Below are 144,179 nucleotides of genomic sequence, written 5' to 3'. Positions count from 1 at the left end.
CACCATGCTCAGCCTTTGCAACCGCTTCATAGAGGTGGAAGCTTCACTCAACGCCAGAGGGCTGCTAGGAGAAATAATGCAAGGCTATAAAATTCCTTCCAAGTGTAAAAGCATTCTGTAGTGTATAATAATTTCAGTGGTCATTAGCATTTTTTCTAAGTCGCTTAGGAAACATTTCTGATCTCAGGATAATTAACGAATAATGAAAGAGCCTTGTTCTAGGCACCTGGGCATCAATGCTTGACGCACACCGCGAGCAAGGTTAAGCTGAAGTGCTCGTTTACTTTGGAAAATGACAGACTTGTTTTTCAAGGTGTAATAGTTTGTTGCAACAGTCTGCAGAACGAACTCTGCAATGATGAAATAGCAATTCACATCCTTCATCAGTCCAACAATTTTTCTTTCATGCTGGATAGTTATTAAAATGAAAGTCTGCCCTGGTCCAGGAATGTTTAATTCTTCTCATATGTGTATTGTTATTTTTATACTTTGGATTATTTTCTTAATCTACTTTCCAGGCTTACTTATTTTATCAGCTGAAAAGCTGGAAAAAATCCTTATGACTAAATACTTTGCTGTTTATTATTTTACTTATTTTTTCAGCCAAACCCTATGATAACATTTTAATTTGATAATGTTCCATTAAACACATTAATAGGAGATAGAAAAATATAACAATTAAAGAATGTTTTAGTAATTTTTAGTAAAATGCATCCACTACCATAAAAACATCTTATTTAGCTTTTTGGAGCTTCAGTAAATCTGTGACAATTGATTTATATTAATAAGCTGTAGGTACATCTACGTACACATTTTGAGAAGTAAACACTAGAAGCAATAGCATGTGGACAGTGTTCTGAAAGTATGAAGATAAAGACTTCTATGCCTGATTCTAACACTCTTTGTTGCAATCAGTATGTCAGTGAGCTTGCCTTCATTTCTCCATAAAACGCATAGCAGAAATAATGTTAACAGTTATAGTGATGTCATTACGAGAAACTAAGGTCACAAAAAAGCTCCCATAAATGCTGCAATAATAAGTGCTCAGTTAGAACTTGGGTTTTAAACACACTTTATGTACAAATAAAATTAATGTGCATGCCACTTTAGATCTAATTTTTACAATATAGCTAAAAATCAAACTGGATCTCATTAACTGTATAAAATATAATAAATGTTCTTTCAAGTAAGGGAATAAAAATGTTAGAACTTAGGCTATTATATATATTTTGATGACAAAAATTGCAATAAAGAAAAAGAGATTCAAAATAACTATGTACTAGTGATATTTAACTATTGAAAGAAATCTTTCTGTAAAGATAATTACACTAAGCCATTTTTAATAAGACTCTTCATACTTGGACAACACTATTTCTTTTGTAAATTAGTATTTCCTTCAACACACTTTTCTAGTAGATGAAACTACTGTGATACTCAAGTTTGAAATGTAATTTTTCAAAAGTATCTATGGAAGCAATCAGCATCTGTGTTGGTATCTGAAGATAAATATCCAGCAGAAATCCAGAAAACAATAAGGTTAAGTAATATTTACATAATGAGTCTAAATTAACCACATATACAAATGTCTTGAATTAAAGTAGCAAAAAGTTGAAACTAAATGTTCAGATGCTTTAGAAAAGCTTAACATTTCTTTACTGCAGACATTTTCTTTCTAAACAAGTTTGTTCAAAATAATTAGAAGGGGAAACAAATCCTTATTAGCCATATATATGGCTGTATGTCTGTTAAATTTAGTCACTAGCTATTTCTTGTGTGGTATTATGAAATTGTTATCCTGCACTTAAAAAATTTGTGAGTAGAAGTGACAGGAATATTTTTGTTTATATTAATAAAAATTTCACTTTGCTTTGGAGATTGGCATTGCTTTACTTGCTACTTTGTTTAATATTAAAATATACTGAAAAAGGCAAAAACTATGGAGACAGTAGAAAGATCACTGGTGGCGAGGGGCTAGGCTGGAGGGAGGGATAAATGGGTTGAACACAGAGGATTTTTAGGGCAGTGGAAGTATTCTGTATGATACCATAATATCGGATATACGGCATTACACATTTCTCCAAGGCCATAGAATGTGCAACGCCAGGAGTGAACAGTAATGGACACTATGGACTTCGGGTGATTGCGGTGTATCATTGCAGGTTCATCCATTGCAGCAAGTGTATCACTCTGGCTGGAGATGTTGATAATGCGAAGGCTATGACTGTGTGGGAGCAGGGAGTATATGGGGAAATCTCTGTACCTTCTGCAAAATTTTGCTGTGAACCTAAAACTGCTCTAAAAAATAAAGTCTAAGGGGGTCAAAAAGTACAAACTTACAGTTATAAAATAAATAAGTTATGGGGATGTAATGTATAGCATGGTGACTATAGTTAATACTATGGTGTGTATTTGAAAGTTGCTAAGAGAGTAGATCTTAAGAGTTCTCATCACAAGAAAAAAAAATTGTAACTATGTGTGTTGATGGATATTAACTAGACTTATTGTGGCAGTCACTTTGCAATATATACAAATATCAAATCATTATGTTGTACACATGAAACTAAATAATGTTATATGTCAATTACTGTAAATTTTAAAAAGAAAAAATCTAATAAAATTTTTAGCTATTATAAATTTATTATAAAAATGAAAACCATTACATGTCAAACTTTTTCATTTATATTTAAATTTTTCAAAATACAAATGCAAATAACCGCTGACTGAGAACAGCTGGCAATTTGTTTTTCCTCGTGTCTTTCTCTGCTGAATATTTCCAAAAGTTCTCTTTATGGAGCCAAATGTCTTAAAATACTGAGTTTTCCAAGTTCTGTTGTTGCTGCTGACCACACTGTCCTGCTGGGGGGCTTATGCTTCCCGTTTCCATCCGTAGAAGGATCCACCCTAGTCACATTTGATGTGCAAGTTCCTTCTGAACCTGTGTTCTTCTCTTACCTTTTCCCCACTATTTCCACCCACCGCCTCGCAGTCAAGCAAAGAGAAAGGATGCACAGCATGCCTGGCACGTGCCTGGCACTCACTGAGAGTAGATTTACTGAAGGAATGAGGGAAGGAAGGAAGGAAGGAAGGAAGGAAGGAAGGAAGGAAGGAAGGAAGGAAGGAAGGAAGGAAGGAAGGAAGGAAGGAAGGAAGGAAGGAAAACTAACCAATTTCTTATTTATTCACATCCAGGCTTTGATTTCCCAGTTCAGCCTTCAGGCTGTTCCAAACATAGGCAAAATTATGAAATTATCAAAAGTGAATATCATGTCCTCCCAACGCTCCAACCTTTCTACCCATCTTCTTCTTCCCCAAAGAGCTGGGTTGGGCTACAATCCACTGCTTTTCTGCCGCCACTCTAGATCCTAAGCACGATGCATCAGTTTCCGAGGGTTGCCGTAACAAAACACCACAAACTGGGCGACTTAAAACGACAGAACTTTATCGTTTCACAGTGCTGGAGGCCAGAAATCCAAGGTCCAGGTGTCGGCAGATCCCAGCTTCCAGTAGGCGGGTCGGAATCCTCCCTTGCCTCCTCCAGCTCTGGCACTGCCAGCAATCTTCCATGTTCCTCAGCTTACAGCTGCACCATGCCAGTCTCTGCCTCTATTGTCACATGGCCTTCTCCCTGCGTGTCCCTGTCTACACATGGCGTTCTTCTTCTTATAAGGACAGCAGACATGGGATTAGGGCCAGCCCTGATGAGCTCAGGTTGACATGTTTATATGAGGAAAGATCCTATTTCCAAATAAGGTCACATCCACAGGTACGGGAGAGAGGGATTAGGACTCAGGTATATCTTTTTGGAAGACACAGTTCAACCGATGGCACAGGCCATCCCTCCCTGGAAGTGCCCCCTGCTTCAGCACTATTCCCGAACAACTCTGACAACCACTATGATAAGTGGCTGCAGCAGCAACAAACACAATGAAAACGAAAAAAACTCCCTGATGATGACTTATAACATCTTAATGTTTATTCCAGAAGTGCTCATTTTGAACAAGTTTGGTACAAATAATAAGAAAAGGAAATAAATCTCTACATCTTGACTTTATTATAAAGTCCACAAGTATTTCTTGTGTAAGTTTCCAATTCTCTAACTTTAGCTACTTACTGCACAGGAAATCATCTTAGATTCATTTAGATGAAAATCCGGGGAAATTGGTGTTTTAGTCCAATGATGTGAAACTCTGAGGTGAAATGACAGGTTTTACATCAGGAAACTGGAAGGGTGTTTAGGGTGCACACCTGGCATTCTGCACGCTGTGCCACAGCGACTATCATCAAACCTGCCCTGGTAATCCAGGTCTGTTTGAACTTCTCACTGGCCACTAGCATCCAAGCAGAGCAAAGATTCAGTTCTTATCTCACTAGACCCACAGCTCAAGGTTCAAAAGCAAGTTTATGTAAGTAGGAAAGATGGCTTTATGTAGGCTTGGGGTAAATGTCTTACATAGTCTCTCATTCAAATACAAGTACTCATAGTTTGTAGCTTTAGATGACATCAGTTTTATATAAGTTGCAAACCCGGAGAGAAAAGAGCATGTGAAAGTCCATGTGTCATCTGCTCTCTGCTTCACGGAGACCTGTAGATCCTGATCGTCATAGCGCCTCGCCCTGGCTCGTCGGGAGTGAGTTGGCTTTTCAGCCCTAATTAACAGGAAATTTTAGGGAGAAAACATTCTCTGTTTCTTTAAAAAAAATTCTAAACAAAATTTAGCAAGTTTTTAAAGTGGTATGAGAATCTAAAAGATTGAGAGCATTATAATTATCTCTAATGAGGCAGTTTAGGCCTCCATCTGTGAGGGCCCCAGGGCTTAAGACGGCCCAATCAGATGAGGAGCCGGGCATCCTCTGGCTGCCAGTAGGCTGTAATTAAGCAGTGTGAGTGAGGAATGCTGGCCCGGGTTAGATCCTGATGTTCTGAAATGGTGTGCCTTGTGGAGCACTTAGGTAGTAAATGGAGCCCAAGACCTGTGTGATCCCCTATCTGTTGAATACATATTTAGGACCCATATATGTAAGGTATGAGGGGGAGGGTTTGAGGGGAGAGAGAAGATAGCATATCACCATTTCTAAATGGAAATAGCTATTGCCTCTGAAGGAACTAACCATAAACATCAACAAGTTTTTACATTTTTGTTTTATTTTGCTTTGTTTTTACCAGTTTTCTCCACCCAGGGAGAGCACAGGCCACTTAATATGTGAGAGAACACTGTTCTTCCACCAGTTCAGTTCATTTATTTGTTCACGTGATACACATTTAAGGACTGACTGATAGACTACAGGCTACCAGTGTTGTAGGCAGAAAGAAAGGAACATGAACAGTATGCATGTTGTCTGCTCCCCAGGGGAATCCTTCCAACTTTCTCTTGTGTCTCGTGACCATAGGCCCATCACAGGGCCATCCCCAGATGCAAGTGAGGCCAGGAAAGCAAGCAGATTGGCTCCCCAGTTCCTATAGTTGATGCAGGAAGTTGATATTGGAGAGGAGGTTGAGTCCAAGAACAGGGCCTTGGACAGTAGCCCTTCTAAGGAGGTGGTCCTGAAATAGACGAGAAGGGAACAGCCAGTTGAAGGTCTAGGCTCTAGAGGAAGCATGTTCTAGGCAGAGATCAAAGCAAGAACACAACCCTAAATTGTAAATGATGTTGGCCAGATCAAGAAACGTGGTGTGGCTGGAGCTTAGTGACTGAGGGAGAGTGGAAGAAGGTAAGGACCAAGAGGTGGTCAGACGAAGGTCAGGGAAGGCCAGGCAGGGTAAGAATGCTGGATTGCATTTTTTCCTAGTATAATGGGAGCCTGCTGGAAGATTTTTTAAAGTAAGGTGTAAAATTGCATACCTTGCATTTTCAGAGGTCTTTCTGGCAAGCTGCTGAGTGGAGAATGGATTACTAGGGAGCAAGGCTGAAGGAGGAGAGTGCAGAGGAGTCTGCTTCAGGAGCCTGGCAGGAGATGATAATTCCACGGACTAGGGTGGTGATGGAGGAGATGAAGACAGGTAGATGGATTTGGGATTTGATTTAGAGAAATGATCAAAGAACTTGCTGATGGAATAAAGTGTGTAATTTATTGTCTAAACAGTGACAATTTTGAGAGCTAAAGCATATGCTATAAATAAATACCCTAGATCAACAAACCTAACTGACTGTTCCAGGCAAAATAGACACAGACAGAGATGAGGGGAAGAGGGGATGAAGGAAGACTCCTGCTTGGGTGGGGCAGTTGGCACTAGTGACAAGGAGAAGGGAGTGTACCGGCTGTGAGTGTTTGAAGAAGGTTGAGTTTGAGGTGGCTTGGGATACCCATTTATCCATCAAGATTCTCCAAAAAACAGAAGTAGAAAGAGATAGTTGAATAGATGGGTGGATAGGTAGGTAGATAAATGATAGATCATTTTTTAAGGAATTAAATCTATAGGTCAGCAGGCTCGAGACTCCAGCAGGTATTGATGTTGCAGTCTTGAGTCTGAAATCCATAGGGCAGGTTGGCAGACTGGAAACTCAGGCAGGATTCTTTCCTCTCCTGCAAAGCTGTTTTTGCTCCGAAGGCCTTCAACTGATAGATAAGACCCACTTATATTATTGAGAGTAATTAGTTTCCCTTAAAGTGAAGTGATTGCCAATGTTAACCACATCCACAACACCCTTCACAGCAACACCTATGTTAATATTTAATTGAATAACTGGGTTCCATAATGTAGCCATGGTGACACATAAGACTACTGCACCCGTAGAAATGTCAAATAGAGAGGAGCTGGCTAGCCCATGGAGAGGTCTTGGATGACACTATATAACCTTCTGTAAAGCCAAGGAAGAGAATGAGACCTCCTAATGAGAGAGAATATAAATAGAGAAAAGGGACTATGATTAAATCATGGAGCACTTCTCCACATTCAGTGTTCGAGCAGAATCACCAGCCAGCAGATTAGATGGGGAATTAATGTGATGACAGAAAAAGGAAAACCTTTCATGAAAGCAAAGGTAAAAAGGTTTCAAAGGAGGGAGGGGGTCACCTTGTTAAACGGTGCTGAGAATTTACTTTAAAATGCAGACATGACTGGCACTAACCATTGGGTTTAGCAACACGAAAGAGAGAAAGTGTTTGAGAAGCTTCAGATTGAAGGGAAACAAAGAAAGGGAGTGTTATTATGGGAAGGAAAAAAAGAAATAAAATAGGACATCTGTGCCCAGCCGGGGGGCTGGGGCAACTTTCTAAAAGAGCTGAGGTCTAAGAACAGGGGAAATCTGGAGGGATTTTCATGACATGTTAACAACCACACACTTTTAGGCCCTGGACAAGTGGGTACCCAGGGAAGAATGTTCACTGTGGATAGATCTGAGTTGTAATTAAATTACTATGGTAACTGGAAAAGTATGGATTGTTGGGGCGTTGAGTTGGGTGAGGGGCAGGTAGAGCCTGTTTCGTGAGTGGTCAAGAGACGAGATGATGAGGCCTGAAGTGCACTGGAAAGGAAACTGGCTGCAGGGAGTAAAATGATTGTGTGCTTGCTTGAATGCAGGCGTAAGGGACAAAGAGATTGCCATAACGACTGATGTCACCACCAGAAGTACTGTCCAAACTGTAGAGTCAGCCTTGTTCACTTCACTTTGCCTTTTGTTGGATGGGGTGCGAAGTCGAGGAAGTGGGCTTGGGGCCCTCTTGAATTGGTGGTGTCTGTGGGCCAGTTAGGTGATGTGTTCAGCAGGTTCCGAAAGCTAAAGTCCTAGAGAGACAGCTCGGCTCAAGTCATGAGCCTGAACAGGACGCTTGGCGCCAGGGGGTCGATGGCATAATCCAGAAGGGTGAGGGCACAGCCCTGGCTACTTCTAGAGTTTCAAAGATTCGTGGGGAATTTTTGATTGTCCAAGATGTGGACTGTGTTGAGTGAAAGTTTGGCGAATGCAGACAGTTTGGCCGGTTGATAGAAAAGGCACAGATAGGGAAAATGATTCTGAAGGAGCCAACAGCTCACATTTCTAACCTCCCCCCCAGCCCCATAGCTAGCCAATATGTGAAGGAAGCATCTTTATTATATCTTTTCCCCCTCTGGCTTTCTTGCTGTGAGTCTTAAGTTACTACTGACCTGCAGGAGTTTCAATAGCAATGTCATAGCCAAAAGGTTTGGAAGCTGACTTTAAGGGTTGGCGTGCTGCTAAGAGTCATCTGTTAGGCTAAGGAAAGCCGATCGTCGGGTGACACGCTCACTTTGTTTTGCCAAAGTAGAGCAGCCAAGGAGGAGGGGGGAAAAAACCCAGAGATTTATCAGACAGACTATTGTTGACTAACCTCAACGTAGGAAAAAAAATGGAGATTTTTTATTAAGGTGCTGAGTAGCACATAAGCCTTGCTTCTTACCCTCTTAGTTCCTATAGGCTACCTATAAAAACACGCTGAGAAAGCCAAAATTGTCTGAAGCATGGGGGTGCTTTCTTGGCATGAATCCCAGAATCTCCCTGCACCGTGTGCTTTGGGGGGTGGTCAGGAGAGTGGCACAATTTACGTGTTTGGAATTGTGATGGGTATAAAAGGAATGCAATCATTTCTTCACTTGGGCCATGGATAAGTATATCTGACAACTCTTGATGTATTTCGCTCCGGTCTCTAAGAGGAGCTGTGTGTTTGGGGGTAAACACTATGCGATTTGAGAATGAAACACAGGTGACTCTGAGTGATGAGATGAGGTAACACTGAGTGTTTGCCAGCCCGGCCCGTGGGCTGAGGTGCTAAAGTTTCAGGCCGTGGAAAAAGAGGCAGGTGATACACTCTGGATAATGGGTCAGGGTGAGTTCGCTGATGATACCCAGATGAGAAGCTGACATCCGCGCAGGAAAACCCAGCTGTCTCCCTTGACAAAACTTCAGGCGGTGGAGCCAATGCACAGGAGAAATACTATTACAAAAACATGTGGCATGTCTGCAAATATCATAACTTGCTTTTAATGTTTTGAAAAAACTGCAGGAAGGTACAAGAAAATAACAAAAAACAAACACCTGCACAGTCAGCATTCGGAGTCAACAAATGCCAACATTTTTAATTTTTTTTCAAAGAAAGTTAAAAAAACACACATTTTGATAATTGTACTTTCCCTTTCGCATCCTGACTTTCATTCCCCACCTCCTCAGAGACAAACACGATAGGAATTTGATGTGTATATTTCCCATCCGTGCTGCGCGCACACACAACGTACATATACGCACAGATTAGTGATGTTTTTTAAGTGTCCATATATATACTATTATAGTGTACTATACAATTCTACACTTACTGTTTGGGGTTCGATAGTACATTTTTTACAACGATTCATGCTGATACGCATCCATCTTATACATTTCAATTACCGTGTACCCTCTCCAGCTTCGCTGTATGAAGGTACCATATCGAGTTGCCTCGTTTTAATTTGTTGTACATTTATCTTAACTCCACTATAGGAGTACATTATAAATATTTTATTTATTTTCAGGGCTGCAGGGTGAAAACCCTTATTCATGTCCCCCGCACATGAGCATGAATTTGTCTAGACTACATGTCTCAAAGTAGAACAGTCTATCTGAAACTTGAATGAGAGATTCTTCTCAAAGAGAGAGTTGGCCATTTGGTTGGCCATACCTTCTGGATACCTGACGATCTACACCAGCACATTTATGACTAATGGTTTAGAACAAGGGAAGCCTCACAGAGCACAAAGGGCATTGTGGTTGATTGTGTTACTCTTTGTCAAAATGCCTGGTGCCCTTCTCTGCAGCCCCCCCTCAGAGTGGACCTCACTGTGAGAGAATTGTGCCTCTCTGGCCCTGTGTGCTTTTGCCAAGGAAATATGAAGAGAAAGTTAGAAGAGCAGAAGTTTTAAGAGCCAGCCCATAGCTTACGGTGCTTCTCTCTTCCTTTCTCCCAGTAATTTCCACATAGGGGCCACTTCTTCAGGGCAGGTCCCAGAGTACAGCAGGTCCTCGAACAGCATCATTTTATTCAACATCGTTTCGTTATAGCATCGATGAGATGCCTAAGGAACTGAACTCTTGTTTAGATCAATTAAGCTATGGTAAAATTGCCCTGGCTGTATATCGCTGAAAGTTTGCAGAACCTATCGAGGAAGACAGCAAGTGAGGATTTACTGTAAAGGCAACAGGGAGCGGAGCTTCAGTCGACCCCAAAGGGACACAAAGCAGGAACGAAATACACACTTTTGTTTGGGATCCACTGAGCTGGCTGGTGATTGTTGTTGCAGCATAACCGTGCCGATTCCAACGCTATGGACATTCTCAGCGTGAAGAGGAGCAGCGGTGGTAGCAACTGGGCAGGAGTTAAATGAATGAATGAATAACTTTGAACACTAAGGGAAATGCTTTTAGGGCTGTGCAGATTGATTTTTAAATCAACACTGAAGTGCTATGTTGTGTCGTTATTTAGAACATCTTTTATCAGAACATTAGAACTTCTTTGATTCCTTTTATCACCATACATAACAGACGAAAGCAGGAGAAAGCCAACCTTCTAAATTAGGAGAAAAATAAGAAGCATCTGTATACCTGAAAAAACTTGCCAGGTATTCTTTACCTTAAGTCTTGGGATTGGGTCTTGAGAGATATATTCTATTACCCTTGAATATGACAACACAGAAGGTTGTATCCATTTATTTTTATTAAAATAAGACAGGGTTTTACAATTCAGTATTTTATTTGTTATCATTTAAAAAGTAGCAAAATGTACAGCGTGTAGTTATTTAAGAAAATAATCTAATTAGAACATGAGAAGTTAAAAATGAGGAGAAGCCCGGCCAGGTGTGACTCAGCGGTTGAGCATCAGCCTAGGATCTGGGACATCGAGGTTCGATTGCCGGTCGGGGCACATGCCTGGGTTGCCGGCTCGATCCCCAGATCCCCAGTCGGGGGCGTGCAGGAGACGGGCAATCGATGACTCTCTCTCATCCTTGATGTTTCTGTCTCTCTCTCTCTCCCTCACCCTTCCTCTCTCTGAAATCAATAAAGATATATATCTTTAAAAAAAAAAAAAAAGATGGCCCTCAAAACCAATCATTTTGTAATCCTTTAAAAAAAAAAAGAAAAAATTACAGGGGACTTTTGTTCAAAAGTCTGAGTTCTGGTGCTATAGAGTAGGAGAAGATAAGTTACAAAGGATATTAAAATGAATAGCTTTATACCTTTTGGCAATTTAAACAGATATCCATTAAGCAAAAAATATGTGTTAAGCTTTTATTATGTGTTAGTTATAGTGTTGTGTGAAAGGGAGACTCAAAGAAATGTAAACCATAGTACTTGACCTCCCAGACCTCAAAATACACTTGGGCAAATAGGACATAAACATAGGGAGAAGCACCTAATTGTGCTGATAAAACACTAAGAGACGGATACAAATGAGGATTCCAAGGTGGCCAGGGGCCCCCATGGTTCTTGCCCAAGGTCAATAGCCAGCAAGTGGCAGAGACCAGTCTGAAATTTGGCTTCTTCCAACCCTAAAACACAGCTCTGCAATTTAGAAATGCAAACTGGTGGCCCAGGGGCCATATTCAGTCCACACATGTGTTTTTATTGTTCAGAGTTTTTGTTTGTTTGTTTGTTTTTTTGGCCTGCACAAGGCAACATGTAATATTAATTTGGAGCATTCCTATGAAAATTATATTCCTGGCAACTCGGAGCATCCCACTTCCACGGCACCCCAGGCTGAAGCTAACTGGTGGCTCCAGTAGATGGAGTGTGCCCGGCCTGGTCCACGCAGTCAGTCTGCTCACAGGACGGGGGCATGTGCAGCCACTCTAGCCCCTTGTTTATCCCTCCAGTCAGCCCCATCCTCTGACCAGTCAGCATAAGGATATTATGCAGATGTTATCTGTCCTGGTTTATATAAAAGAAATACCCAACTGGATGCCTAACATTGGAAGATTTAGTTCCCAAACTGTCAAATGTCACTTAGCCTGCACCTGGCTTCTTGTTCCATTTTTCCAACCTCCTTTGCTACTGCTCTCTTGGTCTAATCTCTGTTTATGTCTTTCCTTGTCATTCCAATTTGATGCATGATCCACCTTCTCTTAGTCTGTGACCTCAGCTCTCCTCCTGCCTCTGGCTTTCATCTCTCTGACTCTGATAAAACAAACAACCTTCCCGTCAACACCCGTCCTGGCCCACTGGCCCCTGGGACCCATTCTCCCATTAGCAGAGCCTCAGGGGCAGGACCTAGCCTAACCCACTTTCTTGCCAAAGTTTAATTTGTATTGGTTTATCACTATTTAATTATTTTACTTATTGATTAGTTTAGTTCACCTATTTTCAATTATTTTCTGAAACAAATATTCAAAAGGAGTGCACACAGAGTAAAATGATTAAAATAAGAGAAACACAGTAAAGCTCAATTAAAGAAGAGGGTGAGATATAATTGCACTATTCCAATGCTTGATTATAACAGTTCTTAGCTTCATAAAACCATGGCCAAAAAAAGGAGAGATATTATGAATTAATATAAGTTATGTGACTTTATCAAATAAAACAAGCGTATTAATTCAGGTGGAGGAAAAAAATTTCTGCAATTGAACTCTAAGAAAAAAATGAAAGATTTAATGAGAGAATAATTGTTTGCAACAATAAACCATTTCTCTGAGTTTGAAAGATAAACATAAAGCTGACACTTCCTTCAAAGGAGACTTTTTCAGCCCATAAGCACAGAACATTTTGACGAAATAAGAAGATGCATTCCTCTTTTCAACCTAAACATCCAGTATTATAAACATCAGCTTGGTTGGAATGCTCCATCCATGGGAGTAAACGCTAATCCTGACCCCTCTGTGGTCTTTGACATGATCTAATTTCACTGAATGCTACTCTAGCTTCCTAACTTTAATTACCACTTAGCACCTGAAAATGGATACTTTGAGGGCCACTAAAGAGAGCTTTCCAAAGTTCCTCTGAAGCGACACTATTTTTCTTGACAGGTCCATTGTGTGAAATAGACTCATCATTTCATTACTCCTGGACATCAAATTGTTGGGAGCCGCGCTCATTCCCCTCTCAGCGTGTCCAGGCCTGACAGCCCCTTTACAATGTTTCTGAAATTCTATTATCTCCAGTGACCCCTCTGACCTGCCCTTTGCTTGGCTGGCATCTACCCTCCTCGGGCAGGGGGGCTACTTTAAACCTTTCCTTCTTAGTGCCTTTCAAAGCCTTTCTTTTAGAGGCCAAACAAGAGTCGGGAGCCCACTAGTAATGCACAGAGAACTTCTTTTAACTTTCCCCTAAATTATGTAAGCAGACAAACCCAGTCCCTTCAGTAAACGATTCAGCAGAAAGATACAGGTGACGATCAAAGTGTTTTCGTCGACCCAGGGAGCTATCAGAATCGGATCACAAGTGAAAATGCCAGGTTTCTTTGAGGCCTCGGGCACGTGCCAACCTCCTGGCTTTGCAATGAATGCCAGGCCCCCTTGCCAACATGAAGACGGTGGCTTGCATGTCCCCAGTTCTCCAATCTGGGCCTGCAGCCTTGGCTGATAACATTGTCAGGAGCTTCAGCCACCCAGAGGAGGCGACTGAGAGCCCTGGGTGATGACGGCGCCTTTCAATTAGCACTTTGCTCTGCTGAGCTGGCCAGCCTGTCAGTTGGCACAGAGGCCACCCATCAGCTACCTCAGACAGGGCGACACAGCCAGATCTATGAAAAAGAGACAGCAGTTAACTCCGGCAAGCAACAAAAGCGAATCAGAGAAAAGACCCGAAAGATGGGTGGAGCGGGGGCTGTGACAGGACCAGCCTGAAACTCCTGCCTCGGGGGACAGGTGGAATGTAGCGCGAATATAAGAGGGCAGGTCCAGACCTGACTTTTCTACAGCGGTTGGAAACTCCTCATTCTGTGTCCTGACCTTAAATACGGTTCCCTTACTTTCTCTGTATATCTGTTTCTGAAATATTCATGTCGACACCTTGATAGTTAGGAATCCAAGACAAAATATATTTTAGACTACAAAATGTTGACAAATTGTTTTTTGAAAAAGAGTTCCCCTAACAACTAGTGGCATGATTCTTCTCAATTTTCTCTTTACGTGTTGTCTTGGAGACACAACCCCGTACAGGTAAAGCTCCTCTTTCTCTAGGATCCGCAGTCCAGGCGGGAGGCACTTTTGCCACTTGTTATCAACACACGGTCACAGATGCAGGTAGGTGATCCTCGTGAGTCCATGTGGAAAACATTAATTCCTTGCAGGTGCGTGGGCCGAGCTCAGGTGCTCCTGGAAATCTAATCTGGGCACAGGGCTTTCCCCTTGCCAGCACATGGAAGGTGCGGGGCCCTTCATGGAGAGCCACCTGCAAGCACAAGTCCAGCCCCTGGCACAAGCCACGGCTGAGGCAGAGCCACACCCTGAAATGATTTTACGGGGGAGAAATAATCACATTGATAACAGTTGTTGACCATAACGGCGTGGGAGCCAGTCCTAGAAAAATCTGGGGAGAAATTCACGTTTCCAGCTTGACGCAAAGAGAGCCTTTGAAACCCTCCATCCACCTCGCAAGGTGACTCCTCCTGCAGGCTGCCTTCAGAGATACAGCAGCAGCCAGGCTGGAGAATTCCCATCAACAACTGGGAGCAAGTAAAAAGCTGCCACTAAGAGCCCGAAAGGGGGCTTGGCCTGTGGTGACTCTGACACTGATCCAAGCACAATTATTCAGCTCTTCATTTTGCGAACAAACTCGAGAATTCAAAGGTGAGAAACAGAAAGTTCAAAGAGACATATTGCTTTTTGAGGTTAAGGCCACAATATTTTGTTAGTGGTGGAAAAGTGGCACCAGGTGTTAACCTCAGGTCTTGAGCTCTGGCTAAGAGAAGAATTCAGAGCCAAGGCTCAAATGATAAGGAAAGTTTATTTAGAAAGTCTCAGAGATAGGAGAAGTGAGCCTTAGAAGAAACGGTCTCAGGAAACAATTTCCAGCAGAATAAGGGCCCTCGGACCTTAGGAAAGAGAGATACTCGCCTTAAGGGATGAAAGAGGGAGGGGAGTTTTGGGCATGCTGCGGGGGAGCCCTGGGGAAAGAAGGGGGTGGGGAAAGCTGCCAGCAAGCTCCCTAGAGAGAGCCCCCCCCCCCCCCCCCGAGTCCTTCGTCCTGGGGGCTTATATCTGAGGTCTCAAGGGAAGATCTCAATAGACTATTCACCAGCTTTCCCAGTGTGTCCTTTCAGGGTAGTGGTCTCCACTGGTGAGTCAGCACCAGGGAAGGGGATCATTAGTCATTGCAGCTGGTCCTGATGTCAGCCACGGTTTTGCTGCTTCTCTGGGCCTGGAGCTGAAACACAGCTGAGGCCTAGATGTCATGTGCAGGGGTTAATGCTTAAGGGAGCGGTCGTGCAAGGGCTTGTAGTTCTGCCCATTGCTGGGCACCTGGGGCTCTCTGTCCTGTGACTCCCTGCACCTGGCCCATCGCCTCTACCCTGCTCACGCCCATCTAATTGCCTACTACATATTTTGTTTAAATAAGGACCAGATCCTACATACAAATACAGGCGTCTTTTATCTTTCAGAAACCCAGAGCACATAGAAAATAAGTTTCTGTTTGTTTGCCTGAGTTTTAGATTTGAGTTTATTCTTTTGAAGAGGAAAGAGAGGAGATTGTGGCTGGTCCTTGCTGGGTTCTCAGGCAGAGGTACCTGGCAGGGGAGGGACACCAGTTGGTTCAGGGCCTCCAGTAGCCCAGACAAGTCAGGAGGGACAGTACTGGGGCACAGGAGTAAAAGAGGAAAGGTGAGGACAGTCTGCCAGGTTTTCAGGGCATCGAATTTGATAGAATACTGGAAATGGTTGAAAAGAGAAGAGAAATCAAAGTATTTAAAACATTTTTTATTATATAATTTTTATATATACTCAAAAAGAGAATAGTGTCACGAACTCCCATTTTCATTCCACAAATTTAATAATTATTGAGATTTTGTCATATTTGTTTTAGCTAAACTACATTTTTCTTTGCTCAAGTATTTTATAAGAAATCCCGAAAAGCATGTCACTATACTTCCAAATCTCCAACAAGCATGCTGATTCCCTTACATGACTGTAGAGCTGTTATTACACCCCACGGAATTAACAAGAGTCTCTTGAATCACCTAAAGCCCAGACCATAAGAAGTTTCCTCAACTGTCTTAAAAATGTCCTTTTACACTTGGGTTGTTCCAATCAGGGTACAAACAAAGTCATTACATTATGTTTACTTGCTATGATTGTAAGTCATGTGTCATCTGGAGCCATCTCCCCTGGGTTTTATGTTTGTTTGTCCATATCGTGGACTTGTGTAAAAATCCCATTGCTTGGCTGTTGGAGGTCCCACATTTTGGAGTTGTGTGTTTGCTTCCTTGTGCTATTTTTTTACTATAGTTTTGAGCGTGAATGATTATAAGAATATTAAAACCAAGGACAGAAATAGGGAAATCTCAAGGACAATGATCTAGAAGAAAAAGTAGGTTATGTTGCTTTTTAAAAAATAAAACTTATTTTTTGGAGTAGTTTTAGGACAGCAAATTTGAGGAAAACATACAGAGAGTTCCCATATAACCACTGTCCCCACACATACATAGCCAACCTCACTATCAACAGTCACCACCAGGGTGGTACATTTGTTACATCAATGAACCTACACTGATACATCATTATGACCCAGAGTCCATAGTTCACATTAGGGTTCCCCCTTAGTGTTGCAATTCTATGGGTTTGGACAAATGTATAATGACATGTACCCATCATGGCATCATAGAGTGTTTTTGCTGCTCTAAAAATCAGCTGTGCTCCACGAATTCATCCCTACCTTTCTACCGCTTGCAATCACTGATCGTTTTATTGTGTCCATAGTTTGGCCTTTTCCAGAATGTCATATAGTTGGAATCATACAGTATGTACCCTTTTCAGATTGGTTTCTTTCACTTAATAATATGCTTTTAAGTTTCCTCCATGTCCTTTCATGGTTTGATAGCTTATTTCTTTTTAGCACTAAATAATATTCCATCATCTGATGTACCTCAGTTTATTTCTCCAGTTACCTACTGAAGGACATTTTGGTAGCTTCCAAGTTTTGTCAACATAAAGCTTCTATAAAGATCTGTGTGCAGGTTTTTGTGTGGACATAAGTTTTCAAGTGTTTTGGGTAAATGCCAAAGAACATGGTTGCTGGACCATGTGGTAAGAATATGTTTAGTTTTGTAAAGAAACTACCAAACTGTCTTCCAAAGTGGCTGTATAATTTTTGCATTCCTACCAACAATGAATGAGAATTCCTGTTCTCCACATCCTCAATAGCATTTGATGTTGTCGGTGTTCTAGATTTTGACCATTCTGTGTAGTGGTATCTCCCTGTTTTAATCTACATTTTCCTCATAACATATGATATCTTTTCTTATCCTTATTTGCCATTTGTATATCTTTGGTGAGGTGTTCATTAAAGTTATTGGACCATTTTTCTTTCTTTTTCCAATTTTGGACCATTTTTAATTGGATTGTTTATTTTCTTATTGTTGAGTTTTAAGTGTTCTTTGCATATTTCGGATAATGGTCCTTGTTCAGATATGTCTTTTACAAATATTTGTGAGTGTCTGTGCCTTGTCTTTTCATCCTCTTGACAGTTTGTCTTACAAAGCAGATTTTTAACATTTTATTCAAGTCCAGCTTATCAATCATTTCTTTACAGAATTGTGCCTTGGTTGTGTGTCTAAAACACCATTGGCAAACTCAAAGTCATCAAGATTGCCTCCTATTATCTTCTAAAAGTTTTATAATTTTGCATTTTACATTTATATCTGTAACCCACTTGAGTTAATTATTGTGAAGGGTGTAATGTCTGCGTCGAGAATGATATTTTTGCGTGTGGATGTGGTAAGAATATGTTTAGTTGTTCCAACACCGTTTGTTGAAAAGACTGTCCTTCCTTCATTCTGTTGCAGTTTACTGTACTGATGTGGGCCTATTCCTGGGCTCTCTATTCTGTTCCACTGTCAACTGGTCCATTCTTTCACCAGCACCGCAAGTCTTGATTACTGGGGCTTTACAGTAAGCGTTGAAGTTGGGTAGTGTCAGTCTTCCAACTTTGTTCTTCTCTTTCAAGATCATGTTGGCTATTTTGGGCCCTTTGTCTCTTCATATAAGTTCAATTTGAAAAGAAGTCTTCAGACCAAATCCCCAGAATTAATAAATGGTTTATTTTAGGTCCAAATAGGATCCTATTGATTACACAAACAATAAAAATAAACAAACAAAAAACCCCACTCTGCCTCACCCTATGTTAATGCTGCTTATGTTTGTAGATGGCTTTGCCTTAGAAATACCAGGAATTGTAAGCTCTTCAAAGCAGAAAGTGCCTGTTCAGTTTATTCCCCACTCTTTATGCCCAACTTTTTCTAGTTGTATGAATTGTTTTGAGGAAAGTCAAATGAAAACACTTTCTGCTTTGAATATGTTGAAGGGAATATAAAGGGAAATGGTTAATGCATTATCTTTACAGGCATCCCTTTTCCTATTTCCAGGGAAAATATTTTCATTGAAAAATAAAATTCTCCTATTCCCAGTTATGCCAGTGACCGTCGCAGTCCCTCCTCTGTTTTGCTTTGTTGTGCTCTGCCCCCAAATATTTCCCCATTCTCCCAGGATTCAGGGTGAAACCATTCCCCTTGGGTCTCGGATATGTACTGAGGCTTCCTCTGTACCAGCCTATTTCCTTCCTTGAACTCTCTCCCTCTCTTTCTAAAGACCACTCATCCTTACCGATATTTTTGTTACCAACACTCTAACATAGCATTGGGTTAAGTCCATTTAAGTATAACACCACCATAGGAGTTTATAAGCAAATTATACCCCTTAAACTCTTGCTCATTTAAGCCTGTATGCTTAGTGTCTGAATAATAGAAAATAAAATAATAAGATGTATTAACTATGTAGCATGTGCTCAGCTATATGCCAGGTGCCTCGGAGTGTGGTCTCACATGTTCCTCATAACAATTCTATAAGGGGTGTTGTTATGACAGAAGGGGAAACTGAGGCTAATGGAGGTAAAGCAACTTACCTCTGGTGGCAGAGGGAGAAGATGACCGAGCTGGGATTGCAGCAGCTGGTCTGACTGCAAAGCCCTACTCTTAACCAAAACAATGTGCTCAAGCCATTTTTAATATTGCTCTACAGCTACTCTCCTCCAGTAGTTTTCAACTGAGAAATGGAATGTTTGCCTTTCCTAAGTGAATCAGCAGCATCCATGGATGCTGCTTTTTAAATGAAATCCCCCTATAAGCCCCATGCTATTCTATGAGAAGCAGGGAAACACACCATTCTTTCCCTAAAAGTGTCACTATATCACCAGCAGGAAGTGTCCCTAATTTCACCGCACATCGCACTTTTGGCAACTACCTTGAAATGTCATTGCCACTCATCGCTACTTCTGAGCTACATGCAGATCTTACTACTTAATGGGCTAATAAAGAGACATGGATACTACTACATTGCAATTATTCTAATATTCTGGTAGCTGTATTTCAAGGTATTTGGCTTCCTGTGATAACTACTTCACTATCATTGGTTTCTTTGGTGTCCTATGTATTTTATGTTATGGTTTTTAAAATCCTGTTCTTAGAAGCGATCCATGGGCTTCACTAGATTGCTCTTTGGGTCCTTGGCTGAAAAATTGGTTAAGAACTCCTGTTTTACTGCCTCTTTTTATTTATTTATTAATAATTTATCTTTATTGTTGAAAGTATTACAGGTGTCTCATTTTTCCCCCCTTGACCCCCTCCACCTCGCTCCCAGGCCTTCACCCCGTTATTGACTGTGTCCATGGGTTATGCATATATGCATATAACTTCTTCGCTTAATCTCTTCCCACCCTCCACCCCCCTTCCCTCTTTCCTCTGAAATATGATTGTCTTTTGCATGCTTCAATGTCTCTAGATTTATTTAGTTCATCAGATTCTTTTGTTCATTAGCTTCTTCTTAAAGAAGACCCTTCAACATTTCCTGTAGTGCTTTCTGGTGGTGATGAACCCCTTTAGCTTTTTCTTATCTGTGAAGCTCTTTATCTAACCTTGAGTTCTAAATGATAGCTTTGCCGGGTAGCATTCCTCCTCGGCTGTGAAGCAATCTTCTTAAAAATGGGCAACCAGATTCTCAGAGATGAGTGCATGTCAAGATGAGCTAAGCCTTTGCAGACGAGGGTGGGGCCGCCGGGTCTGGAATCAGTTAGGTCTCACCTGGGAGGGCAGCCTCACCAGGGCTGAGTCAGCTGGAGGCTAGTCAGCTGCGCCAGAGCCAGGCCGTGGGAACCGACCAGGTAAGGAGCAGCCCCGTCCCCTTTACCACCCCCAGGCTCCTCGGCATTTCTCTTTATCTGACTTCTGGTTTCCCAGGCTCTGTCGGGCTCTCCCCAGTTGGTCCCCAATCCTTATGTCTGGAGCTCCCATCTCTGCTTTGACTCATGACTCCTGGCTGCCAGAGCTCCTGTTACCTGCCTGCTCCCTGGCTAAGCAAATTTCTCTAGGAATGACCAGCCTGACCAAGCTGATCCCATGTCCTGATGTGACAGAGAGGGTGGTAGAAGGAAGTCCTACCTGACAATGAAAATGTTCCTCTTTTTTTTTTTTTTGGTCTCCTTTATTCATTTCTCCCACCCCGACCTCCAGCCCCCCACATTCTGGCAACCACCAATCTGTCCTGGGTGTCTAAGTTTGTTCACTTTTTGTGGATTTTTTTCAATTTTTTAATTTCACACTTAAGAGAGGTCATACGGTACTCTTCTTTCTCTGTCTGACATTTCATAAAATGCCAAGTCTCAATCAGAGGTTAGTGCAAATAAAGATGCAGGCAGGTTTGGTTTGGTTTGGTTTTCTGACTGGGTTCACAGATCCCTGAATAGCATCCACTGCACTGTCTGTGGGCCCGGGTCTCAAACACCGGCATTGGAAAGATAATTTGTGATTCTGGGATCACACTAACCTAGAGGTAAATGGGCCCCTGATTCCACTCACTGCTCAGTATTTCTCTCGCATGTCCACCTCCATTGCACGCTTCCTTCCATTCCCCTTAGCGAGTGCAGGCTCCGTGAATGTGTGATATGCGCGGACAGATGCCTCTAGACTGCAGGAGATACCGGTTTCCTCCCTCTGCTCCAGTTGTCCGTGGAACAGCTGCCCGTTGTTGCCGAGTCGCAGAGGCGCCCACTGAAGTGTCCCCGCTGACACTCTTGCCCAGGGCAGTGCCGCTGTGCTTGCTGCACCAGATGGCCCTGGTGGCGCCATCACCGTGGAAAGCGTGGCTGCTTGTTCCATCTGTGCCTCCAGGGGCGGGCCAGCAAAGTGCCTGGCTGGTGCTGGGCGTGCCTAGGTGTTCTCTGCGTTGAAGTGAGGCCTGTGTTCTCACCAGGCATCAGAGCTTTTGGTGAAATTGCTCTTCTAACTTGTATGTTGCTTTGATCTCAGCCCCTTGCCCAGGACTCTAATGTGAGCATATGAGGGCTAGGCCAGGGGCTATGGAGGGGGCAGAGTGTGACATTCTGAATCAGATTTCTCTTGGGCCTTGGCACATGGCCTTGAATCAAACCGATGAGTCCCGTCTCTTTCTGGTTTCCCAGTGATCCTTTCCCAGGAAACTCCTCAGCTCCTCGTAGATATAAATCTTGGGCAGGTAACAACCCTAGCCCTCTAGCCGCCCTAAGATGGGAATGTATCCAGAGGTGACAGAGTTCAAGCACAGGCCGAGATCTCAAACCACAGGTGAGTGACAAAGCCCAGCCCTGGAACGGAGCCTCTACCTGTCCTAAAGTTCAATTAAACAAGCGACAGGGTTAGCCGAGCCTTTGGAGGAAGTCTTCATAATAGAGATGGAACTTGTGGATTCTTTAAAATAAAGGCTTGCCAATATTCTTTTTGTTCGCCTATTGTGCTAATAATATATTAGTGGAAATAGTGTCAGTTGTAACTGGGTAAAGATTATTAAGACAAATCCTATGGGAGCTGATAATTTGAAAATGTATGTTAATTGCAATTTTTGATGGTCGCCCTAAAATGAGAAGTGAAAGGAAGCAAAAGTTTCCATCCTCAGTTATGGTTTTAAAAAAATTAATAATCATTTAAAGTTGTTTGTATCTTTACCCTTTCACTAAATCTGCTGTATCTAACTACAGCAATAACAATAGTAATAGTAATAAAAGCTAACAATTTCACTGTAAAGGTATTGTTTCAAGCACTCTACTTTTATTAACCCATCTAACCTTTGCAGCAATACTATGAAGTTGGTAGTGTTCATTTCCCCACTTTACAAATGAGGAAACTGAGGCACAGACTCTGTTAGAAACCTGTACTTGTTATGAAACAAGATTTTAAGAAGTAAAATATGTGGATGTAAGAATATTTCTCACTTTGTTAACTGCTTCAATGACCTTAGCTTAATGCCCATATTACCCTGAGTTCCTTTTGAGAAGCATGAAACTCCTACCAGTAATTTTCAAAGTGTGGAACTTGACCCATAGGAAGTTGGAAAAGAGTTGTGAAATAAATATAATGAGTTACACTGTTTTTGAAAAAAACTGAAATAGAATAAAAAATATACAAAATATCAGGTTACATCACTTATGGTAATGGTAAATGTTTCATGAAACGTTTTAGTTGTATATTGTATGTGTGAGTGTATGGGGTGTGTGTGTGTCTGCACTAGGTAACTGTGTCACATATAACTGGGTTACAATCAAAAGGACTTCACAATCAGCGTCTCCAGCCTGCACTGGGCCAGGGGCAGGACCGTGAGGGTTTGAGCTCATGCTGAGTTAACTGGACCTGCCTGAAGATGCTTAGCTGGTGCCTCATCCCCATCAGAGCTCAGGTATCATACCCCTTGCCTGTGGAACACAATGACCGCTATCTGTCTGTCTCTTTCATGGTGAGATCAAAAGTAGCATATTATCTTCATGGCATGAGCTAAACACAGAACCCCGAGAAATGGAGCCGCACACACAGCGTGATTCACTTATGATGCTAATCACAAGGGAGCTATGGCAACGAGGCTTCCTTGCCCTGCTCCCCCTAATCACCAGCCCGGAACACATCCGCAGAGTCCTTCCCTCTAGGCCTAGGGAAACGTTAGAGCCGCTGTATAGGAGCCTCTGGTGGATGTTACCCCAGAAGCCGCAGCCCTAATAGAAGCCCAACCTCACCTTCCTTAGGGCTACAATAAGGAGCGTCCTTACCCGCCTTCTCTGAGGCCTGAAAGCCTCTTGGTGACTGGCTAAGTCACCTTCATCCTGTATCCCTTGTGTGTAGCCGCAGTTCACTGCGTATTTGGTGAATGTGAGGGGGTTTGCTTTTGGTGTGTGCTTTCATTTTGAAACATAATTAGAACAGAACCCTTTAAAAAAATAAGAATGACTTCAAATACATACATAAAAAATAAGTAACCAATTCAAAACATGTTTTGAGACTTGATGTACTCAAAGTCAGCATAGATGTACGCCAGGAAATGAAAAGCAGCCCTGAAGACGACAGAACTTCTGGCCTCTTAGACCACACCGTTTTAGCCCAGCGTCGCGACCCAAACTTGGGGCCTTCCCTGGCTGTGCTGGGTCCAGCAGCAGCACAGCCTGTCCCTCCTCACAACCCTTTGTGGGAATAGCTTTGGGACTGGCTGTTTTTGTTACATACTTATCATAAAATATGCAAGTATGAATCACTGGCAGAAAATTCGCGAGGAAATTCCAGTTTGGGAAATATGAAAAAGTTATGCTCTTTGCCATGGTTCCACTTGCTGCTCGCAGTCCTCTCGAAAAATGTAATGCTGCCACCCAGATAAAATTAAGGCTAGGGCAAACATTTTTCCTTCTTGTGTCACAGGCCCCCTCAAACCCTCTCTGTGTCCTCATTGTTGCCTTTATGATAATAACTGCCTGCATTTAATTACCTGATGGTATTTATCATGCTCTTAGAACGTGCTACACTTTATGACAAATCTTTTATAGTCACTGTCTCGTTTGATTCCTACCATCCCTTGTGTGGTACATACAGCAATTATGCCCATTTTGTGGTGAGAAGCTTTGGACTATAGAGCTCATGGGAGACGCCCAAGGTCACGAACAGTGAATGCAGGACAAGATCTGTTGAATTCCAGGCCCCTGCGCCAAGCTCTGCATCTCTCTGTGTGGCTGCCCAGGTTCCTGGTTGGCACCCACCAACCCAATACAAGGGACAGCCTGCTACACTGAAACTTTATTAGTCACCGCCTCATACACGTGGGCTTCTTAGTGTTTTTATTTTTTTATTTTTTTATTTTTTGTTAACCCTCACCCAAGGATATTTTTTCCATTGGTTTTTAGAGAGAGTAGAAGGGAGGGAGGGTGGAAAGAGAAAGACATCGATATGAGAGACAGGCATCAATTGGTTGCCTCCTGCATGTGCTCCAGCTGGGGCCAGGGATCGAACTTGCAACCCAAGTACATGCCCTTGACTGGCAATCAAACCCACAAACCTTCGGTGCACCGGCCGACGCTCTAACCACTGAGCAGCCCCGGCCAGGGCTTCTGGGTGTTTTCGTAGGACATAACAGCCAACATTTTAATCTGCCTGGATAACATAACCCCTTCACCCAGGGTTAAAGCATAATTTCCAAAACCAGGTAGAAGAGAATAGGATCATGGTTCTCAGACTGACGTGAAAATGAACACACACCAAAGATTTCACTTCACACATTAATAAGGCAACAGGGAAGATGCAACCAGTATAAAAAAGAACACGAAGAACAACCATGTTAGAGCAGGAACATTAACAAGGAGGTGACCCAGCTTCTCCCACCGAGGGGCAAGCACGTCCGTAGAACGCCTGCGTCTGGATAGAGTGATCTCCGCGTCTTTGGACATCGCACGGCTGTCAGTTGTCTATAACTCGTGCAGCTCTGCATTAGCTCGAGGGCACAGGAAGGCGTGCGTCGGGTGGCCCGGCAGTGTGCTCTGCTCTGGGGAACCGCAAGTCCAGCCCGCTCCTCTCGTTCTGTGCAGGTTTGTTGGAACACGGCCTCCCCATGGCTCCCTTCGCACCACAGCAGCAGGATGGAATAGTCACAAGAGACATCTTATGGCCCACACAGCCTAAAATGCTGGCCACCTGGCCCCTCACAAAAAACACGTGTCATCTCCTGCTCCAGATAATGTCTAGTTTCCCACTGAAGCATCTTTTTCCCTCATATAGGCTAAAGCACATGGCTTTATAGGCTATGGGAGGCAGGTGACAAGGAGCCTAGGAATTTCTTTCAGACCAATAACTAACTGGGAGAGATATTTGATGTATTAATTGGCTACAGCTGATGTAACAAAGAACCAGAGACCAGGTGGCTTAAACAATAGATATGAGTTCTCACGCAATTCTGGAGTCTGGAATCTGAGGACAGGGCATTGGCACGATCGTTTCCTTCTAAGGCTGGGACGGAGAATCTTTTCCAGGACTCCCTTCTTGACTTGTAGATGGCTGTCTTCTCCCTGTGTCTTCACAACCTCTTCCTTCCGTGTCTGTGTCCTAATTTCCCCTTTTCATAAGGATACCAGTCATACTGGATTAGGGCCCAGCCTAATGGCCTCACTCTATAACTTGATGACTCTATAAAGACCCTGTCTTCAAACATGGTCACGTTCTGAGCTACTGCGGGTTAGGACTCCCAACATATGAATTTGAGAAGGGACACAATTCAGTCCATGACATTTGGTTAGAGGGGAATTTGTACATCCATTAGCTGGACTGTGAAGATGGTCCGATTCTCTACCAATTTGTGAGAACTACACTATTGCAGCCGGTCCAGATGCAGAGCCATCCCCATCTCATGAATTCTGGGACTCAGTGGCTGTTTGTGAACATCTCTACATTTGTCCTTACCTGTGTTAGGAAAAGTTTTGCTCTCTGGCTGCAGCTAGCAAATGTGGAGCACTGACGTATGAGCAGGAACCTTAGCAGCGATATATTCGATGTACTCCTTTATATTTTTAAAGCTACCATGTATCTTGGTTTATTACAATATAAACCAGAAAAACAAAACCTTATTTTGGGTCCGAATCAGTAGCACCTTATATAAAGCGTATTTTGGCATTGGCTTAAATAATAAAGGCGAAACAGTGAGGTGCAAAGAGGGTGTATTCTTTCCTTACTCTGGAAAAAATTGCTAATGGTTTTCCCCTTCGTTTAGAGTCATCTAACAATGCTGTATATGTAAACATTGTCACTATAATACTTTTCATGTCCGTTAGAAGAAGTACAGCTTAAAAAAAAAAAAAAATCGGCAACATGGGATTACTCGTGGTCAAGAGTAAAACCCATCACAAAGCCAAGTCTTGAGATCAGTATTTGAAATGTAGAAATTCTGTTCAAAGATCATTGAGTGCCTATTACCTTCTAGGCCCTTTTACATGTGATACCTTCACTAATCTTCACAACAGCTTGTAAGGTGGGGGTTAATAGGCCTCTTTCCATTGATGAAGGAACTGAGGTTCCAGGTGGTTAAGTCGCTTCCTCAAGAACTGATAGCAAATAAGCAGCAGGAACTGGAGTCCACCGCCATCCGTCACCAGTAGACATGCACTTTTAGCTGTCTTTCATGAAAGCTGTGATTATGACAGCCCTGTATTTTTGAAAGGGCCCCTTTGCATACCAAATACTGCATAATTTGGGTTGAACAGGAAGCCACCACCTGCAGATTTTGCACAGCGCAGGAAGTAGGGAAGATGTGATGATTCTCAGCATTGCACTGAGTTGCAAACCACAGGATTCCACACGCAGAGGGAGATATCCCTGGCCGGTCCAGCCTGCTCTTCCTGGCAATGTGGTCTTTGTCTAACGTGTTTTTATAATGCTCTGATTAAACCTCCCGTCGCTCAGGTCCCGAGAGTGCAAGCCCTGTGAGTTATTTCCCTGCATGTGGAAATTGGCAAAAAGAAAGGGAAAGCGCCTAGAAGAAAACAAGGGGATTCCATTTTCTCTCTTCTTCGTTATCTCCATTAGCTATTGATTGCATTCGCTGAAATAATTAAAAGCCTCTCCCAGCTTTTCAATGCCTCTAAGAAAAAACAGAGTGTTCATGGTCCTTACTGTTCGGGGGAACTACAGCCAAAGCCAATTCTACATCTGGACAGAAAAGGCGTAATTTGAATGTTACAGAGAGGCTTTTGTTGCCAAAAAAATATTTCTCTATCGACTTGCTATGGGCTGACGTTTTATTAGGAAAAACAAGAAAAACGGGCATTGTCTTCAGAAGGCCTGAGTTAAATAAACCATGTGTTTCCTGAGCAAGGCCTTCTAACCTTTAAAAACTGTTCATCAGATTAGACAGTTGAAATTTGGGGGTGGAGGAACTGAGATACTAAACAGGGAGATTTCGGTGGGTGTGGTTCATACCACAGCGCACTTTGCAGTTTGGTGATGGGATGAAGAGGGCCCGCCAGGAGGAGGCAAGCCCAGGAGGGCATCTGCAGGAGGCCCCACAACATGTGGCCTGGGTGGCTGGGAGGTAGGATAAAGCAGAGGTGCATTATTACACTCATTCCAAACCGACTTGATTCTTTTGCCAGCCCCTCTGTTTAAGTATGTTTTTGAGGTATAATTGATTTCAGAGAGAGGAAGGGAGAGCAAGAGAGAGAGAGAAACATCAATGATGAGAGAGAGTCATTAATCGGCTGCCTCTTGCCTGCTCCCTACTGGGGATCGAGCCTGCAAGCAACCCGGGCATGTGCCCCGACCGGGAATAGAACTGTGACCTTCTGGTTCATAGGTTGAAACTCAACCACTGAGCCACGCTGGCAGGCACCAGCCCCTCTGCTTAAATTCTCTGATCTGTTGGCTCAGTTTCCATTCTGCAACATCTATAATATATGCAGATATGCGAGGCCCAAGTGGGCATTAAAGAGGCCTAGAGAGTAGGTGCCTGTCCATAAACGGTGGTTCTTGAGGATTAGGACAAGACGCAGTGGACAACCACACATGCATTTCGATCTAGGGAGACAGAGAGCTGAGTTCTAGTTCTAGCCCTAAGCAGTTCTGAATTACTGTCCAGGGAAAACTATATACACACAGACCCCCTCAACCCCATTCTTCCTTCTTATCTGTAACTGGAATTATGTCAGAGAGTTTCCATCCTTTCACTGAAGAGATTGAGCACTGTTTAAAAAGGAAATACCCCCATGAAAGAGAAAACGCCAAGCCCTTATCAGCCATTTGTAAGTCAGTAATCTTTGATGCTCGTTGGGGGGAAAAAGAATTCTTGGGTCACACTCCAGTCCTTATTGAATCTGAACCTCTGGCTTCGGATACAGGAAGCTCTATTTTTTTAATTTTTTTTTTTAATTCCTGCTTCATTGAGGTATAATTGACCAAAAAAAACTTGTAATATGTTTAAAGTGTACGTTATGATGATTTTGATATATGTATAGATTATGAAAGGGTTCCCCTACTGAGTCAGTTAACACATCTACACATCTGTCACTTCACATGTTTATCGTTTTGGGGGGGAGGGGTAAGAACGTTTAAGTCCTACTCTCAGTAAATTTCAATTATGCAATACAGTGCTATCGACTATAGTCACCATATTATACATTAGATCCTCAGAACTTATCCATCTTAGAGCTGAAAGTTTGTATCCTTTTACCAACCTCTCCCTATTTTTCCACCCTCCAGCCTCTGGCAACCACGTTTCTACTCTCTGTTTCTATGAGTTTGACTTTTTAAAAAAGATTCCACATATAAGTGACACCATGCAGTATTGGTCTCTCTCTGTCTGGCAGGAGGCTCTGTTTTAAAACTGGGCAGCACAGTTTACAGAACTAGCTTAGTGGAGAGCCATCACTTTCTATTAGAACAATTCTTCATTTTCCTAAAATTTTATTTTTCTTAATAAACAAAATTTATTTACCTAAAAAGAATATGTTTCTCCTGAAAACTAAGATTAAGGTACCTGGCTGTGCTTGCTACTTTAACAACAGCTTTATCTTGGGTGCTTCCTAATTCTCCTACAAAGCTTCCAGCACAAGTTTTGGCAAATGAGCAGTCATTTGGGGAGATACTCAGTAAGTAGGAGGTGAACCGAAAAAAAGCCCATGTCTCCTGCTGTTTATACAGAACTATTAACACATCCTCTTACTGCTTCCCGATCTCAGTCCATGCCCACATAGTAAAAACAGAAACCGAAGTAAAGTGTATGAAATTCATGAGAGAATTACTGCCTGAATCTTACTAGATGAAATTTCTATTAGACCCTGGATACACACTGTGGTTTACATTAGCAAGGTAACTGACTGTGACTAAGTGGCTTATACTTGGGCATCTTCTCTACTAGAAGCAAAAATATGTTGTCTTTACATTAGGATCTCAGGTCCACAACTCAAGAGACCCAGTTCTGGGTACACTGGATCCTGTATTAGTAGCGGATACACTAATGAACATTGATACATGTTTATGCATGTGACTTATTCCTTTCCAAAACTTGGCATCAAAGTGATACATAATGTCTTAACAGTTGCTACTTACAGAGGTGGTATTTTTAAGTACAACACACACACAAAAAGCTCCTGTTGGTATTAATCTTTTTCATCCGTTTGCCTCTTGTAGGTTTTACAGCCTATCACAGAGTAAAAATGTAAACGAACTGGAGAAGGGAGGCAATGGAGTGGAGCAGAAGTTACATATTTAAACCAGGAAAATAAAAAGAAGGAAATTGGAAGGCAATCTGGCAGTATCTACAAAAATTTCAAATCTGCATTCCCTTTAGTACTATAATTCCACCACTGGGAATTTATTTACCTTAAGGGTATTACTTGGAAAAGTAGCTCCAGAGGTTAATCATGTATGAGATAAGAGAGGTGGTACACTTTGCAGTAACAAACAACCCCCAAATCTTCTGGCTTAACATGTAAATTTGATTTCTCACAGTAACAAGCTCCCCCGGCTGGAGGCTCTGCTCCACACAGTCACTCGAGGACTCAGGCTGGCCAAGCCTCCACCTCCTTTGAGCTACACCCTTGGGAACTTGTGACGTCCTCAGTCACAACAGCAGGAGAGGAGTGCAGCGTGGGGAGCCTCTATCTTCTCTTTTACGCTTCACGCATCATTCCCATTCTGGCCCATTGCCCTCAACTTAACGGCAAGCGAGGCTGGGAGAAACAGGGGAGTACATAAATTATCCGAGGAGCCCCACTGTCTCCGCCACTAACCATGAGATGCTCATGAGGTATTGTGTGTAGTAGATTAAAAATCAAATTTTGCCAGCAGGCGATGATTTAAATAAACTGTGGTATATTATGTGGTGGTTTTTTTTTTTTTTTTAAAGTAGATCTGAATGTACCAATAAGGAAAGACTTCCAAGATATATTATTTACCAAAAAAGCATGACATAGAACAGTGTATCTCAGGGTGACCTCTATAAAGATCATTTTTAAAGAAACGTGCAATTATATGCAAGTGTATGCATACAATATTTTTCTTAACCAATAGAGAATATTCTATTTATGATGGTTATTTTGAGGGATGGAGGAGGGGATGGGAAAGGAAACTTATAATTTCCTACCAACGCAGCTACAGTGCTATTTGAATCCAACATTTTAAAAGATAAAAAAAATAAGTTTAACAGACCAGTTGAATATATCATGACATTCTCATTAATTTTCTCAAGGTCGATAATGGTATTATGCTTATTTGAGGGAGATTCCTTCTTCTTAGATGCTAAAATGTGGGGAGAATGTTTCCTGAGGTCTGCAACTACTTTCAAATGCTTCAGCCAAAGCTGTGGTGTATGTGTGTGTGTGTGTGTGTGTGTGTGTACAAGCACAGAGCATGTGTGTATGTGTGAAATGTTCATTGTTGAATCCACATTGTAGATACGTGGGAGTTCATTGTCCTGGTCTTTCACCTTTCGTGTATACCTGAAAAGTTTCAAAGTAAAAAGCTAAGGAAAATAAAATGACTCTAAACCATGGAAAGCATCCCACCATGAAACAAAGAGCTTCACAGACCTCCCGTCTTCCCACGTCAGGGATGATGTGGGTGGACTTCAGAAGTAGCCACATTAGAATGTCAGGAACAGGCAAGAAAATCTGAAGTCAAGACACCTCAGGGAAAGCAGTGGTGATGATGGTCTGTAGCCCAACAAGCTCTCTAAAAGCATTTCTATTCGGGCCTATAAAAGGCTAGGGCAACCTTATTAAGCATAACCAGACTATTTAAACTTCTTAATCACTGTTGTAATCACAGTACCTGCTTGGCTGGTAATGCCGTTTAAAAAATTCTGGAGCATATTTCAAACACTTTTCTGGAATCTGTTCTTCAAGTTAGAAGAAATGAGACTCTTAAAAACAACGCACAGGGGGATGAAAAGCCAGATGACTTTAATTCATTCTCTCCAGGTCCTTAAGGTGGTGGTGACTCAGGAAGAAAGTATGTCCCTCCTGGTCATTCTTTAGGGGGCGAGTGGCGCTGCGTTCCAGGCCAGGGCTGCCTCTCCCAGTGTCTGTAACGATCACTGCACACAAAGGCTTGTGAGCCTTGCTCACTGCCTTGTACACAAGCCCTGATGCTTCCCACTTTCAGCAGCTTTCTGTGGCCAAAACCCTGTCCCCCCGGCGTGTGGCGAGGAAGCCTGAGAGAAGGAGACGTCAAGGTGTAATTTTCATTGTTTGACAGAGTAAACCATAGCTTCCTCTTCGGAAATGGGGAATAGTGCCTTTGCCACGTCCAGGAGACATTTTTTATAAATATGTGTGTGACTGCTACATACGGCCTGAACTTCTGACACTCGGCTCCTGGAAAATGGTGTGTCCCGGGCTTTTCCTGACAGCCAGCCAACAGTATGAAGAAATAAATCCATGCAAGTTACAGTGAGATTAACACAGTCATTACTTTTATCGGAAATATTTAAGGGAGTTGGTAGGAGCCCCTTATCTTCTCTCTCCCCTTTTACAAGGAGGGAAGTTAAAAGGCAGGGGACCTGAGTTTCTGCAGGAGGAGCCTGGTGTCTGCCCGTCTGAAATGCTTGTGCGGCCTGGAACTTGCAGGTCGCTCTGGCGAAGGTCCAGGTGCTCAGACTTCATTTTTTTCCCTGCTGTTTTTGAGCTCAGTGCTAACTACTGTTAGCAGACCTAGGGCTCTCTGCAATTCTTCCCTCAGAACTAGCTACAAGAAAACTACCAATTATAGCCAAGAAACAGTCTTTCAAATACACATACACATTGTAATGTGGGCTGGAAACCAATTGGAAACATTTTGATTTGCCCTTTAAGGCCAGAGGCAGGCACTTAAGGCAAAGTCCTAGGATGTTCTGAAGAACAGTCAGACTAAATTTAGCATCTAACCAGCAGTTGGCATATATGTAATGAAAGATTTAAAAGGGAAAAAATTCAACCCACAGTAACAGAAGATATAAGTGGATGAAAACTAGGCTCCTAATAAATGCTTTAAAAAGAAAATATACTATAGGAATAAAACAGAGTGGTTATAATCGTTACTACTTCTTATACATGCATCTCAGTTGCCTAACTGTTATTCATGAAAGTTTTTTTTTTATAAGCAATACATTTTTATGTAATTTTTATTTTGTTTTTTTAATTTTAATGTTGAAAGTATTACAGATGTCCCCTTTTTCCCCATTGACCCCTTCTACCTTGCGCCCATCCCCTGCCCCAGGCCTTCGCCACCACTATTACCTGTGTCCATGGGTCATGCATGAATGTTTTTAAGTTGCTGACCGAACTGTGAACTCCCCAATAGAAGGAATTCTGTCTTTCATGTCATCTCTGATGCTTAGTGCCCTACACTGCCTGGCATATCTTAAGCACTAAATAGATGCACGTCGGATAAGTGAACAAATTAATGTGTGTATGTGGTGTGTGTTCACCGTACAGCAGCTTCTAGACTTGTAGATAAGCATGCATCTGCTTGGGTGGGCTGCTTGTCAGGGTCGTGGAGCAGTCTAATGAAAGGGCTCTAGATGAGAATGGCTGAAACCAGTGTTTCTGCCTCTACATCATTGCTCTCTTCTAACCTGTGTTTGCTGCTAATAAGCTACACTTTCAGAGATAATATTTTTGGATTTGTCATGTCTTATAAGCTACACTTCAGAATGAGATGCATGTAATCAAGTTAAACCTTAAGGAATCTTCATGAATATCCCAAAGAAGCCACATTCAGATGGCTGGCCACGGTGGAGGACCAGCTGTGCAGTTTGCAGGGGGTCACAGAAGGAGCCAAAAGTTCCAGACTTGGGTGTCTCAGATGCCGTGGGTTGTGTGCTTTCTCTCTGAGTCAAATGACACGTCATCAAAGGGATGGACAGGAATCCAAACTACACTAAATTATACACGTAAAACAAAGAAATGTGGAGTTCTGTTTATAGAAACCTCTCACATCTTGAGTAATATGCAGATTACCCCAATGATAAAGAACTGAGACCAAATACTCACAGACAGGGAGGAAAGGTGAGCTTTGAGCAATTCCTGTAGCTGTTTTTTCTTTTGTTTTGTTTTGTTTTTTCCTTTCTCCACTTGATGGACCCTAGAGTTAGACATTAATTTCTACCACTTTTTTTTTTTGGTCTTTTAATGTTGTGTTAATGAAGCCACTTAACAAAAATGATATACTGAAGAAGAATCTTGTGTTTGGCTTCAATTGATTATAAGCATTTTCCTTTGATGACATTTATCTCCCCTACTGTTCTTGGACTTTTTAAGACAGTCACCATAGCTTTAAAAACAAAACACACACACAAACTCTAATCTCTTTATTAAGCACGAATGGCACTTAGGAAATAATAGCACAATTTTCAACTAAAAGATGTTTTCAGTCATACAGTTCCTTGCTACAGAATACAGAATCAGAGGTATAAGTAATAAGGATGTGTTCCGGGTACAGCAGGGAAAGTAAAGTAAGTAAATTAAGCTCAATTCTACAAGGACACCAAAGTGAATATGAGCTAAGTTAACTGGTGGCAGAGACCACCACCCACCTAACATGTTTCCAGACCCATGGTGAGCCCTTATGAAATATTTATATAGAAGATGGAGGCCTGATTGCACAGACCTGAAAATGCTTTTACATTAAAAAAAAAAAAAAAAAAGATCTGCTTAACAACTATGCATAAAAGGTTGAAAACACAAGAGCATTGCTCCCGGTTTAATCAATATATATAAATTATTAGTTATTGGAGTTTTTAAATTTTGATGCTAAGAAGGGTAGAGAACCAACAGCAGAGCTCCAAGCCCGTGTGGGCTCCTGATGGAGGAGGTAGGTGAATGGTCAGGTGCAGCCAAAGGTGGGGGGAGAGGTTAACTGTGACCCCTCTAGTGGTCTTCAGAGCTCTGCCTGTGGGATACCAGCATAAAAATAGAAGCTTTCATCAAAATACTTTGTACAGCTGAAAATGCTGATGGCTTTGCTTCAAATCCTGGAACAAGTTAAAAGCGACCTTAATGTGTTAGAGTCCCACCCATTACTTTACGGGTGAGGCGGAGGAGGCACAGAACTTGGAGGGATTTGCTGAAAGGCCATGGAGCAATCAGTAGCAGAAATAGAGCTGGAAGCCAGGTCTCACCTTCCATTCATTTAACACATTTTATCAACTAATGCTTTGTAGCAATGTATGCGGAAGTTTTTTTAGGGGGTTGGTTGTTTTTTAAAATATAGTTTATTTCATATGAAGAGTTGGTTTTAGGCCCGGCCGGCGTGGCTCAGTGGTTGAGCATCGACCTATGATCCAGGAGATCGCAGTTGGATTCCCGGTCAGGGCACATGCCCGGGTTGCAGGCTTGATTCCCAGCAGGGGGTGTGCAGGAGGCAGCGGATCGATGACTTTCTGTCATCACTGATGTTTCTATCTCTCTCTCTCCCTCTCCCTTCCTCTCTCTGAAATCAATAAAAACATATTGAAAAAAGAGAATTGTTTTTAGGAGATTCTATTAATCAATATATTACAGTATAAAAACCTTGAGAGGAATGAATGTATCTTTAGCATTTTTTTTCTTTTTTCTTTTAAAATTAACTTTCGAGGGAGAGAGGAAGGGAGAGAAAGAGAGAGAAACATCGATCGGTTGCCTTCTGGACACACCATGACAGGGGATTGAACCGAAACCTAGATATGCGCTCTTACCGGGAATCGAACTCACAAACTTTTGGTGTATGGGATGACATTCCAACCAACCGAGCCACCTGGCCAGGGCGTACATTTAGCTCTTGGTGCACAGTTTAATCGCTAAAAATGGTTTCATCTACCTGGTATGCTATACTTTATTACAGATAAATATAGTACTTTAATATTCCCCAATCAATGCCTCTGTATTTACACCAGGGGTAGAAAATACCCTTTCCCATTACAACACTTAAAACTTGCCTTCATACAAGTATGTCTATAGTGTAAATATTACAAACATAACCTCAAATCCACTGAAAAACAAAAACAAAAGCGGAGCGCCCAGGTTAGTGTCCCTTGCACTACAGGAGCAATTCTGTCCCCGTTCGAGCCACCCGAAGGCCTATTTGCTACCCAACCCAAAAGTAGGATAGTCACCATTTTCTGCATGTGTTAGGAAACTATCGCCGCTCTGGACTTTTTGCTGGTTCTTATCTTGGCTAGGTGCGGAGACTGGCAGTCAGCTGCACGTCCAGTGACTGATATTTTATTGATTCCTCCCCCTCGTTTCTATAGTGAACCTTTATCACAGCGTCTGAATGGGCAACTGTTTTACCCAAAAGGGAACTGACAATAGCTGGAGCTGTTCTGAGGAACGGCCAGCTGGCCGGGACAACACTCAGTGACGCAGCGCGGCACTGTCCCACGGCAGGCTCACCTCTCAGGAGCACCCCGAGCGTCTGGTGAAACCACCTCTGCGGGAGGTTTCTGTGTCTGAGACTCCTCGCCAGCTGAAAAGAAAAACAAAAAGGCCCGTTTCGTGCCCTCTTCGTTGGGCTTGGCTTACTCGATTTGGAAAATGTGGTTTTGAAAACAAAGTGGAAACGATGACATGGTGTATTTGCTGATTTAAATGGTAAGAGAGGCCCCAAAGTAAATGCTGAAAATGCCATACTTCTGTTCTTTTTTTCAACCCAGACTAATCATTAGTGATCTTGGTATACAGAGTAGAGCATTCAACTTAGGAACTGGGCTGTAAATTGCAATGGAGGGCAGTTAGGCACAGCAGAATAAAACGAAGATGAAACTACTGTTCCAGCGTCAACTAAAACTGTGGGCCTCTGGAGTTTTTGTTTGTTTTTTAGGAAGGAGAACATCTGACACGCATCTCTTTGGTACAAGTACTGTGCCAGGCAGACACTGCAAGATCCCTACTTCTAAAACCAGCCTTTCAGGAGAATCTCCCGGGGAGCTTTTGAAACGTCAATCTTCACGCACTAGCACGATGACCTTGGGCAGGTCACCTGGGCCTGGAGAATCTTCAGGATCGCTTCCTCGTGTCAGTGGACTTTCTCATCCCCTCTCCCTAAAATACCTCACTCCCTACGGTAAGAATTAACCTGAAATAATACAGATAGAGATCTGAGCACTTTTCCCTAACTGGTGGCTGCCTCTGCATGACTCCTGGGCTACTCACATCCTGCAGGTGACGCAGCTCTCCCCTGAGGGAGGGAAGCCTGGCTACCAGTCTCAACACCTCCAAGCCCATGAGAGCGAGGAAAACACTCGCAATTGTCAGAGTGCCAGTCACCTTGGTCACCTTCCCCAGGAAGGCAAGCATTGAAAACGCAGTGAAATTCACTGCCGGCCCCGGGCTCGCCTCAACCCAGCACCACAAAACGTGCTTTTATCAATGTTAAAATTTTACAAAGAACGTCTGACTTTTTCCTTCCTCTGGGATTAGCCCGTGAAGAAAACTGAAGCTGCTGATAGCAAACTGCCTTGCTTGAGTGGAAACAAGATCAGTGTGGATTATGCGCCGAGATAACAGAAGAGCGTTTCCCTCCTCTCCTCCCACAGCTCACTTTGTAGGTCACTGTCCCGACTGTGAGACCCAGGTGAAACTAGGGCCAGGTTCTTGTTCGGAGCGATTAGGACTTCCTAACAATACTTGTAAAGTGTGAGTTCGATAGTTTTATGGGGAAACCAAAGGGCTCATGGCTCTTTGGGAGATTAACACGCCCAATGATGTCTGCATGGCCCGATTTAAAAACGGGCACAGAAGTGCCCACGGGCAGAAGGCCCCGGATAACTGTCATCATAGGGAAAGAGTAGAAGGTAAATTAAAACAACAAACAAAAAAAAAAGGAAAGAAAAAAGAAAAGAAAAAAAGAAAAGGAAAATACTTTGAAGGCGCTTTTTCCATAGGAAAAAAATATTTTATTTTTTTAAGAACAAATTCAGTTTGAAACAGACGTGGAATGTGGCTCCCGGATCTCCTTGTCGGGGGCTAACTGCGATGTGGAACTAAAGCAGACTGAAAACCTATGACGGGCTATTAAAATAAAACAAAGAAAGAAAAAATATTTATAACTCAAGCATAATACTGTGTTACTTACAAATTGGACAACGAAATTTTAAATAAATATTCATGGTACATAATTACGGCACAAATATGCAGCAATTTGGCAACCTTTTATACCATTTTTTTTTCCTCATTACAGTGCAAAGGGGAATGACACTGCCGTTTAACAAGCTGTAGCTAAATACATTGCAAAATTCAGATTTTATACAAAACATCTTGCTTAGACTTTATAAAAAACCAACATTGCTCTATGTACACAATCTGGGTAAGAAAAGCCATTTCTGTCTTGTTTGCATGTGTATTTTTATTAAAAAGGTGAATAAGGCTACTGTAACACCCCAAATCCATATACAGTAAAATCTGAACCTATTTACAGCATCTTCACTTAAACATTATGGTGCAAATTCCAAAGTCAGGTGACTACGGGTGATAATACAAGCAAGGCATTTACAGTAACTTTCCAAAGCTGAACCAACTTCAAACAAAGGGACAGTTGGTAGATTGTCATATTCTGCACCAGACACAAAACAGACGCACAGAACACGTTTCCATTGGTCGCAGGTAACTCTTCATCAATTCATCTGATTTTTCACAGTTTAGCATATAACCAAAATGTAGCCAACCGGTGATACACACGTTTGATTTCATTACAATCAGACTATTTCCCATTTCCCCCCTTCTTGCCCCTCTCCCCCATACTAAAGGTAACTTCTGATGGCTTACAAGAAAATCTTGTACGAATGCACATGAAGGAGAAGGCTGGGGTGATGGAAAGAATTACATATGTACTGTGGCTGGTCGCCACGGCAACCTTCCACAGAAATATGATATAGATATATATAATATATATTGCAGATATATATTATACATATATGTACACACGTATACCGCACACCCACTCATACATACACACACGCACTCTGGACCAACATCATTTTCAGGTTCAGGAAACAGAGAAGAATAATTTCCGTTGCAACTCGTTTTTGCAGGTATTCACTGGAGGTTCGAGAACCTTAAAATGCTGTTGCTACATTTTTTTTTTTTCTCTCTCCCAATTCAGAAAGCAAAGTGTTACCATAGTAACAGGACTATGTTAAAGATGTCTATTTTGCATAGCACATAAAAAGTAGGTTTCCTGTTTACTCACTTTTTGTTCCCCAAAAGGGAGTTTTGGGGGGAGGGGGGAGGGAGGAGGGAGCTAAAGCCAAACTTTCAGCTGAACCCCCCTCGACATGACCCGGTGGATTCTAGCGAACACTTCAGCCATAAGGCAAGGGAAAACACGGCACGGAAAATAAACGCCGGAACATCTTGTCATTGTTAAATATGTGATGCAGCAACGTCGATTTCCTGGTATTTGGGGCTTGCATTTCCTAGTCTACAGTTACGTGAGATGCCTTCAGAGGACTTGGTTATTTTTGTATTTGCTCCCATTATTGTTATTTTTGGAGTAATGTTGTTTTTCCCAGAAGTAGCTGTCCAATTTTTTTTCTTTTTTCTTTTTTAAAGCACTGAGCGTTGGGACCACTTAATTGCCACAAACAAATTTCACATCTTCTGGTGTATGTTGTGTGCAATCTTAAAATATATATTAGTAAAAACTCTTTCACTTTATATCCCTTGTGTTCTATATACCTATCATAAATACCTCCTCCCCCTCGACGTCGCAGCTCCCAAGGACTCTAGGGCCTCACCTGGACGCAGAGCACCTGCGGCAGCCTCGCTCAGTACCTGGCCGCGCCCGCAGCCCGACGGCCGCCGCAAACCCAAGTGTTGTAAGGCTCGAGTGGGGGGCAGAGCGGGGAAGGGGCTGTGGGGGGGCAGGGGAATCTGACCTACCTTTTCACACATGGGAATTCTTTAATAACGCCAGTGATGATGGGGTTACAGCCTGCTTGACCTTTGGCCTTTGAACTTCTAGGTCAGATTTGGCTCTCTGCTATTCTCCTAAATGCTTTCCCTGTGTTTAATAAAATGCGGTAAGTATAGCAGCTGAGTCTGCCTGACACACCGTCCAGAGCAGACCGACTTCCCTACAGCTCCGGAGCCGCGCGCTTATTGCCAGTACCACAGCACCCTGCGGGCCGCCCCCTCCAGGCTGCCCCCGCCGGCACCCCCTCGGTCCACCCAGTGAAGAGGGGCTGTTTTGTTTTTCTCCTGCAAGTTGCGATTTGATAAGAGTGAATTCCTTCAAACGCACCCTAATCCACTGTGTGTGTGTTGTGTCTCCTACTTGCCTCTTAAAATCTTAGTGAAACCAAAGTGCTGTGCTACCTAATTGGGTGTTTCCCGCCCCACCCCCACCCCCGTTTCCCAATTTTCTGTTTCAGAGGCAGCGGCGTTGAACTGCGTTTGCAGACAGCCCTTTCCCCCAGCCCACCCCCCTCCACCGACTCCTAGTCTTCCTCGCGGACAGCCTGGCGTCCGTCTGTCTGTCTGTCAGGCCCCTTCTCAGCAAACACAATTTCTACAAATGTATCATATTATCACCCATCCGACTGCGGCTGCTGTTGCAGGTGGAAGGAGTAGGAGACCCGGGGACGTTCCTGTTCCGTTAGCGACGCGCAGTGTGGCGCGAGGGGGCTCTGCGGGGACGCGCGCAGGGCCGGGGCGCGGGGGCGCCCCCGCGAGGCTGGGAGCCGGGGCTCCTGCGGGCGCCCCCCGCCGGGGGTCTGCGCCACACGTCGAGGGGCACGCCCGAGGCGGGAGACGGCGCTTCCAGGCGTGGCATCCCCGGGGGCGCGGGCCTAGGATGCCCAAGGCGCGCCCCCGCCCGCCAGCCCGCCTCCCCCCGGCTCGTGCCGCGGGGCGCACGGCGGGGGCGGGGGCGGCCGGCGCGCAGTCCCCGCGGCCTCGCCCGCGCGAGTCCTCCAGCTGCGGGCGAGCATCCGCATTCACCACGGCCCAGGCCCAAACGCTACAGACTAGGTAAGCTGTCCAGCCCCGCGGGGCTCCGAGGAGGCGCTTCCCGCCGCCCCCCGCTGTGCTTCAGTCCGCTGGAGCCGCCAGGGGTCCGCCGCTCCGCGCGCGCCCGCGGGACAGTCCGTTTCCTCCGGGAAAGCGAAGGCACCGCCGCGGCTCAGACCTTGTAGTAAATGTTCGCGGGGCTCTGGGGCGGCATCTCCTGGACTATGTACACGGGGTGCCCGTAGTCCCCGCTGACCTTCTCGTAGTGGGGGCAGAAGACGCTGTCCGCAGTCCTCAGCGGGATGATGATGTCGCTGGGCTCGGAGCCGTTGTTGTTGCCGCCGCGCTTGGGGGTGGCCAGCGTGCTGAGCGACAGCGTGGCCGTGTGCTGCGGCGAGTGCTTCCGGTGCCGCCGCCGGTACTTCAGCAGGAGCACCACCAGCGTGATGATGATGACGATGAAGATGATGCATCCTGACGCAATCCCGGCGAATAAGGCCACTTCGGAACCGAGGATATTGTTCCCGGAATGTCCGGCGCTGTTGCCGTCTGTGCTAGAACCTGGGAGGGGAGAAAGGACCAGGCGGTTACCGCTGCCCCCCGGGGGGGGGGCACCAGCTGCTTTTAGGGCCCCTGCAAGCGTGCAGATGAAGCAGAGCCCACGAGGTCACTGGCGGCGGGGCTCGGACAGACCGACGGCCTCGCTTCACAGCTAGATGGAAACAGCGGGCGTCGGCAGCCATGGATGTGAAAGGAGATGGGACTCGGGCGGGACCGCGCACGCTGCGCTCAAAGCACATCGTTCCCTTCTCCCACATCACCGCCCGTCAGCCGCCTGGGGGCGCTGTGCCAGGCCGCCCTGGATCCCGCGTCGGGCAGCCTGCGCCGGGGCAGCGGGGAAAGGCCCTCTCCAGGCCTTGCCCAAGCCCACTGCCCCGCCTTCCCCAGAAATGGGGGCCTCCTGGGCGCCCACCGCGCCGCCCTCTGCAGACAAGCCCTGCCTCCCGGCACAGCGGCACCGGACGCGGGAGGGGCGGGGCCTGGGGAAGTGTTCCTCTCGTAGCTCGTTCGTATTATTTGATTTACACTTAAAATATATTTGGAAGGCAGCAGAAACTCTCACGCGGAACAGACTGCCAACCCAAATGTTAAGTGCTAAAAAACTGCCTGGCATCATTATATTATCCATTTATCAGTTTGTCACAAGAATTTGACACATCTTGTCACTGAAAGTTAGAAATAACAACTTCCCTCCTCGACGCTTGGAAAGAGAAGGGATAGTGCTACAGATGCTAAATTCACATGACTACCAACCCGGCGCACAGATCCCTAATACAGAACTGCTGACGTCTGCGCAACAGCTACCCTATAAAAAACTCATTAGGTGGTGACAAATATGTAGCTGTTTGTTCAAAGACTGCTAAGAAAATGAAGTTAAACGACAGCCAGTTTTACCTGATATGCTAAACTTCTGCCGGGAATCTGTTTAATATTTTATATTACACTGAAGATATAAAAAAAGTTTTTCGGTGGTAACCACCTGAAAAACACAGCATTATGTAATATTTTAAGATGTTACCCTCTAAAAGGTAGAAGAAGATCAATCAGGCTCTTTGTGGATTAGACATAATTAGATGAGGGATTAAAACATTAATTATATATACATTAACATCGGCTTTCAGCTAGTGTTGCAAACAGCATGACAAAGCGTCAGCCAATGAAAATAACTTCTGTTCTGAGAAAAGAGTGCTAATAGTTGGCACGTACATCCAATGAATTCCACTCTTCTGAATGTAGGACTTTTGCGGGAATGAATTATTTTGTTCCTACTGAGCAATTAATAACAGCTAACTGAGCGCAAAGATTACTGACTTCGGTAAGTACAAGTTAATCCTACTGGTTTAGACGTACTTCGACTCTGTTCTGCCTCCTGAGATACTAAGTGTATGGTGCACATAGACCTGCACACAGAGGTCATGCTGCTATACCTGGATTTGGTTTGACAAAGGGACTGGTTGTTGAACTTCTTCCATTTGTACCAGCTTCTAGTTCTGGACGTCTTGTTGGATCATTATGCCTGGTTGACCCAGCAGAACTGGCATCTATATGAAAAACAAATGATTACTTACAGCACAGACATCTGAGGAGATCTAGCTTTAAGATCTGGATATGTTATCTCAAGAGGCATGAATAGCAATGAACATAAGATTCTTTATGCAAAGGACTATGAGATACAAGAATATAATGTTCCTTTCAAAACAAAACGGTTGTACTAGTTATTTCAGAGGTTTAGATTGTGAGGCCATCTGTGGAAACTATAGGGATTCTTGCATTTGGCAGGCAGAGCATTGCAGATGACATTTCAATTTAACTGAGCAAGTTGATTGACTACTATACCAACTTCTAATTAGAAGAATAATTCCTTCTGCGCAATAGGTTATCTATAACTGAAAAGGCTCAACAAACAACAGTCTTCTGTAGTCAAGATGCAGAAGTGGGCAAAACTGCAGAAACTTAGCTTTCATTCTGGATATTTTAATTTTGAACCACAGAGGTGCTTTGCTTTAAAGAAGAAAAATATATATATACACACATATGGCAATAGGCATTCTACCTGGCTGACCTTAACTTTGGTCTCCAATACAAGAAGTCTGTTACAGTGACTTGAGGAAAGCTCAGTGGCTCAAGGTGCATAGAAAGGTTTGCTTTCAAAACTGAACTGAAGAGTGACTGAAGGCGAGTGTTAGCAATGCTGGCGCCACTCTAGCTGGGGGGCTCAACCAGATTACAGTGGCTTCATGAAGCAGCAGATGGTCTTTACCTTGTCCAACTTTCATGAGGATCTTCATGGCTCTTGTCTGGCACACCCCTCCCTCCTGGTTATCCAGGCCCTCCAAAGACCCATTTGATGTAGCTGATTGAAAATAAAATGGACAAAACAAAAAAATAAAGAAAAATCAGGAAATCAATAAGCCAACTTTACATGAACATGAAATGTCTGAAAACAATTTGAAAAATAAGAATTCACTCTTAGTCATAAATTTTCTGAAAGTATGGAATGCTGAAAGTCAAAAATAAAATAAAAAAGAAATAAAGAAAAATGGGTACTGTCAACACTGCTGCATGTATGCTCTCTGGTTTCAAATTTACTTAAGCACTTTCTCCTTCCTTGGTGATCAACTGATTTAGTAAGAGTATACGCATAAAAGGGGCAGCATCTTCCAAAAAGCTTATGGACTATTTCAGGGTCAAACTCAAAAGACCAAAGTAGTTAATACAGTAATTTCAAAACGTGGTAATCATCACACAACACCTGCTTCCTCTACTACAGATTTCCTGCTTCAAGAACAATTAGCTCGATGCGCCCTGTTTGTCAAGCATCCAAGTTCTGTAAACACTGAAAGAAAGATTCCCACACCCCCTTTTTCTTCCCACAGCCTTACTCGAGCTTAGGAAGTATACTAGAATTCAGTTTTTCAAATTCTGAAGTTTGTCCCCTCATTTTGCAGTCAGCCAGAAAGAACGAGTGTGTTATTATTACCAACATCAACCTGGGTCAAACGCTTCAACCAAGCTCCCTGTTTTGGGACAACTCTGGATGGAGGGAGGGGGGCCCACACATCCCATTGCTCCATTAGGTCCTCTGGCAAACCAGGTTATAAGATGAGGGTTCTAGCAGCCACTCACCTCTTTCCCTCCCAGTTTCAAGAAAAAGAGAAGGAGGAAGGACAAGAACATCTGACCACTTTCAGTATTTCTTTTTAAACAGTCTATGCTCTACTCCATTCAAACACAGGATTGTTCTGTCCGTTTAGGACGGTGACTTCTCTGAATTGCTTTGTATAACTAAAGCTGTAAAAAGATAGGCTGCCAGGTATTTTGCGGAGGAACAGGATTTAAATTACAGGTCAAGTTCCAGAAGAGAAAAGAAGGTGGGGAGTGCTAGACATTTTCATTCCCCTGAAGTTCAAGGGGCAAGGAACAGAAGTGTTTCATAAGACATTTCTGCAATGTAAATCATGTTCTACTTTGATTATCAAAGTCTTGCCTACTAATATTATACTTTTAAAGGCACTGAAGCCTGGCCGGCGTGGCTCAGCAGTTGAGCATCGACCTAGGATCCAGGAGATCGAAGTTCAATTCCCGGTCAGGGCACATGCCCGGGTTTCAGGCTCGATCCCCAGTGGGGGGCGTGCAGGAGGCAGCCGATCAATAACTCTCATCACTGATGTTTCTATCTCTCTCTCCCTTCCTCTCTCTGAAATCAATAAAGATGTATTTAAAATAAATAAAAAGGCACTGAAAAAAGGACAGACTTTCTGATAAAAATAAACTCAAAAGACATTTTTTAAGTGGGCTGTTTGTTTTCCAAGTGGTAGGTCAGCAAACAAATTCTGGATGCATGTATAAAAATATGCCTGTCGTGGATATGAGCTGGAAAATAAGACGCTTATTTACTTGTCTCCGAATTCTTGAGTTATAGACTTTTACTTTCATAGTTTTCCTTAAAAACAATGGCTACCTCTTGTGTGTATAAATATCTCTTTGCTTATCTGAGTGTTTCCTTTAAGTTCTTAGTCTCACAATCATATCTCATTTTTCTGCTATTGCTGACACTGAGTTTCTCCTGGGAAACCGGGCAAAAGTTGCCATAATATTTTTGAGGGTAGAAAGTAGATAGCCTCTTGCAGGCTGTTGAGAAAATGTTTGGCAGAAAAGCTAAAACAAATACTTAAAAACTAAAAAATATAAATCTAAATAAATCATCTTCCCCCTCCCCACTCTTCACTCTTTTCTCTCTCTTCTCCCTTCTCCAAATACGTGCCTAAATTTCAAAGTACCCTTTCCTCTTAAAGACCTAGAACAATATGGATATCTATGAGCAGGCACTGTGTCTGGATAATTATAGAGCAGTGCTATAGTCTTTTCTTAATTATTTAGAGTTTCCTCATTTGATCTTTCTCAAAAATTAAAATGTTTTTATACAGAAAAGACTAGAAAACTAATACTAATGTCTTTTTTTGGCTGCTGGTTTCAAAGGTTTAGTTTCCTTAGTTCAAGTGAAATCTCAGTGTTTTCTAATACATAACTGCACCCATAGGCAAAAGTACCCTAACTTAACACTAAGCTGGCAAATGATAAAAATAGGAGCTGAAGGGCGGGACTCAGAAAAAAAATTAGGGAAAATATAGATTTATTTTAATCTTGAGAAGGAAAGGTCAAAGATTTAGGTCCGTAAGAAAAAAAATGAACAGCAGAAAGGAGAAGACAAGGTAGGGTACAGAAGAGTGACTGGCAAGTATAATTATAAATGACATCTGCAGAGGTAGAAACTACTGACTACTTCTACTTTGTCAATCTGGAAGCACAAGAGACGCCCATAATTTGAGTGACTTTTTCTTTAGATGTTACTTGTAGGTCAGTGCCTTTCCTCAATACCGAAGCCTCTGTGCGGAGCTCCCTTTGGTTCAAATGATATCCAAATTACCCCCAAACATAAAGAACTCTAAAAGTATTCAAGTTAAATTGCAATCTATAATTCAGCATCCACAGACTGTAAGATAGTAGGAGGAAAATTGTGAGAATGAAACTGTACTGCATCTTTAACAGTTGAAACTTTATTTCTTGGGGAGAAAGAAACCTTTAAGCCCTGGAGTTGCCCAGAGAGGAATCCATGGATGCTATCTTTGCAAACAGAGGCCTTGGACAACTGAAGCTACCGCTGAGTTAGCAGGAGATGGGGGTGAAGGGGAAGAGCTGGCCAAGAGGCACAGCATTGTGAGGACAGTTTTTCTCCTACATTCCTGGACTCTGCTTCTTTCCCCTTTAAGTCAACTTGGAAGTTGCAAAGATTACTGGAAGATACTGAAAAATTCATTACTAATGTTAAAACAGCACCTAAATACCTGGCTATGTAAAAAGGGGCTAAATGTAAAAATTTAGCCATGAAAAGATTTTTGTCCTAAATTGGGAATGACCTAAATTGTCATGGAAAACCTTGTTTTAAGATGTTATTACCAACTGAAACTTCAGCAGGTAAACTTTATAGCAAGCATAAAATAATTGAGAGTAACTTCAACTTATTTTATATTGGATCCCACAGTAAACAGTGACCTCTCTCTTCTGTACTACTTCCTCCTGGGGGAATGTAGGGGGTGTAGCTCTAATTCTAGAGGTCTCCCTGCCCCCACCTGGTGAAACTGCAGAGCCAAGTGTCCTGTCCTGATCCTGCCGCTTTACTGGCAGAGATGCTGAAATAAAGCCACAAGACCCATTTCTGACTTCTCCTGCAATAGCCAATCACCAAGATGCTTTAAAAGGTTTAGTGGCTGACTTTGAAAAATAACAAGAAATTGCTAATGCTTGGGAATAAAATCTATTTCCACTTCAGAGGATAATTTTGCAATTATTTTTATTTTTGATTGAATGTACTGGGAATTTTTAACATAAAGAGTAAAAATAAACTGTTACTTCATTATCCGTTGTTTTTCTTTGTATTTCTCTATCAGCATTATCTAATCCCACCACAATCAGAATTACTAAATGGATGAGATTGCATTTAATCATTTAGAGACAGAAAAATAACATTGTTATACCTAAGCTTTTAGTGTCCAGACATTTTTTTTTTCTTGGCCCAGGGAAAAAAAGACTTTATAAAATTAAAAACTACTAGAAAAGTTTCTCCATCTAGTTAGAAAATAGGTTTAATAAAAACACATGGGCATTTTATAGCCTGCTTTTAAAAGCTTTTGCTTCAGGGATCTAATTGCATGTAGTGAGTAAACTGAAAGCACTACGCTGTTCCCCCAGGGCCTGGTTTTCAGTGGGTGGAGATCACTGCTCAGCAAAAAAGTACCCTGAGTTCACGCTGCCTAGAAGTTCTCTTCACATTTTAACAGGACAAAGCCAACATCTGTGGTTTCCCATTAACTTGCACATGAACTTATCTGCAGTTCCCACTCCCTGGGAATTCTACACTGGTTATCCGAGTAGAGAACAGAGCACCAGTGAGTAAAGCAGGCTAAAAGGGCAGGAATATTTCTGGCTGTGTTTTTTAGACTGTGACCAGGGAGAGGAAATAATATTGCATTTAAACATGTCTTCATTAGGCTGTTATTGCTCCGCACCCCAGGAGGCTAAGCTGCTGCACTGGATCTTGGCTGATTTTAGTCCATGATATCAGTAACACTGTGCTAATCGGAGGGAGAATTCAAGTGCTGGATTGGTGCCGATATATGGGTCACATTCACGGAAAGGTTAGAGACGGGGGAAGCGCGAAAAAATCCTACAGAATCATAGCCTCACTGTGAAGGAATAGTCTTAGGTTATAATGGAAAGAATGAATCATTAACATAAAGTGATACTTTGGAGGATATTTCAAACCACTTCAAAATGTAGCTTATTGCCATGGGGCCGGGAAGGGTTAGCGGGGTGGGTAGACACTCAAAAGCAAATATTTTTATCAACTTCACCCAAGAAGTCCACCAAACAGACACAGATAATAAGTGTACACAGAGTCAGGAAAACCAGAGTTCAGTTTTCTAGAAAGAACGAAAAACTTATCTTTATAAGCTGCACGTGACATAGTCACTCTTATTTGATTCTGAAACAAACAGCACTTTCTGAAAATTCTCAGTGTCGCCCTCTCTGTACTTGGTACCTCCTTCCACCACGTCATCACACGCTGGGCCTGCTCATTTTGATTCCTTAGGGCAGCCTTCCTACACATTGGTCTCCGTAAGCTCAACACAGTCTTCTGAAAACCAGAAACCTATTTCCTGGCAAACTTAGGAACTAAAAGGAGCAGAGTCAAATGAGAAACATGGAAAGTAAAGCCAGGATATAAAAATAAACATGACACACAAACTAGGCTACTGTTTTCCTCTACCAGGGCTAAGGACTCTTTGAGTGTCTAAAAGGAAAAAAATAAATAAGAAATGGAAGTGAGATATGTAAGTTGAAAAACAAGGCTGATAAAAATATAATTACTTAATGCGAACATACAACCCAGGAAGCGAAGCTCGGTCTACTTAACACCCTGACATCGGTTCAAATTCAAATGTGTGATGCAAATTCAAAATATGTACTGGAGAAACAGAGATTCAATTTCTGTAACTCAAATTAATGTAGTTTAATGCCTTGGGTATCATGGGTCTCCTTTCAGATACCAACTTAAAAGAAAAAAAAAATCTAACAAGGAAATGATAATGTTCACTGAATGCCAAAAAATAAATACCCTTTGCCCTGGGTGGTGTGGCTCACCAGATAGAGCGTCAGCCAGGGGACCCGCGGGTTCCCGGTCAGGTCAAGGGCATGAACCTCAGTTGCAGGTTCCACCCTCAGCACCGCTGGGGTCAGCGTGCCTGGGGGAGGCAACCAATAGATGTGTCTCTTTCACACTGATTTTTTTTTTCTCTCTCTCTCCCTCCATTCTCCCTTTCCACTCTCTCTGAAAATCGATGGAAAAAATATCCTCGGGTGAAGATTAACAAAAAAACAAACAAAAACCCTTTCTTTTAATTATGAAAAACTTCTGAAACAGAAACATCTGTATAATGTGCCAAAGAGTAGAAAATTTCACTTCTAACTTCTTCCTCTTTGTGTGTTATTTGTGGATTTACAGTGAAAGAAATGAGGAATACACCATTACGACTTTCCAAGGGCCCTGCTGTTTTTGCTTGGCATATTATAAAAAGAAGTTCAGCATTCTTTCAAATAACATGGCATTTTATCCCATAATGCCTGATCCTAGAGTAAAAGTTTTATAAATACTTCTTAAATGGCCTCACAGGAGAAAAATACAAAGGCAGATATTTTCAAAAAGAAACATATATCCACAAAAGCTTTTTTTACAATTTAAATTATCTACTTGATGAGACAGCTCTCACTGTCAGTTGATTAACTGATTTTAGTGAGTAGGGGAGAGTTCCCAGTTGAAACACTGGATAAGCTACTAGTGATGCAGGGCGTGTGTGTTTCTCACCCAACGAAACAATGCTGCAGTGTGAGAGGAACAATCATTTAAATTAAAACCACATTGTTAGGGTTGTGTTTTGAAATTTTAAAGCAGTAAATCAGGCATTAAGAAGTAATAACTGGCTTAGCTCCAGTGACTTCTATACAACACAATTAATTACGTTTCTCCGCTAGACAGAACGATTTGGAAAAAAAGAATTTAAAAATGAAGTCACAATTTAGACCTTCCCTCTTGTATTCTAGCCTTAAAATAAGAGTAAAACTACCAGGTATCCAGTATAAATGGATGCTCTTAGTAAAATGATTTAATTTTATTTCCACAGTTTCAAATGTTCAGAAAAAAGAGTTTTTAAAAAATGTAACATTAAAACAGTTTAGTAAACTGTGTGTTCACTAAAAGATTTAATGACCTATATTACTTTGCCATCTTACATTACTTTTAGGGGAAGATAGGAGACAAGAGGATACTATGAAGGACTGAGTTTGAAGGTGTTAATATATATTATTATAGCTCATATCTCATACATCATATGAGACTGGACATTGAGGGTCAACCTACTGAGGGAATAGTAATAATATAAAATAATAAATACCACATTTAGAACATAAGAAATTCTGTCATAGCTTACTCATAAAATATATATTTTTCAATCCTCACCGAGGATATGTTTATTGATTTTAGAGAGTGGAGGGGAGAAAGAGAGAGAAAAATATCAATGTGAGAGAGAAACATCAATTGGTTGCCTCTCATACGGGCCGCAATCGGGACCGAACCCGCAACCTAGGTATGTGTCCTGATTGGGAATCGAATCCAGAGCCCTTCAGTGCACAGGATGATGCTCCAACCAACTGAGCCACACCAGCCAGGGCTCTCGTAAAATCTCCTAACCATTAAAAACTATTCAAAGATCGAGTAAGTCATAAGCATTGAAGGTGCTAAGAGCCACAGTTATCTTTGATAATATGGTCCTGGAAGGTCACTGATTACATACAATTCAAGTGGAGAAGATGGGAAGAGTCGTGACTGTGTGTGTGTGAATGGAAGCGTGTGCACACCTAGGGGGTATATATCACTGAAAAAAATACCCACCAAGCATTCACACTTTTCTGAGAAAGATCAAACAGTCCTGGCAATAAATTCCCTGTCCTCTCCCCCTCCCCCTCTTCTTTTTACAAGAGGCATGATTAAACACATGAGACTATTTCTGAGTGGTTTACTTTCTTTCCCCTCAAAATACTGCTTGCACTATGTGTTGTCTTGATTTTTAATGAATTCTGCTGAGAGGAAAAAAAATCTTAAGATTTTATTGCTAAAAATGATAATGATCTTATGCAGGTGGAATCTCTCATTAGGTAAAAAAAAAACTTTAACATGAATTCATAAAAAAAGCTTTTTGTCTAACATGCTTTAAAGGGAGTGTATCTTATTGTCACAGTGCTTCAGACAAAACCAACATCATGAGAATGTGATAACCAACAGTGAAAGAATAATTACCTTTATACATGAGAGTCAACCTTAACATGGGCCAAAACCCACTAAAAAAGAGGAATTGTGTTTTAAAAATAGGTGCCCAGATGACCACTTCAATATCATAACCACACTCACATTAAAAAAAAAAAAAAGACATTGATGCAAGAATTCTAAAGATAAAACATAATTCCTATTGTCTGTATTAGCTTAAAGTATTCATATTTTAAAAAATGAGACTTCCCAGTCAAAAGATAGTGATAATATCTAATGAAAATATTCTGAAATATGAAGAAATGTGTATTTGAATGGATGATTATTTCTGACACACAATCATGGCTCACTCCTGAGTTTTCAGCAGTCTCCATCATTAAAATATCTTTGCGGAGCTTTGGAAATGTCTAGATAGCAAAGGGTCAGAGTAAAAAGTTCATGGTGGGGAGGGGTGTGCACCCCGCAAACCTCTCGCTCATTCTGCTGTCACTAATCGCATGCAATGATATTAATGACCCAGTAATTGCCAGACCGCAGCACTGGAGTGGAAAACATCCATCTGAGGCAGAGTTCAGCTCTGGGTGGTAGGACTTCACCAGTGACTGAATTAATGTTTGCTGACAGTTTAGAATACAACATTGCAGATGAGAAAAATGTGCCACTCTTGTGGCATAATAGTTTAGATGGACATGATGTTATTTGCTTTGACCATCTAGACACCAGTGGTAACCCCAATAAAGGGCCCTGTCTGACTCTGCCCTACACATGAACCTTATTTCGTTCAGGGGGCATGTTCTCTCCTCTAAGAATCCAGAGCAATTTTCCACATGTTTGCTTCAATAAAAGAATACCTTCATCTCCTGGTTTAATATCAGGAACAATGAAACTAGGCTACCTCACTAATGCAGAAAGCCATTTGCTAAGCACACCTGTCTTTTAGCAACACACAGCCGGGCTCCTCGGTGAAGTGATCAGTTATGCTCCTGCCAGAGGTTCTGCCAATCCAGCCATCCATTCATCCAAACTGCAGCACCTGTACTTGGCTAAGGAAATTTTTAGTCTCTTAATCCCTCTACTTGAGAGATTTTTATTTGTACGATTTTACTATTTAGCAACATTCTATTGAGAGCCTTAAAGTGCTTGGTTACATCAAAAAAACAAAACAAAAACAAAGTAGCATAGACTTATTGAAGAAACGGGGTTGATTAATAGATCTAAAAAAAACCCAAACACCCCAAATTTGGAAGATCTGATAAACTGCTATTCTAACCACCTTAGCCCAATGGCCCTTTCTCCTGTCCTACTGCTCTGTAGGATGTTCTTCATTCAACCTTGGGGCATATGATCGAAGTTAGTTATTATTGAGCCTAGTTACACAACAGAGGACAGGGGAATCAGGCCCAACATGGTTGATACAAGCAGCGAGTTCATTCAGTATTCCCATCATGTGAGGTTCTTTGGTATTGCTATGGCTGTATTATGAGTGTACATACAGGTACTCTCTCCTGTAACTCTGTATGCAATGTGATACATACCATCTTCCCTCTCGCTGTGTGTGCATTTATATGCTCAAGGACTCAGGAGGCACTGTCATAAACTAACGACATTGGTCTAAGGGTCTGACAGCCCTGGTTTGAGTTTTGACTCTGACATTTCATGGCTATGTGAACTGTACTAAACAACTAGCACTTTCGAAGTTTCGGTTTTCTCTCAGTGATACAAATTTCTCTATCACCTGTGTTCCAAGACTCCAAAGTGACACAGAGTATGTGAGGCCACAACACTCCCCCTGCCCCCAAGTGATCAAACACCCAGCCTAAGACTTCAGAATGTTAGGAACAAATGTGTGACTCTTAACAACATAAATAAGTTTTTGCAAAGTAATCTTTTGTGTCTGTCTATGCCTCTTGGCTATTTCCTAAAGTGCTTTATTTTGCTTTAAATTTTGATCTTCACAATGAATATTTAAAGGCTATTAAGAAACTTATTCTCTCATGCTGTACTAAGTCTCTGGTACTGTTCAATTATTTAGAAGGCTAAGTGACCTTTTAAAAAGCTATAAATACAGGTGCTACAGACATTAAGATGTATTTTATGAAATAGTAAGGGCAGTTTTATTCTGAGCAATTCCTAAATAATTTCTTTTTTCCTAAGTAATCTCCTTCATTCCCACCTGCTTTTGCTTTGCTCTTATTTTGCATGAGGTATTGGTTTCTCCCACCGCTTTGAGGATCAGAGTCACCTTACTCTTTCACTGGTTATATTGGGAATTAGAAGTAGTGCTCACAGGACTCTCTCTGTCTCCCTCTAAACGAGATAAGCTGTCACTACTGCCCAGGGAGGCCATGGAACACGACCGGTAGCACTGTACAATAGCCTTCTCCTCTTAAACCCTGAGTGAGCTGGGATAAACATCGCAATGGCCGTCACTCCATCAGACCTGCGGGCCGCAAATTTCCCAGCACAGTCTCCAGTTAAGCAGAAGCCAAGGCTTTACTCCCTACGTGCAAAGAACTGAAGCTCTATTCATATGAAATTCACCAAGGAGTCTTGCTGCGATGCTCTGGGAGAGCCTTCCACACAGTCAGAAAGAGGATCTTGTATTATGTTAAAAAATAATAGAAATGACACTTCTAATTATCAGACTCATGAAATGATGCCAGCTAGTCGTCATGACAAGGCAACTTTGCTACCTTTTTTATACTACATTTATACTACATTAGGATGCTGCTAAAATCATCAATAAAAACATAACATTTCCTTTGTGGAATAGGGAACTGAGAAAAAGCCTGGCAAAACTGGTTAAATGGTAAGTGGAGAAAATGATTAGGCATTTGGAAGACGACTCCTCACAGTCCATCTCCTTTGGGTCTTACAGAGGATATGCTAACAAGCTTGGGCAATTCCACCAACAAAAAGATACATGAATGCATGTTTCCTAGGAAGGGAAGCCCAAGGACAAAAGAACTTTCATAACACTCCAGGAAGACCAAGAGGGAAGATCTTATAATTAAGTTATGCAGCATTCCTGAAACTTGTAAACTTTCTGGAGTTTCATTTTGCAGATGGTTTTCAAATAAATGATACTTCCTGAGCCCATCTTCCCCGCCCCTGGCTTGCAGGAGAGCACAGGTTTGTCTTCTCTTCCGTCTCACACATTCTCCCCACTCCAAAGAGACCCTTAGTGGGACTCATTTGGTGCCAACCCCGGAGGCAAGCCTTTTACACATCGCACCTCATTTAAACACACATCATCCTCAGAAGGCAGGTGTTACCATCATTCCCAATCTATAGATGAACAGTTGAGGCAGATATTGGTTAAGTTACTTGTTCAGGGGCATTCAAGAACCCAGGTCTGTCTACTTCCAGACTCTCAACTACTATGTTAATCGTGTGTGTGTGTGTGTGTCCCAAACACCAAGATTCTGATGAACATTCTACTGAAAAGATGACAGTTGTAGGTTAAAAATAAAAAGGGGTTTAAATGCTTGAATTCAGCAATCATATGTAAGGCATCAAACACAAATCCTCACCCCAAAGTCGGAGGACATGAGGGACAGGCTGATGAAGCCGTATCACTAAACTTGATGGAAATGTAGCTTCTGCTACACTTATCATATAAAAAATTCACCAGCTAAAGCATATAACCACTTCACAGAGGCCGCACCTTCTTATATATTCTAAAAAAAAAACCTAGATGTGAAAGGGACAGGTGAAAATCTCTCATAACTATTTTGCTAGGGAAAGTACAGTACATTCGGTATATTTTAGTGCCATTTGCCCCACCTACTCCCCAGATACAAGTAAATCAAAAACAAAAAAGAAAAAAGAAACAAATATATAGACACATTCAACAAAAATATAGAAATGAAGTCTGTTCTTCTGTTTTGATTCTTTAAAAATAGTGTTTCATTATATTTGTGTGCAAGTGTTTTAATTTATTTTGCAATTTTGCTCAGCAGTGGAGTTTATGCCTAAAAATAGCAAAGCTGACTGTGGAGCCTTCCAATTTTATATGCTCTGATAAAAAAAAAAAAAAAATGCTCTAGAGAACTAAACCAATGAAGGGCCGAAGAATAGTGACGCATTCTAACTCATCCAGGGTTTCTCGAGAGTTTCCCAAGGCATGGAGTGTGAGGGATGGCTTCCCAAAGGATGACTGTGAACATGGCAAGGTGTACCTTATAGAATAACTTTTAATAAAAACAATCAGTAGAGATGCCGACCTTTAGTCTATTTTCCACAAATCCATGTCTTGGCTATGGATTTTGAAGCTAAATAATATAAAAGCCACATGAGCTAAACTGGGAGGTGCTCTGAGCATGTGGTGTTCTTTGTCCAACAACTCTGTCCTGGCCATGGTTCCCTGAAACAGTATTAATACAATGGCATTCATTCTCATCTGTCCCTGACTCACATAATTTTGTAGCGTGATGAAAACCTCTTCGTAGCTTTTTTTGTAAGATTTTATGCTAAGGCTGGTTAACTAACCCACAGAACCTTTATAAGACTGGATGTTGCAAGGAGCCAATACACCAAAATGGTGATCAGCTCTATCACCCCTGAAAAGAAATTGTAAACCAAGCACAGAGAGCGTCCACAAGAAAACTTTATGATGCAAATATGAATGAAAGCTGAGAACAGAGTTAGGAATGCTCTCCTAATGTTAACAGAGCATTTACCAAGACAGAACTTCCCTTGACAATGGGCAACTTCAGAAGTTATTTCACATAATCTTTTTCAACTTAAAAAACAGAATATAAATAACTATAGATTATGTAAAATGCTTACTATGTTTTTAAAATAATTAAGAATCTGAATGTAATATAAAATGGGGCTTTTTCCAGACCAAATGATCTTAACATCCCCACTTTTGGATCGTTTAAGATTAGGAGATTTTATTATGCAAATTAGGCCCAAGGCTAATTACTGAAATAGGTCACTTGAAAAAGTCAATTCTAAACATTACGAAAACCTACATATATCATTTTGTCACATGTCAAAGCAAATAACCATCTACGAGAAGAATTAATGAGGATTCATAGCATTTTGTCATGTAGGTTTAAAATACACTTCCAATTAAAAATTAATATTTACTTCTCAAACTCAAAAGTATGATGCCTGTATTTTAAATCTGGTAACACAACAAACTGAATTAAAGACCTTTAAAATTTTACAGCAGATCCTGTCTATTTCTTTTTTTTAAAAAAAATATGTCTTTATTGATTTCAGAGAGAGGAAAGGAGAGGAAGAGAGAGAGAGACAGAAACATCAATAGTGAAAGAGTCATTGATCGGCTGCCTCCTGCACGCCCCCGACTGGGGATGGAGCCCGCAACCCGGGCATGTGCCCTGACCGGGAATCGAACCCCGATCGCCTGGATCCTAGGTCGATGCTCAACTGCTGAGCCGCACCCCGCCGGGCAGATCCTGTCTATTTCAACTGGAGAAAAGTCATACTAACAAGAGATCCTATATTGGGTGTGTACGTCCAATCATAGTTGGGAACTAGAGACCTCCATCATTAGCCAGAACAACAACAAAAATTTCTAGAGAAGCAATTAAAATTCAAAGAAATAAAGTGACTTTCTTGGAAAGCTCAGGCAGCAGGACTAGAACCCACATCTCTGGGCCCAGTGCTCCTGGAATCAGGTCATCTAGGGAATCACCTGGCAATTTGGACTCTTCCCCTCCAGGACAATGAAGCACTACTCCAAACTATCAATTCTTTTCTTCCGCCCCATGGAAATAAACCAGCACACAATAGTGATGATTTTCATACTAATACTCTTAGGTATCAATGTGCTTACTAAGTAGATACCAAGATTTGGAATTAAACACATGTAGTATACATTGTAGCAACTCAAAAATACCAGTATTATTAACTGTCTTAAAATGAATTGATGATTTGAAGTATTAAAAATATATTTGTAAATTTTAGCACTTTCATCATGCTAACCAGTATGGTGCTATTTTAAGTAGAGTGTGACTGTGTGTGTGTGAGAGAGAGAGAGAGAGAGAGAAATTAAGATTGTTTCATGTGGATAGCAGTCACTTTTTTTTTTTAGCAGTCACTTTTTTAAATCTCTTAATTGTTTTGGTGCCTTGGGATTCTTGAAGAAGCAAAGAAAGTCACCATTAACTAAGTCACCATTAACTTTTAAACTATTTTAAAATTTGTTTTTCTCATCATTAATCTCTTTTTCAGGGAAAGCTGAGTATCAGTGAGCTTTGCTGTGGGCCAGGTGAGAAACTGGCTTCTGCACTTTCCCAACTTCTGAAATGCCTTCCTATGTCTGCGGCGGAAGTCTTTCAACTCTCTGTGCAGAGTCCACATGGACTTCCCGGCACACGTCTGAGCTCTGGGCCTCTACCCGGCCCTGTAACAATCTCCCAACCAGCCGCAGTCAAGCAGCCTCGCATTGTTTCAAACTTGAAACGCTCAACTCTATTTTAAGAACAATTCTCTTATCCCAGGCTTTTGCACTGTAAATCCTAACTGTAAGGAGAGTTCCAGACACCAGCAGAGCTCAGCTACTTGCTCATGAACCTACTCATGAGGTTTTAGAAAAAGAAAAATAAGAAATGTCATTATTGTGTAGATTAGCATTATAATTAATTACGAAGGAAACTGTGCTTCTAAATACAAACCTATCGTGTGTTGATAACAAGTCATTCATTATTAAATGTTCGCTACATTAAACAAAAAGATGTTGCTTATTTAGTATTTATTTTTGTTTCCTGCATATTACTTCAGACTAAAGGCTAAACCCATAACGTTTGCTGAAATCCCACTTGCACTCAGTGGGAACTTGGAAATTACAAAGTAGTCTTTATGAAATCATAAACTAAAGGATATAGAGAAGAGAATTGGGGTGTGTTGACTGATCTGCGGGGAAGAGCCAATGGAAAGACTTGGGCTGCAGGTACAGTTCCAGTGACACACATTTAACACCATAGGAACATCTGACACTCTAAGCGAGGGCATCCGCTTGGCAGGTACCCACCCCCCATTGTTCTTTCTTTCTTCCACCCTGCCCAGGGGAATTGACCTTCCTAATGAATTCATCTGAGGTCACTTTCAGTTCCCTATAAATGCATGCTAAACATTACTGTGCTTGGTAAACAGTCTTACTTAAAATGCCTTTAAAAAAAACCACTGCTAGGCATCCAAAAGCTTAAGGTTTCCATTTATTTTACCTAAACACTATTTTATATTTTCAAATATTTCTCTATTATTTTGTACACTTTGCCATCCCATCTACTTGTTTCATCCTTCAGAATGCTTTTATTTTCATTTTACGACAATTATTTCTTTAAATATATAATTTGCCACTTTCCTCCTTTTTTCTTCTGTTATTTATTCTTGCCCAGCCACTCGCTGTGTATCAAGTTCACTTAAAATGGGTTTTCAGTCTCGGTGGCATTTCGGGTTCGCAGCAAAGGACACTAAGATAATCAGACGGCTATGACCGCTTTTGTTTTTATTACTAATGTAGTAAAGAATAGTATGCTATTGAGCACTAGGTCACTGTTCGGTGAATTATTGATTCTGAGCTTTACAAAAAGAACAGAGAGTAGGTTGAAAAAGCAGAGTTTCAACCTGGTCACCAAGAGATGGGAGGGCGCAGCCAATGGACAGCAAAGTGTATGGCAACAGGTAAGTGGAGTCTCCAACCCAGCAATAGTAACATTTTAAACCAAAGAAATTAAGGGAAAAAACCTTCATTGCTCGAGTGATGTGAAGAGCTGTCTGAGTCCCCCAGGCTGCACTGACAATGCCCTGGCCCCGGAATGTCCCTGGCTTTGTGCTATGATGTGATGTGCACTGAGTGGGCAAGTGCTCCAGAGGGCACACCATTTGACTTCACAGCCTCATGAGTGGACAGCAGTTCAGATATGACTCAAAGGATACACAGTCTCTGTCCCTGAAGCAACGTATCTAATCAGTATATAGATTTTCAAGAAGTAATTGGTTGAGCAACCCCAAGTTTTGTCTTATTCTTCTAAATCTGCTTTTGACGTGCCCACGTCCAACCGTGGTTTGCCTGTAACGCCCATCCTTCGAAGCTATGAGCGCCACCTCATTGATGCCTTCGCGAGGAAAGGGTACCATTAGACCATCTTGTTACTGTTGAATCCCTAGTGTCAGGCACAGAGAAAATACTAAATGAATGAGCAAATGGACAGGTGGATGAATGGATGAATAGAAAAGTCAGAGCACAAGAGTTACCCATCAAAATCTCACCAAGGGTCCTTAACAATGCTTTTGTCAGTAGAGATGCTGAGTATATTCATATACATATATTCATTTATTTCAATACTATAAAAACTCTAGGAGGTTTTTTCTCTTTAGGTATTTATCCCACATTCAATTAAGATTTCTTCAAAAAAAGGGGACAATTTTCAGCAAAGATTTTCACGAAATATTTGCCACAGTAATAATTTTAAGGAAACAAAAATTGATACAAACCTATTTAGCTTATCCTAACTTGTATAAAATAAATAAATAGAATTATACTTACATATAATGTAATAATCTTTGTTCTTCTCAAATTCTAGACCCCAAAGGTTAGGGCTGAATTCTTGAAACTTGATAGTGAATTTTACATCTTGGTCTGGTCTGGCACAGTTGAGGAGAGGGGTATTTTCCTTTTTAATAGTGCATCTGTCTGCTTGGTCTTTATCAACCATATAAACTTTATAATATTCATACTGGCCAACAGTTTTAGAGTCCACTTTGGGGCAAATAATATCCAGTTTGTCTCCTATCTGTGGGTATAGTACCAGTCCTTGTCCAGGTAGAAATCTAAAAGCATAAAAAAAAAATCTGAGTTGATAAAAGTTAACAGTATTAATAATAATTACAATATAGTCAGAGGACATCAATAATTCCAAACTACAATTTTATAAATCCACACTTTTACTTACCAAAAGCATCTTAGTTCAGATCAGCACGAGATGAATGTATTTAGGAATTAAGCTTTAAAGAAAATTAAGAAGGAAGAACCACTGTCTTTACTCTACACTGGTGATTTTTCAACCTTTCCATCTCATGGTGCACTCAAACTAATTACTAAAGTTATTTGGCAAACCAAAAAATGTATTTTTTTGCCCATCTGACCAAAAAAAAAAAACCACAGTATAATTTTGATTCTTTTACACTGGACAGCTATTGTTATGTTGGCCGTTGTTATTTTTTTACTTGACAACCTGGGGAAAAGAGGTCAGTGCCTCTGACCACACAGCCAGCTACCGCATGTTTTAAAAATTCTTGCGGCACACCGCTCTGCGCGATAGGACCAGTGAACCTGCTGCCATTTCTTTACTACCCCCTCGCTTGTAACAGTTCAGTGCTCCTTTGTGTAACTTTACAATAACTTTTCCTCCTGGTGAGTCACACCTTCCCACCTGTTTGTTATTTTTTAACCATTGGCAGCTTTCGTTTATTTATTGGGCATGCCACAGAAAGATGGCATCGATGCCAGGGCACAGTGGGTGCACGAATACTTTGTTGTCTTGTTAGTTTCCATTGGCTGTTGGTGTTAATTAACAGACAAGTTTCATCAAGAATGTTTCAAATTACTTATCATAATTAGTCAGTCACGGATCAAACAATGGGTTTTTTATTACGCTGAACAAAAGAAATGTCTTACAAACCCATAAAAGATAACTAGAAATAATTAGTTGTAGTATTGATTCAGCTGCAAGATGAAGAGTCGCTGACTTGCGAGGACAGCAGTTACTGTCCTTGCTCCACCAACCTTTTTTTCCCCTCCCTTGAGATGTATCTGCTCCAATTAATTCTTAGAAGCAAATCTTTAGAACTAAGACAACTGATACAATATCCCCTGAACGCTTACAGCTAAAAGCTCTCCCCCTCCCCTTGCTCCTTCTTGCCGGCCATGCTGCTGAAAGATCTTCCTTAATGGGGAGTTTCTCTGAGAAACTGAAACAAGAGCTTCCTAATGAACATCCTTCTACAAGTGCTAACACTAACAACACACTTAGAAATCCCAGCTCTTTCCTCTGTAAGCAGCCAAGCCTTCGGGCTCATTAAAATATTAAAGCCCGAGAACAAAGCATCATGTCTGAATCCTTCCAATCCAACCCTTTATTTAACCAGGGAAGCCCACCAGCCATGACAATTAATGGGTCGTAATTCACCGAGAGAAAGCCAGGAGGACGGGGCACCCCCAATTTCAAATCCATACTGAGGAAGCAGGTTATGATTTATGCTAATGAATGGTATTAATTTTCTGAAAATTGCATGAGGGCGGTTTTGAAGCATCACAGAACATAACAGAAATTATGTTATAGATTTATATTTAAAAGCAATGCTCTTTATGGCAGGAAAAAGGCAGACTGCAGACGGTGGTTTGTCATTTTCCTTGGGAAGGCTACTTTACAATCCCAAAGAGAGGACAGTCTGTCCCCCCCCCCCAGCCCTGTTTTTACTGAGCTTTTTTAGCCAGGACATATGACATTTATTGATTAACAAAAAGAAAAAGAAAGAACAATGAAAGGAAGGGAGGGAAGGAAACAGGAGGGACAAAAATCACCTAACAAAATCTCAAAATGAGAATTTTTTTTATAACAATAACAAGTCTCATACAAACATGTATGAAGAATTCTCCAGCACTCTGCACAGGTGAGGATCACCACTTAGTAAGAGTCTCTCTTTGACCGTCTCCACCATTCCTCCAGTTTCCTAGGAGACACTGAAAACTCAGCTCCAGGAGACTGAGGACTCCCCGGGTGCTCCCTCCGCCTCCTGGGTGCCAGTGCAGCCTCTCCAGGCAGGTCCGGCTTTGAGAATGAAACAAAGACTCGGGGTTCTGGTGGAGGGACTGAGGGACCGAATCAGAACGTCTGTGGATGAGGCCCTTTAGTTTCCACCCCTGCCCCCCACAGTGATCCTGACGTGCCCCCGTGGTTAAGGAGTGGGGGCAGGATCCCGGCAGCCGGAGCAGATGAAATGGGTGGGCCTCGCCTCCCTCACCTGCCCGGCGCAGACTTTTTCTCAGTTTCATTCCTTCACCTTCTTAGGAAATCTTCACTGAACCCAAGAACCAGAGGCCAGTTCACACCTCCCTCCAAATATGTTACCCTAAACCTTCTCTTTTAGTGGCTGGCACCGAGTGATCACCACATGTAAGCTGTTGTTAGAAGTTTTCCTAAATCACAACCAAGGCCTGCAGCCTGGATGCGTGTACCCGCCTCCCCTCAGCTCTTCACACCCATCACCTCTGACCATGGACCAGCTCCCTAGGCGCTTGCCCAGGCTTCCGAGGTCAGGATACTTAGCAGCCAGATGGGCCCATTTTCTTGTCCATCCAGTCAATACTTTTTTTTTTCTTTTTTTTAATGCATCAGATCCCCCCTCCCCCAGAAGCTATATATCATCTCTGCATTTCTTACAACTCTCCCACCTCACGCCTTGTGTCTAAAGTTTGGCTCACTGAGTTCTTCCTTCATTCAAAATGATGCCAGGATCCTGCTTCCTTCATGAGATAATTTTTCTTCCTGGTTAACCAAGGGCTCCTCGGAGATTTCCTCCCAGCTGGGTAAGTAACTCCTCATGACTCTCTTCACCCGCCAGCTCTGAGCTACAGCTTTAGCCGGTGCCCACGGGCGAGGTCAAGAATGCGTGACACGTGGGTTGGGGAGCGGCAAGGACCTCCACGTTCTAGCCCATATTCTCAGAAGGCACAAATCACACGAAAAGCGACGACGGTCGGTGATGGGGAGGGTGACCCATGGGACGGCTTCTCAAAATGGAAGGGAGGAACCTCAAGTTTCAGCAAGCGTATTTAATATGCTCACGGAAAGTTAATCTCAGTAAGACTCACCGTTTCTAGTGATTTGAAAAGAGTCAGTTCACTTTTCAGAAAACATTGCGGCAAAAAGTAAAGCAAGGGTTTTAATCTTTTCCCTGAAAAAGTAATTGTTTCAAGAGTTCCTTAAAAATATGACTGCTTCTTTATTTAAAGCCATACCAAAAGAACCAATAGCTTGAGTGCTTTGAAGGTTTACTTTTTAAGCGTGTGTAGATATATATAAACCGGTCAGCCTAGCAGTGACTTTAATTGATGAGATTATGGGTTCTCAGCAGGGAAGGGCGAGGCTGAGTTTGAGCCTGAATCACAGATTTCTTGCACACATCACCACTAGGTGCAGCTGAGCCCCTGCAGCCTTTCTTCCCTCCCAGGAACCCTCACGGTTTCTAAGGCAACATGGGAACAAACAAGAGTAACGTGAGTATAACATATAACAACTAAAGAACCGTATTTCACGCCAGGCTCTGAGTGACACAAAAGTAGAAGATCCTGATCATCAGGAATTTACAATCTATCTCCCCCAACCCCCCCCCCCCACCGAGGGCCGGCAGGTCCCAGGTGTGTCTCATTCAATACCAAATGCCCAAGGGCTGACATATGGTAAATGCTCAATAAATGATGTATTAGTTGAAAAAAAATATGAAAGAACAAATGGAAGCCAAAATATACACAAATAAAGCTAAGTCAAATTAGGTGCCACAAACTATGTGCAATTACAAGCATGGAAGGAATTCTCACGTCAGGACCACCTAGAGTTGGGACAGGGTGTGCTGAGCGCAGAGATGAGATTTCCAGAAGGCTCCTCCCAGGCACGATGGTGCTTCTGGAGAGCAAGGAGCCGCGCAGATGGAGTTTCAGACCTGTTCTCTCTGGAAGGATTTATGAGCATCAGCAGTCTTCTACAATCGCTTTCTATTAAAAATGCAAGGCAATTAACCACCTCCAGAACCACTAATAACAAAAACACTGCTGCTTTTGAGCATTTACTCTTTGCTAAGCACTGATCAAAGCACCTTATAGCACATTATCTTCATTTAATCACTGCACACGTACCCAGCACTCAACACAGATGAGGGCACACCTGTGCCAGACGCGAGGCACAACAGGGAAAGCCCCCTTTCTCTGCACACTTTTCAGTTCTCACTGCATTACATTATAGCATAATCTGGTTTGTGAAATGCATTTTCTTCCCTAAATTGAGCTTTTCATAGACAAGCCATAGAGTTAAGGAAAATCAGGAGAAAATCAATACGTACACAAGCTTTCGAGCACCATCGAGTCTAGCTCCATGCCAGCCGCCTTAGTCATGCCCAAAGCTGAGGCTGCTTCTGAGGTAAGAGAACCTGAGACCATGACTCACAAAGGCTGCAATCTGGTATTCCTGCCTTCCCCCAGGAAGCCAAGAACCAAAAGGTGAACCCCAGGAGGCCAAGAACCAAAAGAAACTGCCCCACATATTTTATAATATTCAATAGTACACTTATGTTGACCTAGGAAGTATCAATAATAGCTGTGATGGTGACCACTGGCTAATTTTAAATTACTAAACTGGCTATCCATAGTGGATGTCAAATATAGATTTTTTTGTGTGTGTGAATAAATAATGTTCATCTTGTAACCAAAAGGAGCATAGAGGGAAAGCCCCACAGTTATAACACATATCACACAGGAGAGGTTGTTTTAACTAAACTATGTCCCAAACAAAAAGTGGCTAGAGGTGTCATTTAATAGTTTGCTGGTTTTTAATACAAAACAAACAGACAAAGAAGACCAACAGTGCTTCATGTCCTACACAAGAGAGACAACATTGCCAGGCCAGTTTCTTCTCTGAGCCAGGCTCCTGAAGGTCAGAGCAGTCACCTTGCTGCCTTCCTGAGAAGGGGAGGCCGAATCTTCCTCCCCATAAGGAGAGCCCGGGGCTGAGTGCTGCTTCCTGGACACTGGTGCTGTGGCTTCGTGCTTCTCACAGGAGGGCTTCCCTGGGATGCTGTGAGAGTGGGGCAGGCCGAGCAGAAAAGTGGAAAATCCTAGGATTTTTCCCAATGAATAATTCCCAAGCAAGATAACAGATGTGATGACCTGGATCAAATATAGAGATAGTATAATGCGGAAAAAAATGGAAACCCGGAGTAGGGCTCCAAATTGAACCTGCTCGAAATGGAATGATTTGAGGTGTGTTTTCATCTTCTGATTCCCTATTGAACTTACTCCAAGTTTTAAAAGTTACTCTGAATACCAGACTGTAACACTTCCACGGGGAATACTTTGAATCAGTCTATTAACCTAAATTAGGCATTAATATTTAATAATCTAAATTAGATCTCTAATAATCTAAATTACACATTTCAACTTCATATTCATCATTGTAGAAATTATTTCTACAATACAGTCATTATGTGACATGTTTTAATCCACACTAGGATCCCATGCTTGCCTAAAAAGGAAGCGGGGTAGAGGGGGGTCAGTGGGTGACAAAGGAGGGGACATCTGCAACACTTTAAACAATAAAGATAAATTTTTAAAAATTTAAATTAAAAAAAACGAACACAATGCATTTAAAGCATAAACCAGCCACTTAAGCATATAGGGATCATGACATACAATTTTCTTTGACACAGCAGAACATTCCATGTCATGATCTTAAGCCTGGGTTTTTCTATTGACCAGTATTGCATTATCAGGTCTCGAGAGAGAAATCAGATGTTAGCCATGGTTGCCCAATTGGCTTCTTTTCTCTCCTACCAGCCCCTACAATGCCTCTGACCATAACATATGCACCTCAGGATAACCATCTCACGACTTCTTTCACATTTCTTTGAGGTTGCCTAAAATATGTAGGTTAACCTAGGAGAACAGCCAAATCACTGAGGGGCCCCTTGATGTTAATAAGAGTCTTTGAAAATATACATGAAATACAAAAGACCTGGATCTTCTAAAAAAGTCTATACATAGAGGTAGCTGATTGAAGAATATGCCAAGCTACCATATAAACAAGGGCAAATCAATCTGTTGTGAGCGAATGCGAAAATATCAAGCTGACACAGAATAAAAGACATCAGAATAAACACATGTTGACAAGAATGACCAGTTTCTGTGCCCAAACAAATTACTGGGTCAGGCAAAGCCCCTCCAGCCAGACATGACAACAGTGTTTTTAATTTAAAAAGTGTCAACTCAGACCCAGAGCCATGTCTACTTACTCTTATGCACATAAAAATCTATTTAAGTGTCTAATATTTCTGCATACTTATGACAGGTGTTATCCACCTGGAAACAGAACCATGGTACTCATGTGACAGGACCAATGCAAATCCTGCCAATATGCAAATTGGAGGGACAGAAGATCTGCACATGACGACCTGTCTCTGCAGCAAATTGCCGAGCAGAACCAGATTCATAAGTAAATGGACATTACTTTTTTCAGGAAGAACTGCTTTTATGTTTCATTTCAAAGTTACATCATTAGAGTATATGCTTTATACTCTATTAGCTTTCTGTGTTTTTCAGAAGTTTCTGCAATAAACACTACATGATTTTGTGATCAGATTGGAACATTACTTGTACAGTTTCAAAGAACAAACTGTATCATATTCTTGAGCAATTTTTCATAACTGCTTTTTTAAATAAGCATTTAAAATATTTAAAGCCTGTAGACTTTTCAACCTTTTTGGTGCAATTCCTTAGAAAGCTTTTTAAAAAAAGTTATTATAGTCTGAATGGTGATCTACTTAACAAATCCATTTTTGAGTCCACAAAAGCTGTAGTAACAGCTAGTATGTAACATACAACTAGTTCCTTCAAACATATAAAAACAAATGGGATAGATACAATTTATGCGCAATCACTGAACTACACCAGCCTGGGAGTTGGCTAACAGGTTTACACACCAAAAATCATATCATATCATCAAATAGGTTCACTCACAAGTCAACGTTCTGTATTTTTACCACATTTTAGAAAACGTGGACCTTCCCCATAAAATGCTTTGATTTTCATTTCAATTAAATGTCAAAGGCTGCAGGGAAGATGAGCAGTCAGTTCGTACACTGGGTGAGTCTGAAATTCTGAGTGAGGAAAAGCACTCTGCTGCTTCGCTGTAACTGGCTGGTCTTTCCAGTTACCTCCTGACAAAAGATGTACGTTGCCCTGGATGAGCCCAAACCCTTGACCCGTGACTTCACCGTGCACTCGGCCTTGAGTGTCTATACGGAGCTAGAATAGGATTAAAACAGAAGCCCAGGATTCCTTTCAGAGATGCTCTGTGCACTTGGGAACATAAACGCTCCAGACAAATGACAGATTCACAAGTGTGTGAATTTGACGGCACATTTCATACACAGGCAGGACATTCAGTCTTGCATCCCCTTTCATTTAATGCTAGATTGCTGCTACAGCTTAATCAGACATTTTCTAAATGCCCCAAACAGGAGAGTCTGTTGTAAAATAAATAAATAAATAAATAAATACAAGCAGGGTCCCCCCAAAAGACTCAGGCAATATCGGCCATAAGAAATATTTAGGGAAAAATTTTCCTTTTTTGTGGATAGCACTTTACTGCCCCCTTTTGCACTTTAACATCAGAACAAGTTTCTGTACAGACATATTCTGAAACCAGAGAGATAGTGGGGTGTAGCTAGAGGGTGTCAGGTTTATACAGAATTAGGTTACCAGATCCCACTGCTTGGAGGAACAAGTAATTACCTTAAAACTTCCAGCGAGTACACCACTATCTTCTCCGTGGCTTTAAACCTCCGAGAAATAAGGGAGTAATTGGAGGCTGTAATCGACATTTTCTGCTTTAATTCGAACGTGAATGTGCGTTGGAACAATGGCCTGTTTTCACAGGTGCCCCTCTTTCACACTTTTCTGAGACAAATATTATCTGCAACATGAACCTGATTTATTCAAGGGAAAGAAAGGGGGCATAAAAGCAGACTATACAATTTGGGACCATTAAAGTGTTATAAATCCGAGAACTAAGAGGAGGGGGGTGCGTTTCGAACTTCACGCCAATGACAAGCAAAATCTTTTCAAGACAGGGAAAGGTGAGAAGCGTAGGAATTCAAAGGCACCGGGAGCCCACAGGCACACAAACCCGTTCTGCAGCTCTTCAAGGGGAGGCGCGACAGTGTTTGCGCCTCTTCATCTATGCGCACACTTGGAAAAAAGCATTAAACTAGTCTGCGGGAAAGTTGCATTTATAAAATTCTAATCTGCAATACATTCTTGGCCCAGTGACCTCAACTTGCATTTAACAGTCTGTGTGTGCTGATGTGTATACTTTTATTTAAACTTAATCCATTTCCCTCTGTCATTCTGCAATTACCATACAAGTCAAAATAATATTAAATTTCACAGCCTACAATGCTGCACAATTGAATGAAAACTGACTCCTTTTGATGTTAATCTTGTCTTTTATTTGTGATATAATGCTCAAAACACGGGTGGCTAGAGTGAATTTTATTTTTAAATCCTTAAAGGGAATAGTCTCATAGTTTAAATTTTCTTTCGGGAAAATAACACAAGTGATTATTTAATTTTTATCCCTACCATGATTTTCACTGTCATAAAAACCCGCGATTCACAGAAGGACACCCTATAGCAAGCTGAGGTTGAAAGAGATACCTTCATCTATAAGTCATACTGTGTGTGATACACAGGTGTCGTTGCTTTCTTTTCGCAGGTTCACAGAGACCAGTTGCTCTAAAACACTCCCTCCCTCAAAACTTTCTGAAAAAGGAAATCATGCCATGAATTTTGTAGCTGGGTAAAGCAGAACTGAGGGACTGGAACAGTGGGCCTGGCCGGTGATGCTGTACAGTGGGAAAAGAGCAGGGCAGTGAATCACTGGGGCCAACCTTTGTCACGCCGGCTCGACCACGCCGGCTCCATTATCGAAACGAGCGTTTCACAACCCTCAGAGGCAAGAGACAGTGCGAGCTTCTTTCCCAACTGTAATTTGTTTGCACCTGTACGGTCTTGTTCCAGACCATGCTTTCAGTAAGAGTCTATAAAGGAAGGTGGAACTCTCGTTATTTATAGGTGAGGCCCCAGAAAGAAAGATGGCTTTCATACAGAGAGAAATTTAAAGGCCATTTCCAGCCGGTTCTCTGTTGTTTTAGAGAGAAGCGTGGAGCTCTATCTGATCATCTACCCAAGTGGGAAAATCACAGAGATGAAAGGCACGCGTAAATCACACAGGGGATGGGTTGGCATTTTAACAACTCAAAGGCATGGAATTAAGGTCTTAGCACACAGCAATATCATAACCTAGAATTTGGGTGTATCTTTTCTATCAGCCCCTCCCATCCCTTTCATGCCCATCATCATATATAAATTTATATTTTTTTAGTTTCAAAGAATTTTGCCTATGTAGAAAAACAATTCACCCATGTTTTATGGGTGAATGAAACTCTGGCGGGGCAAACAGCTCTGAAAGAAAGGGGGTGCACAGCAAGGGGCCCAATGCTTGCTCTTCAAGCTGAAGAGTGCCTCTGGGGCGGAGCCTGCTGTGTTTACCCTCGGACCCCAGCCCCCTGTCCTCCCAGCCTTGCAGAGAATGGGTGGTCAATAGGTGTCTGTGTAAATAAAGAATGGATACTTTCATAAGTAAGGCTTAAGAAGAGACAAAATTCTTTTAGTTCTCTCATGATGTAAGGTGAGATTGTTCTTGCCAGCCAAGCATCATAAGTCTAGCAACACAATTTATAAGGCTGTGCGTAATCGCCTTACAGCCACCTAAAGAGCTGCCTCCTGGATACTTCCTCCTTCCCAGGCTCCAGAGCAGAGTCAAGGACAGATCTGAGGTGGGCATAGGACAGGAGACCTTTTCCTGCCCCTTTCATAGCCTGGCGACAGCCCAGAGAGTAGGGGGGAAAGAGAGGAAACAGAAACAAAGCAGGTTATGCAGTGGCCAGGTCTGCACCGCTCCTGTGTGAAGAGTGAGGCCAACTGGGTTACTGACATCCATAAAGATCACCCCAAAGCTGTATCTTAGAAAAAAGGGGAATGGCGTGCCACTGTAACTTTGTGGACAGTATATTTCCTGCTCAGTCACCACAAGCAGCCTGAATTACCTTGACCAACAACACAAAAACACCCCCAAAGCTAAGTACACTAAGTCATTCAAACAAGCTGCTCCTGAACTAAAATGAAGGAACTTGGACAGGAGGAGATAAGAGGATGCTCTGGGGCCCTCTAAAAGGAATAAAGATCTGGTGATTTGGCCCTCCTGCCGGCTGCTTGGTCTACAGGTACAAACGGATGACAAGTCCCGGGGAAACGCCATCCGGAGAGGCTCACTCCGTAGTCAAGAGGACCCCAGGCCCACCAATACTTGCTGCACGGCTTCCTGAAACAAACTGCTCCAAACTTGCAGAACATCAAAAGCCAGATGGGCTGTACTGAATGAATCCACAGGCAAGACGCCAGCATCCCAGTTTGCTGTAGAAATAGGCCTGGACTTGATTTGAGTCTTCTCAGCTCTGACAAGCTGGAAGCTGGCACCGCTCCCAAAATCCAAAATAAAATGGCATTTAATTGTGACTAGACTCTAAAAAAGATGTCATACTATCTCCTTAGCCTGACACACGCTCTGCATCCAACCAAATGCAACTCTCCTAGAAAACCTGACTTTTTCTCCCAGCAAACAATCATTTAAATTTTAAAAACAAAAGTATTCATAATCAAAGGAATAATACCCAGTAGATGCATTAATATTATACACTTTCATGACTGTCTAGTCTCCACTGGGTACAACCTTGTTATATTAAAGGATCGATTTAGAATTGGGTGCCCAACAGAGGAAAGACTATATGTCAAGATGGGCAAGGAAAGAATTACACCCAAAACATTCTTTTTATCCACCTTGTGTGTACTGCTTTGAGCAAACGCATATTTAATTTAGTACACAATTTCTACATATTCCATGCCACAGTGTAAGAGAGAGGCAGGGAACTAGGAGGGGTTCTGGAACCAGAGTAATCAGGTTCAAATGCAAACTGTACCACTTATTATCTATAGGACTTTGGGCAAGATAATTAAGCAACGTGGGCCTCAGTTTCCCCATTATGGGGATCATAAAAGTACCACTCTCAGATGGTTACTATGAAGGTTGAATGCATCAGTATTTGTCAAGTAGTTAGAACAGCAGCTGGCACATAGTAAGTGCCATATACAATGCTGTTAAATAAAACATACCATGTCCACCAGGCCAGTAGGTTTCTAAGTAAGAAGTATCATTTAATATCAATGCAAAAAAATGCTACATTACCCTCCCTACAGGTCAAATTTGTGTTTTCATTCAACAATCTAATCTCTTACTGTACCTGAAGTAAAACACACAAAGTGAATTCTGCCCAGGCCCTCCTCCATCCATGATGAAGTTGAACCAGCGGGACCAGGGCTATGCATGTCATAAGGAAGCATCAGGGGTAGAAAGTACAAAAGAGAGTATCTAATTGGTAGTAGGAGGGAAATAAAAAAAGTGCTTCATAGAGCAGAAAAGTCTTAAAGAATGTATAAAAGTCTGGCAGTTAAACAAGCTACAATGTAACATCAGAGCCTTTAAAAAGTGAAAGCACTATGTTATATTTTTATTAACATTTTACTTTTATTTATGCTGCATTTGTATGTGAAAGTCAAACTGAACCAGAGCTCGGCACACAGTAGACATTAAATTCATTTTAATTAACAATAGTTGGCATTTATTGGCCCATTGTGCTAAGCACAGAGCTAAATAAACTCTTTAAATCCTGACCACAATTTTATTACTTTTTTATTCAGTACTATTAAGCTTATTGTACCTATTTTAGAGACAGGACAACTGTCTCTAAAGAGGATGCTCTGCTCCCAAAGTTACACAGCTAAAAAAGAAACTGGGATTGGACTCACACGGCCAGATTCCAAAAGCATGTACTCTGAACTAAACTACAATAGGGCCTGCCTGGCTGTCTTTGCTAAATCGTACTGCCTGATCTTTCCATGATCAACACAAGTCTTTGGATATAGGGTACTGCTAATTCTCATATTAAGAAGGCAACTGAAAAATCACTGGGTCGGCTATCCCACAGGGTCTATTTGTTTCATTTGCGGGTTGTCTTTGAGTTATGCTCAGATAAAATAATGCAGATGTTTGCAGATGTACACTTTACAGACACACGGTGTCCTTAGCTGAAATGTTATTACTTTGAGTTGCTTATTTCAGACATCTGCGGTGATTTTGCTTACAGGTGCCTGCTGTCTCTCTAGGCTGTTTCCCCTCCCCTGGGCTGCTTTTCTGGACACCCCTCCAGAATGAAGGCCATTCCCTTTCTCTGTGTCCCTGGTGCACACAGTGCCCATGCACCGCAGCACCAAACGCCTCTGCTTCCACCCAAGTTCCCTCTACTCCCTTCAGGATTTAAATCTTTTGAGGATAGAGACCGTTCTTTGTATTCTCAGAGCCTAGTAACAGACCGCACGGTTCATCAACGCTTATTGAATAAATCAGTGAATTACCCACCATCCATGATCTCGATGATCCCCTACGGCCTCCAAAGAAGCACGAATGAGGGCACAGGCCACAGGCTTCTTCAGCCTTCAAGAGGATGACCTAAGGTTGAGGAGTTTTCCAAGAAGGCTGATCTATGGCAAAGGTTCTCAAGGTGTGGTCTCAGTCCAGCATCAGCATCAACTCGGAGAGAGCTAGTTAGAAATGTAAATTCCAAGTCCCACCCAGGCCTCAGGAATCCAGAACTCTGGGGGAGGGGCTGGCTGTCCCGTTTTAACAAGCCCTCCAGGTGACTGCGACGCCCTAACGTGCCACAGCCACTGGTCTAAAGATAGATCTCCAGTAGCAGGTGATATGTTAATACAAAGCAGGCACACAGACGTTTGGGTTGTGTCTCTTCATCCAATTAATGCTCACTGGATGTCAATGCTAACTAGGAGATAACGATGAAATGAAACAATTCTTGTCCCCGCTTTGTAGGGATGGAGAGGGTGGCGGTGAAGGGGATTAAGACTTGCCTATGAATCATGACAGCGCAGTGTATCACCATCTCCCTATGCCCTCCAAATTTAACTAAAGTGCTGTGGGATTACAGAGAAAACATTTAAAGGAATTACGTTTGATCTGCTACATCATAAAGAGAGGACACTCATCTAGGGAAAACTGTGAACTTTATGGACTGTCCATTATAATAAAGATCTATTTTCCCACAGACAAAGGGGAACTTGGAGTACTTGTTTCCATCCAAAATGTACCCCAAATATAGTTCTGGGAGTTAACTGGAAACTGACATTTTTTAATATCTTCTGAGGGCGATACATTCTGAGCTGGCCTTGAACATCATTGGCCCAGCCCCACGCACTTGCTAGGCAGTTCCTGTTCAGGGCAACTGTTTTCAAGCCAGATTCAGAAGCATTTCATCTGGTGGTGAAACCAAGCCGGGCCTCAGATTCCTAGGCTGGAAGACGAAAGGCTGAAGAGAAGCTGGAAGGGGACATTCCAGACACTCGGCTCTGTAGGTCAGGAGTTAGGCACCCTGCAGGGAGTACAGCCTGGGGAGCTGCAGTTCCACAGGCAGAAGGGAGGGAGGGCATGCCCCGCACCCCAACGCACAGCCCTACCCAACAAGCAGGAGCCTAGGGCTGTCTGCAATCACGTTTTCATCCAACACAAACACACTGATACACTGGTTTCAAAAAATGTAGGTAGCGCTCATAGTTATTCTGGGGAGACACAGGAGGAATCCGTAATAAAAACAAGAGTAACGCCTTGGATGCAAAAGGTACTTAACTGGCAAGTATTGGACGAATGATACAAGAAGGACTGTGGTCAAAACTGGATGCAACCGAACTTGAATGGAGAAAATGGACTGGACCGTTTAATAATTCTGTATAGAAAGCGTGAAGAATCTATAGTTCCTGCGAAGTTTTCAAAGCAAGGCAGAGCACCCGTGGTTCGTTCCCAGCATTCAGAATGTCTGCCCACTACTGGGTACAGTCAGAACCTGTATCTCTCCGTGCTTTAGAGAAAGGAAATGGCAAACTATTAATACTTCACTACTGCCAATTTCCTCTCTATTTTGTTTAGAGAGTTACTAGGGGCAGAAACAACTTGTTTTTCTTTAATGGAGCATTCTCCTGCTATGTTTTTTATTTGAAATCAGCAAGCATGCACTCACCTGTCACAAAATGCTTTGGACTAGAATTACATGTTTGAATTTATACATGAAAAGGAAAATAAAGAGCCACTGCAGATTGGCTGCAGGAGCAACAGCAATAGGTTCACCTGGCACTCAGGGGGCATGGAAAACATCTCATAACTGATCACCTATTCTTCTTACTGGTTAGCCAGAGTCAACCATCCTTACCTTGAACACTTCTGAAACATGTTCAGAGCAGGCAGAACACACCTAAACACTGGGTGATTCTCAGTAAACAAGTGCAGCAGCATTTTCCTGCATCAGTTCTTTAATCACTTTAACCCCGTTTCTAATAGAAAGCTGGAGGCCAGGGCAATTCAGCGTCTTCTTTTGTCATCTGCCTGCCATAAATATGCACCAGTCTGCAATTGAAAAGCTGAAGGAGGCCGCAAGCTTGCTGGACATTTATCATGCTCTGTTCCCTGTTAACAAGCAAATACTTTAGCTGAATGGGCCATTAGCAATCATTGTCAAATGCAGAATGCAAGGTGCCTGGATGTGATCAGCTTGTAAATGAGGGGGTGTCCCTTCTGTTTGATAAATCCAGGCAAGTGCAATGGATCTTTGGATATAGATTACTGACTTAAGTTAGAAAGGAAGGTAGAGCAGTCGGCACTGGGAATGGCAGGTCTGTGTGCAATCATTTAAAAAATGTTTTTCAACTATGACAGCCACATAATAAAGACCAGAAAAACAGGCAATAAATGCAATCAATCTATAGCCCAAAACACATGGTCACGTCAGCTGTCTGAGAATTAGGAATAAAATCAATGAAATGGGTCTGAAATAGAATATTTAGGACTAATGAAGACCTTCAGACACTCATAGAGCGTGTTAGTCTAGAAAGGCCCCATGTAGCTGTAAGGAAAACAGCACCAAATGCCCTGGAGCCAGCCACTCCATCAGGAAAGACGCTTTGGGTGTTTGTAACTTTCAGTATTGTTCATGTCTCAAGAGTTCAGACTCTCTTAAAGAATTGCTGAAACTTTTCTTCAACGCCAAATAGAAGGCAATAAAGCAAATATTTCCTTTCTGGCCTGACCCAGTTGCGGATGTCACTCTGCATGTAACCCAATCACGGCTTCAATGGCTCATTTTGTTCAGTGACTAAAATGGAAAGTGTGGAAGGCAAAAACAAAAGTGCAGTTATTTACAAGGTTGCTCAGTACAGGGGGCAATTACGATCCAGCATGACCATTTTGTTGTTACCATGTTTAACTTTAAAGCTGGGCAGCGCTAACATTTTTTATAAGCCTTTTGTGTACATGAAGGGCACCTATCCCATTTGACTCAAAGGTTAAGACTCAGATTTATGAGTAAAATATCATCTAGAGAGAGCCCATTGCTTTGGGCATATCGGATCACCACTGACTGGAATGAAAACGAAATTCCCCCTTTTATTATTATATATTTTTTGTCCAGGGTAGGAAAGACAAAACTCAGAGACGAGCTATCTGGCTGACGGAGAGGGACAATCCATAACGCTTTCCCCTTCTTCTCCCACTCTGTGCGAGCTGGCTCAGGGTCTGAGGGAAGGCTGAAATCAAAAGGTCTCTGTTTTCTTTTGCGATAGCTCCAGCCCTACCTATCCCCTCTGGTCTCTGTTCCTTCCCAGCATGTCCCTGCCTGAAGCCCAAATAGATTAAGGCAGGGACCGCCAAGTGCACTTAATCCTACCGAATGGCGGCCGCTGCTAGGCCAGGAGTTAAAAAGGAAAATCTTGCAGGCCTTAACAACTGCAGTGATCTGAGGTTTTAATCAGCCCCAATCTCAATCTCTGAAAAAGGCCGTCAATGAAATCTACCTTTGCCATATTATCCGCCACCAATGAGCAAGAACTGAGCAGCTTTTCTTTCCTGCTTTAACCATCCCAGGCCACAAGTAGGGCTTTCATACTTTCTAATCCGAGTTTCCAAGTCTGTGTGGGTCTCACATAATAGCCAACAGCCCGGAGCAAGGGCCTCCGTCTCTGCACCCTTTTCAGAGACGTGTCATTTCCAACATCAAGCTAATCTATATGTTGCCATGGCTTCACCCTTTATCTGCCTTTACATCTTATGAACTGCATGGATTTACCACATTATTTTTATCTGAAAGACGGAAAATGGTGGTTTTATTGCCATACAATCAGATTACTGCTGCTAGTTTCTCTATGCCTTTTTACCATACTTCAATCAAAAGGGATCAGTTTCTTTATACTCTGCCCTTGATTTACATTACATCTGTAAAGACCTAGTCTGGGTTGTAATCCCCTTATTAACTATGACCAGGGTTGATTTGCCTAAAAATAAAAGCAAATTGTGTCAGACCCTTTCACTTTGTTTTTGATTCGGAACTACAAAATGGATTACTAAAGAAATCTTCAGAGTTCACACGGCTGGTATAGTGCTGAATTTAAAATGAGAATTAAACAAGTTAAACAGGGGAGCCATGTCAACGGTTTACATTTTCCATCATGAGAGAAGGGCTGAATTGCTTATGTCTTTGTGTTATTTGGCTTTAGAGAGACAATGAAGCCACAGGAGTTTTTCCAAGCTGTTCGGAACACTGTCCCATTTGCCATCCTTCCTTCTTTGCTTTTCTTACACCCCTCTCCCAGCCCCATTCTAATTCCTCCCCTAAAAAAAGGTGGGGGGGGTGCTCTTCCCTGAAAGAGCTAATTCCTAACTAGAAGCTGATAGTTCTATGGGTCCTGCATATTTTAATCAAAATATTTTAAACAGTTGAACACTCCTATTTAAGGCTCTACTCCTGCACACAAAGGGTGAGCTCATAAGCAAATCTATGTAGATGTATGATAAGTGACCTGAAAAACAGGCTTTTTATGTCAGCAGCAAAGGAAGGCAGAGATTAGGCTGACGGGAGTACCATTTTAATGATTATTTTTTAAAGAGCGCTTCTTTTTGTCTAATTTGCAGTGAAAGAGTTTAAGAATAAAGTTTTCATAAAGTGTTAAAGAAATATCCTTCCTTAAGATTTTTTTTCCTTCTTGATGAGGGTCTATAGTATTTCCTTCCCCCGCCACTCCCATTCGGATGACGCATCCCTGCAGTCGGGCTGGGATCTCAAATCTTTTCCTATTAGGAGAGCACACTTGGGAAACGTTGCTCTAAGGTAGACGTTCAGATTCAACCTCCTGGGCGCTACCTGAAGCATTTCCGTGGAAGGCAAGGCAGCAGAGATTTAGCTGCTCCATTTGCAAGGTCGATTTGAAGGAAATTATCGTGGTGATCCACCAACTAAAGGATTTATCTCAGTAAATTTGCAGATAAGAGGTTTTATGATAATTAATTGAAACACACCCATTATTCTTCAGCCGACTCCGTGTGGAGAAGCCATACCAATCTGTAGCTTTTATTTCGCTGACCTGGGAATGATGCCTAATTCACCTGTCCTCATACCTCAGCCCAGGAGTCAGAAACATTTAGGAATGTTGAAGTCATTTGCATGTCTTTGCATTGGTTGGACAAGTGTCAACAGCTACGCTTTGTGTAAGATTTAGAACCAAGTGCTTAACAAATCATCTTAACCTCCAGCTCCCTTTTCTGAGGCTTGAAGCTGTAATTGCTGAGGTTAAAAAGTGCAGTCCCTAGACACACGATTCCCAAATAAATTCTCTCCTCGTCTGAAAGAAGGCTACCAAGCATGTTGTGAGATATCGTTTTAGCTCCGTCTTTGTGCTCTCTCTGGCTCAGTTGTCCTGTGGAACAACGACAGTCCATTACCTACAGTTTATCATCCTGACAAAACGTGAGGAATGTGGATGTGAAAGCACTAACAATTCCACCCCTGGTGCTTTGTGCTTTTTTCTCTCTATATTAAAACCGACAAGATTAACCCAAACGCAAACTGTGGAGCATAGTTCAAGGGGCTATTCAATCAGTGCTGAATGTGCATTTGTTTACCTATAAAAATAAGAATTTCAGACACAATGGAGGGCAGGCTGGCTTATATATGGTATTGAATGGACTGTTTAAACAGCACTATCCATTGTAGTTTATTTTATCAATCTCTGACAGGTCCGTATTTATTCGGAGCCTGACTGTGGTGGAGCCCATGTATTATAGGTTATCTGGATATTATCCGGCCATTCTTTTCTACCAAGTCAATCAATATCAGGAATTTAGTATTATGTAGGGGAAAATGACATGGGAAAAGCAATAATGCTTTGTTAACTAAGCAGTATGTGGTGCATAGGGAACAGCCATCCCCAGACATAAGAAATTAATGCTCAACTGAAAGTCTCAAGGAAGTCGGTGTAATTCATTCTAGAATACCATACCAACACAGACTTGCACACTCTAAAGTAAAATCTATATATATATATTTTTTTAAGAGGTAATTATTTTATTTTGGCAAAAACGTGTTTGGAAAAAATTGTCCTACCGAAATGTTAACTAGAAATGAATGAAAGCCAGGTTTGGCTATTCTCTCCTGAGGTTTAAAAAAGAAAAAAAAAAAAATTGCTTAAACAACCTAGATGTCTCCAACTGTACCAGAGTATATGGATACAATGTTAATAATCAAACAGAGCCAATGTTTCAGTGCACGGAACTTCTTCCCATTGCTATATAAACTCTCAGGGATGGGAGCAGCAGACAGTGATTAAAGTAGTTATGGAGACAGTGAATTTACAAAGGATTTTCTGGACCCTGTATCCAAACAGCTGCTGCATGCTCCCTATGTCCACCACCTGCTAAAGAAGCTGACCCCTGAATGAAACAAATCTAATTACTGATGGTGGCTTCATTACAAATGAATTGTTCCCCAGTTCATATGAACTGATGTGAAACTTCAATGCATTTGATTACCTTCCTGCCACACTGCATTGACTGACAAACTTTTCTCTGGAAATAAATATGCGACTTCCCCAAATACAACAAACCCGTGACGTGAGGGGGTTTTATTCATTCCTCCAGGAAGAAACCTTCCTGATCTTGCAAGCTAGCATTCAGCTACATACTTTGTTAAGTAGACCTTTTCCAGGGACAAATTACCCAGTCCTCCAGGCAAGCCATTATCATGAGAACTATAAAAGAAATTCTACTCTTGAGGACTGGAGCAATCAAGCCAACAGCAACATCAGCAGTGCAAGGAGGCAGACTTCTTTCTCTAAAATGCAGGCCTCCAGCAGGTCTCTAAATCTGTGGCCACAGCTGGGAAAAACAGACTAATGCTAATCACCAGGCCGGTGAGTAAACAGCAGTCACCCCCACAACCCCCACACACATTAGGAAAAGAAATATTAATGTCTAAACCTTACATTGAAATACTATGGCTCTACTTTTTTTCCAAGTAAGTATTTCTAATGCTCCTCCCAGATACACACAAACTAGTAGTTAATAATGCAAAGATACATATACAGAGCTGAACGCTGGAGGGGCTAAAGGGGATTTCTTTAAACCAGATTGAAATATAAATATGAAATCCTGATGGAGGGGGAATCAACCCCCAAAGCCAGTCCGTCAGTGAAAGTGCAAAGTGAAGCAGAGCAGGCAGCCTGGGGGAGGAGGCGAGGGCTGGCGCCGCGAGCATTGCGCATGGAAGAGTGACCTCTGTAGGCGCGCAGCGAGCACTGGAGGCCTCGCGGCTCCCCGCCCGCCTCGCTCTCGGACGCGGGCGGCAGCGAGCAGGTCCGAGCCCGGCGCGTTCTGGCACCACCTGGTGCCTCACCATTCGGTACCGGTGTAAAGGTGTTACTGCCACTAATTTCTCAGCAAACACAGCATCTTACATTAAGGAAAAACAACAATAACAACAAGAAGACTTCCATACAAGATCAGGCTAAATGGAAGTAACTTTTAAATATGAGCAGTGTTGTGAAGTGCCACCTAGCATCACGCATGAATTTGATCCCATTTACAGCTGTGACGTTTTTCGCCCTTATAATTGAGAATTCTGCGTTAACGTATTGGTGAATTTGAAATTGATCACTTTTAAAGGAGTGGATACAATTCTTTAATTAAGATGTGATTTCTAAGTCAATCCCTTATCTCTTTACTCCTAAATCCATGGCCAACTTGCTCAACTTTAATTGGGCCATTGATTTTGCTTCTGATCTCAAACGCTTACTCCAGGAACCAGCCAATGTCTCCATACTTTTCCCAAGTTTCCCAAGGCTAAAATTCCATGATTCTGTAAAATATTTTTGGCTGTGATTCAAAATGCATCCCAAGAATGAGGTAATGTGCAATGCTGAGTACACAGATGACTAATTACGAGTTATTTAGAATTTCTAAATTCTAAACGTACCCTGGTAGCTCACACTGAAAGTTAATCTCTCCAAGGCCTGGCTTTCTCCCGGCTGCAGTTTGATAAAAGCAAGTCGGATCTAAGGATACCATTGCTGCCCAGGCTCCCCAAGCGTGAAAGCTTCAGCTAGGTCGACTAGGCAGGGCCTTCAGCTTTTGCAGAAAGCGTCCTAAAAATCAAATCAGCTAGGGAACGCACAGAGTTCGTGGCCACTGGTTTAGAAACGAACAGAGAGGCCGACGTGCAGAGGGATCTCCAGGAAAAGCCTAAGGCCCGTCTGCGGGGCGGGGAGCAGAGAGCTCGCCCCCGGAGTTCGCCCCGGGAGTTCTCCCGCGGAGCTGGCGAGCTCCCCGCGCACTCCCGGGCAGGCTGCGCGCCGGCGAGGCCAGAGGCTCCGGGGCGCTACCGGCGGCCCGGGGACCACAGGCTCCCTTCGCCGGAGTGCGCCCCACTGCCGGGAGCCCGCCGTCCCCGCCTGCCGTCCCCGGGGCCCGGACCGAGCTCGGGCGCTCCTCTGGGGCGCAGCATCCCCGCCTCTCTCCAGAGCCCGAAAGCCCCTGCGCGCCTGCCAGCCCTGTTTGTGGCCGGGCTCTCCATCCTCGAAAAAAGGGGTCAGGTATTGCCGTCGGACGCCTTTGCGGGGGTCGCACCAGAGCAGCCAGGGGCTTTTTAACGCCTAGGAGCTCCAGGGGGAAGGAAAGCGGGGAGGGAGCTCCTTAGGGCTGGCGCTCTGACTGGAAAGCCGAGGGAGGAGACTCCACCAAGTGTAAGGTGGCGCGGATGAGGGACGGGAATCTGGGGAGGGGGGAGGACCGAGGTTCCAGAAACCGGCTCTGAGGTTCCGCCGCCCGACCCTTCCTCCCACACGGACCGCGCGGCGCGGCAGACCCGCGGTGGCGAGGGTGATCGCGGATGCCACTTACTTGGAGTTCGAGGAATTCCAATAGATGGGCTCTAAAACTATCGATCTGGAAATCGCACTTCTGCATAAAACCATCAAAACTCCCCAGCAGTACTTCCACACGGAGTCCCTCCTCGCGGCCATGGCCAAGCCGCTCCCAGCTCCGCGCACACGGGACGGCAGAGGGACGGGGCGCGGGCCGGAAACCCCAATCCTCCAGGCAGAAAAGGGGGAGACCGCAGGCAGATCTAGGGCGCGCCGAGCAGCTCCAGCGGTCGCCGAGGCCGGGGGCGCTCCCCTTGGGGCCCTCAGGGCGAGAGGCGGGAACGCACACGCGGGGTGCGGCGGCGCGGCGGGCTCGGGGCTCCGGGTCGCCGCGCCGGACCCAGCTCGAACCGCCGGCTCCCGTGCGACTCCAGGGTGCCGGGCGCGGGGCGGCAGGGAGGGCGCGCGGCGGGGACACAAAGGCGGAGATACGAGTGGGCGCGGGCGGCGCGCGGCGGGCGCTGCGTCCCGAGCGGGGCCGCCTCGCACTATAGATCCAGGAGGGCGGGCAGCAGCCCGAGCGCACGGGCGCCGGGTCGACGCGGTTCCATGTTCCCAAGCGCGGAGCGGCGAGGGATGTCTCCGGGAGCGCGGGAGCCTCTTCACTCCTCGCGGCTCTCAGCCTGCAGAGTAGGCAGGAGGGCTCCGTCCCAGGCGCGGGCGCCAGACGCGCGCGGGCCTTTGTGTGCGGGGAGGGCGCGGGGACCCGCTCTGCGCGCAGGAGAGATCCGCACGGCGCCGCCGTCCCTGCCGAGGAGAGTCAGCGCGGACCCCGCGCTGTCAGAGCACTATAAACGCGGGGCCCCGCCCCGCACGGCGCAGCCCATTGGTCCTCCGCACGGCAGCCCCAAGTTGGTTGGGCTGCTGGCCCGTCCGTCATCAGCCCCCGTCGGACATTGGGCGCCGCGAGGCGGGGCGCAGGCTGACAGGTGAGCCCCGCCCTCGGCCCCCAGGCGGCGGCGCGAGTGGAGCGCAGGGCGGTCGGCGGAGGAGAGGGGCCTGCGAGTGCGCCGCGCGGCTCCGAGCGGCGGGGCGGGGCGCTGTTAGGGACGGGCGAGCGGGGAGCGGGGACAGCGCGGATCCTCCTGTCCCTGTTCCCAGGACGCGGCTTCATTGCATGGCAAGTGCCCTAACTTTGAAAGAGGGACAACGTCTAGGGCGAAACTTTCCCTGCGGAGTTGAAGGCAGTGCTTTCCCCGGGCCTCTTCCTTCTTCTAATGAAGCGCCCCCTCCGCAGAGACTGACCGACACCCCGCTCGCGCGACCCTTCGCTGCCTTCACCGGGCTTCTCAGTGATGCGTTTCAGCCCGGATTGGGGTACCAAACGGCAGCTGGGGCCCAACCTAAGGCAACGGGGCCCGGAGATGAAAAATGATCCCCGGGGACGAGGCGCCGGCGGGGCAGTAGCCGTTAGGGGCGCGCACGTCCTGGCTCCGCATCTTCCGCGCCTTGCTTAGCACGAAGGCAGCACTTCTTCCAAGAGTCGCGGGCACACTCGCGCCTGCCGCGAGACACACTCACGCCTCCCCAAAGTGACTGGGAATTTAGGGGTGACGCTATCAAATAGCGCCCAAACGGAGCGGTGGCAGCAATTCTGCGCTCGGGTTCTTGGCGAAGTACCTTCCCTAAGAACGGCCAAGAGGAGCGCCACGCTGTCGCCTACTTCCACGGACCCACAGCGCCCACTAGCGGCCACCTAGACTTCTCTGCGCGAGGCACAATGGTTACCTACCCAGACCAGGTTCCCCACCCCCACAGCCCCTACTGTAATCTCTAAGAGAAAGTCCAAAGGAGAATCTCTCTTAAATGACCAAGACCGGAAGGACACGGCAGAAATAAGGCACAGTACATATGGACAATTTAGTTTGGGAGGAAAAAACACCTATGCCATATAGCCACAACGTGCCTTCAAAAACCCCGAACTGTTTACTCCAGGATTTAAGGTTTCAGACGCAAACAACCGGGCAGAAATCCTACAATTGTATTTCTTTACCCAAATTGTTCGCTAAGCTAAATTTAAAACAGAAAATATGTTAAAAACATCTCGTTTAGATACTAGTTTTTTTCACTCGTAACATATGAAGATGTTAATGGCTCATTACGTATTCGTTTTTTTTAAACATTAACCATAAATTAATGCACATTTCAAATGGGAGTGTAAAAAAATTGTAAAGACTAGTTTAAGATCGAACACATTATTTAGGATATGCGAGGTTGTGAATACATTTATATTATTCCAAGTTGATCTTTATTTGAGAAAACTTTGCTAGTTTCAATTGCTAGTTTTAAGCAAGCCTACAACTTGAAATAACTTTTTTTAAAAAGACTCAAAAGCGGTAAAGCGATTCCAAGCCATCAGCCGATTCCCAAAACGACTAAAAAACCAGGAAGGGGCAGGCAGTAATACCCATAATTTCACAATGTTTTAAAAAGTAGTTTTTAATAGCTTAGAACGTCTTAAATGTTTTTCACCAAACTTTAAACTTCTTAAAAATTTATTAAAAAGCTAGCCTCAAGATCTCTTTAAAAAGTTAAAACTGAGCACCTCAGCACCATGTTTTATGTTTAGCAAACTTACACTGTTAAGTTTAAGTTGTGACCTCTTAGCTCCTACATCCTTTCAAGTAAACTAGAGGAAATTAAGGAAATCTGCATTGTCTTAAAATAACCATGGCTGCCATTTTTAGTAAATCAGATATTCTCACATCCACAGCACTTTACCTTGGGGAAAAATGTATATGTACATATAAAAATCGCTTCCTATTTTTATTTGACCAAAAAATAAAACCATGCACACAATTCCTATTGTATAAGTTTAGAGTGTGTGAATGTGCATCAACTTTCAGTAAATGTGGAAGAATTGGCTGCACAGACTATGTGAAAAGCATGAGTAGCAACTTCAACATGCTAGTGTTCCACTGCTGTTTAGGTAATAATTTCAGTAATTAAAAGCATCACCTCAAACCATGTACCATGCCCCCCCGCCCCCCCCCAATATGTATCAGCATGTACAAAAGACAAAGTTGAACTTTTAAGTATGCCAACCCAAGAGCCAGTCACACCAGTTTAATACTTCTTTGCATTTGGACTTCATTTTACAATTATATTATTGGAGAAACATGGTTATTTTTGAAATCTGAAATTTACCAGCACATAATTAACCCATCAAAAATAAATTTTATTTTAGCACAGAAAGTTACTTTAAACTATTTCCAGAGTTAAGGAAGACGTTTCTAAGTCAAATAATTTTTGGAATTTCAATTAAAATTAATATAAATTTGCATAAATGTCAAATGAGGTGGCAAATGTTTGTTTCCAGTTTAAAAAACAAGAGGGCAATTTTGCCCAAATTCACCTTACTAGTTATGTTTCTGCCCCTCTGAATTCCTGAGCATGTGCTGATCTTTAGAACTTAGGTTTCTTACATATTCCTTGCACAATAATCTATCAATTCTAGTAAGTACTTCAAAAGACATCTTTAACATAACTTCTGTAAAAACAAAGGACAAAAAGCCTTCTCTAAATTTAACATTACTGAAAAAAATTACTGAAATTTTATGTACGATTAAATGTCGTCCAAGCCATGAACTTTCTATGTAGCTCTAAGCTTCTACTAAAATGGTACCTTTGTTTCCTGGTGTTGCATGCAGTTGATTTCATACAAGTCACTCAAGTTTTTAGAACTCTTATGAAAATGCTCAATGTACTGGGGACGACTTTTCAAAACAAGCAGAAAACCCTTTCTTCGATCAACTTTGTCATACACTCCTGCCCCAACGATAATGCTTCTAAAATTCAGATTACACACTGAATCTTCTTAAATCTCCTTATGAGTTTGGTAGGAAAAGTATTAATTACATTGGGATCTTGGTCAAAAGAAAAATTTCCCTTTGGGAAGTTTAGTGACAACTCATACATTATAGACCATACGACATACCCCTTATGAAACCAAAATACCATTACTTTCCACTATAGTAGTCATTTAAATCTCTAGCTCAATTTGTCATTGCTTTTAAATTAATGCAAAAGCACCACTTGTGGAAAGAATAGTTATGGCTCCAACTATCTTGGGCACCTGGCATGAAACCTCATTTCCTTACTTGCAAACGAACAGGTTTAGAGGACCAACCATGCTCCAGTCACCATTTCAAGTGGGATTAGTAGTTTGGAGATACACTGGCAAATAGTTAGCAGTGCAGTTTTCATTTTATCACTCAACTGTAATACTTTAAATTCTCTAGCATTCCCACTTTTATGGACTGATACGATAGACATACTGTATATTATAAAAAGTTAAATTTTGCTCTAAACATATAAGGGATATTACTGACAGTAGTTGTTAGATAACGGATCTCTTAAAAAAGGCTGATAAAATCATTTTTGCTCCCTTTAACCAACTTTACGGTAAGACATTCAACAGCACATAGAAACAGCTGCTATGATATATTCCTTTAATTCTTTATGTTGACACTTATTTAATCCATAGTGAAAACCTGGAAAGTGAAGGAAACAATCATTATCCGAACGTATAGGAAGAACAAACCTATTTTACCCTAATGTGAATGGAGCCAGGTTTAGTCACCAACAGTATACCAACCTCAGAAAACACACTGACACTACTAAACACACACCTTTGCCTGAGTGGTAGCGAAACTGCTGGGTCCGTGAGGTTTAATTTTCAACTTACTGGCTTTCAGGCATAGAAAAACTAAAGAAATACGTATAAAAAATACAACTGTTTGAACATCCTCTATCAAACACTGAAGACCCAGGAAAGGAACAACCTTCTTTTCAAGACTTCCAATGACATTCAATCACACACGTAATTTTGATATTGGGTTATCTGTATCCCATCCCAGTGTTTTCTAGCTGCACTGCAAATGTTACTCTAATAACTACGGATACTAAATACACTGTCAGGCAATGTGACCTAATCATCTGGAAAACAATGGCAGCCCTAGCCAGTTTGGCTCAGTGGTTAGAGGGTCAGCCCATGGACTGAAGGGTCTCAGGTTCGATTCAGACCATGGGCACATACCTCAGTCGCAGTTTCAATCCCCAGCCCCATTGGGGGCACATGTGGGGAGGCAACCAATGTCTGTCTCACATCGATGTTTCTCTCTCTCTCTTCCTCTCTCTCTCCCCCCCCTCTGAAAAGCAATGGAAAAAATATCCTCTAATGAGGATTTAAAAAAACAAAGAACTGAAAACCAATAATGGCAAATCTGCTACAAAATGTATAGTGCAGCGTAATAGCAAATGTAAATATTCTAGATTACTGCACCACTAGCAACTCCGAGATTACGAACAACTGTTTTTTCTTTTTTAAACATGAGAGTAAACAACAAAGGTAATAGCAAAAGAATCAAGACTACAATTAATAGCAATTCAACAAATGAAAAGGTTGAGTCTACTGCTTGGGCTTTCCACACACATTCTGGATTTTTTTTGTTTTTTCTTTCAATCCTCAGTAGAGGATATTTTTTCCCATTGTTTTTCAGAGAGAAGAGGGAGATGGGGAGAGAAACATCAACGTGAGAGACACATCAACTGATTGCCTCCTGCAAGTACCCTAAACAGGAATCACACCCGAGGCCCTTCAGTCCATGGGCTGATACCCTAACCACTGAATCAAACTGGCTAGGGACATTCTGGCTTTCTGGATTGAAGCCCTTAATTCTTTTACCTTCAGTGGTCCTTTCGTTAATTAATAACACTGGTAATTTAGTGTTCATAAGACTACTGGAGGAAGTGACGGGTCTCAGAAAGTAAGATACCTTGTCTTCAGAATTTTTCGTGGCCAGTAATACAAAACAGACAAATGGTTCTGGGTGTAAAGGAACAGAAAATTGAGAACTGAAAACAGACCTAGTTAATAGTAAAAGCTTTGGAGAAATTTTAAGTGACAAATGGAGAAACCTTAATATAAAATGAGGTATTACAAATGACATATAGAGTTCAATTAGCCAAGATTCTATGCTTATTTTACTTCATAAAATTAAAAAGTACAAAGCCACTGGAACTTCTTATGGTACTGGTGGCCACACAAAAAAACCTATGTACATATATTAGCACAAATGACTTAGTATTTAACTGAGGACAGAAACATCTTCATAAGGAAAACTGGAGCAGTAAATCTTTAAATACAAACCCCTTCCCCTCTTTGCAAACATTAACGAGTCCTCACACCAAACTAATTTAAAGGTTTATACAACAGATTTAATTCTGCAGACTCCACAATATAAATGGCAATGACTACATATTTTAAATACTGTAATAAAAATACAGTCATTAGTTAATTCTATAATGCATTAAAAAAGAATAACCTAAAAAACAAAATTGTGAATAAAGGCATTATTTAATAAATTAGGGAACATCTGAACTGACTGGGAAAGAATCTGAACTTTTATAATATGTACAACAAAGGCAGTGAAAACAAATGGAGAAAACAAATTACTACACATTGTTGCAGCACAGAAAAGATTGGGTGTTTTTTTATTAACAATGACATCCTCTTTCCTGTAGCCTGGCACAGGAACAATTTCAATATTTGATGTGAGTCTCCAACAGCAAGCAGATACTGCAATGTCACTAAGCAACTTACTGTGATTTCATACCACATGTGGCAGTAAGAAATTTTTTAAAAATTAAAGGCACACGTAAGCTAATTTCAAATATTTTAAGTCCGGGCTACTCTTAGATACAATGTTTAAAACACTTGTATAGCAAAACAATTTTTAAATAAACATTTTGGAAAACTTGAATACACAACTTAGGAACAATGGATCTATACCAAAAAAAAAGTATAAGAATCATGAAATAATTAGAGCTAACCTATATTTAGAAATTGAAAAATAATGTGTAAGTAACCTATATTCTTTAGGTGAATAAAGTGAATTGTTTTAGAATAGTAAGTACCATGTTTATTAAGTCAGTTCTCACTACAGTCCGTGCCTATTTAAAATTCTATCTTTAAGGATGTGTAAACTGATTTTATTGTTCCTTACCACAATTAGACTTATCCAAGAACTCAAACTAAAGCAATAGCATTTTTCTTAGCATGCACACAAAGTAATCTACCATTTAGTGATTTCATTAACTTATGTTTTCACTTTTAAAGGCCGATCAAACTGTATCAAAATATTGGAGAATATTTCCTCTACTTTGATGACATGTTTATGCATCTCAGGCAACATTTTTATATTCATACTTTTCTTTAATAAATGTTGAATACCAGTACACTTAAAAGAACATATGTAAAGATAATACAGATTCTACTCTGTAAGTCATCCATATCACATGCAAAAACAAAACAAGAACTTGTAATAAGTTTAAATGTGTTTGCCCCCAAATAAACGTGCAAGTACCCTACCCTGAAGATGATCTGACTACCTTAGCCTTTTGTGAAAGTACAAAGCTAAGTTCTTTCTGATGGCCCACTTTGAAATTATCTAAGAGTCTATAAATTTTAGAAGCATTTTTCTATAGTCTTTATTAAGTATAATTTATTGAGATAATATTTATATCCTAAAACAGAGGTATAGGATTGAGAATTTAAATCTCTTTCTGGGTGCTTAGTCTTTCTTAAAGGTAATACTGATATCACAATTGTTGTATCAGCATAAATGAGATTTGTAAAAATAGCCATTAAATACTAATTCACAAGTATATTTAATACACATATAAATCCTAAGTTAAAAGTATAAACGAGAGGAAATATAGCATAGTTCTAGGATTTCTACATTGCTGACCATCAAAAAGTAAGCCACCCTCTTTAAGACTTAACAGAACTTTAAAAAAAATTGCTTCAACATGTGAATTTAAGACTTGACTTTATTCGGCAAAATCATTTATTTACACAATGGGAAATGCTGGTTTAATTTTGTCAATGAAATAAAAACAATCTGAACAGAGACAATACCGAACTTTATATATTTTGTATTAGAGCTGACCAACTGTTTCCTTACCTGTATCGGGAACATCAAGAGCAACAGTATCATGAGGACACTGGTTTAACAATACACCACACAGATCCAACAACGCCCCAGGAATTTCCAAATGCAATTACCAACTTTTTCTTTTTTTATAAATATATAAAAAAACAAAAAGTCAGCAAAACCAGCATTATGATGTAGTAAACAGAGTATAACTCTGAAGTCTGTGGGTCAGTAAAAACCTTATCAGACCATCCACAGTTTATAAAGTGATCTGCTCTTCTTCAGACCACCAAAGCAGAATCCAAACAGGTGAAAAATATATCACTTTTTAGAAGACAACAATGATCTGATAAGGATTTGACTTAATAGAAGGGGGAAGAAAAGAAATTGCAGAGCATAGCCCCTATTAGAACAAGCTAACTTTCCAGATTTTCCAAATTAAAAAAACAAAAACAAAACAAAAAAAAAACACTTCAACATGAAGCTACAATACAAAGTTTTTCCATTTTTCTTTGTAAAAAGTTCAGAGTTTGCAATTTAATCCTGGGTTTTTAATGTGAAGGACAGTTTGGGCCTGGACTTCCCCTTGCCCAGGATAATTTTTTGTTCTTCTTTTTGTTGACGCTGTCGCTCTTGTTCTAGTTTCATCCTTTCCTCATGAATCTTTCTTTGTTCTTCAACAATTCTCAACTGTTCTTCAGCCTGGAAGTTAGAAGTAAAAATTAGAAATTTATACAAATTTCATGGCTTTCATTTGTAGTATTTGGGAAATCAGGTGAGAATTTATAATCAATAGGAGCATACGATAGCATGTTTAATAAAACTTGACCAAAGGTTACAAAAAAAGTGAGAAGAAAAAATATTGATAAGTTAGAAAAGAACTTATTAATTATTCCTACATTTTCTGATTTTTTTTTTAAAGAAAAATCACACTTACACATTTGGAAAATGGAAAGAAACTTCTACAAGTCATGTCTTGAGATCATTATACATTTAGTCCTGTTACATATTTTCAGATACCTTGAGTACCATCAGATTAAAGATTGTCAATTATAAACCAAGGCATGGATTTATTCAGAATATTTTATCTACCAATTATGATAGCTAAATTTGTCATTAGCAAGTCATACAAAAAATTATAGAAAAAATTCCCACTGGGAATACATTATGTTGTTAATATACAACCAAGAAATACTAAAGATCCCTTTTTTCGGAGAGAAAAAAAATTAAAAAAACTTTTTTGACCTGGCTGACTGTAAGTTGATATCAAATTTCAAATGGACACTTGTCTACAGTGGGTTCAACTCCTTCAGTCTCAAGCAACCAACTTCCTTACAGCGTTTTCTATAGAAGATTTGCCCTCTTTACGAAGAAAATACAGGCTATTCTCAGTTTGTTTCCTCAAGTCTCTCCTTGCCCTTCAAAGATATCATGGCCGCTTCCTTAATTCACAACCAAGTACAACTTTACTCCTCTCTGCCAGGGAACATTAGACAAGTGTGTGGTGGTGATTTTGGCTGTTACAATGGGGGAATGGCTCCTGGAATCTAGTGGACAGAGGATAGGCATGCTGCTAGACATCCTACAGTAATGGATGGGATAGCCCCGACAACAAAGAATTATCTAACCCCAAATGTTAATGGTGCCAAAGTTGAGAAAACCTGTTCTAACCCTTGGATTTTTATTTTATTTTTTAATATATCTTTATTGATTTCAGAGAGGGGAAAGGAGAGGGAGAGAGAGAGATAGATACATCAATGATGAGAGAGTCGTTGATTGGCTGCCTCCTACACGCCCCCAACTGGGGATTGAGCCCACAACCCAGGCATGTGCCCTGACCAGGAATCGAATCCTGATCGCCTGGATCCTAGGTCGACGCTCAACTGCTGAGCCACGCCCGGCAGGGTGATTTTTAATATCAATCAGTTGTCCTTTTTTTTTCATATCTGATCTGGATCTTAAAACATTCACTGCATCCTCTGAATGCTTTCCTATTCACAAACTCAAATATTAAAAGTCATTACTTCCATCTCCATTAAGTCTATTGAAATTATTTTTACATGGTCAAAAACTAACAGTAAGTTTAGTGACCTTTCTCTTCATTCATTCTCCTATTCACTTGAACTTGAGTTCTCTTGTTTGTCTCCACTGACAGGTGATGGATTCAGTATGCAACATAAAATACTGAAATTTTATCTTGTAGGTAGGCAAAAGCCAGCTTTTAAATACATAATTAACACAAAAAGGTTTATTTTACTTTTGGGGTGGTGGTGGTGACAGACTAAAAAGTGGAAAACAAGACACTGAGGGGCAAATCCCCTATAATCTAGTAAGGTCAGAAATGAGAAAAATATGAATTATAAATAGTGGGAATCTGGTGGGTAGGCAAGATGGGAAATAAGTAGATTTTCATATATTTCTAGGTCTTTGTGTTCTCATTAGGTGAAAAACCCAACACAGAGCTGAAATATATCTTCATTCTTTCAGATCTTTCCTAAGCTATATTTTCAGCTGGCTAATGAACACCTACCTGGGAAAACTCTGGGTACCTTCAAAATTCAGCATGTTCAAGATTTAAATTCCTCTAGTCTAACCCTAAAATACATCAGGTGAAAAATATACACTTCGGTATTGTCTTTCTACGTTCCCTACTGCCATCCATATACTTATTATAGCTGTCTCCTCCCTCTTTCCCTGACACCACCAAACAGTCATCAAGTTATATTCTTTCATCTAGTTTCTTTTCCATTTTATTGCTACCATACCAGTTCAGGGCACATCTCTTACAAACCTAAAATGGTTTCCTGTTTCCAGTCCCTGACCATTGATCCATCCTACACAATGCTACAAGTCTCACCCTTCTTAAGCATTGCTCTCTCCTAACATCAGACTTCCAACGATTTTCAATGTACACACAATGTGATTTAATTTCCTAAATTAGCATACTACTTAGAACTTCCTATAATCTGGCCCCAACTCTGTTTCTACTATTTTCTCTTAAATTATCCTATCTTGCCTCCCCTTCTCCGTTGCGAGTGCTATTTTTCCTCCTACTAAAATCCTGTCTATATACCAAAATCCATTTCAAATCACCACTCTCTTGCTTAAACTTTCAATCATAATTACAACAAAAAAAATTTATCTGCTCTGATCACATGACAATTACTTTACCCATAGTTTTAATCAATCATCACACATTTGGGGTAAGAGCTGGCATGTGCAACTGAGTCAAAGTAAAGACTCTTAGTATGTGTGCATGTGCTTGGGAAACCCTTACCAACACTCAGACTCACTTTTCCCTAAAGTTCTAATTCAGCCCCTAGGAAAGCAGATTAGAACCTTGGGGAGTGAAGGGTTTGAATATCACAATCTTAACTCATGAGAGAGACTTAATTACAAATAGTATTTTTACCCTATCATATTGATACTCAAAAGTGTAATACCAAATGCTAGCTTATGAAGAGTGTATTTATTGGCAGTAATCTACTAAAACTGCATCTTCATAATACTTTTACCTAGCTATGTTATTTTCTGAAATTTATTCTGTAAGTGAACTTGCACACATTCAAAACTGTATGTTACTTATTGCAAACATAGTCTGTAAAAGTCTGAAAAACCCAAATATCACCAATATAGAACTATCAATAAATTACAGATCTATAAAACAAAATACTGTGTAGCTGTGTTGTTTTTTAAAAAAAGAATCTCCTATATACTAAAACGGAAAAAAATCTCCAAGTTATAAGTGAGAAAAGCAAAGTACCAAACACTATGTATCATGTGCTACTTTTGTGCAAAAAGAGGAAAATAAAAATGTATGTATTTGTATCTGCCTAAAAATTGCATTGTAAACTCAGAAAAAAACAAAACATAACTGAATATACTTTTGGGAAATGGGAATGGAAAGTGGGTGGGTAGGAGGAAAAGAAAGAGGATTTCATTGATTTTTCTTAAAAAAAAAAAAAAAAAATTTTAATCCTCACCCAAGGATACTTTTTCCATTGCTTTTTCAGAGAGTGGGAGTGAGTGGAAGAAAGAAATATCAATGTGAGAGACACGCATCAACTGGCTGTCCCTCATTCGCTCCCCAACTGGGGATGGGGATCAAGCCTGCAACCAAGGTTATGCACCCTTGGCCAGAATCGAACTGGGGACCCTTCAGTCTGCAGGCCCACGCTCTAACCACGGAGCCATGCAGGCTAGGGCTCTAAAATTTTCTTTGAATCATGCAATCACATTACCTAATCAAAAAAATTAAAAACAAACAAGATTTTTAAAGTAAAATAACTTCTTTCATAGACAAAAAAACACTAATTCCACTGCACTGAAATTACCTTTAGATTGGATAAAGAAAGAGCAGTTCCAGTTTCATTTAGGTCTACAAATAAATATAGGAGATAAAAGTATGTATGTGTGTAGAGCTGCAATTCCTCTAAGACTATAGATAACAGTGGTACCTCTAGTGTTAAGCATATGATGTCTTTTAAGTACTTGATAATGGAACAACTTTTATGAATGAATTGAACAGGTGAGTATCCTGTCTTTACACGTAAGTATTTGTACTTTGTTCTATTATAGCTTTAAATTAAGCATAAATGCTACTCAATCACACCTTGGAAAAACAAACAAAAAACAAGAAAGAAAAAGTAGACTAGTCCAGTAAAAACCAAAGCTATCTCTCATCTTAACATAGTGTCTCTCATGTGCTGAAAAACTGGTTTCCTCCCATCCACCTGTGTGGTATGAACCTACACCTTGTTTTGTATTCTTCTAAACTCTACCCTTCTCTGCAATAACTGCCTGACTTGCTGTTTCCTTCCTGATGATTCCACTTGCTGGAGAATAGACACTGTTCCTTGCCTCCTTGTTTCAAATTTATACACTAGGCATTATTCTCAATGGAGGTGGGAGAAAGGTATGTGTATGTGTGTAAGTATGAACAATACTAAGAATTATGTGGTGGGCATCAAGGAGGCCAAAGAGAAAGCTAACGATCATAATACTAGAGTCACTACACCAGGACCCTGTTCTTTCTCACGAAAGTGGCTTTCAACCCTATACCTCACTACAAAAATTGGTGAGATGAAATACACAAAAGCAAACATATCATTATAGAAGAGCCTATTTACCCCTCCCAGAATCTTCTGTCCCAACCTCCTTTACCTAGAGGTCTTACTGCCTTTTAAAAAAATTATTCTAAGTGTTCTTCTTACACTGTCAAGTTTTAGGTCAAGGCAGTCCTCTGCAGCAGTCTCTTTAGCAAATAGGAATACTGAAATCTACTACTTTCTACATGAAACATATGAAAATTAAAAAAAAAATCCAGATACAAATATTTGGTATAAGTTATAGGAATATTATCATTAGGAATCACACCACTACTCAGAAATATGATTTCTGCATTTTAATCTTTCTAAACACATCTTGTTCTACTCTGCCAGTTGCAATTTTTGATTCATCTTCCCCTCCATTACAAGTATAATGCATGGCTCACTTTAAATAAAAAAATATTAAAATGAAATGCGATGTAATTAGTTCTGACCCTTAGTAAACTATATATTAGTAAAATTTCTAGTTATTCACATACTAAGAAAAAACACCACAACAGTAACAGGATTAAAAAACCAGGGGCCCATGGAAATTATTATTTGATACCAACTAAAGAGTATACATACCCCCCACCCAACCAACTCCTTGCCCTCTTTCTTCTCAATTTATTTTAATCCCTTTTGTTACCTTTAGAACTTAAATGTACTTTTGAAGCTTAAACATTAGATACCATTTCCTCAGATTCCATATAACTTAAGTGCAGACAACTGCTTCAAGAAGGAATTGAACTGATAGATGAGCTTAGTATGGAATATTAGGCACAAAAATCACTGTCCTCCAGAACTGTGGGGAGAAATCTAATACCTTCACGATTTTATCATTCATGTCCTAAGATTTCACAAAAAACTGTACTCATCTAGACATGGTTTTTTAAATCTTTGGTACCCTAACTTCTCTCTGTTCTTTCAGGTCAGTTCTTTTGTCTTGGCTGTTCACTCCCGTTTGTGGAAGTTCTCCTTGGCTGTTAGCAGGATTACCTCAGTCTTCTCTGGTTCCTACAACAGACTGTCTTTTCCTTCCTTTTCCCTCCTCTTCCTCCATCTGTATACACTATCACTCAACAAGTTTACCTTCTCTGCTACCTTCCCAATGCAAGCTGTTATCTTTTCACTGGCCTCAGTGACTTTCTTGTTTCCAGTCTGTCCTTCAAGTCACCCTATTACATGTCAATTAATATATTAGTGTCTGGGAAAATTTTTAAATAGTTGCCCAGAATACATTAACATAATCTTAAATCAGCTTTATATCTTATCAATTGGGATTAAGACTCTCACTGATTAAAAATCCTTACCTAACTTTCCCACCATTTCATCTCAAATTAAAATACTTAATTGACATTTACATTTGGTGCCATACCATTACAGTGTGTAAATACATCACTATTAGCTATCTTAAGTACTGTTGTTTCAACTGATATATGCTCATTCTACTATAAATGCCCCATACTCTTTCCAACTATGTTAGTTTCCTGTAACTGCTTTAACAAATTACCACAAACTGCATAGCTTAAAACAGCAAAAATTTATTCTGGAGGCAAGAAATCAGAAATCAGGATCACTGAAACAAAACCAAGATGCTGACTAAGCCACATTCATTCTGAAGGCTCTAGGAGGGGATCTGTTCCTTGACTCTTGCAGCTTCTGATGGCTGCCAGGGTTTCTTGGCTTGTAGAAACATCCCCGAAATCTTCAAGGCCAGTATCTTCAAATCTCTCTGTTCTGTCTTCCCATCACCTTCTCATAGGTGAGTGGAATCTGTTGGGAGTCTTGACAGCCTTTCGCCATTATGTCCTCTCACTATTCCTTTCAGTCCAAGTTGGCAGTGTTTCTGCTGATACAACAGCCTCAAAAACATTGTGGGTCAGGTCTCCTATGTATATCAGGCCATTAGATAAGAGGCTCCTCCAGACCTTTCCTGGATGATCTCACCTAATCCTGACTTTTGCTTAAGTGGCTGAGGTAACCTAAGAATCACATGCATAAGCTCTTCAGCATCAGCAAAATGCTGTCCAGCCACATACCATTGGCCTTTTTTCCAGAGCAAATTTTTAATTTAGCATCTTTTGTAATCTACATAAACTGAAAATTTCTCAAACATTAAGTGGTCATTCTTTTTTACTTATCAGTTCTTTCCTCAATTTATTTCTTATCAAATTTTACTATAAACAGCAAGTACAAACCGGACCTGACCTTTAACACTTTAGAAATATCTTCAGCTAAATATGCAAGTTCATCACTTACAAGTTCTGACTTCCACATAACTGTAAGGACACAATTCATCCTAACTAGAAGTGCCTTTGAAGTCATTTTTATTTATTTTTATTTTTTTACCAATAGGCTTTTTAAAGCAGTCTAGGCATTTTCTATCATGACTCAAAATTCTTCCAGATTCTAACCACTGTCCAATTCCAAAACCACTTCCACATTTCTAAGTAACAATCTAGGTAGTTCAAAACAACACAGAATTATTCTGGAGGACAGAAGTCTAAAATCAGTATCACTGAACCAATGTGAAGATATCAGCAGAGCCTTGCTCCCTCTGGAGGTTTTAGAGGAGTCTAGTTCCTTGCCTCTTCCAAACCCTGGTGGCTGCCAGGATTCCTTGACTTCTGACCCACATCACTCCAATCTTCAAAGCCAGAATCTTCCAATTTCTCTCTCTGCTATCTTCTGCTTTTCCTGTGCGTTGTATGATGAAGTCTCCTTCTGCTTCCCTCTTATAGGGATATGTGTAACAGCATTTAGAGCACAATAGATATTCCAAAGTAAACCCCCCATCTCAAGATCCTTAACTTAATCACATCTGTAAAGATCCTTTATTGGGGGACCATAAAAGATGACATTCATAGGTTCCAGGGATTAGGACATACGGTGTGAAGGTACTTGTTAGCTTACTGCACAAACTCATTAAAAAAAAATCCTTGCTTATGTTTTTCTAAAAACCCCTTTCAGAGGAACTCTCAATTGCAAAGTGTTATCTGGTTTACTTCAAACTTCAGTATGTGAAGTACATTCCATGTATGGTACTAGTTTTTCTCTCAAACTGGTGAGGTACAAAGTGTTAAAGCACAATAAACATGGTTAATCTCCCTATTTGGCAAAAGGTGAGGGGAAAACTATTTCAATATTAATGGAACAGCCTGCAAATCTAGGACTTATAATTTGTGTATATTTTAAAACTTAAAGAATGTCCCCCCAGTTAAAATTGATTTTTCCTTATCAGCATGTTTACAATTCTATTAGAAATTGACAGCCTGACTTATTATAGTTTAGGTGTTTACATGCAGAATAACTAACCAGTTTCCATTTTCCTAGCACTTCTCCAGTGGATAGTTTAACGGTCGTTTTGCTACTGACACAACCCCCTGGAAGAACATTTTATTCACATCAACATCTATTACCTTTCTTAGTTTGTTTCCCTTTCTGAATAAATAAAAAACCTATACATTTCAGAGAGTATCTGAGTTTTGCCAGGTACACCATAAAAAAACTGTTTGAAGAGAACTTAATGCGTTGCCAGTACTCATCCAAGAACTAGGATGCAATCTGCCCAAAAGCCAAGTCAAGCCAAGCCACATTTGGATTAATTCTGACTTGATTTTATAGATCAAGTATGTCTGTTGATAGTTTTTTGCTTCCTTATGGACAAATAATCTCAAGTATCTTGATAAACAATTTGGAATTGAAATGAGCAAAAATTACCCTTAGTCTAGAGCACTTAACATGATTTTCACACAAGAGAGCCCACGGTGCTAAGATAATGCATTTCTTATTAGTCATGACTAGGACCAATCTTTGAACTTTTGTCACAAGGACCTACCAAAAAGTTAGTCAAAGTGTAGCTTAAATTTGCCCTGGCCGGTGTGGCTCAGTGGCTGGACTGTGCACCGAAGGGCCTTTGGGATCAATTTCCGGTCAAGGGCAAGTACCTGGGTTGCAGGTTTGATCCCCAGCCTCAGTCCTGGCTCATGTGGGAGGCAACCAATTCATGTCTCTCTCTCACATATATGTTTCTCTCTCTCTTTCTGCCCTCTCTTCCCCCCTTCCATTCTCTCTAAAAATATCCTTGGGTGAGGATTAACAAAACAAAATGTGTGGCTTAAATTTATTTTCTTTACTAATATTTTTACTTATAGAAAGTGTACAAACTAGAGAAAAGTATAAAGTTAGATATAAGTCTACCAATTAAAGATGATTATTCTTAGCACTTTGGCATATTTTCCAGTCTATAAAATATGCAAAAATATATTTGGAATTAGGATAATACTGCACTTAGGTATTTTTCTCCTGCATTATCAAATATTTTTTTACTATAGAAAATCCACTGTATGTAGGTAATATAATTTATCTAAAAACCTGGGTAATTTTCAAAATTCTAAAAATATGGGGGAGAACATCTTTGTAAATTTATTTGTATCTGATTCAGTTTCCACGAGATAAATTCTTAGAAAAATGAATTTAAGGTTCCTGATGTTTACTATCATTTTCTAAAATGGTCATAGCCATTTAAACTCCCAGGATCACTATATCCTTACCAATACCTGGTACTAATTGGGGGGGGGGGGGTACTTTTTCTAATTTGGCATTTAGTCTTAGAGGAAAAGAAAGGGGAGACATTTGTTTGCTTTCCTATTGAGGTTGAGATATATTTTCAGGAAATTATTATTACTTTTCATTCTTACTTGTAAGTACCTCTTTTACATCTGCCAAGTCCGTCCCCACCCCCCAATTAGTGAGACAGTCTTCTTTTTTAAGAAATTTCCCCCAGGGTAATTTCTTCTTCCAGCCTGTCTTTAATCTGCTTTCAAAGCCTCATCTCCCATTACTTATCACACAAACTTCTTACTACACATAATGTTGGTTTACTACTATACTACAACTGCTAATACTTTTCCCACTAGCCTGAGAGATTCCACACACTCTTGCTTTTATTATAATTCCACTTCCTGAAAGGCCTTTGACCTGTTTAATTTCCTCACTCTTGTCCCCACCCTAAATTCAATTTCTAACTCTCCACCAAGAAAGACCCAGCTCAGGTGTGTGGTCCAGAGCAATTATGTCAATCATCTCACTTACCAAGTATTTCCATAGCATTAGTTAACTCTTCTTAGAGTCATCCTTGTCTCCACAATTAATACATTAAATGCGCTTTAAGAGAACTTAATGCCTTGTCTACTTTTATCTCCAAATTTTTTTTTTTAAATATTAGTTTCCCAATATAGATTATGTGAATAGTTAAGCTTGGCCAATCTGTCTTCCTTCCTAGCTTTCTAGAAGCCAGAAAACATCCCATTCTTTCTGTTTTATATAGAACCAACTGTTCTACATTTCTAGCATGTTTACTATAGCATGAAGCAAACAGAACTGTTGGTTCAACAAGATAAACTAGCACTACTGATATACCCAAGAAAGTCCCATGCTGCCTACAACACTATTATATTCCACTTCCTTTCTTAAATATCTATTATTTTAATGGGGCTTTCAGTATGTTCCATATAATATTTCTTAATAAACATGCGGTATAAAGATAGCAAAGAACTGTGCTCAAAAGATTGAGAGGAAAAGGACAACAAAAATGAAAGAAATCTCAATATGTACTTTTGCAAGGCATCTTCATACAATAACATTTTTCTGTCTCCTCCTACACAAAGGATATCCTATTTTCCTTGAAAGCATATAAAACCAAATAAAAATTTTCTCCAACATCAGCAATAATTCATGCTTCCAATTTTACTGAATACAAGAAGCAAATTAGTTAATCATGTTCAAATTCTTACCCAAATTCATCAAATTAAAAGTTCTTTTTCCTTTTTTCCTAAGATACCTTTTCACCAAAGTTTTATTGATAACATGAAGTTAGAATAGTGTCACCACAGTCTATTAGGTCAAACTCACCAAATATTCTAAAACCACTAGTGCTAGTCTAAAGGCTAACAGACCAGTGGCAGTCTACAAACTAACAGATCCACAGGTATATAGAAGCTTTCATAGCAATTATTTTTCTAATAATTCATCTTAATAGTATTTTGCAAAAGTAGAAGTTGGAGATAAACTGAAATTACAATACAAAACAAAAACTGAAACACCACCACCACTTGAGAAACACTGCTCTATAATATACTTGCTAATCTTTTCCCAGTAATGACACACAGAAATTTTTATTTTTATGGTTCAAGAGGGTAAACAAAAAGGATACTGGAGGAATATAAAGAAGCCACACTGTCCCTGGCACCCAGACACCCAATCCAGTCAGAAGGAATCCAAAATCTTGGCAGGGCATACCAAGTTAAGAAACGTTGCTCTAGAAGTCACAATCTGCCATTCCAGGCCACCCACAAACTGAACTCACTACACTATCCAATCTCTTATGTCCCAAGAGAAATTCTACACTATCTGCTTGGAAATTTTGCTTCAATGTTTTAAATACCAATTATACGGTTCCTCTCCTCTGGAAATATCCATGTCTTAACAAACTAGACTGTATTTACTTTTCAAAGCTCAAATTAAGATGCACACTTTCTTACTTCCTCCTAATTGCATTGAGATTTTCTCCTTATATGCAATCACTAAAAAAACATCATCATATACAGGGTGGTACAAAAGTAGGTTTACAGTTGTGAGTACAGAAAACAGTTTATTCTTGTATTATGTATTATTTATTGCATTATTTTCCATACGACCTTAAACCTACTTTTGCCTCACCTGGTACTTATTGATAAGCATGTAGCTGATATATCGATTTCATTCATATTGCTTTTTCTACTTAAGCAGATTTTAAGGCCTTTTCATTGAAAAAGCAGATTTAAGTCTTCCCCTTCCATTATGGCCTTTGAAAAAACCAGGGCAGTGATATTAACTAAGAATTCATTATAATGTGCTAAAAGCTGCTCAGGATATTTCCAGGATTGGCTCTTATTTGGAGGGCACAATATCTTTTAAAAAACACACACAAAACCATGCTCTAGAATCAACTACCCCCATGGTTCTAACTTTTTTACATTCTTATCATCTATGGATATATTATCTACGGTACTCCTTCACCCCCAACTTCAATGGGATCCACTGTTAATTACTTATACCCTCCCAGATCTTTTTCAGTGCCCATATAAACACAGTCACAGAATTTGTGTTTTTTCCCCTAAACCCACTTAACTAGAGCTTGCAACTTACTTTTTCCCCTCCAGTCATCAGTATGATTTAATTGCAAATGTCTCCCTATGGCTGTGTTATTTTCAACATATTTCTATATAAACAAAACTTTTTTAGACATCTAGAACCAGAGTCCCTTCTGAGTCATATCTTCATTCTGGGTACTAAATGCCACTAATCCCCCATTCATCCTAAAGTAAAATTCCTTCCATCTCCGACTTATATTTTTACTTTGAAGTAGAATTCCCATATGCCCCTTTCTTGGGGAAAAGGATGTTTTTCCTTATACAGAAATGCCCGATTATCCTCCTTTGTTTTTTGGATTATTTATATGCATAGCCTTTTAATTCAAGCTTTCTTTTTCATCATAGTTTTTTATATTTTTAAAAAAGTATCTTGCCCTGCCCAGGTAGCTCAGTTGGTTAGAGCATTGTCCCGATACACCAAGGTTTCAGGTTTGATCCCCAGTAAGGGAACATACAAGAATCTACCAATTAATGAATAAATAAGTGGAAAAAATTATCTCAACATTCTTATGTTGGCTTCTTTTTAAAATTTAATATTGCTCTGTGTCACCTTTTCCATCTCTATATCATAATTAATACTCTGTATTTGTTAGGTTATAAACTTGGAATAGGAAAAAGAATTTACTAATCTGGCATATTTATTATCATATCTATCTATTCTGTCTAGTAATTGGTAACAAGGCAACTAACACAACGTGAAATGTTGCTTATAATTGGTAACAAGGCAACTAACACAAAATGAAATGTTGCTTATTAGTTGGTTTAAATACCTGCAAGACTGTTCATTTTTTAGGTACAGAAGTGTGAATGAGGTTAGAATAGAAAAAACTGGGAATGAAGGCAGCACAATTTTCTCCAGGAAACCTGTTTTAAACAACTGCAAATTTTGGAATTTTCTTCATATTAATTAGAATATCAGGATTGTCCCCAAATAGATTACTCTGGAACACAGTAGCTAAAATCTAATCAACTATTCCACTCTTGCCTCAAATCTCTTAAAATGATCCTGAGAAATAAAAATAATTTTAGAGGACAAAATCATTCCACAAAATTCAGAAAACCAAAAAACCCAAAATACTATTCATGTATGCTTTATACATACCAGTTTGGCTTGTGCTTCTGCAATTTTTCGGTTATTCTCTTCCAGTATTCTTTCTAGCTCCTCACGTTTTGCACGTTCTTCCTCCTAAAGGGGAGGACATGTTAAGATGTTAGAAAAATAAAATGTTTAATTTTATTGATAAATATTTACTAATCTTCCTCTGAACTTTTTTGATCTGATTTACAGGGTAGCTTTATAGCTACCTTCTGTCTGACAAATGATAAACTGTGCAGCCACTAAAATTTGTTTCTAACCCTAAATTTCAATCACCCCTCCCAGTCCAAACAGCAACCGACTAAACCCTCCCTAATTGATAGTTTCCTGGCAATTATTACTAATACTTTAATATCACACAAATCAACAAGGACAACTACAAAACTGGAATAGTATTTACCAAATTAAAAAAATAATATAAAATATAAATAAAGTGAATATTTGTCTCACCAATTATGTATACCTACGTATTCTTTACCTATACTCCTTTAATCAGCATTAAAAGTTGAATATTTACTGTCTTGTCCAGTGTCCTGCAGAGTGTGCTCCTCGGCTGCCATACGCGCCAGCTTCCTCTTTAAAATGATTTGTACTGTTAGCTTGGCAATACCTGCATCAGCAGCTCAACCATTTATAAACAACATACAAGGAAGGCTGAGCTGAGGAATGCAGATGTTTATGGTAAGAAGGAACAAAAAATGTAATTCATCATTCCTAAGGCAAACAATTAATAAGAAAAATACATTTACTGTTAGTGAAAAATACAAATGGTAATCCATACTTCATGGAACTAAGGGCTTCTTCCATGGGGAAAATGGACTTAACATTCAGATGTTGACAATTTCTAAAGGCAGCTTATCTTGTCATCTACAGTCTGAACTGAAATTCAGGAATCCAGGGGGTGCATAGTCAGGAAATAAAATTCTGTAATTTATTTTTCTTGGAGAATTTAATGAGATTTTTATAATGCAAACTATATGAAGATTGCTTGATGGTTTGGGCAGTTTTAAAATCACAGCATACATATTCAAATGATTTTAATAATTGGAAAGACTGTCAGAGGGTTGTGTCCGTGTAAAAAAAAATACTGTTAATATGAAACAAAAAGCACATGAAGAGAAAAAATCTTCCTATGATTAATAACTCGCTACAAGACAGCACCATTACTCCAAAAATATCTTCAATTAAAAGCGCTGATACAAAAATTTCATACGTTCAATTGCATTGAGTATGTGACATCCACCAAATACAGACGTGTATATGTAGTAAAGACAGCACAAGGGAAAATACATTTGAAAAGCTAAGCTTACTGGAAAAGAGAGATTAATGTCAACTTGTCCACAATAATGCCAAGATTAAAAAATGACAATGAGGCATATATTTTGAGTCAAATATTTAAATTCAAGAAAATATAACTACAGGATTTCCTGTGGCACACACACCAATTGAATTCGTATTTACTATAGAAACTATGTTGAGGGACACTCAGTACTGTAAAGTAATTTGCCTTGAGTGTTCCAGTGACTTTCAAGAAGTTTTAGGATCCTGGAGTAATCAGTGCAAATAAGCCATAAAGCTTCAGTAGCAAATTACTGTCTCACAGAAAGACATTTTCAACTTCTGCTCCAGCTGCTGATAAAGCAAATCATGTGTTTAGCTTGACTCCAGACAAGGACAACCTGTTCCTTCATAACTCTCTAGAGAAAAAAAGGAGTTGTTAGTAGATACTAAAAAGTGGATGAATAATATGGACATTTTTCCTAAAAAGATTCTTTGAAACACATTAGGAAAATGGAGGGCCTTACAATCAGAACACTAGAATTAGTCCACTGTGTTGAAGCAGAATTTGGGGCAGGAGATGAGGGATAAAAGAAGGAAAAAAAGAGCAAGAAAACCTATTTATCAAAAGCAGGTGCTTTCGTCACTCAGTGTTAGGCCCTGCTCTTTAATCTGACTGAAGGCAAAAAGCCTCTCACAGTCTAGGTAATAAGAACAACAAACAGAAAAGAATACATAACCACAGGTGGATTTTTAACCTTTTCCCTTTACAACTCCCTGTGTCCCCCCACCCTCCCAAAAAAGAATGTAAATCCTGCAGCCATGGCAAAAGTTTCAAACACTTCTCAAATATGTAAGCCAGTTCCATTAAATCAAAAAGTTTCCTTGAATACGTTTTATGAAAATAACTTTTAAGTATCAGTCAGCACTTCTGAATAGGCTAAAAAATTAACTTTCGCAGCAATGTTAAGTTTAGATGAGAAAGGAATTAGTCTGTATTCCATCTCTTTCTGAACTGAGCAGAGGCACACCCAACACTGAAAGTTTTGCCATGGACTGTCTCTACTTTCCAAACGACCGAGCGTTACCTCTCTGGCTTTTTGTGCTGCAAGCTCAGCTTGTCTCTGTCGCTCGAGTTCTTCGAGCAACTGCTTTTCCATGATGCGCTTGGCTTCCTCCACCCTTCGGAGAACTTCTCGCTCAATTTCATCCTTCCTTTTCTCCAATTCTTCCTCTACCCTTTTTGCTACCAATTCTTCCACTCTTCGTGCTGTTTCTTCCTCGATGAGTTTTTCTTCTATTTCCTGCTGCCGGCTAGCAAACAAAGTAGAAAAAATGACTTAGATAATATAAGAAATAAACCTTAAAATTAAACTAGTTATAAATCTATAGAATACTGAGCCTGATTATAGGTTTCTATGATTTTTACAATTCATTTTCATGCAATATCCAAGGATCTAATAGATACCATGATGTTAAGTGATAGAGAAATTCAAATAAATATAAAATAATGGTTTTTCCCTCCTCTATCACTTTCTGAATTAAAAAACTAGTACATACAAGAGCTTAATTCATCAGTTTTTATTTAGAAATGTTGAGCAAACCTGAAACAGAAAGTCCACTTTTGTTATCAACTTTACAATGAAAAGACAAACTGTAAATATATGGATTTGCTCATTTGTCAATCCACCCTAAGGGTTGAGCTACAGAGAAGTCAGGAACAACCATTATGTATAGCAAGCAATTCAGATGGGCAAAATTCATTCACCGTCTTCCCCCCAAGCAAAGTCAGAATAAATACAGACTCAAAGAGATTCAGACTGTTACGGCAATAGTTGTGTAACTTTTAGTGAAAATACAGACCACCTTACTCAGGTTCTGAACTTTATACACTTTAAAGAACACATTTATCATCAGTTCTATTAAAAAGCCCAATGAAGTGTAATACTGTTTTAATTATTTGACCCCATAAATAATCAACTCATTTCACTCAAAATAAAATTCTGCACTGAAAATATTGACATTTATTAAGTCATAACAGTGGAAAACTTGCAAGCTTTATACCACTGGTATCCAATGATATAGCCTCACACGTGTCTAGGCTGAACTGAAAATCAGAATACAAAAGACCTCATATTTTGATTTGATTACATTAAATGTCAGTATTTTGAGATAGACTGAAAACATATTAAAATTAATTTGTTTTTTGTTTAATAAAGACTTTATAGTTTCGAAGTGGCCATTAACACCCAATCCACTTCAACTGTGTTTTGGGGGGTGATTCAATTCCCACTCTAGTGCTTTCATTCTCAACTCCTGTTACTTACTCACAGTGATACCATCCTAACACCAATGCATCTTTCACACTCTGATTCATATCAATTTCTGCACTTAAAAGCTCTGTATTTTTTCTGTCAAGGAGACAGTAGCTACTTGAGAACGTATAACTTCTTTTAGTTTCTAGATATTTGGAATACCTATTTTGAAGACTTTTTTTTTAAACTTTGTTTTTATTGTTGAAACTATTATAGATGTCCTCATTTCTCCCCCCCTTTGCCCACCTCCACCCAGCTTCCACTCCCCCCTTCCCTTTGGCCATCAGGAAAGTGTTGTGTTGCTTGTTTCTTAAAAAACTACTCCCCATCACTACATTAGTGATTTTTATTTAAAAAAGACATGAAAGCCAGCATACTCTAACTATAATTTTCTTTTATTCCTTTTCAATTTCTAATAAAATACAGCTTTAGGGTAGTTCCAATAAGCCTTTATAGAAGCTCTGTAAGAGAACAGATACTTACCCTAACACTAAAAATAAATAGTTAAGAATATATAAAGGAAATCAGGCAGCAATTTCAATGGAAATTAAACTACATTTCAAATAGAAAGATTTTGTTTATCTGCTTCATCCAGAAAAAGAAAGAAATAAAAGATAAAACAAATAAGACTGACAACTGCTGAACATGGATGATGGGTATATTAGGATTGTAACAGTCTCTCTACTTTTGCAATAGTTGGAAAGTTTTCATAACACGAAGTTTTAAAAGTATACATACCCACACACACATATTTTGCCAGTTGGTTCTTATGCAATTAGTAAACATAGAGAATCCTAAGAAGAAACTATAATGGTACAATTCAACTCTTAAAGAAAGGACAATGTAAAAGTTCCATTTAACACTTTCCATATAAAGTAAAAAAGAAGAGAAAGAACAGGATAAAGCTTTATGTTAGCTTATCAGTATAAAAGATGCCAAATTAACTTAGAAATTTGGTAAAGGTAAAAAGACCTGATACAGATTCAGGGTTTTTGTCAACCAGTCCCTAAGTGATAGCAATAGCACAAGGGCTAATAGGGCCACATTTCCATAGATATGTAAGCATGAAAAGAGAAAAGGAGCCTAAATAAATTTAGTTTATCACTTACAGCAAAAGCCAGATCCACGTGTTGTTAGCTTCCCAAGTCTCTGCTCCCGCTGATGGATACCAAGCCACTGGGGGCTGGGTGACCAGCAGCACGAGCACAGGTGGTGGATTGCTCTGCTGTTAAGAAGTCAATTCTAACTACAGCCCAGCAGTTTTATAGCCTGAAGGGGAGGGCAAGTGGAAAGTCCCAAGCTCAACTGAAACAGGGAGGATGAGAAAAGGCCTAACAGAGTTTCTCACAAGCCTGCTTATCTCCCTTTGTTCCTGGAGGAACCACAGAGCAGCCCACCATGACTATAATTAAGCCTTGCTGCTGTGTCCTACTAGGAGACAGGCAAGGGAGGTCAGGGCCCCACAATAGAACTGTTCCCCTACAAGTATCATCAAGAACATAATTTTTGTTGTTGCTGTTATTCTTGATAAGGTTAAAATTGCTATTCCAGTATATCAGAAAAAAAAATTTAAACCAATTTTTAGATCAAGTGCTAAAAAAGTCAAAGTTCAATACTGCTTTAATTTCTCTCCCCATACACACTGAATTCAGAAAACCAAAGGGCACTTGTACAACTGAATTAAGCAAGTATTAATCTTTATTGATGACAAATTTATCATAATCAATGATAAAGCAGCTATTAGGCTAACTTTCCTAAGAGGCACTGAAACTTTCTTAAACAAAAAAACAAAACACCACACACTTTTGGTATCTTACAAAAGAAGTATCTAATATCATTGCCTATCCACTCCCTAACACTTTTGCCACAGGAGTTGTCACACTCTTGGTGTTCTTCTACTCTATAATCTTTTCCCTAGGCTCTTCTGCTGAATCCATTCCTTCGCCAAGATTTTGTGGCACTGAAGAAAGGGATGATCAAAATCTTCAAGTTTTTCAATGGAAATGGCTTAACATTAGGTCTCCATTTTCTCTATGGTCTCAGGTGCCTTAAAAACGCCAGTCACAATCAATTTTAAAATGATTATTAAAACAAAACTCCAAAAGCCCAGCAAAACAGCAGTTAAAGGAGAGCATGAATTTGTACAGAGAAGCTTGCAACAGTATTTTAAAATATCTTTAAAATGTATGAACTCAACCCTAGGAGCTTATTTCTAGGAAGGGCTTCATAATATTCCCAAACAGCATTAACTAAGTACTGAATAGGTACCAAATACTCTGCCAACAGCTTGTACACCATGTCATCACTTACATCTTTGATGGTTCCCTCGGCTAAGCAGTTCACTCACTGGGCCCCACCTCATTGCACTTGGCTTAGAGGTGACTCTCAATCTGGGTAGACTCCAAAGCTAATGGTCTTAAGCACTATAGTACCCTTCATTGTTTCTCCAGGACAAATGTTAAGAGGCAAAGGCATACACAAAGGTTTATATACCAAAATATTTAAAAAATTCATAAAAACCTTATCAACAACCTGATGCCCTCACCCCCCCCCCCCCAAAATATGTAGTTTCATCTACTAAATTTGTTCATAAATGCTGCTCTTTGCTCTCACAACAAGCTCTTCAAGTATTCTTCAAATAATCGCTCATATAGATCCCAGGTTCAGTTTAGATATTCTGAGAAGACTCTAAATCTGTCATGTAATTAAAACACTAAGCATCCTCAAACCTAGGTATCACAGGCTATAGTAAGGTACTATGCCAATTAACATTTTCCTGATTTGCTGCAAGTCATTTTCAGCTGTCTACTTTTCAACAGTTAATACAACATATATACAGCATCTCAAAAGATTACATATGATAACGATAAGGGTGCAGGGGAGGGGAGAGAGGGAACCACACTAAATGACTGGGACATAGGGAGGAGAGGCAGAGCTTCTGAATCGAATTTTGAACCTTGTGAATCAGCTATGCAAAAATGAGGGGGGGAAATCTTTAAAAATTTTACGGTCTGCCTTTTACTGCATTAAGACTGTAACTTATAAGATCACTTCTTAAATTCACCAGGCTCAATCTGGCTGTATTTACATAAATTACACTAAACAACGTATTTTACTGAGGCCCATTATATGCCAAGAATTGTCTTGATGCTTAAATGCACTATTTCTAATCTTTGCAATAAGCAAGACAGGTATCTTCATTTCAGATAACAAATCAGGCTCACATAGGTGATGTATTCAAGGCCTCAGAATTGTTAAATGGCAAGGCAATCTAGTTTCCAACCTTACCACAAAGTTTCTAATCAGTTAAGACCAACAGAAGATTCTAATTTTGCTGTCCCTCTCCATCTCACACTGGACCTACTAAAGTTACACTTGATACTAAGCATTCTTCTGGTACCTTTTCTCAGCTTCCACCCTGTGCTTGTCTTCTTCCATTCAACTGTAAATACAAATATCCCAACTGCTCTTCTTCTCCCTCTCCCTGGGTCATTCTATTCTCAAGGTTTGTCCATATATCAATCTTGTGTAAACCCACTATATCCAAAGATTAGTGCCCACAGTGGAAGTGCGAAATGGAAACTCCCTTTGATTTTTCCCTCTCCCTTCTACACTGGGTTTCTGACATTTTAACCAGTGTCTGAGACACAGTAGTTACTTAAACATTCAGTGGCTGAGATGTAATAGCCACAATATAAACGTGAGAGCCAACATTATTAATGCTTTCTTTTCCTATGTTTCACATCCAATTTTATTTGTTTTAAATATTTCTTAAATCTCTCTTTTGCATTCCAACAACTGCACCCACACTACTCCAGTGTAGACGTACTATAACTAGTTTCTATCCTATACAGCAGTCAGGGATCTGTTTTTATAAAAGGCCTCATGCCATTTATCTGCTTAAAACCTTTCCTGTTTCTAGGATGAAATCCAGTCTCCTTAATGTGGTACACAAGACCCTTCCCATGATTTCCAGCCTCTACTTGACCTTTCCAGTAACTCTATGACTTTAGTATTCATAGAACTTCACGTTCCAATTAACATTCACCTTTTTACTACACAAGTATCCTCCTAGGCCTAGCCTGACAGTCTCTATTTTTATCTACCACTCATTCCTTAGGAGAAGTAAAGTGTTTACCCATTCAAGATGCTTCTTCCTTTCTATAGTCACATCACCATCACTGAATTTACCACACTGCATTTGTTCCTATCTACATATGTTTTGAAGCCAGACCAAGATCTTGGAGAGGGGTCAATCATTTTTATATTAACAGCACCTAGCACACTGCCTGGCACATTAAATGCTCAATAAATTGAGCAATAAATTGGTTGCTTGAATGATTTAACCAAAAGGGATTTGCAGGCAGAAGACTTCTGTCCATTCTCATGGCTGCAAAACCTAGGTTGTTCCCTTCTTCCCTTTGCATTATTTTAAAGGCATTAGACCATATTGTAGTGTCTACAGCATGGCACATAGGAATTCAACGTACAGGTGGTTGCTAGCTCTGCCCACTCCTTCCTTCATAAGTGCTAAGGGTAGTATGCGTCTCCTACCAACTTGGAGAAGTTAGTATTTTCCGCTCTACTTTCTGGTTTTCATCCCTGGATTTCTTCTTTGCTGTTTACGTGTAGCTCACTAAATGATTCTAATTATTCTTAGCATACCACATTTCCTTTCACTTTCCTACAAGTCTTAGCTTTCTAGTGAATGGAAAGTGTTTTTGGAGGTCTCCTTTGCTTTCACATGGAAAAGTTAGGAGATTTCTTAGGTAATTTTTAAAAATATACATCTGTTGAGTTATTTGAGAGCTACATCTTTATAGTTAATATTGCTCCAGACTATATACTATATTGTATACTATATAATCAAGGTTTGTTGTGAAACAATTACTTATACTTGGTTTTCATATATATCATTGACAGTTCTAAGAAGTAAAAGATGAAAGCATTGCACACATTTTAAAGGAATGCAGCAAAATACCAAATACCTCTCCAGGTACTGCATCCTCTGTAATATTAGTGTTTAAGTCTCCTACCTCTTAATAACTTTGCTCTTAGAAACGAGTTCTGCTGAAAAATCTACAAAATACAAACCCAACTGCAGAAAAACTTAAAACTCCCAGACAATTCAGTACACATAAACTTATCTCAGGAAAATTTGAAATTCAGTAACTTCCCTGCCTCATGAGCACTTTCTAAACATGCACTGAAGAACTGAGAAAGATAACTGGTTAAATACGGGAAGTGAGCACATTTAACTCTACCTTTCGATGTAAACTATAGGAAAGGAATACTCAGAACAGAGTACCCTGGTCTTAAAATGAAATGCTACATTTTAAACCCGAAAGTTCATTAGTTTGGGATTATTTACACCTACTCTTGAATCAAAAGATACTTAAGAAAGCATTTTACCCAAACAAGATTTTCCTTACATGAAAGTTCTGCATGTGAGCAATGTCTAAACAGCAAGTATACAAGGGGAAGCAAATATCAAGATTGCACCGAAGTCTGCTACAGGAGAATACACATCAAAGTTAATGAAAAGTAGTAAAGAGAGTAGACTTTGATTGGGATGGTGGTTACTCAGGTGAATTCAAGCGTCAAAACTCATCATACTGTACACTTAAGGTGTGTGCATTTCGTTCTTACACCTCAAAAAATAAAGTAAAAAACTGAAGAGACACCGAGACATTTTAAACAATAAGAATACATTAAAGTAAAATGTATTAGGAGGGTGGGGGGTGTCTAATTTCGGAGAAGGCGTTCCAAATTTACGCTGCAATACAAGAAAGCTCTGGGCAGCTGCGATTTGCATCCGATGAGTTAATGCCTTTCTGCCCTTCGCCAGGGGGTCTGCAAATGCTCTCCAAACACGTTTCCAGGCTGGCGTACCGCTAGCCTCGAAGCGAACGCTGCTCCCCAACCCCTCTGAGCTCCACCCCCTACTTCCGGCACTCTCCACCCCTCTCGCGCCAAAATCGCTCTCTCCCCTCTAAGCCTTTCCTGCTCCAGTCCCACTATTTATTTTCTTCCCCACCCAACTCGTGGGTATGTCCTGCTCCAGCCTTTCCACATGCCCGTGCTGCAGCCTCTCCGGCGGGTTCTCACGACCCTCCAACCTCCCTTTCTCCAGCCCCACCGCCCTGGGCCCCCCATTTCCCACCCTGCCCGCCCCCCCAGCTCACTCCTGGCTCCGACCCCTCCCCCGCAGGCACTCACATTTTTCGCTGCCGCTCGAACTCCGCTTTCTTCTCCTCCTCCTCTCGCTTCTGCTTCTCGTCCAGGCTGCTGCGCTTGCTCACCGTGCGCCCGAAGATGTCGATGCGGTCGGGTGGCGACGAGGCGCGCTCCCGGTCCCGCTCGCGCCGGGACACGGCCGTGTTGGTGGAGCGAGAGCGGGACCGTGACTCCCGCCGCCGGTTCCGTTTACTTTCCCGGGATTTGGAGCGCTTCCGTACGCGCTCCTTGTCTCGGGACCGCGACCGGGACCGGCTCCGCTTCTTGTTATGTTTGCTGCTCTTGGTGTGTTTGGAGCGGGACGAGCTCCGGCTCCGAGACCGGCCCATCCTTCCGGGCGACGCTGTGACTAACCGCTGGCCTGGAGCCCCGCACGCGCCTGGACGCTCTCGCCTGCGCCTCCAGACGTAGGCTGGCCGTGTCGTTGAAGCCGGGGGAAGGAAAACTGTCAGCCAGCTGACTTTCTGTCACTCCGAGGTTGACGGCCGCCACGAAGGCCACCTCCTAAGACAAGGCCGCAGCACCAGGACTTGCTAAGATGGCAGCCGCTGCTGCACCGGCCTTCCTTCCCACAATGCCCCGCGCGGAACGCGCCGTCGCGCGAGCCCCGCCCCCTGACGATTGTCGCCGAAGGCGACGTGAGTGTTCCCGAGTGCGTTCGGCTCCTTCCGCCAGCCCCCGCGCCCCTCCTGCCGCGCAGGAGCCGAAGTCCGTCGCTTCTCCCGTAGTGCTCTTTTGCTTTCTGGTAAGATGCCAAGACCTTAAGAATGAACCTATTACGTTTTGGTGCGAACGAAATCATGTCTCGGCATGAACTGACTGCTTTATTTTCCAGGAGCTGGTTTTGTCAGGCAGCCCTAAGTTACATCAGAGTGACCCTGAGCAGATCACCTGCCTCTGAGCTTAGCTTCCTCATTTCTACGGTGGAGACAACCACACCTAGTGAGGCGGTCGGGAGGCTGACAGGAGGTAAAAGGCGGCTTTGAATAGTGGAAGCCTATGCTTAACATAGGCCTTCATGTGCCAAGCGTTGTTTAAAATGCTTTGCATTTATTAACAGGTGTTTAATTCTCATTTTAGGGATGGGTACGCTGAGTTCAGAGGGTGAAGCTGCCCCGGTCTCACAGCTAGCAGGTGGCAGAGCAGGAGTGTGCAGAATCCTCGCACATAACCAATAAGCCCACCGCGTCCTAGCCGGGAAAGCTGTAGCCCTATCGGTACAACACGCTGTCTGTCCTTTTGAACAAGCAATAACCTATGAAAAGTGAAAAACATTTTCTCCACAATGGCAACAAAAACTATAAAATACTTCAGAGTCAAATTTAACAAGTTACAAGATCCTGATGATGAAATCCCTCAACCTTTGTTGAAAGGCAGAAACAAGACCTGAATAAATAAAAAGCACATGCCCCTTTTTTGAGTGAAATATCAGTATTGGAAACATGCCAATTCTTCTCAAGTCAAATTACAAATTTAGTACAATTTCCATCAGAGTCCCAAATTCTCTTGAGGATGAGTTACAACTAACTAACTTTAAGTGTTATATGGAAGATCACACAGTCATGAATTATCAAGAAAATCTTGAAAGAGAAGAGTAGTAAGGGTTTGCCCTATAAAAAAATTAAACACAAAGGTATTAGCACAGAAATAGGAAAATAATCAGTTTAATAGGATAATCTATTCTTTTTCTTAAGATACATTTAAGTAAAATAACATTTAATAATTTAGAATGTATAGAATTACCCCATTATACTGAATATTTCTGTCAACCTAGTTATATTCTATACATACACACACATACATGCGTACACATACATTTGGAATGATTCCCATCAAATGTTAAAGACAGTTTTTCCAATTAGTTAGTATATTGGTTTCCTAGAGCACCGCAAACTGGTGGTATAAAATAACAGAAACTTATTCACTTACGGTTCTGGGGTTCAGAGATCCAAAATCAAGATGTCAGCAAGGTTGGTTCTTTAGCAGGCTCTGAGAGCATCCGTTCAACGCCTCTCTCTTAGCTTCTGGTGGTTGCTGACAGTCCTTGGCATTCCTGGACATTCCATGGCTTCCATTCTAGTCACTGTCTTCACGTTATTTACTGTGAATCTGTCCTCTTTTTATAAGGATTCAAATGATCAAATTAGGACACATCGTAATCCAGTAGTCCAGTAGGACTACATCTGCAAAGACCTTACTTCCAAATAAGGTCACAAATCCCAGTCACATGAATTTTGGGGGAAAGACACTATTTAATCTGCTATAGTTGAATATATATATGTGTGTATGTGTGTGTGTGTGTGTGTGTATTGTTGTTGTTAATTCTCACCCAAGGATATTTTTTTCATTGATTTTCTAGAGAGAGTGGAAGGGTGGAAGAGAGAGACAGAGGGAGAGAGACATCCATATGAGAGAGACACATCGATTGGTTGCCTCCCACAGGCACCTGACTGAGGCCAGGGATCAGACCTGCAACCGAGGTACACGCCCTTGACCAGAATTGAATCCATGACTCTTCGATTCAAGGGCAGATGCACTAACTACTGAGAAACACTGGCCAGGGCACAGTTGAATTTTTTAAAACTTTTTTCTTAGTATTTTTTGCATGTCATAAATTCTTTATAATAAGTACATGGTATTTTATGAAAAGAATAAAATACAGTACAGGAATGTACTTTTCTTTTAAACAGTACAGGAATGTGAAAAATGTCACAATCTAATATCTGATAAGGATAATGCTTTAATTTAGTGGGAAAGAATGATTTATTAATAAATGCTGCTGGCATAATTAAAATGATATTAAAAAAGATACAATTAATTTAGATTTTTATATCATAACAGGAACAAAAACTAACTTAAGATGGATTGAAAACAAAGTATATTCAAAAGCTTAAAATATTTTTAAATACAGTCATGTAAGACATAAAAATATGAAGCAATGGTTCTACTACTTGGAGATTTGTTTTAAATAAAAATCCTATTCCCAGAGATTCTCTTATAGTGGTTGGGCCCCAGAATCTCCATTTTTTTAACAAGCACTTCCACATAATTCTCTTGTAGGCATTCCACCAACCATAGTTGGAGAAACACTGGTACAAGTGAATTGGTTAATATATTTATATACATAAATAAGAGACAACTTTGGGAGAAAATATTTGAAATATTTAGCAAGCAAGATATCATTAGTGTATAAAGAGTTTCTAATAATAAAAGAAATAAAATTCAATAGAAAAATGAACAAAGGATATAAACAAGCCATCACAGAGGAAATACACTATTAGTAGGAGTTTATTACAACCTTCTTAGGGTATAATTTGGACATGTCTATCAGCATTTTAAGTTTTTATACCCCATGATTTAGCCTTTCACTTTCAAGAATTTGTCACACAGGTATAATAGCACAATATGTATGATATAACAATATATAAGAATATCTCAGCATTGTCTGAATGGCAAACAATTGAAAACAATGTAAATGTCAAAGAATAAAAAGTTTTGTGTTAATTGAAACCTATCCGTTAGCATGCTAACCTGAAAAATGTACGCTGAATATATATTGAATGAATAATATTCGAGTGACTTTTACTTTGCATATGAGTTTGGTTCTGTTATAATCATAATTAGCTAGTTATTAATATTAATAAAGGGAAGAGAGCAAAGGGAAGTCAGACATTTTTACATCTCTTCCTTTCCCCCTGAGGTACCAAATTTTGTGTGTGGGGGAAGGGATAAAACAAAGGGGAAGGCGGACACATGTGCAGTAACGTGAAAATGGCACAGGGGAGGTGCTTGCCTTTCAGTCTAACCTGGGAAAAAGATAATTTGCTAGGGGGCTGGAACCACTGTAAGAACAAGAAATCTTGGAAAGTTAATTGGTTAAGTTCCTGGTTGTAATTCCAGGAGACAAAGGAGCTTTCCCTTTCTTGCTTGGTGACCAGCACTCACCAATGAGTTCCTTCCAACTTCTCTCACCCTAGCCATGTGGCCTTAGCAGCTGCATGGCCGATGGCCATTGGGGACTCCACAGGCAGGATGCTGGAATGTACTGTATTTTAAATTGGAGTAGAAACTATGGGCAGTGGCCTTTATTCTGGCCCTGCTGAAGACACTTGGACTTTTTCCATGGCCAGAAGGAGGGAAATAGGACATTAGAAACCCAGGGGTTTATTCCTACCCAAATAAATATTACTCATCGTCCCATGCAAATCTCTGGGTCTTTTCCTTGTGACATCACAAGAACTCCACTTCCACTGATAATCGTTCTATTTCTATTGTTTTGTTTTTATACGCTCTTTAAATTTCCTGTTGCCTCCCCTCCCCCAATCCCTTCTCCCATTAAAAGTGTCCCTCCATTCATCTTTGAATAATTACAACAACCAAATATAAGTAGCATATTATTAAAAAATAGATCATTCTAAACAACAATCTAATGAAATTACCAAGGAGATGCCTGAATTTATCATTCCTCCTAATTCTTTACTAATCCTCAACCTCTTTTGTCAACTTTTCAGAATTTGAGATGTATCCTTTAACGTGTTGATGGAGCATCATTTATTCAGGCCATAAATACTAAGTGCCTAGTTTGTACAAAATACCGTGCTAGTTGCTCATAGATTTATACATATGCTTAACAAATAGGCGGAGCCCTTGGCAGCAGGTACCAATCTCTGGTTAGCGCACTTATCGACTGATCAGTTTTTGTGGTTTCTTAGTCATTTTCCTAACTTTTCCCTAGGGTACTTGAAACCCCAGTTGTACCCATCCTTCCCTGCCCCACTCAATTCCTTGCCCCTTGGCAGCACTTATCATATTTGTAATTTTTTAAAATGTTAATTAGTTACTTAATATTCATCTCTCTAAGGAAAAAGTGAGCTCAAGGGGAGGGGAGGGGGGTTTTCATGTCTGATTTGTTATTTGTATTTCCATCTTGGACATAGTACTTTGCACATGGGAAGCATTCGACAAAACATAATTTGAATGAGCAAACATGGAATACATTACCTGTTTTCCCTTAGAAACCTTAAATCATTGCTTCTTTTAAAATTGCTTTAGACAATTCAAAATTATAGAATATTACATAGTTTGAATATAGAAAAACTGATTGCCATCACAGCTTTCGCAATAAAGTCAGCAAAATTCTAGCTTCCAAAAAGCTATCTTTTGATTCAACTCAGAATGTTTGGTTCTGCATAAAACATACAGCTTTTCCCCCTAAAACAAATGTTACTGTAATTCTTCATCTAAAACTATTGTCAGGGGGCCCTATGCTACGCAAGGGTAACTATAAAATTGTATGTATGCCTCTATGCAAATATTAAAGGGGAAAAAAAATACAAGTTCACCTAAGAAGCAGAAAGGGAGTACTTTACTCAGAAAGCAGAAAAAAAAATTTTCATATGGAGAGAAACACAAATAAATAGTCCCAGCAGCAACAAATGCAGAGATCTATATCTTTTCTGCTCAGATGCCTGAAGAGCAAGGCAGCAGAAAGACAAAGGAAGCCCTTCTGGAAACTTGTTGAGACTGGACGGTGACTAGGGCTGATCTCTGAGATGGGAGTGTGAGCTTGGCAGGCTCTGACATGGAACCAGTCCAAAGCAGGAGGCCAAATTCAGTGTCAAATAAGAAAAAAATCCTGACTTAGTAAGGAGAGACTTTATTCAAAAGGATGAATAAGGGGTAGTAGGGTGGGAGTTGAAAGACTATCAAAAAAGGGGTGGGGTGGCTATGGAAATAGGGAGAATATCCTGAGAATAAGATCTGTAAGCATCTCCAGAATTAGGCAAAAGGGTGTTTTCTTTTACAAAAAGTAAACAAGAAAGACCCAGGTACTGGGGAGTGGGGAGAAAGAGGGGGGTCAATGATCTGAAAGTAGACCAGAGAATGTTTCACTCTGAGGCCAGCCTGTCCTCAGGAGGGACTCACTTTGGGCTCAGGCTGAGGGGTGGGCTATACTTCAGGCACCAGGCGGCAGAAAAGAAGCTGAACCAAAGTTTGACTAACAAGCATTTTGTTCCCATTCATCAGTGGGGATAAAACAGTTCAGCTAATCATTTATGAGGCAAAGGATGGGGATTTGGAGATTCTTCATTTGGCCTTGTCATAGGTAATGACGGGTCTTAGGTAGGCATATGGGAGGAGGGGTTCCTTGCAGTGTGCCATTTTCCAGAAAGCAAAGGGTAGGAGTTCTCTTAATCTTTGCTGCTTTCCAGGAGCATGGGGTTCAGGTAACATTCAACCTGGTTCACATTCAAGGCTACAAATGACAACCTAAGAATCTTCTCTCTTCTTTTCTTTGTATAGATCTGAGTTTCTGACCTTTATTCTTTTCCTGTTCTCTGAAGAACTTCACAAGAGTTTCTCAGCTTTTTTTTTTCTTTCCCTGTTTAGGTTAGAGGCTAGAGGAGGCTGGAGTTGGCCAGTGTCTCTTCCCTCAGGTTGGATAAGACCCTGGTGAAGTCTTTTTTACTTGATGGGTAGGCACTGTGATGTATTCAAAATGGTTACTCCATGGTCTGGACCAGGTAGCTCAGTTGGTTAGAACATCATCCTAATACGCCAAGGTTGCAGGTTTGATCTTCTTCCTCTCTCTTTCTCAAATCAACAATAAATAAATAAATAAATAAATAAATAAATAAATAAATAAATAAATAAATTCAGAATGGCTACTCCCTTCCACCCCAGCCAAACACAAGGGGTTTTTTCTCCTATCTTCACCATGAGAACCTGGTACTGGAGGTAAAAATCCATGAAAATGTGGGGGATCCTTGCTCTAACTAGGCCCCCCAGGAGTTTTTATTTTACTCTCAAGTTAGTCTACCCTCAGCTTTCAGTAGTTTGTTGAAGGTAACACTTAAGTGTTCCGACCTGTCCCTGGCTCCAGTGGCTTCTGCTTTAGAGAAGCTGGTCTGTATAGTTTGTTTTCACTTGTCTCTCCAGTTTTCAGTGCAATGGTTTATCCTGTGACATCAGTTCTCTGATGGATCTAAGAAATGTCATTGATTTTCAGTGTGTTCAACTTTTCTTGTTCTGAGGGATGGACACCTGACTTCCAAGCTTTTTTTGTTTGTTTGTACACTTAAATAGTTGTTTTAATTCCCGTAAATATGACACACCAGAAACCTATGAATTCACCTTTCAGGTAACAGGATCTTTAAAAAATGTGTCCGACCTGCATCCTCTCTCTGGATTTCATTTTCGCATTTAGTGTGAGCAATCTTTTCTTAAAATAAAAAAAAATAAAAAAGTTGAGATATTCAAAAGAGTCCCAAAAGTTAGTGTCTCAGTGCCTGTTTCTAGATAACCAATTTCTTTTTGAAGGAAGTAGTTTAAAATGGCCTACACTCTTCCCTTCTCTCTTTCATTTTAGTCTACAGTTATTAAATGTAAACTCAGTTGTTCTATTTAAGTGACTTTGAGGTGTTTATAAGTAGGGGGATTAGCATTTATTGGGAAATTATTTTTCTTAAACTTTAATGTGCATCTGAATTATCTAGAGTTCTGTCCTAAATGCATTTTCTTACTCGGTTTGTTTGGGTGGGGGGTGCTGAATTTCAGCATTTCTCAGAAGGTGATGCTCTGGTCTGTGGCCACAGTTGTAAATAATCCTCACTTATAAATAAGTACTCTGTGACTAGAGAGATGAAATGACTTTTATATCCCTTCACAGCCAGTCAGTATTTAAATCCAGGTTCTTCAGGCTACAGAAGACATAGCAAAGAGATACCCTGCAAGTTAATTTTTCTATTTGCCCCACAACAACAGCCCTTTACTTAGATCTTTGTTTAGGACACCGTTGTGAGTTTGTGTCCCCCAAATGTTTAAATCCTAACCCTTGGTATGTGTGAATGTGAACTTATTTGGAAATTGGATCCTTGCAGATGTAATCAAGTTAATATGAGGTCATACTGAAGTAGGGGGGCTATAAATCTAGTATGACTGTTGTCCTTATAAGAGGAGGAGAGTCACACACACACACACACACACACACACACACACACACTGTTGTCCTGAGGAGAGTCTCATACACACACACACACACACACACACTGTTGTCCTGAGGAGAGTCTCATACACACACACACACACACACACACACACACACACACACACACACACGGGGGGGGTGCTATATGTAGACTGAGCAGAGATTGGAGCAATGCAGCTATATGCCAAGGGATGCCAAGGATTGCCTGCCACTACCAGAAGCTGGAAAAGGCAGGGAAGGATTCTCTCCTAGAGTTTTCAGAAGGTACGTGGCCCTGCCAACACCTTGATACAGGACTTTTTGCTCTCATAATTGTGAGACAATAAAATTGTGTTGTTTTAAGCCAAGTTTGAGGTAATTTGTTATAGGAAACTAACAGAAACACTTAAAACCTTGCTTTTCCATGTTTCTAAGTGTGTCTGTCTGACCTGCTGGATTGTCATCCGGCATATTCAGTGGCTGCAGGAAAACTTCATACTAACACAAACCCTCATCCCATTTTTCTGCTTATTTAGCTTAATAAAATTAGAAAATAACATTTACATTATAAAGTAAATCAGCAATATGATATAGTACTTTAGAGCAGAGAACTCCCTCATTTGCTTTTTAAAAAAATACTTTTAAAAGTTAAGCTGTATTTTCAACAAAAAAGTTTTCTCCATAGGGAAAAGTCTTGTATATGTGTAATTAATTGCCTAGATATTTGCTTGGGAACTATACTGCTACACAAGTGTTTATCATCTGAAAAATCTCGTGACATTTAAAAACAGAAAAACCTCTTAGGATTGTGTTATATTTGTTCCTCAAAGAATCTGTGCTACAGAAAGTTAAAATTCCGAATCAAGTTTTAATTCCTTTCTCTACTCAAATCAAATACAGTATTTTGGCTTTGGTTGGCCTCAAGTGAAATAAAATAGACTAGGAATGAATTTTTTCTCTTCACTCCCCATTTAAAAACCCTATTAATAGGGAAAAAAATGTGTTTATATTTCAGCTGCTGCATAACAAACCACCCTCAAACTTAGTGGCATAAAATAACCGTTTCATTATGGTCCAATATTCTGTGGGTCAGGAATTCAAACACAGTACAATGGGAATGACTTGTCTTTACTTCACAATGTCTGGGGGCTCAGCAAGGAGACTCAATGGTAGAAGGCAGAATGGGGAGCATGACTCAATGCCTAGGGGCCATATGGACTCACGTGCCTGACAGTTGATGCTGGCCATTGCGTGGAACCTTAGCTGAGACAATAAACTATATCACCTTTATGTGGCCTCTTCATGTGGTCTCTTTATGTGGCCAGGGCTTCCTCACAACATGGCAGCCTTGTGGCAGCTCCAAATGTGAGTGACCTAAGAGAACAAGTGAGACAGAGCTATCTAGCCTTTTCTCACATTCTTTCAGGAGCTGTATTGCTCATTTCTGCTACATTCTACTTGTTATAAGTAAGTCACTAAGGTTGACTCAGGTTTATGTGGAGGAGACTTAAATACCTCCTCTTGAGAATTTAAAGAATGTGCAGGTGTGTCGAAAAAAATCGCAATATTCTTTATGAGTCTGTTTCATATAACATATATTGAAAATGGTAATGTATTCTAGTTGGAAGATACTGTCGAGTTCCTATTTGATTTTGAGTAAGATATTGCACCTCTCTAGCCCTCAGTTTCCTCAACTGCAAGATGAAGGACTACACTAGGTGGGCTCCATAGCTCTTTGCAGAGCTATGATTTTATGGCTCTTTCTAGTGTACCAATCAAAACCTTAGAGGGTTTAGTTTGAATTTCATATCTGACCTTTATCTGAGAGGAAGCTATGATGCAACTTAGGGCAGAATGCTATTCTAGGGCAGAATGAAGTAGAAACACAACTGATCACCGTCCTTCAATTCTAGTTCTTCCTATTGTGATTGCTGGTAAATGTAGCATCCATTTATTGCAAGTGCTAGATGCTGTTTCTTTGCCTCATTTGCCTTACGTGCTCTCCATCCTCACAGCAACCCTAACCTCGGTATTTCTTTAGATACCTTTTGAGGGATCTGTGCAGGCCACCCACCCCTCATGTGGAGATTTCTTCTCAGCTTCCATTAGAATAGCCCAGAGTCAAGGCTATTGAGCTTCAAAAGCAAAGTTGGTGTGGTTATCAACATAGAAAGTGGTCAGGAGGTAGGGGGGTGGAAAGTGGGGTGGAATATCTGACCTGACCAACTGAAATCCTATGTGAAGTATATTGCCACCAAACTCTAACTAGATGTATTGGTAGGATGTCACAAATATTGCATTGAATATACTTATTGCATGGGCCATACTTATACCAAAAAATGCATTGTTTACCTGAAATTTAACTGGGTGACCTGTATTTTTAAGATTCCGACGGTGGATGTGAAGACCTACTTGTCTTGTGGCACCAGGACAAGCCTGGTATATAAGTTCCCTTGCTTATTACACCTGCCACTTACCAATCTGGAGTGGTGGGCCTCTTTCTTCAGTCTCTTCCCGCTCTCTATGTACATGGGACAGTTTGAAAACCAATAGCCTCTCCAGCACTGTATGTTGTAAAACCTGGGGATTTTTGCTTGTCTGTTTGGTGAGAAACCAGTCATCTCAGTGTACTTTTAATAACTATTTTTTTATTATGGGTGGACATTGAGTATTTTTCATATGTTTAAGGGTTACTCACATTGGTTTTTCTGTGCATAGTCTACATCCTTTGCATGTGCTTTCTTTCTTTTTTTCTTTTTTTCCCCCATTAAGTTCTTATTTTCCCCCTCACTTTCTAGGAACTCTTATATCAGGAAAGTCTGTTCTTTGTCTCGGATATGACTGAAAATATTTTCCCCCAGTTTATTGATATTACCATGTCACTTCGCTATTGATATTTACTTATTTTTGGCTTGTGGATTTGTCATATGCTTACAGAGGAATTAAAATCTCTTCCCACTAGTAGGCTGTTTCTCTTGCTCTTTGTGTGTCCTAGTTTGTTTGTGAATACTGCTATTGAGTATTTAGTGCACTACAAAGTGCTCTTCATGTCACTTGTAATGATTTTGGGCCAGAATTCCACTCTGTCTGATTTTAATATCAGGACCAAAGCTTTCTTTTTGTTTGTATTTGCTTAGCTGTACTTTGTACATCTTTTTATTTTTATCTGAACTGAATCACTTTTATAGGGCGTGTCACTTTTATAGTGTTGGATTGTGCTTTGTGATAAAATCTGAAGATCTTTCTCTTTTAATAGGTGATTTAATCCCATTTTCATTTAATGATTAACATATGTTTAGTATTAGCTCTGTCACATATTTTATATTGTATGTGAGTACTTAGGGTATTTTAAAATAGTCTTTCACGATATAATCTGCTTTCTTTGCTTTGTGTGCAGAGTTCTTATATTTAAGGTATGTATTCTCATTTTATTGGCTACTTTTGTATACATAATATTACACATACTTTTTACTCATTTGTTTTTTAGACAGCATTGATGACATTAGAATCAACCCCCTTCCTCTTTCTTTCATTGATGACATTAAAATTATCCCCCCTTCCTCTTTTTCTTTTGGCCACATAGTACCGCAGAGCGAAGGGCTCTGGGGAGGACTGAGCTTTTATAACTTGATTTTAATTAATAATAATATATCTACTAGTATTTACATTTGAACAGTGTAATTTACTTACACTTCTCTTACCTGGTGTGTCAGCATCGAATCACACCCTCCCACTCTCAGCGATCAGCCGATTGACTCTATCTTCCATTTTCTTCCCCTGCTTCTGTTTGTTAATTGTGTCATCCCTACACTATCAGTGCAGTGGCATTTGCAGTCTTCTCCTTCCCCTTCATCACCACAGTGCCTTTAGGGCCAGTCCTTCTGTGATGGCTTTGGTTGACTAAAGTTCATTCTCTGAGAGTTCCTCAAGGATGTCTCATGGGAGTCATGGTCACTGAGTTCCTGCAACTTCAAAATTCTCTGTCACCTTTGTATTTGAAGGATGCTTTTGTTTGATATAAAATCCTTAAATCATGGGGTTTTTTGTTGCTACAGTTTGTTTGTTTTTAATCTTAGAGTTACCACTCTCTTGTCTTCAGGTGTTGACCATTGCTCTGAGAAAATCAGAAGCCAAACTGATCTTTTTGTCTACCTGCCCAAAGGAGTCTTTCTTTAAGGTTGGATAACTTTACTTAGATATGTATTTGCATTGATGACACTGATAAGTTTCTCAAACATACCGTGTGCTTTTCTCATTTAGAAACATGTTTGCTTTTGTGTTTGGAAAGTTTATTTTTAATTCTGTATTTGAATAGGTTTTATTTCATTACTATTATTATTGTTATTGTCATAGGTGGCAGGATTCTAACCATGTGTACATTTTTTTTCTTTGCAGTTTTTGGTAGCTTTCATCTTCCCTCTAATCCTTTAAAATTTTTAATTTCCATTGTTCACTTTTCTTATTTCTATCTTCTATTTTTTACTACATTTTCAATAGTATCTCTTATCCCTTATTTGCCTTCCAGTTATCTTCATTTCTGTATGATTTTTTTCTTACCTTTTTGTTTCGTCTTGACGTTTCTTACTTGTGTTCTCGTCTTTCTCTTATGGGGTCTTAATACTTTTTCCTTAGTGGATTTCTTTTTTTAAGAATGACAGTGTTATTTCTGATATAGCTTAAAGTGAATAAAGCAATAGACAAAGTCATGCGTAACTAATTGTATAAAAAAGGGGAAAGAAAGAAGAAATAGAAATGTTTGTATATGCATAAACTATTTCTGAAAGAATATTCAAGAAATGGTGACATTGTTGGCCTCCAGGTGGGAGAAATGCAATGTTTGGATGATACTAACAAAAGGGAGATTTTTTTTCATTGTATGCTTTTTGTAACTTTTGAATTTCAAACCATGTGAAAGTATTATTATTTTAAATGAAATGAACTTGAAACAAGACTTAGGTCAGCTGGAAATATATATATGATGAAATACTCATGATAGGCTTTAAAAATAAGATTAAAAATGTCAGCAAGAGGTCCCTTGCTTTCTCAGACATTAAGTACAATAGATTTCTAGATATAAGTGGATTTGAGCCAAGGTTAGAGTCACAGATGAATGGGTCAGAATACAAATGGAAGAACTGTCCTTGCCCCAAACAAAGCTCAACCCCTGAATCGGGTGCAGATCCTATTCCTACTCTTTCTCGCCTTTATCTCCCCTCATCTGCATGATTAATTTTTTTCTTTCTCCTGAGTTAACTCATCAATGTGCAGCATGCTGAATTAACTCCCATTTTAAAAAAAGAAAAAACGTCCTCGATTCTACACTTCTCCAAGCAGGTCTTCAAATACCTATTTCTGTTTTTACTGTTCCCATGTCTTCACCATAATTCTCCTTACCTCTTCCTCTCTTCAGTTGGGATCCCTACTCCTCCACTGCAATAGCTGTTGCCCTTGTTGCCAATGACTTCCAGCTCACCAAACCCAATGGTCTATTTGTAATCCTGATCTTATCCCTCAGCAGCTTAGAGCCCATCATTTTTTCCTTCTTAAAACATTTTCTCTCTTGGTCTCGCCATCATTCCCTGTCCTCCCTTCCTGGTCATTCCTCTGCATTCTCCTTCTCTTCCCCTGGGCCCTCTGATTTGATTTATGCTCCCTCCCCAGGAGATCCTCTAGGCCTTGCATTCCATCTAAATGCTAATGACCCTCCCAAACTTGTATTTCCAGCCCCCTTCTTTAACCAGATTTATATATCCAGCTTGTTCCTTACTGGAACGTTCTGCATCCCCCGTTTTTGCCACCTCAGTTCTTCAGGCCATCTCCAAATTCCAACCTTGCCCTATGTTCAATAAAACACCAAGTCCTTTAAGCTCTAACTTAGGTACATAGCTTGACTCTGATCTCTTCTCACCATCCTTGTAGAGCCCACCTTAGCCTCTCTTAGATTACTCCAAGTTCTCCTTAACTGGCCTCCCTAGTCCTGTTTCTGTCTCACTGTATCTGGAAACAAAGCTACAAAGGTGCTTGTTTAAGCAATGTAAATCAGGCTGCATACACTCCTTGCTAGAAAAATCTTCATTCATGGCCTGCAAAGAGCCCCATCTGAATCTCTGAACTCCTGCTTATTTATTTTGGCTCAGGTGCTTTGGGCCTTTTGGTCTTCCCCACAAATACCAAACTTATTCCTGCCCCAGGGTCTTTGCACTGCTGCTCCTCTACCCCCTGGACTTTCACAAGTTTCTTTCCTTCCTACATTTGAGACTCTCTTGCATTATTCATCTTCCTTTAGCTTCTTTCATGTGTTTGCTCCAACACCGTTCCTCACAGAGGCAGGCTTACTCTGACCACTTTCACACAAACCCTCCTGTACTCCTCCCCACACTGTCACCCTACTGCTGTGTTTGGCCCTGTTTCTCTTCTTCCTGCTTATCACAGTTTGTTCATTATCTCTGCCTGTTTTTGAACCAAAGCTACTAAACAGATATATTATCCATCTCATTCAATGCTACATCCCTTGTGTTCAGAACAGTGCCTAGAACACCATATTTGCTCAATAAAGATTGGTTGAATTAGAAGAGGAATCAATGAATGAAACAAATAAATTAAAGAGTCACTTGCATGATATCTGAAGGCTGGAGCAAAACTAGACGCTATCCAGAAATTTAAGTCTATGATTTTCTTATTTGTTTGGGTGAGTAGGGACTCAAGGTCATTTTTAAATAACTGACTTTTCTTTCCATTGCTTAACTTGTTTCCTAAAAGTTGGCTGCACTCGATAGTGATGGGATTGAAATGTGAAGTCGTGCATGCTTAGAGTCAATTTCTATTGTGGGGAAAGTTATTATTATTTTTGCATAGAATGGCTATACATCATGCTGGGCAGTCCTACTGCCAAGAGTCTGAGATCATTTTATTTTAAATGTGATGCTCCTTGGTCGGTCTAGGAAGCTCTGTAGTATGTGGGGTGGATATGCGTGCATGTACTTTTGTATGCATTTATTTTGAAAAACTTAGAGGTTGGATTAAAGCAAGCCATTATCTCAGATGGGAGGTAATAGGTTTAACCATTACTATTATCCAGACCCCCTTCTCATTTCCACAATTAGAGCTTAATATAGGGACTTTTGTTTAAACACAGAGTGAACGCATGTAATTAACAATCTCTATAACCTCCCCAAACCCCAATAGAGTTACAGAAAAGTCATTTTAATAAAAAAGTATAAACAATGAACACAGAAACAAAAAGAATAGGAGAAGAGACAATACGAGATAAGTGATGAATTCAGAGCATTTTTACAAGTTGGAAAGTGGAAGGAAAATGGTAACTAGTTGAGTTAGGAGAGTAGCAGAATATGGAATCTAAGAATTCTGGAGGGTGATATCAAGAAGAACGGAACCAATGGAAGCAGCAGGTGTGGTAGCAGACAGGGGGCAGGCCTGGGGAAAAAGAGGAGGAATGATTGAATGTCTGAATATAGAACAGTCACATTGCTGGTTGCTGCTATCCATCCACCACCAGGTGACCAGTTCCCCATATGTCTACAGGAGGCAAAGCCAGTCGAGGGAGATGGAGGGTGGAAACTTGACAGATGGAGACAAATATTTTCTGACAGAAATATTAATAAATTGTTATATTATAACCAAATGTAATTTTGTCTATAATATAACTTATTTTAGATCAAGGATTTAGATGTTTACTTTCATTTTATGCACATTATTTGTGTTGTGTGTTTTGTGTTTGGTGTTCATTGTGTGTTGTGTGTATGGGATGTTTGGTGTGTGTTTTCTTGTGTTTTATGCATGTGTGGTGTGAGCTGTGGCATGTTTGTGTGTGTATTTTGTGGGGGTGTGTGGAAGATATATGTGTGTTGTGGTATGTATGTATATTGTGTGTGTTGTATGGTATGTTTGTGTGTGTTGTATGTGTGTGTTGTATGCATTGTGTGTGGTGTGTGTTGTGTGAATCTCTGTGTGTTGTGGCCTATTTGTGTGCATGGTGTGTCTCTGTGTGTGTTGTGTTGTGTTTGTGTGTATGTGGTGTGTTTTGAGTGTGTGTTTGTATATGTTGTATGTGGTGTGTATGTTGTATGTGGCATATGTCTTATATAAGTTGTGTGTTGGGGTGTGTGTTGTGCATGATGTTTGTGAGTGTGTGTGTTGTATATGTTGAAAGTGGGGTGTGTATGTTGTGTATGTTGTGTGTATGGGGGGGTGGCATTTAATTCTTGTCACCTTATTTCTCACAGCTCTTCTACAGGAGCGTTCTTTTCATTTCAGTTGGCTCTCTAATTTTTCCTAAACACATTATCCACAATTTCATTTCCTTAATATGTATCTTAATTGAAATACATTTTTCATTTTTCTTCCCCATATTTACATGTTATTTAAGTCAGGCTCAAGCCTGCCCTCTTCTTGATACCCTCTTTGACCTAATAATCAGTCCTTTGTCTTCCAAACCTTTAGCCTGCACTTCTCTGGCATTTAGCATATGTTGCCTTGGTGTGTTGCTTTACTTTAAGTAAATGTATTTTCTGTCCAACTAGAACTTGTACCCTACTTTAAAATTTTGTTTTATTTTATCTCATACCTATGTAAAAATGTGAGATGTATTTATTTTACCTGATTTTGTACCAACCTGGCAATAGAAGGAGAGCAGGAGGCAGTTACCTCTGTTTCTTAGAAGGCAGTCGCTGACCTCAGATCATAGGTATTGCAGTTTTACATTCATCCTACCTTTTATGGTCTCAAAGTTTACTCCCACATATTTATGTGCTTATCTAAGATTTCACTTAATGAAGTTCATATGCTTTTTTAACAAACAGAAATCCTCAACAGGTCAGTGTTTTTTCTTTAGTAGTTTAATTTTGAAATAATTTTAGATTCAGATAAGAATTGCATAGATAGTCGTACCTAGAATATCTTTTTTATATATATACATATATAAATATATTTTTAAGTAAAATGGAAACAAGATATATGCTTTGCAATCTTTCTTTATGTCTAAAAATATATGTGGAAGGCACTAGCCGGGTAGCTCACTTAGTTAGAGCGTCGTCACGATCCAACAAGGTTGCAGGTTTGATCCCCAGTCAGGGCACATCCAAGAAGCAACCAGTGAATGCATACATAATTAGAACAACAAATCGAGGTCCTCCCCACCCCTTCCTCTCTCTCTTCTCTCCTCTCTCTCTCAAATCAATTAATAAATAAAAAATTTTAAATAAAAGTATATTTGGATAGCATTTGTGTCAGTAAGTACATAACCTACATAAGCATTCTTAATGGCTTCAAAGAAATTACAAATGTACTATAATTTATTTAACAAATCCTATATTTAGGCTGTTTATGCATTTATGCAATTTATAAACTATTTTTAAAAGGAAGTGAAGTGTAGTTAAATACTTATGTATTTCCCAGTTTATTTCCTTGGCATAGATTTCTAGACATGAAGTGACTGAGTTAAAGGAAATGCATTTATAAAGACTTCTGATGCACATTGAGAGACTGGAATGCAAAGGTTTCACTTTCCCACCAACTGCACACAAAGCATTCATTTCATTTGATTCCTAACTACATTGAGTATTATCTTTTTCATGTTTTCAAACTGGTTGACAAAAAATTTCTTTTTCTTTTGACTTGTATCTTTCTGGTTACTAGATGAACACTTTTTAAATGTTCAATAATTGAATAGTAATTGTCAAATAAGTGAAATTCGTAAACCTTGATGAATAATAGGATGTTTAGGGTGGAAAGCAGCATGGGATGACCTTCAGGGGTTTGGGAACATTCAGGGCTTTGGTGGTTGGGATTTCTAGGAACAGTAATAGAAAAATGAATAAGCAGATTTTGGGAGATGTTCATAATGAAGAACCGCTTTTGGGTCTTGATGTGTTTGTGGTGCTCAGAGAACATTCAAATGGAGATTTTCAGTTGGCAGTTTAATACACAGAGGTTGGAACTCAGAACTGAGTTTGGGGATAGAGAAAGGAGTTAAGAATCATTGGCATGCAGGTATTAGCAAAGATCTAAGTTCTATAGGTGACCATCAAGTGATAGACATGGAGTAGAGGAGCATAGGGTTGAGAAGATGAACAGTAAGAGCAGAGTGAAAGAAGACAAGAGAGGGAGTCACTTAGCCGTCAAAACCTTCAAATCTCATACATTAGAAGGTAAACAGTCAGCCTCGAAGCATAAATACCTCTTAAATTGGCTTCTTGGTTGACTTACTCCATTAGGTTTGGCGCACGTAGATCAATTTCAATGCCAAAAAAAGTGTTTCATTGCTTTAAAACTTTACTAAGTTTTAAATATTAACTTCCTTTACTTTTTTATTAATCTGAAAAGTAAGAAGAAAATCTCAGGACTTATTTTCTTCTTTGCTATGCATTCTCTCTGACCTTCACGAAGCAGCTCCTGTGAATCTTCCTATACTGCCTGAGTTTGAACTACTGTTTGTCTTTTCCAAACCTTATTTTTCCAGGTTACTTCTTAGTGTCTTGAGATTCCAGTAAAGATTGCTTTTTGGGCAAGAGCTCTCATGCTGACCCTGTGCCTTGAACCTAGGATGACACTTGAAGTAAGAGGCTTCTGACAACTTTTATGAGAAGTTTCGAATCTCTTGCTCCATTGCTATCTTCCCTCCGAGTGTTTGCTTCTTTCTTTGAGGACTCATCTCCTGCCACCGTGGCTTCATCTCCTGTTCTGTTCCCCATCCCGGACATTATTACTGCCCTGAACCTCAGTAGACTTTGTACTTACTCTTTTACTCCCCTGCTTCTCAGAGTTCCAGATAACTCCCCTATCTGTTCATCTATGGCCCCTTGAGCCCCACCTTTTGATTTGGCCTATTTGGAGTTCTCCTGCTGAGCCTCTTTGGCCTCCCAGAAGCTGTTTAGATACATAATCCCTAAGGATGCTCTCTTACCTGGTGGTCATGGAGCTTCTTGACATCATCCTCTTAGCAGTTTGTGTGTGGTTCAGAAATTCTTGGAGAAGGGTATATGAGCAAGCGAGCTTGAAGAAGGAGAGGTGGCACATAAGATGACAATGAATGAATGAAATCCTTGCAAATTGTTGCCTAGTTTGTACATTGCTAAGAGACTATCTGCTCTTTGCAAACTTATCTGTATATTTTTTCTTCCTCTGCTGAGCATCAGGGTGTTTCTAGCTCCTGCCTACTAAATGCCGGTAGTTTCCCTTCAATGATTGTAACAATCAGAAATATTCTCACAAGTTTTTAAAACTCTCTTCTGAGAGATGGTACCCCCATTGAAAATAGGTTTGTGCTTCTACTTCACCACTGGACCTGCTTCCGTTAATGTCATAAGCCATATTCATGTTGCTAAATCTATGTGACTATGGCCAATGACTGAATGACTGATTGAGCACATATACACAAAAAATATACAAACTAATCACCAACAGCATCCATGTAGCAGCAAGAGGATGGGGGACATGGCAGAGTATGGCAGGGTGAGGGAGGCCATTCAGATATTTGAAAATAATTATCCTATTTCCTCTGAGTTTCTTTAATACACAGTTTTCTGTCCTTATTGAAATTAAGGCCCTTTAATGTGTCTTGATTCCTATCTCCTCTGGCTTTTCAAGGACTCCTATTCCCTTTCTGTGCTCCATTGTCAATCTCTCTAATGCTGCTTTCTTATAAGAACTGTACATAATCTGGGATAGTATTCCCCTACTCTGTCAGACTCAATGTCCTTCTTTTCTCTAAAAAATATTTTGTAGTACTTCCTTTTCTAAAATGAAATACATTGACAATATAACTAACACCTAATAAAATATTAATAAAATGCCTTAACCATAATAAAATAGAGAAGTAAAATAAATGCCATTTATAACATAGTTTATATGAACATATAATATACCTTAATACACAAATGCTTGGGCTATGTGGTAACTTTTTAAAAGGCTTCCAGTTAAATTATACCTTTATGTCATCCTTTCTCCTTGAGAATGGGTGGACCTAGTGACTTTCTTCTAATGACTAGAATACAGCAATATAAGGAGGAATCACTTCCAAGATTACTTGATAAAAACTGTGACTTCCATCATCCCTCCACTGGCAACTCCGCTTCCACTCTCACTCTTACTCTTGCCTATTCTGATGAAACAATCTACTATATACAGAGGCTCACGTTAAAACAAACTATGCACAATCTTTGCCCCATTGCCAGTAAAGAACTGAGGCCTTCACTTCATGGAACTGAAGTGAAAGCCTGCATGGAACTGAATTCTAGAACACCCACATGAGTGAGCGTAGTAGTTCACCCATCCCCAGTTAAACCTTGACATGAGTCTGCAACCAAGATGATACCTGGTTGCAGCCTTATCAGAGACCCTGAGCCAGAGGAACCAGCTGAGCTGTACCTAGATTCTTGACCCAAAGAAACTGCAAGATAATTAATGTTGTTTTAAGCCACTACATTTTACAGTAATGAGTTACTCGGTGGTGGAAACTAGAAGTCCACAATGAAGTAATGAGATACTTGTGTTTGCTTAGGGGAATCATTTGGATTTAAGAGAAGTAAGATCAGACAGAAGTCATTCTAAAAAGAATGGTCAGGAACACAAAAGACAGAGATCTGAGTGGGCGCTGATTGAAAACCAATGTTGGATTAGAAATTAGTTTTAGTAAAATTAGAGTTATTCCAATGTGAAAAAAGTAACCCCTCTACGGCCCAGTGATCTTCATACCATGTATTCTATGTTAAAAAACATAACCAACAATGAATCCTTGATGTCTTAATTCTTGGACGAGCACTGTGATTAGTTTATAACTCTAAATGTTTTCCTGGACAAATGCTGTAATCTTTTAAAAAATGCATATAATTGATACTCTTTTGAATAATTTTTCCCTTAAGTGTATACTAACTTTTGACTACATCTGTACCTTTTCCTCCTCTGCTGAGCATCAGGATGTCCCATTTCCCCATTTGATTGTGTGAGACCTCTCCTTTCCTAATGACCATCGGAAAAATCACAGAGGGGCTTCACAATGTGTGGTCTTTTTCCTCCAAGGATACAAAATAAAAGGATAAGGAAACTCCTTAATTAAAGTGGATAAGTTGTAATATGTCAAGGCAAGTTACATTTATTTTTTACTAAAAAATAATGAGGAAATATTGTAATCTTATAAATGAACTCAGCTTTATTTATTATTGCAAATATGGGGACAAAATAATTTCCTAGTTACGATATGGGTCAGGGGTGGTGATAGTATCATAGAAAACAAATCTCCTCTTTGTAATTCACCTTGTTGTAGAGCATACATTCAGGCTTAATTTTAGATAAGATGTCTGAAAATTGTGCAGAACTGAGGACTGACTGCTCTTTGCGAACTGCTCTGTATACTTTCTCTTTCTCTGCTGAACATCAGGGTGTTTCTACCTCCTGACTACTAAATGCCAGTAGTTTCCCTTCAATGATTGTGACAATCAGAAATACTCCCACAAATTTTTAAAACTCCCTTCTGAGAGGTGGCACCCTCATTGAAAATCACTGCTCTATTATTTCTTTGAAATTCGTCATCAAGGCCTGTTTACTCTACTGTCAAAACAAATCCTGCCATTTGTAATATGTGATTAGTCCTTGAGCAGGGCTCCACCCTCAGCTCAGGAAAGGTGCAGGAGATGTAGTCCTAAGTCAATCAATACATTACATTCATCTGGTGACAATCGTTGGTTTAGGGTTCATGACCTAATCAGAGCCAATGACACATAATGAAGCTTTTGCTTAATATCCTGGGAAAGAGACTCTGGTCTTCCCAGCCAACTTGAATGACAGGGGTTGTAGGGTGTCAGTCTTCTGTAGTCATTTTGCATCTTGTGAAGCCCATAGTAAAAATCGACCTTGTGGAATGCATAGTTGACTCTGGGTTCCCTATAGGTGATTCGTTCAATGCTATAAATCCTGCTAGATTTGAGGAGGAGGAAACTATATTTTTACTTTATGGTTGGGTTAGGGGGTACATAAAAATAGGGTCCAGGGAGAACTTGCATATGTAATCTGTGATCCTAGTACTTTCGTAAAATATTTTCATTGCACTGCCTTCATCCCTGAACCAGTTATGTGTTCCCAAGGCTGTATCCTATGCCCTCAGGGAAGGGAAGAAAAAGCAGGGTGAGCACACAGCTGCACAAAAACACCTTTCTAGCCTTAATTATTTTGTTTATTGTCTGTGTTCCCCCACTAGGTGCTAATCTTCATAAAGGCAAGAATTTTTACCTGTTCTGCTCACTGCTGTATCCCCAGTGCCTAAAACAGTGCTGCTGAGAGATGAGGGAAAGGTAAGTCTTGGTTTCCTGGTTTTCTACTTTTGCCATCTGAACAGTATTTATTGATATTCCTTTTCTGTAGGTGTTGTTTTGTTTTTTAACCTTTTATTGTGGAAAATTTCAAATACAGACAAACTAGAGAAAATATTAATAAACTTCCTTGTACTCATTACCCAACTTTGCAAATATCATAGCCAATCTGATTTCATGTATATCTATCTCTATTCTCCCTTTCTGATGCTCTAATGAGATTATATTAAAGAAAATCCCAGAAGATTTTCACGCACTCCTCTTAGGAACTTCTCTCTAGTTTCTGGGATACTACGTCCTTGTTTATTATCTCTTTTCTATCCAGATAATCCTTCTTTAGTCTCTGATCTTACAGGGAGCTCTGGAGTTGGGATGATCCTTTGGAGTTGTCTCACCTTGAGGTCATGGGAATGGATCTTTATTACTCCCCTCCACTCATGGGCCAGTCATTGAATCAGGGCTGCTCCCCAAGGAGGGGGCATGAACTTGGGTGAAACTATCTTTAGCAGATGTTGGGTGGATCTGAGTTGCTCAGCATGGCATCCTCAAGAGTCTTTATGTTGTGATATTTATTACCTTCATAGAATAGTTCTGGGCATAGCTTCTTCAAGACTGCTTGGTCTCTTTTCCTTGGATGTTACAAGAGGAAAGTTGATGGGATGTGTCTTAGTCCATTCAGGCTGCTACAATAGATTACCATCAGCTGAGTGGCTTATAAGTAACCTAAATCTATTTATCACAGTTCTGGAAGCTGAAGTCCAAGATCAAGGAGCTACCAGATCTGGTGCCTGGTGAGAGCCTGCTTCCTGGTTCATAGATAGCCATCTTCTCACTGTGTCCTCACATGTTAGAAGGGGTAAGGGAGCTCAGAGGGGTCTCTTTTATAAGGGCACTAATCCCATTCATGAGGTCTTTACGATTAGGACTTATTCAGCCCCCCAAAGCTTCCACTTTCTAATACAATCACATTAAGAGTTAAGTTTCAACACATGAATTTGGGGGAACACAGACCTTCAGTCCACAGCAAGATGAAATACAGACTCTGCAGCTGATCTTGAGATCACAAATGGCAGTCATTGTCTCCTCCCTCTACTGCCAATTCCAGAGTGCCTGCTGCCTCCATTGGCACTTCTGCTGCTACAGGTAGCTTACCTGGTGAAGTGACCTTCATTTCTGAGATGGGTAAGCTGATAGCCTCAATGCCCTTTTTAGGCTATGGGTGATGCATTTGTCCCTTACCATCAGTATTGGTCATGAAAATATTTTTCTTTGCCCCCATTGTGTCAAAGTAGGGGCATCTCATCTTGAGGTTCAGGGTCAGTCCCTCTGCCATGATGATCTGTCCTTTTCTTGCCTGATGGACTTATGGCATAAGGAGATTAAAGTGCCCAGGTACTTCCATTCTTTAATATACCGCTTTTCCAGTGTATGGTTTCCTAAATAAGTGACTGTAGATCCCTTTGGCAAAGGACTAGGAATCATTTATGTATTCATTTATTGTAGGGACTCCTGAGGACCAGGTCTCTCTCTATTTAGTCAGGTCAGGGTCAGAAAATTGGCTCAGGGATTGAGATTTGTTTTTATCACTTCTTTCATCTATGACATCCATTCTAGCATTTCAGTTTTACTTAATATGGGCCATAATTTTCTTCAAAGTTCCAAGGGTCATCCTAGCAGCGTTTTGAAACCATCTCCCAGATTCCTTGTCAGGATTCAAATCATATATTGCAGGAGACTGCACTCGTATAAGTAAACTCACCCGTATCAACTTTATCTTCTGCCGCCTTTGATCCATCATCTTTAAGATCCAGTCCCATAAACAATCTCTGTCTTCATCAGTGTGCATAGGCTGGATTCTGCAGCCCCCTTGGGGTTCGTTCCTCTTTTCCCTCAGCAAGCCTCGCACTTTCCTGCCTTGTGCTATGTGCACCGAACTCTAGTTATTGCTCTGATGGGAGTGGGAGTAGGGATAGATTGTACGTTGTCTTACAATGCGGAGACTTCTGCTTCATATTCAAACAAGGCACAAACACAGCCTCAACAGATTGGAGAGGGCCCCTTCAGCAGGCCCAAATGGCTCCAAGTGGAGTTTTAACATTTCAACCATTGGCATTAACTGTGATGTCTCCATTCAGGTCTTAAGGTTTCAAACATACCACGGAAGCTACTGACATTGTCAGATTTTCCAGGAATGAAGAGTCAGATTCTTTGAAGTGCTGCTGTCCTCATAAATGAAGTAACGGGCATTATCCTTAGCTTTTTCTACCCTCCATCCCTAGGAGATGAAAGTCCTGGAAGCCACCAGTAAGGCTTTCTAACTTTCACACTTCACTTTCAATGGCTGAATCACAGCCCTAATCCTCACATTGTCTTTTTTTAATGATCAGTGACTCAGCAAGAGCCACCAGATTCCATTGTTCTCAGAAGAGGTACCTTTTCTGAGTCTCTCAAAAGCCTGGATATTGCACCTACTAAGGCATTCTCTTCCAAGCATATCTCATCCCAGTTCATCACTAATAAATGTTTTAACAGTTGTGCTTTTCAGGCAAGCCGGGGATTGTCAGGGCCTCACCTCCCACCAGGGTTGGGTTTTCCTTTCTAGCTGGCATGTGGATTATTCAGCTCTGTAATTCCATTGTAGAGTCTATTTCCTCAGATCACTCTGGCACATCTGTCTTAGGTCAGGTTCTCTGGGAAACAGATGTGGGGATAAAGATCGATGTGAAACAAGTTTATTGAGGAGTGACCTTGATATCTATGCCTACAAAGAAATAGCAGAAGTAACCCTGGGCACAGGGAGAATTTGAAGTTTGTTGTTGATTTTGAAGGGCCTCAGTCAATCCCACTGGGAGTCTTGGCTGGGATGACCTTTCAGAGTTGTCCTACCATGAGGGACGGGCCAGGCCTCTGTATCTATCCCCCCTTCCTCCACCAGTCAGTGGATGTGAGCTGCCTCTGGGGAGACGACATGAACTTGGGCAGGGTGCCTTTCTTCACTGATCCCAAAGGGGGACTCAGCAGAGAGCCAGGAACCGCCAACACTCCTAGCAGCTGGGGGATGGTGTAGGAGTCCTGGGAACCACTGCAGCCATTACTGTCCTTTTTTTAAACTCCTCTTGATCCATCTGTACCTTAGTAAGGCTCCATTCTCAGGCTTTTTCTTTGATGCACATTTATTTGGGGGCAGAGGGACATGTCACATCTCCCATGGCTTTAACTACTTCCTGCACCTAGATCTCCATGGTTTCCTGCCCATTTTTTACCTCATCCCTTTTGACTGCCCACCTTTTTCATCACCTGTCCAATTTTCTGATTCACCCCCTAAATACTGCTTCTATCCTTGTGTTTTGACTGCCTCGCTACCCCAGACTCAGGCTTTGGTTCTCCTGTCCCCAGCACTGATATCACAACCTGGCTGGAAGTGGAAATGGGATGGATACCTTACTGCACATTTCCTACTTATTGCCTTGGCACACAATTTGCCCTCTCCTTCTATCCCTAAACCACAGTCCATCATTCACACTGCTGCAGGAGGACACTTTCTCAAACAGAAATCTTTATCCATGCAATAGTAGTTGTCGAACATGTGCCATGTCCTGCCTGGATTATTTTCTGGGCATGCTATGGGAAATGATACAGAAAAGTCCCTGCTCCTATGCAGTTTACATTTTAGTGGAGAGAAGCAGGCAATTACAATAAAGAAATGAATAAATAGAGTGAATGGATAGATAAATATTAAATAGTGATAAATGCTATGCCAAGAATTAAAATAATACAGTGCAGACTCTAGCTTGGCACAAAAGGCTCCCGTGGAGACAAGTTCTGGGCCCCTGGTGAGAACTGGATGGGGATTCTTCTGGCCCCTGGGTTTGGTCATTTTCCCAGAGGGCCAGGCTGTCAGCCCTAGATACCTCTTTCCCCTTCTCTTCCTTCCCTTATGCTCCCAGGATTCCCCAGTACTGGAACAATAGGGCTATGAGCCACTGTGACAAAAGACCAGCTGACCTCAGCAGGTTTATTCTTATCAGTGACTGAAACCAGACAATTAACAATCCATTTCAATGGTGATTTTAACCATTATTTTTGGAAATGCTGAATGGAACATGACTTTTGGGAGGAGAGACTCTTTTTTTAAACCCAGAGGCACAATGCTCATTTCTACTGAGCTTGTCGCTGGACCTTGATTTGCAGCCCCCACACTTAGCATTGTCCCCTCCAGCCCATCTCCCCTCCCCACTCTGCCTCACTGAGGTTATGGAAGGAGCTTGCGTTAAGTAGGAAAACTAAACAAAAGCAAAACAGAACCAAGCATGTTATCAGTGGGTTTCATGTCCTGGCTGATAATTCCTCAAAAATGCCAGTTCTCATCAGGAACCATGGCTTCATTTCCCTGCAGAGATGAAAGGGGAGCAGATACTCCCCTTCTCTCACAAATGGAAGCTCCTGTCACTCTTGCTTTGGCAGGCCCTACCTTTGCTAACTTATCAGGGCACCTAATCATCAATCGGAAGAAATCGATAACTGATTCCCTAAATACTCCCAGTGCCCAGGAGCTCCTGTCCCTCCTCCCCCTTTTTTCCCCCCTTCACAGTATCTGGGTATTTGTCTTCCTTTCCTAGTTTCCACTTCTCCCCCTGCTTTGCAGACCTGAGTCACTATCTTAGCTTCACTTCCCCCTAGTGGCAAGTATGACAAATTACCTATAGGAGTGTGGCTTGCAACAACAGCTCTGGCTTACCTGCTCTAATGCAGACCGAAAAGATGTTAAAATGAGAGAAGACAAACATGTATCACTCAGGGGAGTTTCAACTTTTATTTTAAGCACAACAGACGGTCCCATAAAACATCGTGAGATATTTATATCAGGTAGATATTTATCTTTTATTACTTGATTACAATATACACACAAAAATTACAACTGTATAAATCAGACCTTATAACTTATACAATCAAGCCTTTTAGGTATTTTTCTATTATACAGAAAATATAATTTATGAAAAATAAAAATGTTTTTGTCTGCATGTTTATATCTGAATTGCAATGTAAATGAGATTGGTTCTGTAAGGTTGATATTAGTCACATTGATTGACCTTTGGAGTGGAATCAACATGCTTTACTGAAAAAACTGTGTAACACTAGGGTTATGCTGGTGTTTCTGAGGCTGATAATAGTCTTAAGAAGGGTGGACCAATCCATATGGTATGAAGAAGGCTAGGAAGACTCTTCTGCAGCTAAAAATTCTACCCTGTGTCACATGGCCTGAAATCAAATACTCATATTGATAGGCAGATGTCATTCAAGCCAATTAATTATTAGCTCTTTCTTCTTTCCGTGGTTAAACCTCAAAAATGTCTAACTCTGAGCCACTGGAAAGAGGTGAAAAAAAGCTAGTGTAAGAAGCTGGGTCACTGTTCATACGATGGGGAAGCTAAGAATAGAGTGAGCAGTGGGACAGGAAGAGAATGGAGGAGCATTGATTCTAGGAGCTGGAAAAGGAATACGGAGCTCAGAGCCTTACCTGAAGCTCTCCCAGCACAGCGTTAGAAAACTGGTAATTCATGATTCCTTACAAAAGTGTCTTGCCCAGCTGGGCGTGGCTCAGCGGTTGAGCATCGATGTAGGATCCAGGAGATTGGGGTTCAATTCCCGGTCAGGGCACATGCCGGGGGTGCGGGCTGCAGTCAATCAATGACTCTTTCATCATTGATGTTTCTACCTTTCTCTCTCCCTCTCCCTTCCTCTCTCTGAAATCAATAAAGATATATTTAAAAAAAAAAAGAAAGCGTCTCTCCCCAAAATGTCTGTGGTGCAGGATGGGAGCTTAAGGAAAACCTCTCACCCTTCATTTCACCTGTTAAGTGTTAGCTCCTTAAATCCTCCCAACAACATCACGAGTCAGGTGCTGTTATTATGTTCCCTGCTCAGGTAAACTGGGTGCAGGGAGGTTAAGTGACTTGCCTGGAGCTACTTAGCAAGTAAGTGAGGGGGAGATTCCAGCAGACCATCTGGGCAGCACACATGCGGGAGCTGCCATTCCAGCTGGAGGAGGGTTTGGCTGGGGTTCGGGAGCGGGAGCTTTTCTGTTTGCAGGACATTAAGGCAGATGACTTGTTGGCGTGGATCTACCAAGATCTTTTAGACAACACTGACTGATATCAGTGCTACTATGTCTGAAAGAGGATGGTCTTGTACTGAAGCTTAATTTAGCATGCAGAATTATCTCTTACTCTTCGGGATTCTAAGCTGAATTCTATACTGTTGGGTCAGAATCCAAGTGGCCTCAACTTCCATGGGTTTGCCTGGTAGAGATGAGAATACCCTTTTCCTCACGATGGACACCAATTTTGTTAATTGCTTTTTGTAAAACAAAGACAGTAAGATTTCTTTAAGAAAGTCTTGTCATGATGGTTTAAGAGTTTCAAAAAGGATCAGTTTAAAATATTCACAGCAGCAGTCGCTGGAGAACTCATCCTCTGTGGCCTCGACCATATCCATCAGTGTATAGGACATTGTTCTGGTGGGGCCAAAGGTGGAGAAAAAACACACACAGACAACTCTATGACTGAAACCCAAATTTACTTTGCAAATGCAGGCAACTCATTGAATTAAAAGAACAATTAAAAAGAGATCAAACTCACTCTTCGTATAGTGACTGTTTATGCTTTTTTTCCCCCCCAACTGTGATTTTATCTAGTATGCTAGCATAAACTTGTGTGGTTAGAATTATTACAAGGATAGGAAATCTAATTGCAGATCAACCAGTGAAAGCTGGGTAGTTTTAACCACCGACATCTGCAACAGCTAAATAAGAGCCATGTTGCTTCTGTTATGCAGTCTTTCCTACTGTATGTCTGAAAATGTGCTCAATTGTCACATAGTAAAAAGTAAATATTGGGCTGGTTCCCAGGTATGGTGGTACTCTTAAAAAAGTGATTCTACTTTCTATGTTCTTTAAGAACAACTTAAGTAAACACATGAAATAAGATTCCAGTACTTTTGCTTCTCATTACTGGTCCATCTAAAATTCCATTAATTTGGAATGGGTGAGGAGATGGACAATATCCTTGGAAAGATTATAAGTCTAGACTACAGGGCAGGTCAGTTTTATATTTTTGCATAGAAAAAAAACCTTTTTACTCACAGAGCCAGATGGTAGACAGAACTGCTCTACTTAATTCTGGAAACTGTTCATGAAAGAGCGTGCTCTGTATACATTGACAGAGATGAATGGTTTGGAAAGGACTTCCACTGAAAACAGAAACTTGATTTGCAATTGAGGAGGGTTTGTCTGTTTCCTAAGAGACTGAGCTTCCAGGATAGCTTTAAGAGAGGTGTGAATTGAAATTAAATCTGAAATCACGAGATAAGTAACATCTTCCTGTATACTTACACGTTTGGGCGCATGATTCATTTCTGGTGATTTGGCAGGACTGTTAAAACAAATCACAATCTGAAATAAACTTCTTATACTCGATTTGTGTGCTAAAATGCATTTGCTTAGCACCCAAGGATTAGATTTTTGCCAGAGTTTGTAACAAGGAATGACTAAGATTTGTGTTGCAGAGAAAATTAAGGGAGCTGGTATATCATCTTTGTGAACAATCCAGACAGATATTGTGCTTAAAAACTAACCAGGGTAGGATTAGCATTTTTGCATTATGTGTTCACATACAGAATTTCATGTATATTGCATTCCTCTTTCCAGAAGTAATTAGGGGATTCAGGTAAAACCAATTATTTGTGAATGCTTTGTTATATAAAAGAGGTCCCTGTGCTGAACCACACACTGGGAGATGGTAAATCAGTGGTTCCTTCCAGGGTCTGTTTTGTTTGATTACACTTATATTCCATAATATTTTACCCTTTTCATTTTGTGCTCATATTTTCAGTGGTTTATGAAGTAACAATCTCTAGATTTCATTCCAAATGGAAAGTTGGCATGAAAACTCTCAATCCAATTATTCCTGTACACATTTTGAAACAAATCATTTTGGCTTTTTTGAAAAATTTACAGGAGGTGATAAAAATAGGAAATTTCAGGTTTCAGATGTTTTATTGCATTCTTGTAGCATAATAACAGCTTCATTAAAAATAATTTCGCAATACAATGTGAACTTTGTGAGATGTCTAAAACACGTTTTCTGGCTTTCTCTTTAAAGCTTTGTATGAAAGAAAGTCGTGTTATTTTATATTTTCTGTTTCATTTTATTTTGCTAAGGTTTTGTGAGATATTGAATAACTGCTCCCAAGTGCATGATTATGAGGATTAAAGAGCCTGGGACATGGCTCTACGCTTGAGGGTGAGCACTCAGGACACTTCCAAGCTAAGATCCTACACGTGCTAGGAATGGTTCCAGCGTTTCTTCCAAACTCCTACACTGAGAGCCTCTATGGGACGAGCTGGAGGTGGACATGGGGAAGCTCTTTTTTAGAGCACTTGGACATGACAGAGCTTTTTGCTCGGTCATTAGAGGAGAACAGAAAGGGGAAAGCAAAAGTGTCCCTCTCTCCTCCAAACCTGGGAAATGATGGTTGCACAGGCTGAACAAATTTTAGGAGAGTGGAAAGGGAATCTTAAAAATCATCTAATGCAGCGCTGGCCCGTGTGACTCATCGTGCCGTGCACAGAAAGGTTGCCAGTTCGATTCCTGTCAGGGTACATTCCTGGGATGTGGGCTCCAGGCATCGACGCTTCTCTCTCTCTATTCCTCTCCCTTCAATAAAAATAAATAAATTTTTAAATCATCTAATGTAAATGTACTTTTGCTACTCCATTCTCCTCTTCTAAATCCTCCCTCCAAACAATGCTCAAATATTTCCAGCGATGGGAAAGTCGGTCTCCAAAGGCAGCGCCTTCCGTCTGTGAACAGCCCCAGTGTTACAGAGTTCTTCCTGCTATCAAACTGAAATCTGTCTTCCTGTAATTTCCACCCATTGTTCCCAGTTCTATGTCTCAGACCCAAAAAGAAACAGGCCTATTTTCCATTCTGTGACAGCCATTCAGCTCTCAGAAGGGAGGCAGTGGGTAGAGTGAGAAAGATTTGTGGGCAGACAAGGTTCTATTCTCTCTGACCTGAGGTCTCCTCTTCTGTGAAATGGTGATTATGAAACCTGACTTACAGGGTGGTTTTGAAGATTCGAGAAAATGTGTACAAGGAGCTTCACGCAGTTCCTGGTGTGCAGTAGCTGCTCAACAACAGATTGTCATTATTATTACTACTGAAGGTGCCTTGTAATTTCCCCCAGAGTTGTCTTCTTTAAGGCTAATTTGTCTCCATTTTTCATCTGTTTCTCCTATTTTGTAGTTTAAGGCCCCTCATCTTCTTGGTCACTCTAGTTTTGCCCATCCTTTTTTTTTTTTTAAATATATCTTTATTGATTTCAGAGAGAGGAAGGGAGAGGGAGAGAGAGAGATAGAAACATCAATGATGAGAGAGTCATTGATGGCTGCAGACCGCATCCCGGGCCTGTGCCCTGACCGGGAATCGAACCCTGATCTCCTGGATCCTAGGCCAACGCTCAACCACTGAGCCATGCCCGGCTGGACTGCCCATCCTTTTTTTAACATGGTGCTTGCTGGAGAACAGAGGGGCACCCTCCCTGGGAGCCCCACCACTGGTCATTGAAACAGTATGAGTGTCCACATAGGGTGCTCTATTCTAATCCTTTCATTCAGCGAGCAAATAGCAGCAAATGTCTGTTGAGGGAATGGTAGGCATTTCATGGAATAACA

The 144,179-nt window shown here is 40.9% G+C and overlaps 2 protein-coding genes across 3 annotated transcripts; both read right to left on the bottom strand.

Annotated features, from left to right (window-relative positions):
* Positions 1–37,280: 37,280 nt before the first annotated feature.
* On the bottom strand, positions 37,281–81,760 carry EFNB2 (ephrin B2). The gene is made up of 5 exons (XM_081125912.1): positions 80,991–81,760; positions 59,312–59,595; positions 43,171–43,263; positions 42,338–42,451; positions 37,281–40,910 (listed from the first exon to the last, which is right to left on the bottom strand). The coding sequence occupies exons 1-5, from the start codon at positions 81,110–81,112 to the stop codon at positions 40,522–40,524; spliced, it is 1,002 nt and encodes a 333-aa protein (XP_080982038.1). The 5' UTR covers positions 81,113–81,760; the 3' UTR covers positions 37,281–40,521.
* A 7,068-nt stretch (positions 81,761–88,828) lies between these two features.
* Positions 88,829–112,774, bottom strand: ARGLU1 (arginine and glutamate rich 1). Of its 2 annotated transcripts, XM_081129109.1 has the most exons (4): positions 112,142–112,774; positions 104,696–104,921; positions 102,336–102,419; positions 88,829–89,652 (listed from the first exon to the last, which is right to left on the bottom strand). In XM_081129109.1, exons 1-4 carry the CDS (start codon positions 112,486–112,488, stop codon positions 89,488–89,490), a joined length of 822 nt encoding a protein of 273 aa, XP_080985235.1. In that variant the 5' UTR covers positions 112,489–112,774; the 3' UTR covers positions 88,829–89,487. The 2 variants fall into 2 exon arrangements, with proteins under 2 accessions (XP_080985235.1, XP_080985236.1); XM_081129110.1 differs by lacking the exons at positions 88,829–89,652; positions 102,336–102,419 and adding an exon at positions 102,731–102,904.
* Positions 112,775–144,179: the final 31,405 nt, after the last annotated feature.

The sequence above is a fragment of the Miniopterus schreibersii genome (genome assembly GCF_964146895.1).
Source record: "Miniopterus schreibersii genome assembly, chromosome: 2".
Taxonomy (NCBI): Eukaryota; Metazoa; Chordata; class Mammalia; order Chiroptera; family Miniopteridae; genus Miniopterus; species Miniopterus schreibersii.
Note: the sequence above shows the minus strand (reverse complement) of the source record. Positions and strands in the feature narration are given on the sequence as shown.

Bases quoted from the DNA above. Each gene is read 5' to 3' on its own strand.
- EFNB2 (XM_081125912.1), bottom strand. From the start codon at position 81,112: ATGGCCGCGAGGAGGGACTCCGTGTGGAAGTACTGCTGGGGAGTTTTG. The intron at 59,596-80,990 runs GTAAGTGGCATC...TTATGCTTTTAG, and splicing joins TGGAATTCCTCGAACTCCAA to ATTTCTACCTGGACAAGGAC. The intron at 43,264-59,311 runs GTAAGTATAATT...ATTTTCAATCAG, and splicing joins CAAAGATTATTACATTATAT to CTACATCAAATGGGTCTTTG.
- ARGLU1 (XM_081129109.1), bottom strand. From the start codon at position 112,488: ATGGGCCGGTCTCGGAGCCGGAGCTCGTCCCGCTCCAAACACACCAAG. The intron at 104,922-112,141 runs GTGAGTGCCTGC...TTTGTTTGCTAG, and splicing joins TTCGAGCGGCAGCGAAAAAT to CCGGCAGCAGGAAATAGAAG. The intron at 102,420-104,695 runs GTAACGCTCGGT...CCTCCCCTTTAG, and splicing joins CAGCACAAAAAGCCAGAGAG to GAGGAAGAACGTGCAAAACG.